General features: G+C 43.2%; 5 protein-coding genes and 2 long non-coding RNA genes across 27 annotated transcripts in view; 3 read left to right on the forward strand and 4 right to left on the reverse strand.

Moving 5' to 3' along the window:
• Window positions 1-5,324: 5,324 nt before the first annotated feature.
• Window positions 5,325-11,090, reverse strand: LOC308177346 (protein FAM162B-like). Its single transcript, XM_080554433.1, has 4 exons — window positions 10,764-11,090; window positions 8,614-8,719; window positions 7,059-7,167; window positions 5,325-6,361 (listed from the first exon to the last, which is right to left on the reverse strand). The coding sequence occupies exons 1-4, from the start codon at window positions 10,924-10,926 to the stop codon at window positions 6,254-6,256; spliced, it is 486 nt and encodes a 161-aa protein (XP_080410559.1). The 5' UTR covers window positions 10,927-11,090; the 3' UTR covers window positions 5,325-6,253.
• Window positions 11,091-26,230: 15,140 nt separating this feature from the next.
• On the reverse strand, window positions 26,231-69,605 carry SLC6A14 (solute carrier family 6 member 14). Of its 4 annotated transcripts, none has more exons than XM_080554421.1 (14): window positions 69,501-69,605; window positions 41,249-41,417; window positions 39,414-39,545; window positions 37,714-37,875; window positions 36,153-36,288; window positions 34,516-34,648; window positions 32,724-32,864; window positions 31,429-31,657; window positions 31,213-31,338; window positions 30,995-31,113; window positions 29,677-29,776; window positions 29,342-29,451; window positions 28,414-28,581; window positions 26,231-27,766 (listed from the first exon to the last, which is right to left on the reverse strand). In XM_080554421.1, exons 1-14 carry the CDS (start codon window positions 69,588-69,590, stop codon window positions 27,617-27,619), a joined length of 1,965 nt encoding a protein of 654 aa, XP_080410547.1. In that variant the 5' UTR covers window positions 69,591-69,605; the 3' UTR covers window positions 26,231-27,616. The 4 variants fall into 4 exon arrangements, with proteins under 4 accessions (XP_080410547.1, XP_080410546.1, XP_080410549.1 ...); XM_080554420.1 differs by lacking the exon at window positions 69,501-69,605 and adding an exon at window positions 57,171-57,305; XM_080554423.1 differs by lacking the exon at window positions 69,501-69,605 and adding an exon at window positions 42,681-42,703.
• LOC308177347 lies at window positions 28,461-36,961 on the forward strand. The gene is made up of 2 exons (XR_013939024.1): window positions 28,461-35,114; window positions 35,962-36,961. It is a non-coding gene; the product is annotated as an uncharacterized lncRNA (long non-coding RNA).
• A 5,963-nt stretch (window positions 69,606-75,568) lies between the features above and the next one.
• Window positions 75,569-82,297, reverse strand: AGTR2 (angiotensin II receptor type 2). 6 transcript variants are annotated; one of them, XM_080554431.1, is made up of 4 exons: window positions 82,147-82,297; window positions 81,699-81,992; window positions 80,691-80,831; window positions 76,832-79,024 (listed from the first exon to the last, which is right to left on the reverse strand). In XM_080554431.1, exon 4 carries the CDS (start codon window positions 78,949-78,951, stop codon window positions 77,833-77,835), a length of 1,119 nt encoding a protein of 372 aa, XP_080410557.1. In that variant the 5' UTR covers window positions 78,952-79,024; window positions 80,691-80,831; window positions 81,699-81,992; window positions 82,147-82,297; the 3' UTR covers window positions 76,832-77,832. The 6 variants fall into 6 exon arrangements, with proteins under 6 accessions (XP_080410558.1, XP_080410557.1, XP_080410556.1 ...); XM_080554430.1 differs by having other exon boundaries at window positions 80,691-80,838; XM_080554429.1 differs by having other exon boundaries at window positions 80,691-80,900.
• A 6,194-nt stretch (window positions 82,298-88,491) lies between these two features.
• Window positions 88,492-91,825, forward strand: LOC308177344 (uncharacterized protein). Of its 3 annotated transcripts, XM_080554425.1 has the most exons (3): window positions 88,492-88,546; window positions 88,659-90,716; window positions 91,404-91,825. In XM_080554425.1, exon 2 carries the CDS (start codon window positions 88,703-88,705, stop codon window positions 89,882-89,884), a length of 1,182 nt encoding a protein of 393 aa, XP_080410551.1. In that variant the 5' UTR covers window positions 88,492-88,546; window positions 88,659-88,702; the 3' UTR covers window positions 89,885-90,716; window positions 91,404-91,825. The 3 variants fall into 3 exon arrangements, with proteins under 3 accessions (XP_080410551.1, XP_080410550.1, XP_080410552.1); XM_080554424.1 differs by lacking the exon at window positions 88,492-88,546 and having other exon boundaries at window positions 88,563-90,716; XM_080554426.1 differs by lacking the exon at window positions 88,492-88,546 and having other exon boundaries at window positions 88,564-89,764.
• Window positions 91,826-92,288: 463 nt separating this feature from the next.
• LOC308177069 lies at window positions 92,289-97,815 on the forward strand. The gene is made up of 3 exons (XR_013938842.1): window positions 92,289-92,393; window positions 93,618-93,676; window positions 96,453-97,815. It is a non-coding gene; the product is annotated as an uncharacterized lncRNA (long non-coding RNA).
• The window catches only part of PLS3 (plastin 3), a 55,885-nt gene continuing 10,256 nt past the window's right edge, over window positions 97,284-142,912 (reverse strand). For 3 of the 11 annotated variants that reach the window (XM_080553726.1, XM_080553722.1, XM_080553727.1), the window contains exons 2-17: window positions 142,025-142,171; window positions 118,796-118,882; window positions 111,613-111,776; window positions 108,895-109,024; window positions 108,322-108,454; window positions 107,042-107,123; window positions 106,203-106,368; window positions 104,750-104,892; window positions 103,187-103,282; window positions 102,557-102,752; window positions 101,876-101,954; window positions 101,124-101,238; window positions 100,848-100,981; window positions 99,880-100,003; window positions 99,183-99,307; window positions 97,284-98,595 (exon numbers count right to left, since the gene is read on the reverse strand). In XM_080553726.1, coding sequence (XP_080409852.1) covers window positions 98,463-98,595; window positions 99,183-99,307; window positions 99,880-100,003; window positions 100,848-100,981; window positions 101,124-101,238; window positions 101,876-101,954; window positions 102,557-102,752; window positions 103,187-103,282; window positions 104,750-104,892; window positions 106,203-106,368; window positions 107,042-107,123; window positions 108,322-108,454; window positions 108,895-109,024; window positions 111,613-111,776; window positions 118,796-118,862 — 1,887 coding nt within the window. In that variant the 5' untranslated portion in view covers window positions 118,863-118,882; window positions 142,025-142,171 and the 3' untranslated portion in view covers window positions 97,284-98,462. Of the gene's footprint in view, window positions 98,596-99,182; window positions 99,308-99,879; window positions 100,004-100,847; window positions 100,982-101,123; window positions 101,239-101,875; window positions 101,955-102,556; window positions 102,753-103,186; window positions 103,283-104,749; window positions 104,893-106,202; window positions 106,369-107,041; window positions 107,124-108,321; window positions 108,455-108,894; window positions 109,025-111,612; window positions 111,777-118,795; window positions 118,884-123,889; window positions 124,023-127,720; window positions 127,745-128,913; window positions 128,979-129,876; window positions 130,025-142,024; window positions 142,172-142,912 lie in introns of those variants that run through there. The other 8 variants (XM_080553730.1, XM_080553724.1, XM_080553725.1 and 5 more) reach the window with 7 other exon arrangements.

Consider the following 142,912-nt stretch of genomic DNA (forward strand, 5'->3'; position numbering starts at 1 on the left):
TTCCACAGGGCTGAAAGTGAAATTCTCATCATTCAGCCGTCAGATGAGACAGCCACACTATTTTGCTGTCTCAAGGGAAACCTGCTTTTGAGATAAAGGTAGGCTGCAGAGATTTTACTTTCTTTTATGTAAATATATGTGTAAAAGAAAAAAAAAAAAAAGAAAACTGAGGGATATTGCAAATCATTTTCCAGTCTGGTGCATTTCTTTGTGCACAGAAAGCAGCTCTGGAAATGGGTGACAGGCTCATATTTAGATACCCTTTTGCCAGGACTTTTTATTATTATTATTATTATTTCTGTCTAATTGAACCAAAATGAAATACTGGGAATTGGGTTGCTCTACTGAACCCTCTGTCCTAGTTCTTCCCCAAAGGAAGTCTGACCTGCCATTAAGTAGCCAATGTACTTTTTGAGCTTCTCAAAAAAAAGGCCAGGCTTCCCACCCCATGAACATTGCAGAGTCCTTTGTGTTGTGGGAAGCCCGGATGAACGGCAGCAGCTGCCCATGCTGGCAGATTGGGCAGAGAAAGGACGTGACAGCAGAAGGGATGCACCACTCTGCTCTCCCCTAGGCTGGGCACCCTGTCCCCAGCCCTGTCACCCTGAGGGCAGGTGGAGGCCCCAGCTATGGGACTGCAGCTCACACCTGTGGGTATAGAGCTGAAGCTGCCCTGGGATGCCCATAGCAGCTGGGCTCTCCTCCTGGCTTTGGGGAGGATGGCACCTCCTGCTGCAGAGCACCCGGGTGCCAGGTCAGAGTTTGGCCTGGGGTAAAGGACACTGGGAGAGAAGCAGTCACCTCTGGGGAGCTGCCTGCACAGTGCTGTCTGAGCAGCAGCTTTCTGCTCCTCATCCTGTTCAGTCTTCTTCCCAGAGCCCATCTTGGCAGGACACCTGCATGCTCCCAGCAGCAGGAGACATTTGCACATCCAGCTGTCACCCATGGAAGTCCACAGGCACCTGGACTTCACCTGAAATAAGCTCAAAATGCCTCCCTGGTGCATTCAGCAAAGTCACTAAGCAGTAAGGAGATAAAAACTTCTCAAACACTAAATATTAGCAGCTACAGGGAGGCTGTGGGAGTTGGCACATCAAATACTGCAGCTGCAGTCGGCTTTTTGCCCATTTCTGCAGAGTTTCACAGTGCAGCACTTGGCAACCCACAGCATTCCCCTGCCAGTGCGTGGGCTCGTGCTACAGCGGCAAGCGCCCAGCAGTCCTCAGCTTGCAGCATCCCCTGCACCGCCCGCACAACAGCTCTGGGAGAAGAAAAAAGGAAATGAGTGGGAGAGCACGACATGCAATAGTTGTACTTTTGCTTTGCATTAAGGTTTGTTTGTCAAGTAAAATTGCCTCTCATGGGGCCTAGTGCACTGAAATGCTGGGGCATTTAACTTCCTACCATTCAAGGCTTACTTCAGCCCCTTAGTACAATCTGAAGCTGTATTTTGGAGACTGTTCTATCTGCACTGGAACAGCATTGTTTTAATGACATCTTTATAGCCCTGGTGGATGCCCTTGGTAAAGATTTTAGCCCTGCTGTTAGAAGTTTGTTGCAGAACAATGCTTAGACAATGATAAAATAGCTAACAGGGAGCTAGGAGTTGTGCGCAATTCACAGTGCACCACGTGAGTGGTGTTTGCCTTAATACAGTCTGTGGAAACAGAAGCATGAACCATTAGGAATGATTGTAATTAGCATATGACTAATTCATTGGGCTGTTTGGGTTTCCATTTCATTTATAAAAAGTCTCTGGACCGTACCTCATCCGCATATTACAAACTGACATGCAGATCCCTTGATTTTCTGGTCTAGCCTCGCTGGCAGTTTCTGATAACAGTTCATGCTGCAGAGCATACATAAGCCATGAGTGAGCTCAGCTATTTCCTGTAAAATCGTGTTCCAGACTGACCTTCTCCCCCTGGCAAGCCCTCACACACCAACAAATAACAGTCCCTGACCAAATAGCTCAAGGTTTGGACCCCTTCACCAAGGAAATGCAACACTACAGAGCAAAAATCAGATTTGAGCTTCAAGCTTCCATGTAGAAGGCTGCCTCCACACGTCGCCAAGGTGTGGAACCAGCCAGACCAATGCAGAGCTGAGGTCTGTGTCTGGATCCTGCACAGAGCAGAGAATTGAAATGCTCTGGTTCTTTTAGAGCGCTGAACCTTTCAGGAGCTACCTACTCACCACATGAAAGTCACAGTGGTTTTGTAATAAATCATACAGCATTAATGATCAAAGAACTTAACCATGGAAAATTGCTCTAATGCTACCTCAGTACATTAATAAATGATCCCTTAATTATTTCAAATTATTGAGCATTGGTCTTGCTTCCCTGCTACGCTAGAACAACTTCATGACAAATACAAACAGGAGAATGGTGTTTGAACTAGCTCTGAAATCATGATAGGCGTGTGGATCCCAGAGAGTGGCAAGGCTCTCCTGTGGGCCAGCAGCAGCCAGAGCTCAATTGACCAGTGAGTGAGTGATACCCACCAAGCAAATGTCAGAAAGAACAGGTGTTTTGAAAATAGTAGGAATCCAACTCCAAAAGAAAGCTGAGAGGTAACTACATACACACAGGAAGGAGTTGAGATGGAATATTTTTTAATCCATATTGAAGACAATGTCCAATGCCTGGAAGCTGAAGCCAGGTACATTCAACCTTAAAAATCAGCAACAGTTTCCCAGCTTGGTGGGAGATTAAACACTGAAAGAATGGGGAATTCTTTAAAATGAGATCTTTCTGAATGGCAAGATTTCATTTGCATCCAGGGAAAATGTCCTTTGCAAGTGCAGGATCGCGTGGGTCCTGCTGCATACCAGGAGACGAGCTGATCAAAGCAGATGGATGGAAGGAAACAAAGTGTCACTAGAAACCCCCTGAGCAGGTCAAAGGGAGAGACAGAACAAGCAAGAAAGCGACTGAGATCTTCTGAGCTCAGACTTTCCCATCTTACACCGTCTCTCCAAGGCACTGGGATGCTCATCATGCAGAGCCTTGCATGGAAGCTTGGTATCACCTCACTGGCAGAAGAAAGTTCAGGTGTCTTTAGCTCTGCCCCACAGCAACCTGGCTCCTTGGGAAAGCTGACCTTTTAGAAATCAGAGGGATTTCCAAAAGCAGTGGATGACAGCTTTAAAACACAGCCAGAAGGAAATACAGCATTGATTTTAATAGAAGCAGAATTAGATTAGCTCCAGCTACCAGGCAAAACACTCCCCAATAATTATTATAACACAAGCCTCTATGGCACCAGCTAACAGCCCATTGTTAACCATTTCCATGTAGGAGTTCGTTAAAATGACAAAAAAAATCCTGCAAGATAGAAAGCTTTCTTTCCTCCCGATGCAGAGTGATAAACGAGATGAGAGTTGAAAGGACTCATCCTCAGTCTGCCTGAGCATCACGACAAACCAGCATGCCCTCAGCTCTATCCCCTGCCTTGAAGAGGACCCAGCCTGTCCTGCTGTCCTCAGGGACAGGCTGGGGAGATACAGGGCATGTTATTAAAAAGGGAAGAATATCTCCTACCTAATAACAACTCCCATCCCTTTTTTAAACGACTGTGGGATCAGGTGTGACTCTGAAGCAATATAGATGGGAGGAGGAAAAAAAAAAAAAAACACTACCCTAAGGTGGTGAGGTTCAGCCAATTATACATTCAGGAAGCTGTATTAATTAGAAGTTTTTCAAGAGAAGAGTTAAAGGACTCTGCAAACGCAGATGGAAAGCGATTTTAACAAGCAGTGATAAGCCCCGGTGTCGGAGAGGCATCAGAGCAGTACAATGTCCTCTGCTGGCATCTCCAGTTACTACAGGGGACGGCTCCAGCCGAGGCTGTGCTACACCAGCAGCGACTTGCCGCTGAGTGCAAGCCAGCCATTAGTCCAATTGATTCTGGGGGGAATATTGCTATATTAAAATGCATAATTTTGTAGCTGGAGCTGGTAAAGGATTATCCCCTACATAATCTTCCCTGCTCTTCATGAGAGCCCAAAAGCACCTGGGTCATCTGATTGCTCAGAAGTGACCCATCATCATTAGCTCAGGGAGGAGGAATTGATTTTTCCTTCTTCTTAACGACAAAGTGTAATGCAGCAGCTTTACACACTAGTCAACAGAGATTGAGGTTATTCAAGAGGGTTTGATGATTATTCATACCTGAAGCCTTTTTTTTTTTTTTTTTAACTTTTTTTCCAGGCACAGGAAAATGCACACCAGAATGGAAAAAGTCATAATCAATTTGCTTGTTCTTTAAATATGGTTATGGGGTTCTCCTTTTTTGTTTAAGTCAAGTAAGTTGAGAACACGGATATGATTTTGTTTATAAGCATCAAAATAGGCTCCTTTAAATGTTACATGTGCCGCCTTAAGAAGGGTACGTGAAGGCCATTTAAGAGTTAAAAATAAATAAATAAATCTAAGCAACTGACCAGAGATGTTTTAGTTCATCCCCAAGTGAACACTAACTTTGAGGAAATTCTTCAGGTTTATTGCACTAACCCAAGAAAACCAGGTCACATAAAACAAATGAGCACATATTACCTGTGCAGGCAAAAGCGCCATCTCAGCAGAGACTTGCTCACTTGGTACTTGTCCCAGACTGTTATTTTCGCTTCTCTGAGATGTGCTTCATGGGGAATACTACAGGGAGCAGACATCACTTTTTGCAAATTGTACTGTACAAGTCCGTGAGTTGGAAACAAGGACTGTGAACGCCAACTTGTGACAGATGTAACATCCCTCTCACACATGCTCCTCATCCCAAATGGGTGTGCAACGTGGAGAAAAGTGCTCCTAAAAAGCCTCAGGAGGGGGGAAAAAAGCCACCAAATGACCACAGACACAGGAGACAGAGGGCCAGAGTTCAGCTGCTGACCACTCACTCCCAAGCCCTGAGGATTATCCCATCCTTGCCAGCAACTTGTTCATGTAGTGACATACCAGCAATAAGTGGACATGATTTTTGGCACAATAAACCACTGAGACCTGAGTGGGAGCTTCCAGACTCCGCTGGAGCCCAAGTATACCCTGTCCAAGTAACAAACCAGCAGCAGCAAAGAAGAGCCTTGGTGTGATGCTCAAGACACAGCACAAAAGCTGAGCTTGGTTGCAGCATCTACCACCTCCTGTGGTGGCCAGGGTGAGACAGATGGGTTTTGTCACTCTGCATCCCTTGGTACCCCACGCAGAGCACCCAGGTCTGTGGGCTTGTTTTACGGGTGTTAGGGATTTGTGAATGACGCACAGGGGTTCAGACCACAAGTGCGAACTGAGGTCTGTCTTAAAGTTTAATCACTTTATGAAAATGGAACTTTCAATAATTTATTAGGATCTCTCCCATTTGTTAAACAACATCCAAGCGAGCTTGGTGACACTTTAGATGAAGCTGTAAAGAGAAGTGTTTGTTTTAGATGTAATTGGACAGCTGTTTTATTATAAGTTAATGAACTATGGTGATTAAAAAGAATTCAGTTTTAGCAAACCATGTTTTAACAATTAATCCTGACTAAAATCACAACTAAGCAAGAGCTAGGGAGCTTTCATGACAACGACTGGAAGCAGAAGATGGAAAAGCAAACCCAGTGAAGTGCAACAGGACGAGTGGTGCCTCCAGACAGGCTCCCTGTGCAGGGTGTGGGTTCCCAGGAGGGCAGCTGCCCCACAGCCACCAAACCACTCCATGAGCCCACACTACCACTCCACACCACCATCAGCTCCTCTGGCACAAAGCCCCTTTGGGCCCAAGTTCTTCACAAGGCTCTGCTCTCACCCCTCCATCTTCCCAGCCCCTCTGTGCTCGTGCCCCGTCTTTCCCCCTGTCACAGGGAGGGAGAGTGAACAGTAATGGCAGTAGGCTCAGAAATAGAGATATTTGACCTCTTTCTGGTTTCAAAAGACTTTTCAGACTTGTTTTGCCCCAGCTCTGTGCCACTTTTGACAGCACCACATGAAGCTGATCCAGAGATGAGGAGTCCTGCACCCGTCCCTCTCACTCTTCCCAGTTTAGAGACATCTGCTTTTTAGCTGAACATGGTGACTAAGACCAGAGACCACAGAAAGCAGTTGCTGGAGTTTCCATAGGAGTTTCACAGTTCATACAGAGCAGTTTTTAAGAAGCAAAGTCTTTGCCCTGCTAGAGCTGCAGGGAAAAAGTTCCGAAGCATAAAATGAAAACAGGTATGTACGCCATGTGTGCAAGTCACTTATCTCCTGCTGTTATTGTAAATCTGTTCCTGATCATTGTGGCTTCACAGCAGCTGCCTCTTGATCTTTTTCCACTTCAGCCCTCCATTTGGCCTTCTTTTGTTCATTCATCCTCAGCAGTGTGTGATCCTTTTTGGCAGCCTTTGAAAAGAAATGGTGAAAATCATTGCATGCACACATTTCCCACCATTAAGTTTCCCTGTATTTGCACTACTTGCTTTGATATCACACTATCTTTTTTGATATTTTGTAGTGAAAGACATTGTCTCTCCTCATTTTACTAAACTGTCATCATTTCCAGCTTCTAATTAGTGGAAAAGTTGCACTGCTTGATGTTTACAGGTGCTCAGGCAGGATGGAAGAAAGGCACAGCACTTGCAGCTGGGACATGCTAGTCTAGCTGCAGACCCCCTCCCTCCCCACCAGTGGGGTGGGAGAAACAAATCGCATATCTTTTAGTGGCCATGGTGGCCCAGCGGCTAGCTGGCAGTGCCATAGGAGCCCCACTCCCCTTGCTGCAGTGTAGGACCAGGCTCTGCTGCTGTTGTGTGAGCTGCTCCACAACCTTTGGACTGGCCTCCTGGTGAAACACCATGATATGGGGACATTGCAGTGCACTGGCTTATGGTAAAGTAGGTCAGAAGGAACACATTAACAAGCAAGTTGTGTTTCCCTGTGTCAATCTCTCCTCAGGAGAATAGGGTGATAGACAACCCATGAAAATATTGCTAATATGGACTTAACCTCAACACCTGTCACCCAGCTGCTTATTTAAAAAGAGCATACACAGACCATACATTAAGTGGATCAGTTCACCTCACTCAGAAGCAATACTCACTTCTTTGCCTGTGATTACCATGGCCAAACAGCCCAGCAAGGTCAGTGCGATCATGATATAGCAAACCTTTATCCTCACGCTGTTCCTTGCCGCGTCGAGGACCTCAGACCTGTGGAGGACAGAGCAGAGTTTCCATCCTGTAGCAGCATGTGGGAAATAAGATCATGGGGAGCTGGGTAATGAATCCTCAAATCTTCCAGCAACTGCCTTTTTATGTACTATGAATTTAACCTTCTCTTTCTCCAAGTGCTTAGAGGACTCAAAAAAAAAAAAAAAGCCTATGCAGGAAAAATTTGGCCAACCCCCTTCATGCACACACACAGTCAGGTATTGCTACTCCCAGCTGTTGACAGCAACAACACAAACAACAAACTCTGCTCTTGTATCTTCTTTCACAACAGAGCGAACAGCTGAAAATTACAAGGACAGAAAAGCAATTTCATCATGATAATAGAATTACAAGAGGTCCACTCTTGGGAGTTGCAGGGCACAGCGTGGGGCGCCGCACAGTACCAGGAGACACTGGGGCCATGCCTTGCCACCCACAGTGGAATAAAAGCACACCTGTGACATTTTGGCTGAGAACAACAGAGAGTTTCCATGCAGCAAAGAGGCACGGCAAGCGGTGATTGCATGTGTAGCCACATCCCCTTCCCAGCTGCATGAAGTGCTCTGCAGCCCCGTCTCGCCACCGTGTAGCCCTCTGCCAGGCAGCTGGCAACAGGCACACCAGTATCTACTGCAGTGAGAGGCTGAGCCTGAGCTGGAGCGGACAACTGCACCGTCCGTCCAGACTTGTCTTCCCAAACAACCGCACTCAGCCATTGCTGAGAAATCTCCTCCACCTTCCGCGAGTGACTCACAGTATTTATCTAACCATTCACGCTTGCAAGAGACTACGATGTGACAACCTGAGTCATTCATGAAATCCTATCCGGCTGTGAATTTCTTTACTTAGCAAGGGGAAGGCCAAGTGGAGGAGCCCCCAGTATGCCACAAGTCTGGAGGCATTAGGTCTCTGAAATGAAATACAATCCTTTAACATAATTCCATGGGACATGAGATATCATGGAGTGTAAAACCACAGACCAGACATGAGGAATTCTCTGCAGATGTCTGTCACCAGAGCTGTGTATAGCCCTAACTTTCTTTTAAAAATGTATGTAGCATTATTAATTGCTAATCAATAAAAGCTAGCCAAGAATGTTAAAAACCCAAAGTAGATGACATTTTACCGTGGTAACTTCTGAGCTACAGAGCTACTTGCCTTGCAAAAGACACTTCAGCTGAGTCTGAAACTTATGCTACCTAAAATAAGTGAATCCAGTGTATTTCACAAGGTATAACAAGGAGTTAATGCTCCCAAAAGTTGGGATTATTTTTGGACACCATTAGCAGCAAGCCCCAAAAGTGTGGCAGTCCACAAACACCCACCCTGTAAACACACTTCTGACTAATGCAGACTGGGGTCTCAATCTGTTTGTTCATATCCAAAAGCATCATTCAAGCAAAATGAATTTAATATCAGAAGGAAAAAGGTTTTACATATACTTACGTTATGTACTTGGGAATGTCCTCCTCCTTTTTAAAGCGTCCTGCCCATACTAAGACCTTTTTATCAAAATTTGTAGGCCTTCTTTCATTCTTGAATGCTTTGTAACCTTTAAGAAATTTTACAAAAGGCAACAGTGAGCTAAACTTAAGGAGAGGAAGAGAAGAAAAAAATATAGTTACAGAGGGAAAGGATTCAAAGTTCAGAATAACACTTTTCTGTTCTGTGAGAGCCAAATGTGCCTTATAATGTCAATGGGATTATGTAGCTGGTATGAGATACTTGGTTATGTTTGGAGCTTATTCAATTTAAATATATGTATTTTCTTTATTTTAAGTGGGTTTTAAACTAAAAATCTCTCCAACATTCCTTATTAAGAGGCGGAAGGGATGTGGGGCTGAAGTCACCCCAAGCCCACAGTATGTTCTCACCCTGCTTGCATCTTGCTTTTAAATAGTGAGTTCAGCACACTGCCAGCAGCACTAATAAGTCCTCAACAGCAACTCCTTTGGAAAGTGCTGATAGAGAGATGAGGTCTGTTAAAATACAGCCTGGTGGGAGGCTGTTGTTCTCATGCAAGCTGGGTACCACATTGCCGTAATCTAATGATGATACATTACACCCCAGGAGACTACCGCAGTGATGCCATTAGCATGCTGTCACTGTGAGAATGATGAGAAAGAGACTCCGGTGCCTCTTGACAGAAACAAGCCCAATGACAGGCCACAATGTGGCCAGCGGCAGGGAAGCCCTGTGAAAATAGGGTAAGCGATGGCTAGCCCAAAACCTGGTTTTTGCCTTGTACGTCCATATAGGCAATCACTGTCAGGCAGCTAGATCTGCTCATGTACCCAGGCAAGGTGCACACAAGATGCTGGGTTATGATGCCCTGTACTTGCAAATGTGAGACTGGTGTTTAGTAGTGCGCTGTGGGTGACAGAGCCCTGTGGGAGAGGCAGGCATGCCTCAGGGCACGCAGAAAGGGATGGACATGAACACGGTCAGTGTCTATATCCCCTACTCCCTGGTTGTTGTTGAATTACTGGTGTTTGGCTAAAAGGAAATGACTGCAGATACAGAAGAGGGCACAGAGCATCTCTTCCTGCCTGTTCTGAGTTGTGAAATTACATTAAGTGTCTTGGCCCCAAGCCTATTCATGTGTGCCAGGTCTTGTGAGTGGCTGAAAAATTCCAGGTGCGAATCTTGGTACTCCAATCCCCAGGTAAATTTAATCTCCTGCTTCTCATATTTTTCTTAACCAGTGTCAGTGAGACCAGGAGAGAGACATCTGAAATATCAGTGAGAGCCTGAATCTGATCTGCAGCCAGCAGTAGGATGGATTGCTAGAAGGACAGGCTCCATCTCAGGGAAAACAAGGGCAAAACCCTTTTCTAGACAGCCACATCCATTCCATGGAAACACCATCAGCCCCACACAGCCCGGTCTTGCTAGGGTGAAGAATCTGCAAAGGCACGGCCAAGGAGGTGATGGTATGGATTATAAAGAGAAACTGTGCCAGTGAGATTGCCCACTGCAGGACGGGCTGCCGGGTACAGAGACCTCACTCATCTGGAGGGGGTACCAAGCAGCTCCCTGATGGGAAGATCAGGCTAGAAGGATGCCCAAGCATGGACCTGACCTTCCTTCTCACTAGAAGGAGCAATAAACCCATCCACTGCCTTTAAGGTACTGCACTGAGCCACTCCTATGTCCCTGTCTGAGCTGGCATACCCCTTACCTCCAATGTGCGCTGGGTGGGGAGGGATAGGACACAGCAGCAGCAGGCATCGCCATCCCTGAATGTGTGGGGATGTGTACCCATCCTCCACCAGAAACCCGGCAGGAGGGTGTGAGGAGGAACTTTTACTTTCTTTTTTAATTAACAGATTCCGGGACATGAGATGTCCGTTTGTTTGCCACCACAAGAGAAGGACTATTTAACACAAAAAATCTTTATTCCTGACTACTATGCTGGCTGGAACTCTTGATTCTCTCTGTGCCTCGGCAATGCTTATAACCCCAACGCAGCACTGAAATAGCACAGCCACGGATGGGAACAAGGGTCATCATCTAGCTGTTTCCTGAAAAAAAAAACCAAACACCTTCCCCTCCATTCTGCAGCACGAAACAGTGACCAAAGCATTTCTACCCACCTGGATTAGCTGTCTGCTGCACCACATCCCGCACACCCTTGGCTTTGTCACCGACGGCTCTGGCAGGGCACAGGAACAGCGGAGCAGTGTGGGGGCCCCAGGTGCTCGGGCGAGCCCCCCACCGCCACAGCCTGGGGCTGCTGCCCAAGAGCCTCCCCAGCATCCTGGGCTGCTGCAAGCAAACGGCCGGGGCACCGGCTGGAGCCCAGAAGGTTGACCCAGAAGTTATTTACATAAAACTACCGCTTCCTGTGAGTGGGGAGTAGCACGCTTTTCCACATTGGCTGCCAAAAGTTTCTCCTTGCGTCACGATGACTAGTTAAATTTATTGCCCGTGTTTGTCAAAGTGACTAACCTTCTGCCTTGCACAGGCAGGGACGGCTGCTGTGGCAGCTCACACCCAGCGTGGGCTCTCCACCAGGCTCACCATCCTAGGGAACTGCTCTGGATATCAATGGGTATTTATTTTTTTCCTCACTCTTTATTATGCTAGGACTAAAATAGGACAGCGTGCTACATTCTCCACAAAGATAGGCTCTGTAACTGTTAATTATCACAGTCGGTTAAGCTGTTAGAGTTCTTAATTGTTCTCAGCTAAAAAAATAATCTTGCAAATCAGTCCTGTTAAACAGCCTTTGTGAAGAGGAAAGGCTTTCTCGCTGTCTCAGAATAAACATGGTTTAGTGAAGGGAAACTAAAGGCAATGTTTGTGGCTGTAAACGCACGTGGTGACCCCATCCTGGGATCATGACAGTCCCACATCTAAACAGCAAACTTTCCTAGAAAATAAATATATTTCAGACATGGTTTAAATCAGTAAACTAAGAAATCATGTAAAAGACCTCCGGTGATGCAGCATTTGTCAGTGAGTACAACTGGTCATTGAGAAGTAGCACTAACCTTTGAAGAATTTGTCCTCTTTCAATTCAGTCTCCACAAAATCTGACTAGCCCTGGGTGCTTTTTATAACATCAGCTGCGCTAATCAGAGAATGAACCAAAAACAATACCATTTTTTTCCACTTTGGTATTTCTCCTGTATTTTGCACAAAATTCTCCCTGATGGGTCAGGAAATGAAAATGCAAAATTCTTTTCTCATTTGTAGCAGTGAGGTATTTACTTTCCTTAAATGTACAAGGCTCCAAAGCTGATTTACAAGAAGAAAAAATTCAATTCAAGAGGGAAGAAGCTATTGCCAAAAGGAAAATGTTCAGAACTATTTAATAATACTATCAAGTGCAATATTGCAGATAACCAAAGTGTGTCTAACTGTGAGGGGAGGAACTGCAAGGGGATAGAGCTCAGGATGTTGGCAAGGATGTTCTTTTATGGCTGAGAGGATGAAAGATGCAAAACAGATGCATCTCCAGCTACCCAGCTCCTGGCCCCAAGGAAAAACTCCAGTGTTTATAGAGACATTTTATATTTTTGAGAACACAAAGTAACTGATATTGAGGAAAGAAGAAACACGCAGCAATGACAAACGCTCCTTTTCCTCTTTCATGAAAGCTCCACAATGCATCCGGACATTACACAATGTGTTTAGCTTAATTTGCGTGTAATTCAGTAAAGCAAATTAGATCCATTTCCAGATTAGGAACCCATACAGAAAATAAATGGTGGTTTGAGCTTCCAGCTGCAAACTAGATCTGCAAACAAGCAGAAATCAGTGGCTATGATTATGCTGGAAGAAGCAGAAGAGAAACCTGGTAAAGTCACAGCGTCCTGATCAGGATTGCAATGGGGGGAGATGGGGTGTGCAGAAGAGAAGGCTGCATTTATAGCATAAATTTTACAGGGCTCAGCATGTCTAAGCATCCCCACAGGCCCTGTTTTCACCTCACAGAAGAGCTGCTGAGTGGAAAATGGGCCTTGTCCGCTCAGACATCCCTCACTGCCCGGGCAGGTAGGCAGGAGGTGACAGGGTGAGCTGCTGTGATTTCCACCTTAACAGATATGTTGAAAGATTTTATTGCAAAAGTGACTGTCTTTACCTCATGTCCCAGTCTGGGTTTAAAATGAAAAAAATATATATATCATTTTTATTTTATCTCTCAGCTTCTCAAATGCAGAGAAAATCACAGGGTTTCCAGGCCTCCAGTGCTTATCCACCTAGGGGTTGCCAATTGTTTCCTCTAAAAAACACACCAGCTAACAGCTGTATTAATCATGTCTGCTGTGAGCAAAAAAGCACTTCAGGATTTATTATGCCAGAATTTAGAAGTGCAAAGACACCCAGGTCCTCTTGAAACCACAAAGGCAGTTTTTTGCTCCTGAATTTTACACATTTCTCTGGCACTGGGAATGATTATCGCTGGGATGAGTTTTGCTCTGCAGTGCAAGACAGCTAATAAAAAGCTATACACACCACTGCGTTAGGAAATCAAACTTTCCCTTGTGCACCATGGATCTTTCTCTGACCTAGAGCATCTTGAGTCCCTTCCTGAACAGAGAAGAGATGCAGAGTGCTCTTGGACCAAGGTTCCTATATGCAGCCTGATGTTCTTAGCCTTCCTGAGAGAGGTGTTTTATGTCCAGCAAGTGAATGTCCCCGCTACCCAGGTTACAAAACATCCCTGTAAGGCTCATTTTTTTTTCACTCCCATCATCCAGACATAGCTGGATACTCATCAGTGTCTCATTATCAGAACACAACCATTATTTCATGATTGTTAAGCTCGCAGACAGGGAGTTTATTATATAGCAGTAACAACTTGTTCAGACATGCAAAATTAGCAAGACCAGGCTTAAGGCACTATCTTGTCCTCTGCCAATGTCCTTCTGCCAGGAGGAGACCAAGGCCCCAGCTCCTCAATAAGCCCTGTACAGTACAGATAAGACACAGCGAGTAGCTGTAGAGACATCCCCCAGGCTTTCTCTGACCCTCTCTGCACGAGGAGAGCACAGGTCTTAAGGTTTTTGAGTTACAAAGGAGCAAGCTAGTTCAGATAAAACAGAAGATGGTTTGCAGCTGTAGTGACAGTCATGACATTTCTCTTTTCTCTGCAAGAGTGATGTATAGTTATAGACTTTGCTGCACACTGGTGCTTGTGCTGAAGATGGAAAACTATACACAAAACCTCACCAGACTCCCTCCCCTCTTCATCACCCTCATATCTTTTCTGCCTTCTCAGGCTCTGCTCTTGCAAGCAGGATCAGCAGTCAATCATCCTCCCCTCCCTAAATGTACACAGAAACCTTTATAGAACTGGAATCGAAAAGCCACAATATAAAATACATTACTCTTTGATTTCTGACTGCCCTTATAGTGGCATTCCCATCACCTTAATCCTGAATATTGCCAAATTATTGCAGCAACGAATAATTTGGACCCAGGTTGTTCTCACTTATACTTCTTTATCTGCTTTCAACAATCACAGGAATGAAAGTTTATTCCTCCAAAAAGCCAAGGCAGGACTACCTCTTTACATCTCCTGGTTAATTTTCATAAGACTACACATCATTTTTAGTCATATTCACAAAAGAATCCACAGGAGTATTCAACTGAAAAAATATTACTGCATTATTTTCACATGTGCTGCCCTCATAACTAAATAGCTTACCATCAGGTTCTGCTTAGCATACCACACAAAGTTTTTACATATCAGGAGGGTGATGAGGAGCAGAAGATAACCTTATCATAAAATTCTTTACTTTCCTCTCATCTAATTAATTGTGCTACAGAGCTCTGCTTTTGTTCATAGCAGAGATAAACAAACAATTCTGGATGAGCTTGTGCCTTGTGAAATTTTAAGTGAGACAAGAAACCTTCCTCCACACAACTCGGTGTTCTCCAGGAATACAATTTAACACAGCAAGAGCAATGAATTGCTTTGAATATCTCACTCACCTGCAGAGCCCAAGCGCCCATCCCTCCTCTTCAGGGATCAGTACTCCGAGCGCCTCTGTTCTCTCCTCCTATCTCCTCCAAACTGAATCCTGAGAAACTTAAAGCTCCATAACTTTGTCTCACCAAGACCAAGTCAAATTAAATGAACAATCATGGCATCTTACAGCAAACCTAGGCTTAGAGGGTTTGTAACACCAAAACCAATCACCAGCATGAGGCTTTAATCACTTCAGGAAGCTTGGGTTCATTTTTTATAATCTCGAGTGCTATCAATAAAACAAGGCATCTAATAAAAGAGAGTAGTGATGGTGAAGGACACCCCCCCCTTCCATTTTAAACTTCAACTTTGTTTTTAAAAATGAAATCAAAATTCATCTACCCAGTTCTATAGTTGCTGAAATTTCTTGTGTTTTCTAGTATTGCTCTTATTACTTCAAATTTGATAGTATCACTTCACATTAGAAAAATAAAATGTCTAGCACCCATAAATAAGACACCAAACACTACTAAAAAAAAAAAAAAACTCCACTTACTTTGGCAAATCTTGCCTAATTCACATTATATGAGCCTTTTTGCCATCAGTCACCTGATAGGGAAAGATAATTGATGTAACCTGATCAGTATTTTCTACGACAGGAGCAGTCATTTTCCCCAGGTGAAAAAGATTTGAGCTGGTCTCTATCTCTGTCATTAACACAAGACAGAGCATGATTTGGCCTCCTCCCTGAGCTGCTATATTTAATAATTTTATGTAATCAGCCCTGAGTGTGTTGGGTCTGAGCAGAAATGTCTGACATTACAATCTACAAATGGTTCATATCTAAGAAGATACAGCTTCTCTGCCATCAAGGTTATTTGTTCTTAGGGGTCTCAAACTACAGTTAGCAGGGCTGATGTTTTGCTGGTTAAGGTGTGTTCACTTCTGGAACCATATGAAAGCGCAGTCCTCCCTCTTCTGCTGGTAATGAAAGCCCCTATGAACAGGCATGTTGCAGAAGCCAAGAAGATCAATAAGCTACTATCTCTTTGTTCCCTTCTATCAGCTCTAGGTTTTTATCTAAGAAGCAATAGGATATATGTCAGTCAGTTGCTATGATGCAATATAATATTTGTTGCTCACAGAAAAACACAGTTATGAATTGTCTTAATAGCAGTCAAATTAGGTAGAGCTTGTGGGCTGGACCTAGAGTCACTAACCCCTGCAAACAAGGATAAAAATGGGACATGGGAGGGGTCTAGAATGCACTTGGTACAAAGTGCAGGGTTTATAACAGATGGGGTCAGAAGGACAAAGCTAGTGAAGGCAAAACAAAGCTATTACTCTGACAAAGCCCGGGTATGACCTTTTCCCGGGGTTTGGGGTGGTCATGTAGAGGCAATGAAATGGCATATGGCCTCCAGCACAAAGGTGAATGGGACACTCAGCAGCCACCTACCAATGGGCTGAAATGTGTGGTGGCTGCCTAGGACTGCCTTCATCATGGAGAGGCTGATGAGGAGCCATATGCAAGTAGCAAAGAACCCAGGACTCATGGAAAATGCTGCAAGGTGTTCAAGATATTGTGATGACATTGCAAGTTTTACAACTAAGGAAATTAATTTATTGTGAGCTTTGCACCAGGTTACTTACTTCCGGAATACTGCACAATTGCACTCTGTAGCATAAACGTGCAAAACCCTACGAGGAAAACAAAACCATCAAAATCCTAACAATTTTCATTTTGGCTCACAGTGTGGAAAACCATTTAATTTAAACCTTTTCCACACCTGTTTCCCCAGCTGAAGCTGAGAAACACACTGACAAGGACAGACTCGTTGCTCACTTGTCACTTAATTATTTTCTTTCCTGAGAAAAATGGCATTGTCTTCAAAAACAGACGCATTTTGAAATTTTTCAGGCCATTAGTTGATAGTTTGGGGAAAAAGAAACCTAATTTAAACAGATTGAACAATTATGTGTGGAAATGTCTTTTCCCCACACTTGTTTTAATATATGGATGACTTTCATTTTTTCAGCTCCTGCACAGAAGTTACGTACTATCAATCAGACCAATAAACCTGCCCATATTGTTATCAGCCCCTGCACTATGGGGTTCAAATTTCACCTTTTAGTGACTGGTTGAGTATGTGTGAAATCAATACAGGAGCAAATGTGCAAATGTATCCTGGGTAACACAGGGTAGGCACTGCCCCGGGGACAGGTTTGTCCCAGCAATGCACACCATGGTAGTTCATAAAAGGGCCAGGTACCACCTCAAATTTATGACCGATGTCTTGACAAGTCCTCTAAAGAGACCACAAAACTCTTCCAAACACTCCTAGGTGAGACATGACCAGCCTGTAGGATAAGATTTACTTTCCCAGCAGCTCTTATATGACAAAAGGGACCACCATAAAAATGCATCTCCTGAAAGATGCACAGTCCCTCAAGTGCAGCTTTGAAAGGGTAGGAGAGTGAAAATATGTCACACATGGTCCAGGGGCTTCAGTGCACCAATGTTGCCTTGGTGCCTTGTTCAAACCAGTGGTAACATCCATCTGCATTCTGTTAGGAAATGGCTCATGCATGCCTCTCCTCTGTAGGGCTTAGACTCGGGCTGGTGATTCTTCCGTCACCAGCTTGCATGGACAATGCCTTGCACAGGGAGTCCCAGGATGTTACTGGAGCTCCTGCGTAGTATGGTAAAGAAATAATGAGGAGGACAGAAAAAAAAGACTCATCTTGAGAAGACATATCATGATTACTGGCAGACCAGGAGCTGGCTACATCCTACATAAACAAGGCTACTTCTCTGAAAATAACACAAAGTTGTCCTTCATTTTCTGGACTGTGTATGTCAAGGAAACACATACAGAGCCATTGCAATGAGCTGTCTTATTGCAAGAAGGGTTTGTACAAGACTTAGCTTATCACAGATACATAGCATGTGCTGCCTATGTTAGGTGGGCAGCTCTCATTTGCTTAGATTTCAGTAAAACATCCTCCACAGCTACAAACACTATGGTTGGAGAATGAGAGATACTTATAAAAATGGTAAGCTGGAGAAGGAAGTGGGTAAAGTGGGGATGGTGTCACCAAGTCTACACAGAGGTAAATGAGAAGCAAGTCATAGGAAAACTGGATGAACTTGAGGACTTATGTTGTAGAAGCGGGGCAAAGAGTACACATCTCTTTGGGGCTAAGGATGAGAATTTCTGGACACAGTATTTTAACTTAGGATGACTCCAGGCTGCTAAGTAGATGCTGCTGAAAAAGCAGATGAAATTTCAAGATGTACAAGCGAAGTCATTCCAGTAGAGAGAAAACACACTTAGAATACTTATATGAGATATCTTGAACAATCTGCACTGCTCTGGCTACTCAAGAAAGGGGGAAAAAGGAAATTAAATAACGGGGGGGAGGGAGGGGAAGAAAAGAGGAATATGTATTTTTCTTAGCTAACAAAATACAAATGGAGAGGGACCGTGGTAGATACCTCTGAGAGAAACTCAACAACAGAGAAGAGGGACAGTTAGGTAGGCTAAATCACAGCAATGGCACCTGATCAAAAAGATAAAAGCTGTTCCTGGTGGTTGCAAAAGGCTACACATTCCTGGTGCTGCTCTGTGTACCTTGCAGCAAAGAGGCAGAGGCTGTCTCCATCCCCACGTTACCGAATGTGGTAACGGACAGCCTGGCCATGTGGCTCACCAGACTCCTGCAGCACTGTTGGGAAGTTTAACTTTGGACCATAACTGCACAGTCATTAGTGTTTACAAAACAAGTTTCCAGGGAAACAAAATTACACACTGAAGAAATAATAAGAGGCAATGTAATCAGATGTGAGAGGGAGATCATTTCATTACCTGAACCAGGCCTCATTATTCACCATTTCCCTGGCAAGAGCTGATAAATGCAGGTTAATGAATCTTAGTGCTCTAGATGAGCAAGGGGAGCACTGGCTCAGTGCTGCCGCATGCTAAGCAGGACCAGAGAATCTAACTTTCAACCAGAGGTGCAAGAGATAAAATACCAACTTATCCCCTTGCAGAACTGCAGTGAGACAGGAGAGGGGTTTTACCCACTGCTGGCTTGGTCTAACAGAGTAACCGTATCTGTGGGAATGCTGCAGTTCATACCTGACCCCAACTCTAAATGTCCCAAGATTAACGTGGGATCTGCCACATTGTCTGTGTACACCAGTGGTAGGTGCCAGGGCCAGAGCTGACTATTTAGGGAAAGACTTCTATGTCCAAGAGCATCATCTGGAGACTTCCCAGACTGTCCCAACAGTCACTAGCCAGTTCTGTGCGGGTTGGGGGTGCAGAAGGAGCACCTATTAAACCTGTGAGACAATGCCAATAGCCAGGCAGGGTCTGCAGAAATAACTCAGACCGACAAAACCACAGATCACAGTGTATATCTGTTAGCATTTACAGAGCTCCAGAGGATTATGGCTCTCAGAGTACATGGGGATGTTATTCTGTCTGGGGCTCTGTCAGTTTTTTAAGATTAGCCCTGTCAAATCTCTGAGAGAGGGGGTAGAAAGACCCATTTTGATGATTCACAGTTTACTAATATTTCTTTTTACCTGCGTCTTTCCCCCTGAACTCCCCTTCCTTTTTATTTTATTTTGTAAATCCTGGATTTAATCAAAGTCTGCATCTCCAAAATTGAATGTGCAATTGTCCAACATCTGAATGTCTAGAGCATCGCTCCAGCACAAGCAGACAGGTCTCATTTGACAGCACCAAGCCGACTCTCTGGAGACTCGGGACAAGGGTCTATGGTCAGCCAGAGGGTTTGGATTCCTGTTGCATGATTTCAGGCCTCCCACAGCAGTGTGGCTGGCTCCCACCCAGCTGCAGCATGGAGCTGGCCATGGGGCTCTATGCAGAATCCAGCCTCGCAGGCAGGTGCTGGGAGCAAGGATGGACTGCCTGCCCCATAAGCTCCACACTGTGACATTCAGGCTATTGTGTCCCTGTCCAAGGGGAGCAGGCTGGCCAAAGATTACCAGAAACATTTTGACTTATGCAGAAACACTTGTGAAAACATTTTTAATGATTTTGTTGGAGAAAACTCAAATGAATTCTGTATCTAATTACTATTGAACTCCTTAGCTGGAAAGCATCAAAACATTTCTCCCATATTGATTTTCATGGAAACATCAATCCAAAATGATCATTTCCAAGATCTTGGAGGGAGTAAAGCACTCAGGACCACCCAGGCATAAACCCTCCAGAAGAACCCAGGATCCCTCCAGCAATCGCCCTCCTCCCCTCTTCTCCCAGGTCACAGGCTCCAGGGTCTAGCCAACGCCTCAGCAATCAAAGCCTCTCATTACAGCCTTTCTGCCTGGCACATTAATTTGATCTGTCATTTCACAGCCCAGTAGCTCTATCTGAACAGGTGGAACATGGCAGATTCCTCTCATTACTTTAGTCTTTGTCAAACAACCAATATTAATTTGCAGCGTTCTACATATTTCTAGATTTTCCCCTAGGCATTCATCTTTCTCTGATCAACAGCTGTATCAAATACACCGCTGCATTACTAGCTCCCACATTGCTGTCTGCCTTCCCAATCTGTCCCGTAAATATGACCAGTGTTTGACCTTTTTGGCTCCTATTTGTGTTTGCTTACTTGTTTCCCTCTTTGCTTTCAAAATACTTGAAAATTATTAAAACATACATTCATGGCTACGAGCTGCCTTGCAGGCTTTCTTTTTGTGGCTGCAAGAGGGGATCTACCTTTTCAGAGCACCAAAGTGGATAGATATTCACTGCACACCATCAACACAATTGCACCCAGCTCCTACCACAACTGTAGCACTCTGCCAGCCGCAGCAGGGCCAGCAGAGCTGCCCAAGCCAGTGCTGCCGGATAACCTCTCAGCTCCCCAAGTGTGCTGCAATTGAGGAGCTGTGCTGCTCCCCCCCCAGTTTGGCTTACTGTGGAACTCTCACTCATGGCTCAAGCTGGACACAGGTGGGCTGCAAAAGACCATTTCTAAACTGCCCCTAAATAAGACTCCCTAAAATAACACACTCCCCTGGGATCTGACAGGAGACACCCAGTCAAGTGTCCAGCTGAGCAAACCACTGCCCCTAATTTCCTGCCTGGCACACTCTGCACCCTGCCTTGTACATCACCACTGCAATCACAAAACCATGCATCCGGGCCCTTCTGCTCAGTGCATGCAAAGCTGCACCCAGGTGAGCACGCTGCCTAAGCACTCCTGCAGGTGAGGAGGCAGTCCATTCTTTCAGTCCACCCTGGGCTCCCACAAACAAAAGTGCAGCTCTGTGCTTGTGCACAAGCTTCCTAGCAGCAGCGCTATTTGTACCCAGCTGCTTTTTTCTGCTGCCATCTAAATTCTGGCAGCAATAAAAATGAGTGATTGCTCCCCCTGCTTGCTCACGCACCCGTTCTCCATCCACCCCAGGCCATCTGGTCACACTTGCAGATGCCATCCTTGGAAGCAAAGGGAAATGGCACAAAGCAGCACTCTCCGTAAGTGAGGGGAAGGACTAGCAGCTCCCTTCTTTCCACCAGGTCTGACCACCTTCCCCACACACAGCCTTCCACACAGGAGGTTGTTCTCACAACGTATGAAGCTGTGGCCTCACAGACACTTCTGTGAGATAGAGGCTGGATGGAAAATCTTCCCTGCTGGTTTGAAAACTCTTCTGAGCAATGCTGTGGGTAGGCAGAGGAAGCCCAAAGCTATCTTCCCATTTCATGGCTGGAAGACAAGCAAAATTTTAGGGTGTCCCCATATTTGAGTAACTGCAGCCAGGTGGCTGGTTATTTCAGCTGCCAAGCCCTGCCTGTCCCACGAGACACAGGTGAACTGGCGGAGAACACAAGGAATAAGGAAATGCCAGCTGTTGTACTCACAGAAAAGCAGCAATTGCCTGTGCAGGAATAACAAGGAAAAACAGACTTAGTGGCTAGCTGGAGTGCTGTGGGAGCACTATGGGATCACAGGTTCAGAGATGCCCCAGCTCTCCCACATCAGCTCAACTGCAATCACTGGCTCATTTATGCAGGGCTTTCTGGATAAACCATTAAAATATTGCTGACTTTCTCCTGTTTGAATTACTTGCTTTCCCTGCCTAGTGTCATTTGCATACCTTTTTTATTTCAGCCCAAGGCAGAGAGGTACGTACAGTAACTAAACCTCTGCCATTATAATCGGTAGTAAGAGCAAGGCAGCAGTGACTGCTGGGTGGACTGGGTCTTCTTTTGCCATTGGTGCTGCCCTGTGTCCTCAGGCAAGTTACTTCAGTTACTTTGGTGCACTGTTGGACAATCTCCCCTCTCTGGCTGTTGTCTCCACCAGCCATCACCTTCCACTGAGACTCCTCAGTACCGGAGCAGGGGAGCTCACCATCTTCCTTTTCTGTCTTTTTTTTTTTTTTTCTGGCTCTAAAATTGTTAGAAACCATAAACTGTCATTACCTAGCCTCCTTCAATACTCTCTTGATTTCCTTGGAAACGATTTTTCTTAGATGATTTTCTCCCATAATTTTCCTTAGATGACTCTTGTCTCTGCTCTCCAGCCCTGATTTTTGCAAAGCAAAATCCTAATTCCATCAGTTGCTTGCTGAGCAGAGCCTATTTCAACACTCCAGCTGTCTTCTTTCCCTTTCTCGAAACCTCTTCAATTCTGCTCTGGCTCTTGAGCTGGACTCTATTCAAGATGCCCACACAGACTTCACCCCACACTGACTCCGTGCTTCACTGAGGTCAGTTATACTTTCATAATTGGCTGAGTTGTCACACACTGATAAAACAGTTCAGGAAAGTTAACTCTAGCTGGTTTTACTGGGGAAGAAAATCTTCCTTTAACAGCTGTGACCATGCTATCTATTGTCCTCACTGCGATGGAGCAGGGTCAACCCAGGTAAGGCTACCATTCCCCACAGCAATTCCTTCAGTGAGAGATCCGGTTTAACAAGCTGCTGTCTCTTTCACAATAGCCTCTCAGTTCCACATCATGTCCTGCTGCCTGGCCAGAGGTTGCTGTCTTTGATTCATCTGATTACAGTAACTCTAGCCTTCAGGGGATATACTAAATAATCCTATGAGTGAAAAATAAAATAAAATAAAATAAAATAAAATAAAATAAAATAAAATAAAATAAAATAAAATAAAATAAAATAAAATAAAATAAAATAAAATAAAATAAAATAAAATAAAATAAAATAAAAGCCAGCACTGTTGCTGTTGGGGTGTGTGTGTGTGTGTTTATTTTTTAAACGAATCATTACACCAATCTAGTTTTGGGTAAGGTCATTACCCATGGCATAGAAATAAGCTTAAAAGTATTGCCAACCAGATGCCAGGACCAGAACTTGACTTTTTTTTTTTGTTGTTTGTTTGTTTTTAAATCTGTAAAAGGTCCTACCAGCATATTCATCATATCTACATCATAGAACAAGTTGGGAAAGATTTTTGTCATCCTTCAGATAGTTTTAAAGCAATGACTACTTCCTCATTCCAAATGAAGAAAGGTCAAAACACCAGCTCCCCCCTCACCTCCCTTCCAAAGCATCTCAAATTGGGCAAATTATTTTAAGTTTCAAGAGTGTAAAACTTCATTATTTGTCTTTTTCAGTATTTAATAGCCTGTATTTACTAATGTTTCAAAACAAAAGGATTTGGACTAAAAGGCAAAATCACCGAAATCACTGAAACCGTGTTTTTCCAACGAGGTAAAAAGACTATTCCCCCAACCATTTCTTTGAGGCCAGCAGCCATTAATTTGTTTCAAGACTACTTTCAGTTTAAACATTTTGGAATTTTCTGCCTGATCAGACATTGTGGAGCATTCCCAACATGCTTGAAAGATGACTCACAGGAACTGTATGATTTTGCTGTCAGCAGATGGGCTGTGCAAGCAGTAGATTTCTCCTTGGTCCTGTGTGGCTACTCGGAAAGCCAGCTCTGCCCATATTGGTACCTCTCGCTTCTCATTCATCCCTCTCCAAACAGCTGCACTACAACTACGTGAGGGATGCGCCATCCCTCAGAGCCCAGCTGCGGTACCATGGTGCCCCCATCAAATACATACATACTCATGGATTTGAAGCCAAACGATGACACAAAGCGCCGCCACAGTCCCACAAAATGAGGGAAAAAATAGATTTGAAGCTGAAACAAGAAAAGGAAGACTTCAATTTAAAACATGCATGTTGGTTTTGGGCCTGTGCTGCTACTTACCCCCCCTCACACACACACAAATAGCCAGGAAGAGGACACCTCAGCAAGGGCACGTCATCTACAGGTACGGAGAATGAGAACAGGGTGACTCTAGGGACTTGAAAGGGGACAACACAAAACATCCTAAAACTGAGTTGTGCAGCCATTTCCTAGGACTACCCGTCTGCTGGGATGACCTGCGGCCAGCTCCTTCCTCCAGAGAGGCCAGACTGGCTTTGGCAGGGCAGATGTATTGCTACCATAAGTCGGTCAAGCAGAGGTTAGATGGAGCACTGAGCATCTTTTTCCGCCCAACCGGAACATTTAAAGAAAAAAAAAAAAAAAAGACAGAAAGAAAAAAAGAAGAAAGAAAAAAAAAAAGAAAACACCTTTTGATATTGCCTGACTGATTCAACGCTCAGAGGCTGCTCGAGGCTGCCCAACAGCCACCAGCAGGGCAGGACCGAGTGCCAAACGACTCCGTTTTCCGGCGCCTGCTTCGCGATGCAGGTCGCGGAGCCCCCGGGCGGGGCAGGCAGGGCCGGGGGCTGCTCTGGGCGCAGGGGGGTCCCCGCCCGCCCCCGCACCCCGCGCCGCGGGTGCCGGCAGCGGAGCCGCAAGCACGGCCCCACGCTGCTCTCTGCTGGGCAGCGCCGCGCCGCGCAGCCCCGGCTGGAAAGCGGCCGGGGGCCGAGAGGTGGTGCGGCGGAAACGCATGGATTATTATTAAGTTTGACTTCTCACCCCCGAGCCGTCTCTGCAATGGAAACGACTGGCGCGTGTGGGTGTGTTATGTTTGCTTTCATAAGCTAGGCCCCTCGCTGACTTACATGTTTATACGAATAATACAAGCACCATTTGTAATACCTCTTTTTAAATGTTTCCACGTTATAGATGTGGCTTTTTAGGCTATTTGGAACTGCTAATGTTCTAAGTTCTCTTTCCTGCCTGAAAACATACTTCTGCTTTGAGCCAATCCAAAATGAACATACTTCTTTTCCAGTTGTACTTTTCTTTTTCCAAGAGTTTTCCTCTCATTCCTGTTTAGTTTGATTCAAAACAGAACCATTTGAGCCTTTTTCCTTAAAGAAAAAAAAAAGAAAGAAAGAAAGAAAAAAAATATATATCTATATATATCCCACCATACAAGAAAAAACACAGGCATTTAGATCACTTGCCCAGCACAGAGCAACCTCCGTTTACCAGGAACACTACATTGGTCAGCACTGCAGATTTTTCAGCACAACTCGCACTAGGATGTTTGGCAGCAGGCTGCACGGGTGAGGAAGATGCCCAGGTGTGCTGCCTCTGTGCTGAGGGACAGCAATTCTTTGATAACTCTCAGGGGCTATTGAACAACCCCAGGTGCCAGGAGAGAGTTGCGATGGGTAAGGAATATGAATGCTGACTCCTAAATATTTATTAAGACTCCTCAGCACATGCCAGCTTTCAGCAACATAAGGAGTAAATCAGCTTACCCAAAGAGAACAGAATAACTGGGTGCTCTGCAAAGATGGAAGACGCTCATGCACACGTACACACACACAGAGGGATCCCAGCTCTGCTAGAGGTGAGGAAGGCAGACCTCTTATTCAGAAACGTGCTGATTTTCTTACTTTCAAATATAGAGAAAGAACCTAGCTGGGCCCCCAGCCCTTGAGAATTTGTCTTCTGTCGCTCTTCTGGGAGGCTTAGATGGTACAAGATCATGAAAATAGCTCTTAGAAGCCTGTAAGGGAAGTCTAGAGCAGAAGCCACCCCAAAGGAGCCCTGTGTGCAGCAGCAGGGATTCTCCACAGAGCAGTAGATAGGCACTAGGTATTAAGTCTTCAGCATTTCTTGCCAAAGCTCTTTTGGACTCTTTTTGGAACTTTTTCGGCCTGCCTGCTTCACCACCACCTTTGGAGCTCTCTCATTAGTTACTTGACTAACTTCTCTCTCCTTCCCAAAGACTGTTCCTTCCCAGGTACAAGCTGTTGCCCACCACAGCTCAGCAGTGGCTCTGATGGTTATTGGGGAATGAACACCACAGCTTTGCAGCACAGCCTCCCTGCCACTCCCAACCTCTCCGTGCATCAGAGCCAGCAACAGCACTGTTTTCTCCTGGTTCATGGCTAGACGCTGACCTCAGAACAGCTGGAATGCAGGAACGCTTCACCACCTCCTGTCACAGACTCTAATCCCATAGTCCTTTTTATAAACCCTCATACAATTGCTACTTCTTCTGAGTCAGCTCCAAAATATTCCTTCCTAACTTCCCTAAGAAAATGATTCCTGAGGTTGAGCCTTTCCATCTGATCTCCCAAAAGCTTAGGATCATGGAACAGTTGGTGGTACTTCCCACCCGACCAACTGCTCTCCACAGCTCCATGTAAAAGGCTGAAATCTCATTTTCCAGGTCAAAAAAAAAAACTCCGAACAAAACACATTAAAAACAGAAAATTGCATTTTATTTGCAATACAGTGTTGATTTGTCACAAAAATATCAATATAAAACATACAGCAAGGTATGCAGCTTGGGCATCGAGCCATTATCCACAATCCTTCAATGTCCAGAAACAGTGACAAAGCCCTGAGAGGAAGGGACAGCTAGAAACCCTGTTGCATTGTTCCCAAGGAACTATTATCACAGTGAGAGAGACATTCCTCAGCACACAAAATGTATGCATTCATTCCACAGATCTTTTCTTCCCTTTATTGGGAGGTCACTTGTATTTGGGAGCGCAGACTTACGCTTCTACCTAGGAACTGGGGAGTTAGGTTAAGAGAGCCTAACTTTTCAATAATCTCATGATTTCAGCAAATTTTGGACTACTGGTATTACAAGGCAGTTCTAACCTTCACTTGGGGTAAAGTTCTGCTTCTCTTGGCTCTACCGGAAGACTAATAACACTGTCCAAACCTTTGAAAAGCACTCTAGTCTCCTTTGCAAGGAAAAAACACAGCCTGAATGAAACATGCAGAGAACAATAAAAAAAAAAGTCTTCATGAGTGTAGAGAGAGCAGACAGCAGAAATCAAAAGTTACTATTTCAGTCTGTAGAACCTAATTACAGATTATTGGAAACAAAGAATTTTTGAATTATGGACAGATGAATGCTGGGAATGAAGCATGACACAAAAAAGATGACTATTTGTAGATCTCAGGGGAAATAATGATGAAGAAGCCTGCTTTTCACCATGTCATAGCCTTATTTGCAGTGATGAAAGTTTTTTGCTACTCAGCATTAAGATGCATAGATGAAATGAACACACACTGTAGAAAATATCAAATCCTGACCAGCCTCACAGCATTGAGCAAGGTTTAGAGAAAAAATTATTCATATTCCCTAAGCTACAGAGCCAAGCAGCAGCACACCCCTGCAGCTCACCTCCAACTGGGGAGCAAATGTGGAGGGCAAAGCACAGCAGAAGGTAGCAACTGCACACTGCCTGTAGCACACAGGTGCATGCAAGCACAGCACCTCGTCTTAAATTTCACATGGCTGGGGAGCACCAGAATGTGTTTTTCTTCTCCTCCACACCAGTATGCACAGTCCAGCTGGATACTGGTTGGATGCAGTTAAGCGTGCCCAGTCCATCAGCCTGGGGAGGCTGCAGAGCATTTTTCTGCCCTCTCAACCAAATTGTCTGGGGAGGCGTGTTCCCCCTTAAACATACATCTCTAAAAATAAATAGTATGGCTTGCTTTCATCTGAGGGTTGAACTTTGAAGGGCAGAGGGTTGATTTTGCTGTTGTTGTTTTGCATTGTCACTTTCTAATGGTTAAAGAAAAAACACATCTATGTTAAAAAATTGTCATCCAAATGGCCATCTCATTCACGAAAGTATGTGAAGCCAGACACAGTAGGAATCTCATGTTCCTTTTCCTTTTTGGGATTTACAACATGGCTGTATCTTTCACCTCGGTGACATTCCAGATAGGGACCCCAGTTTGCAGTGGGCCTGCAGCAGCTCACAATACGCTGGAAAACAAAAAACAAGAGATACTTAATGTCCTACCTTAGTCTGTAGGATTCTTAAAACTCAATAAAGCTGTAATTCTGAATATGCCCTGCAACTCAACCAATAGCAGACAAATTATCTATGTGTTTTTTTTTAAAGCATTCCAAATGTCTTTGTGTTCAGTAGATTCAGCCACAGAAATTATATAAGCAAAGAAAGCTGTGACCAGCGGGACTCCTTGGCAAAGCTTGGCAAGGAGAGCATATCACAATTCCTACATTTGCTCATTTCAGTGAGGAATAGGAAGCAAAACTTCAGGAAAAAAAAAATATATATATATATTTTTTATATATATATATATTATTTTTTTGTGTGTGTGGTTTTTTTTTCTTCAAAGTTTAAAGGTAGATGGAATAACAACAGAAACCACGAAAAACACTGTTGAATGTGTGGGTGCACTCCCAGAGAATTAGATTTTATCTTCATATCAGATCACAGTAGTGTACATTTACCTCCAATTAAACTACCAAAGATGTGCTTTCGTCTAAAAACGCAGTTGATGACACCTTGAGGTACTGAACATGCTCTTGAAAAGAGGGCACAGAAATTCCTTAAAATTCCAAGGAAAGTGAGATTTGATGCTCTGACAGATTTTTTGTGCCCTTACCTGACAAATGTTTCCTTCTGCTTTAAATATTTTTACAACAGCGACAATGGGAATCCAGATGACACAGAAGATAATCATACACCAGCCAACAGCAGTTCCCCAGGCTGGATATAACACTGAGCCATAAGTGGGAGTTGAAAACGTGACCAAAGACCAAACCAAAATTGCCTATTAAAATGAGAGAGAGAGAGAGAGGGAAGCAGAGTTCCACATAATTAACTTGCACTGTATTTCCAAGGTAGTTAAAAAAAGGACTATCTACAAATACTGCACAGTTCTCTCTTGCTTTCTGAACATGAGATTTGTTTATGCATCCCAACACTTCAATTACATTTACATTTAAACAGAATGAGATTTCTGGGTTCTGCTGCAATGTTATGCTGGAGAATATACGTGTCTGCAAATCTCTTGGATTTGTGATATTAATAAATTCTGTAATACAAATATAATCCAACCATCTACAACTACAATTAGAAATGCAGGAGTAATGAAAAACTGAGATGCATGTGACAGCACAGATGAAAATCTTACAGCTGGACATCCAAAGAGTAAATTCATGTCAGGGGTCTGTCCAGAAAATGGGATTTCTCTCAAACAGGAGAGTCTAGGTTTTCAATTCATCATTGCAGACTGAGAGAACAAGAAATTATCTGCTAGGGCAGACTCTGGTTGCTCTGTGTTACTCCTTGAAACGTAGATTCATCTCACTAGCTACTGATCTGAAGGTCTAGCTTCTCCTGGAAAGGACCGAGAAAGGAGTGATATGTATAGGAAAGCACGGGTAGCATATAGATTGGTCTACTGACTCCGTCATACCTTGTCTCTACATACGGTGCCCAGACATTCATCTCATGTCTGCATGAAAACCCATTCTATATCAAATTAATAAATTCTATCACACTAACGTAATCCAGTCATCTGCACTCACCACTAACAGCACAGGAGTAAGGAAAAACCAGCACATTCTCCACCACAGCCAAAAGAAACAGCTTTTCTTTCCAATCATCATCTCAATGTCTTCGATAAATCTGTTTCCTCCTGTTGAAAAACAATTACATGGTGCATTGTAAAGCTGGTATGTATCTTGCAAGTGTGGTTACTTAAAAGTAATAGAAGAAAGGTCTCCAGTTCTGTGATAACAAGATGAAAGACTTTAACCGTTAGGAAGTTATAAATATTTTATTGCGTAATATAAAACATTTAATATAGATTTTGCCTGTGATTGTATAGTCAAATCATGTCTTTTCAATGCAAAAAAATTACCGTAAATGTAGACGATGCCTATTATCTCCAGGACAGCAGCAATAAGTATTCCCCATCCAGCACAGAAATGATCTATTAAGTTAACCCAGTAAATTCCTGCCTGTAGAACAAACAAGAAAGAGGCAAAAATTTACCTGGTCCCCAAAATTTATTTATGTAAATAAAATAAGTTGTGTCATTCAAATCTTTTTAACTAGTTACCAGTCCGAGTTTTTTAAATTCCTGATTCTTTGAGTTAAGTACGCATCTGTGAACATTATTTTATTTAAATATCTCTATGTAAAATTGAAAAGCACATCTGATGAAATACTATAGATCTGCATATTAACAAGATACGTATACATGCAAAGTATATATAAACAGCTGATAGCAAGATTCAGCTTTGGAACTTAACAGTATCAAAGCATCAGCTTCACAGGAATACAAGAAAGAATATAAGATTAAATGTTGGCAAATATTGCTTCACCAGCTTGAATATTGAGCAACAGGAATAGCTATGCCAGTTAATAACTCTGATAGGTTTGTATATTCCTACACACACAAGTGTCCCAGATTGGTTAAACACAGCTTTAAACACCTGAATACAGTAGTAGGATCACAAAGCAGGAAACAAGCTTTATAACACTTCACACTCCTTCATATTAAGTCCTTTGCAAATTTCTCTGTCTCATTTTATAACCTGTTTTTTGCTTGACCATACAACTGCCTATTCACCACAACCATCTTCATTACATTCTCAGACTAATCGCATGCATAAATCTGTGTTTCTAATGTAAACATTGCAATGAACCTTTACATCCTTAAGAGCAACTGCCTCAAGAAAAAGTAGAGTGTACAGAAAATTCCATATATTTTAGAAGTAACCATGAGCTAATTGTTTTTTATGACTTGAACAGGCTATTACTCAAATGCTGTCCTGTCTGTTAGTCGGTTATGAACACAAAGATCCCATCTACATCTAGAAACAGTTCCCACAGTGCTGCAGATATACTGTATACATATGCTTGAGATTACACAGATAATCTCCTAAACTGAAGAGCAAAAAGTCAGGTTGATGCCTCACAGGCTATTTATAGGCCTTCTATTTAAAAGCATATCTCAGTTTAGTAACCACAGAAAGCTTTAGGTTCTTCAAAGTTTCCCCATGAGAATTTCCACTTTGCATGTCCAGCACATTGACAAGATTCATGATTCTCTCAGATCCATAAAAATAAAAAAGGAGCACTCAAGGAAGCCCTTGTCACACTGTGAAGGGATGATTTGAGTTATCACTTGCCACATAACTAAAGCCATTGCCAAAGAAAGTTTAATGCCTCACCTGAGTAACACAGATAAGACCAAGAAAGAAGAGCAATATGCACACACCCAGGGTTATAGGGATTCTCAACTTTTTCATCATTTGGGGATATATATCTTGTATGGTGGTTGTAAGTGTTTCTGCAAGGGAAGGATAAGCGTGGGTTTCGAACAGAAGCAGCACAATTACAAAAGGACTTTTCATTTGAAAAGCAATGGGTTATTTAGAGCCTCACTCACCTATGGTGGCAAATTGAGAGTCAAGGCCCAAGAGCAGAAGCATGAAGAAAAATAAAAAGGACCAAAGAGGAGAAACTGGTAGCTTGGAGAGAGCCTCTGGGTATGCTACAAATGCCAGATCAAAACCTGCAAAGAAGTGGAATGAAAGATGTTACTGTTATGCCTTGGTCGAAGTAGGTCCCTGTATTGACAACAGCCTTGTGCAGATCAACCTACCTGAATCTACAACCTCTGAGACAGGTCTCTCCAGCACAAATGCCATATGTCCCAAGACGGAGAAAATTGCAAACCCAGCAAACACACTGGTGAGGCAGTTTGTTACACAAACAAAAATAGCATCCGAGTAGCAGTTGTTGTGGAACTTATTGTACGAAGACAAAGCAACAAGCCCACCCCATGCCACAGACAGGGAGTAGAATATCTGAGTGGCTGCATCTTTCCAAACCTGTCAGAAACAAGAACATGAGAGTTACTGTACTACTTATAAAACATATCACAAATATTCAAGTCTTCCCTCCATGGCAGCTCCAGGATTTTTCTACACTTAGTCAAAATATCTAATTTTATTTCATATGAATTTCAGAGTAGGTGGGATATAACTTGCTAGTGACTCTGCAGTCTCCAGCAAAAAATAATATCATCTGTGATCTCAGGAAGGTCACATCCCAAGTATGTTGCCAAATATGTAAGCCTTGTTGGATTGACCCTGAAGAAGAGATTCAATTCATTCACATATGTAGGTTGTCAAGATAGGAGTCTTGTCACAGTGCCAATGAATAAGGAAAACCAGGACAGGGTATGAGAAATGAGAGTTTCCATGTGCTCACCCACTTGTGTTCCTCACACCATGACCCAGACAAACCACTTCTGTGAGAAACTGTGCCTCTGCTGCAGCCCCACAGTTAGTGCCAAATGCTTGCAAAAAATACCACAAATTAAGTGCACTGAATATTTGCTTTTCTTCAAACAGATCTAATGCTGTCCTAAACTAGAACAGCAAAAAATCCAGTTTTTTTTTTTTGCATGCAGTGCCTTTCCCTGTCCATCTAATTTTTTGAGCTAATTTGCTGTGCAAGGCACAGCACGAATTTCCAACTCAGGTGGTCCTTCATTTTTCTGATAAAGGCCCTTGAAATCTTTAGCAACGTAGGCCTCGCAAGGAAGCAATGCTCGCTCCCACAGCAAGAACTTTCTCAGGCTTTGCTAGGATGAAACCCATGCCTCCAGAGAACTACTTGGAGGCAATACAATAGAAATTGCTACTGTCTGGTGTTGTAGGGAGGAAGCAGAGGGTATATACTTTTTAGATCAAGCATAGCTAGAACAGGAACTTGGACTTCTTATAGAGCTGGAAAATCAGAACCCAGCTGTGGATAAGGAACCAGGGCAGGAAGTGAAGAAGCATTTGACTGGATTAAAAAATAAAAGAAATAAATAAATTGCTCCATAAATGACAAGCCCATACAACCACAGAAGTTTGTCATGCCTCCAGACCTCACACTATGTCTCACCTCTGCCTCCATCAGCTTGGTGATGTTGGACTGTTTCCCAATGTAGTATTCAATGCCATCCAGAGCACCTTCCAGGGTGGCACCTCGTACCAGTAAGATGAGCAGGATGACATAGGGGAAGAGTGCAGTAAAGTAGACAACCTGCAGAAAGAAGGGTGGGGACGCACATTAGCAGTGAGGGGATGCACAGCCCTCTGTGCATGAGGAATAATGAGTGTTTAGGCTAAGAGCTGCTGGTACAAACAAAGAGCAGATGATTAGGGAAGTGAGGCTGAAGGTGAACACACATGTCAAACACTAATCATCTGGCTTAGCCAGTTCTGGAACTTCATTCCAGCAGAAAGCCCAAGCCACATATCCACTTCTTAGATACCACTTGATCAGTTTCAGAAATGTTTTCTGGTATGATTTACTGCAGTAGCAAGGCCTAAACTCAACTACCCCAGCTGCCTCTTGCTAGGCAGTGTTTCTAGCGAATGAGAGCTTGGAGACAGTCTAAATTAGGTTATCAGGATGGAATTATCTCCTGTTGAGACTGAAAAAGAAAACCATGCTGGAAGCTTTTATTTTTACTGGAAACAAAGATTTTAAGCTCTCCCAGACACAGATCTTTTTTGTTGTTTGTCTATTCAACTTCTAGCATGATGGGATCCAGGCCAGCAGCAGGGCCCAGCAGTGCTATTATGCTGCAGGTTATATTCAACAGTACTATTGTTTCTCTAATCTTGGTTTCAGTGTTACACAGCCAGATAATTGACACAATACTTCTGATTACATCAAGCCATAGCACTACACCATCATATGACCGGTTGTCATATTTAAAGACCTCCTTCACATATATTTGCCCACAATGGCCAATTCTCTCCACTCTTCATCTTTTCCCAATTCCTTCCCAACTAGATTGTTCTGATTCTTAACTTATTCCTCAAAGAGCCTTACCTTAATACAAGAACAGAAGTGACAGTTGGAAGAGCCATTTGCTGGGAACCCAAGAAATGTGAGTATAAGAAGAGCATTATGCCAGAAAAAAACAAGGCTGGGAAAGCACAGGTATTCCACAGGTAATCCAGTACTGAGAGAGACGGTAGAAAGCTTGAAATAGAAAAGGAGACTAGAGGGAGATATTAGAATGAACAAGAGCAAACAGGTAGTAAGGAATCACAGAAGGCAGGAAAAAATGAAATTCAGCCTTCCTGAAGTCTGGAGAGGAACTCACCTACCCCAGGAGAACCCAGGCAGCCAGGGGAGCTCAGCAGAACCAGAGTCTGAAAACCAACATCTGTGGGGACCTGGCCCCTAAAATCTGCTTGAAATCTTGAATATAAACAAGATTTCACAACCAAGTAGGAACCAGTACCTGCATATCTGTTTGCAGGACTTGACCTGTATTGTCCAAACATCTCAGCTAGTCTGTAGGTGCAAATTATTGGGTGTTACCAGGGCGGGCAGGTGTGTGCAGTCACATGCACATGTCCATCACAACAGGCCAAGCAACTGCCAGAATTCAGCCTGGATCACTTGCATGACAGCACGATCTCTGAATACATGGCCCTGGTAGAGCCAGGAAAGCAGTGCATTAAGTAACTGCTGTGCAATCAGCACCTTACTCATATTTTATGTAACAGTTATGAAGCCAAGGAGCAGCAACAACATCTAATTCAGAGACCAACAGAGGGTAGTGGGTTAGGATTGCATCCTGCCTTGTGCTAGCCTCCCTCAAGTCCAACTGACATTGGAAGTGCTGCTAGGCAGGATCAGGCAAGAAGTCTGCTGTCTGCTTTTCCTAAATTACCTTTCCAGAAGATTTTATTCCTTTAAACAATGCAGCTCCAACAATCATCCAAGACAGGAGGAGGCACAGGGCCAGGTACCACACGATGTTACCAGTCTCGTCCAGCCCACTTGAGCGCTGGAGAGCCACTTTACTGAAAGCACAAAACACTGCAATGAGAACAGAGTGACAGCAGAACACACTCCCCTTTGGCCCCTTCCTAAAGGTAAAGGAAAATGTGCTGCTTTCTGCAGATATTACAAAACCCTGCAGACGTTTTCATGAGTGTGCAGTTGTAACTGCATGATTGGAGTTGAAAAAATATTTAACTGCATGTTTTTCACTTTTTAATTTCCGCCAGCCCTCAGTTCTCCATATGTCTTCCATCATGACTACCACAGCCTTTCAAGTTAACCATAAAATTCTAATGGCAGAAAAAGAGCCTGTGAGAAGAATCAGTTCCCAGGCAAATAAAAATAATGTGGCTAAAGAAACAGTTTTCACAGTAGGCCCAGGTTCAGAAGGTGAATATATTTTACACAATAACTCCTTAAAAAATATATATATATTATATATATATATACACACACACACACACACACCATATATAAAGACATGATGTAGTTCACAGATTCACAGATTCACAGATTTCTCTAGGTTGGAAGAGACCTCAAGATCATCGAGTCCAACCTCCGACCTAACACTAAGTACTCCACTAAACCATATCCCTAAGCTCTACATCTAAACGTCTTTTAAAGACCTCCAGGGATGGTGACTCCACCACCTCCCTGGGCAGCCCGTTCCAATGCTTAATAACCCTTTCGGTAAAGAAGTACTTCCTAACATCCAACCTAAAACTCCCCTGTCGCAACTTTAGCCCATTCCCCCTCGTCCTGTCACCAGGCACGTGGGAGAATAGACCAACCCCCACCTCTCTACAGCCTCCTTTCAGGTAACTGTAGAGAGCGATGAGGTCGCCCCTGAGCCTCCTCTTCTCCAGGCTGAACAAGCCCAGCTCCCTCAGCCGCTCCTCGTAAGACTTGTTCTCCAGACCCCTCACAAGCTTGGTCGCCCTTCTCTGGACTCGCTCGAGCACGTCCATGTCCTTCCTGTAGCGAGGGGCCCAAAACTGAACACAGTACTCGAGGTGCGGCCTCACCAGAGCCGAGTACAGGGGCACAATCACTTCCCTCGACCTGCTGGCCACACTGCTTCTTATACAGGCCAGGATGCCGTTGGCCTTCTTGGCCACCTGGGCACACTGCTGGCTCATATTCAGCCGACTATCCACCAATACTCCCAGGTCCTTCTCGGCCAGGCAGCTTTCCAGCCACTCATCTCCCAGCCTGTAGCTCTGCTTGGGGTTGTTGCAGCCCAGGTGCAGGACCCGGCACTTGGCCTTGTTGAACTTCATACAGTTGGCCTCAGCCCATCGCTCCAGCCTATCCAGATCGAAGTTCCAACCAGGTTCCGAAGTTCCAACCAGGACTCAAGAGAAGAGGACTTCTTTAGATGGATTATTTTTCAGTTTGCTACAGATTGACTCTTTTGCTTCCATATATATAATTTTGAGTGCCCAGCCTCACCAATGAAAACTTAAGTTCTGTCTGCACAGATTTACATGCCCACACTCCTTGACTAGTTTGTGTCTTACTTACTTCCAGTACTGCTCACTGGGAAATTGCACTGGTTTATAGTTTATGGTGTCATTGATACACGTGAGATTGTTGCTTGTGATGAATGAGTAGTTTGCATGAATGATTTCTCCATTTAAGGTTGCATTGCAGTCACTTACTGAAAGAAAAAGTGAAACAGAAAAAAGGACCTATTAACAGGCAGTATAATAGGCTTGCATTTTTTTTATCACTAAGTATGCTTTCTCAAGTTATAGCTTCAGTTTTTCTACTAAAGTGGCAACATTTAGAAGTAAATTTGAACTACTACTTGCAGCTGTGAGTTTATTACTCTGAATGTAAATCTAAACACCAGAAATCTGGTGTGCTTAGCTCCCCCTTTCACTTTTTGTAAAGAGTACTTGCAAAAGGCAGAACTGAGGATAGTTAAGATCTGGGCCTTAGTTATTCTATGAAAACCTTTGTCCCAAACCAAGCTTACATGCTGTTTATCCTCTAGCAGCTTGACATTATTATGGTAGAGGACTTCTAAAGAACTTTAAACATTTTCATTACTGTCATTGGTTTTTGTTGTGGTTGTTTGTCAGTCTGTATTTGGGGGAGGGGGTGCTAGAACATCAAACAAACATGATCTGCTCTCAGTATTGAAGAACAGCACTGTATCAGCACTTAGTGTGGAAGTCTGGTTGAAGAATATTTGAGATCATCACCTTCAGTTGTGTTTTGTATTGCTCCAGCACTTTGAAATTCTAGGTTAAAACATGTTTGTTCTACTCATAAGCAGGAGTCTTTTTTTTTTGTTAAATAAAACATCTTAACTTCATTTTATGAAACCTATGAATCTTATGAGATATTACCAAATATACAGTTAATAGAGTTACAATTAGATTAGCTTTTTAAACAATATAATCCATCATGATCCTGTCCCTGTTATTTTAATAATTTCAGAGGTTACATGGCAACACATTTCCAACTGGGCTAATAATTAATAATTATCTCACCAACTTCACCTTTTGCCTTAAACTGGTCTGATACGGAAATTGGTGAGATTAGTGTTTGGCAGTACGTGGACTGCCAAACATCAAGAACAATAGCATGGAGATATGCTCTAAACATAGAATAAAGTGCAAAACCAATGCCTTGTTGGTGCTTGGGATTACCATAGCCACAGGAGAGGCATGAAAGTACCCCCAATAAAAGAATAAGATAGTATAAGAAGAAAAGTAAGAATAAAAAAAGTAAGAATACTTTTGTTTCACATAAGGGAGGTATTTACTTTGCCATGAAGCCCAATGAAATGGGAACACAGTATTTCTTCTAGTATGTACAATCCCCAGAAACATCAGAGCTTAAGAGAGAAAAAAAGGCAACCAACAATGAAAGTCCACCCCACCTCTCTGTAGATTTCCTAAGTACCCAAAACTGGTAAAAGGGAAGCAGACAAGCTTCAGGCTTGTGTGTTTAGAGACAAAATCCAGGAACAACTGTTTCAAGCCATCTTGCACCTATAATTTCTCCCAGAAAACAGCACGAAGTACAATTTTTCAAAAGAGTAATATTAAGCTATATCTGTTAAGTTGAGTACTTAGGCGTGTTTTGCTGCAGAACTCATCTGCCCATGAAAAGCAATCTGACCATGGTAGCACTTTTTGAAATGAGGCGAATAAGTAGTAGAGTGCATAAGCGATGATAACATTGTAGTAGATTGCCACAAACGTTGAGATGATGACCATCGTGACGCCCACTCCTAAGAAAGAGAAAAGACATTTGTCTTAATTACTCTGATCTTGGGCTGAAAAATTGAACAGCCTTCAGCTGAATTTTAAAAAGTTGCTTGGGAAAAAGAATACTTTTAATAATTGCAAACAGCCACCATGAAATGGTGAAACCATAAAATGAGAGGTATAACCAACTCAGATGTGGTTTTCAAACAGAGTTTGAATAAGACCCATAGAAAAACTGGGATAGTTGTTAAGTCCAAGTCTAAAGGAGAAATTCAATATTTTTGTTCTCTCCTAGTTCAGTGGGAAGCTTTGATTGCTTAGTAAGATAAAAGAAACTATACAAAAACTAGGACTGATCAAGACATTCTAAAGATCCTTGTGTAATGATTAATTTTGCCAGTAAATGAGAAACAACACAGCTTAGTCTATCTCTGTGAATAATACTGTTATCCTCCTTTGTTAAAATTAACATTGTTCTGAAAGTTTGGGAAAATCTGCTAAACAGGTCTTAATTGTTTTAGAGTGTATATTTAAATTTTTATCTTCACAGATACATAAAGCATTAGCTATGTCTATAGACTTTTGCTTTGCAGATAAACACACTGCTCTTCTCGAAAATTGTTGTTTGTGCTGCAGAATGGAGACTGGCAAAAGGAATAAGTATTTAGCCAATCAGCTAGATTGTAATCCCTTTTGTTTCTGTAGAGCAGGTGGCAAGTAAAGTTCTTACTGTATCAGAAGAAACTTCCTTGTTCCTACATTAATTTCTCTGATAGATAAAGAGGACAAACAAGACCAATTACATAGTCCTTTACACCCATCAGTAGAAGTCCTGGATGAATATAATTGAGTAATGCATGCAGCCAGTTGCTTCCAAACACGTCTTCATATCAAATTCAAACTCTCACAGAGATATGCAAACTACTACTACAGAATATAATTTCTCTTATCACAAGAGGCACCTCACCTTATAAAGCTGGCATCTAACCTATTTTATCATAACAACAGATGAATCCCAATGCAGTGACGTGGATGAATGCACACACAGTGGTGCACAAAACAATCAACCCTGTTTTCCTGTGCCAGCTCCAGTAGCCAAACACAAAATTAGCAAATCAGCATGGAATTGCTTTGCGAGGTATTTAGGATATATACGTAAAGAAACAGCAGTAAAGTTAAGTTCCGAAAAATGATTTGCAACCTCTTACATACAGAGCCAAGTATTTAACTAGGGTTTTCCTCACACAGCAAGCTCTCTAACTTTCCTCTCTCTGGACAGCTGCAGTTAGCCTGGCAGGCTGCATGACACCAGGGCAAATCACAGATAAAGCCCCTCATAATTAACAACTTCATGGAAAATCATTAACCCACACCTATTTATTAGTTCACTAGTGAGAAAGATATATATTTGAGAGTGTAACACTAACCTTGTAATGGTAGGAATATTCTCCACACAAAAAAATGACTTCTCATAGTTAATAGATGTGGATTAATGATTAGTCCACGGAATTGTTTACTAATAAAATGAGAAATAACTATAAGAAATTTTAACGATACCCACCTTGAAACAATGGTAATATTCTCCAGACAGAAATTGGCCCTAGACTGGCAAACTGCCCCAGGGAACATTCCATGAAAAATAAAGGCAAGCCAGCTAATGCCAACATCAGTGTATATGGGATTAGAAAAGCACCTGAAGGAAGAAGGAAAAAAAAAACAGCACATAAAACAATGAATATTTCAGTAGTCACCACAGTTGTAGTACATTCTATACTCCCGCTTTTCCCTGCCTCAAATAACCCACTGATTGTTTGTTTTGCTTTTTGCAGAATATAGATTTATAAACCTTTTTTTCTGTAAGACTAAATAGTACCTATGATGAAGAGACACAGATTACCAGAAGAGCCAATTATTTACATAGTATTATTTCTCTTATAGAATTAAAAGCATTTTACAAGAACTACTGAAGACTGTTCTCAGAGAAACAGGAGCACTGCTCAGCTGTAGGCTCCATTGGCTTTGTCTGCTTTCTATTTCATCTTCTGGCTTTTAATTTAAAGAGGAACAGAACCATCTCTTCATGTACTTAACTGTGAGTTGCAGCTGCACTGTTAGAGTAGCTACTGGATGTCAAAGCATGAAAATTATTTTATACGGTTGGCTGACTCCTGTGTCAAACAGGATCTCAGCACAGCTTTTGTGTGAGTCCATCTTAAAGTGCACATTAACCTGATATCAATGAGAACCCTGTTCTGTGAAAGGGATTGGCACTGCTTTTGTGTGTGTTCAAAAAATAGGGAAAGTGAGAGTTCAGCTTTCCTAAACATGACCTGATATCCACACGTGTAAGTGAACTGAAATCCATCCTCTTTGCTGTCAAACATAAAAGCAATCAAGGACCCAGTACTACAAGGAACTGCAAATACCTGCTGTAACTTAAGGATGTAAATCCCCCCTCCAAATTAGCTGGGGCAAAGAAAGGATACAAAAAATGGCACAGATATGCTCCAAACGCTAAGCTTTCTGCTGCAGCAGATACAAAGCCACCTAGTAGATAATGTCATGGCTTGTTTTGTTTTCACAATTTTCTTCAACAACCGTAACTAAGACAACTGGGCCAATAACCTCAAACCAATAAAACTTCTGTACCAAGAATCTCATCTTGTGTTTCACATGCAGCTGAAAGCACTGTGTTGCATTCAGAAACCAGAATTTGACTTAAAATGACTGTTAGGCAGAGTAAAGAAGTCTATACGGGTAAGTTCTCTGCAGTTACTTGGCATTTACACTCTCTTTAATTAGGGGCAGTTGTCTGGCAGGTAGACAAAGCCCTGGGATCATAGGCGGGGAATCCAGAGCCTCCATTTGGCTTTGCCACTAGTTTATCCTGTTAGCAGGTAAAGGTTCTCTCTGCCTCACATTTCTCAAGTATCTGGGGATACTTGATATTATGGGGATAATTATCAAGCTTGGATTAATTATTCCGGCTTAGCTTGCTTGCTGGGCAAAACAAAGGTTGAGAGATAATTCAATTGCTCTCTACAAACATATCAGAAGGTTAACACTGAGGAAGGATAATGGCTATTTAGGTTAACAGAGGATATTGGCACATTGATAAAAAGATGCAAGCCTGTCACGAGTAGATCATTAGAGCTCTGGAATACTCGGATGGAAGTTTGCAGTTAAAACTCAATATTTCCCTCCTCAGGTGGTACCCAAAGAACACAGAGATGCTTCTTCCTCCTCTTGCATTTCCTATCAGTGGGCATTATGCCATTTCCCAAGGAGATGCTCACATCCAGCTTTGACAAAACACACCCAGCCTCAGGGCTTGCCTTCACCACTCTCAGAGACAGCAAGGTGTGCCCACCCAAAACGGCCATTCAATACAGTTACCTCCACCGTTCTGGTAGGTGAGATAGGGAAAACGCCAGACGTTGCCCAGGCCCACAGCGTAGCCCACCATGGAGAGCAGGTAGTCAGCTTTGTTCGACCAGTTGCCACGTTCCAAGTTCTCATCGCTGTCACTGGCATGGGCGTCTTTTTCATTTGACAAACTGAAGTCCTTGGAAGAGAAGAAGGATGGCTCGGGATCACTCACCCCCGATGTGAGCAGGGCTGTCATATCCTCACTTATCTGTCCGCAGCTGCACCTGGGCATCACTGAGCAGGGCAGCTACATAGGGAAGGCAGAGCCAGGCGGATTGCCAGTCCAGCTGGTCCCTGGCCAGGCAGCATGGACCTGTTAGAGAATGTCGTCCCAGAGAGCCCAAAGAATCTTCAGGGACAGTCTTGCCCTACTCCTACCTCAGCCCCTGTGGGGGCATCACTTCCAGGGGACACCCCCCCCTACTGTGCCCCTGTACATGCCAAGGTGCACCCCTACCTGTCCAGGTGTTGACCCCAGCTCATCCCCCTTTGCTTACATGTCTGAGTGCCCTTATATTCTTGTACCTGCCTGAAGAAGCTTTAATGCCTGCTAAAGTGCAACCATACCTCACCTGTCCAGCACTTCCATGGCTGCCCAGGTACACATACCCTTCCAGTCCAAGTGCCCCACGCCCACATGGGATACATTCATATCCTACCTGCTTAGGTTCACCCACACCTGTTCTCCCACACCTGCCCAGGTACCCCCATCGCCCACCTGCCCAGGTGTTCTCATACCTGCCCAGGTGTGTCTGTACCTCACCTGCCCTTCATGCTTTCATACCTGCTCGAATTCCCCCACCTGCCCTGTGCCTCCCCCCCCATCCCCACCTTCTTCTTCCCGCAAGAGAGGAAACCCGGCAGGCTGAGCATCCCCATAGCTGCCGTTGCCGTTGCCGTTGCCGCTCCGCTCTGCCCGCGCCGCCCGGCTCCCGGTCCTTTATCGGAGCCGCCTCCCGCCCGCCGCCCGCCCCCCTGCCGGGAACCGCGGCCTCGGGGCTGCCCCGCGGTCCGGGCGGGGCCGCCGGCGATGCGGCACCTCCCGCCCCAGGGGCGCTGCTCAAGGCATCCCCTCGCCACCCGCCCCAGTCCGTGCCCACTTCCCCTCCGCACACCGACCGCGCAACCCACATCCTCGGGAACACCCACCTGCCTAAGCCTGCCCCAGCCTCCTGCCCACTTCCCCTCCTAAGTACCCCCTGCCCTTCCCAGCCTTGCCCCAGACCCGCTTCCCTCATCACACGCCTTCTTCCTTCTCTGCCCGTACCTTGCTTCCACCTACAGAGCTGCCAGCTCCCCCCCGACACACACACGCCTAAGCACCGCACACCTGCTGGAACAGCCAACCCCACGCTCATCCCCTGCCTCTCACTGCAGGGCCGCTGCCCAGCCACCTCACCTATGTTCATGCCGTACCAGCAGACCCCTGCTCACGAGTCACCCCTCTTTCATATCCAGTTCCCACACATCCCTGCCTCCTTTTGCTTCCCTCTCTTCTCCGTGCTGGAGGAGTCTGAGCAAGAGAGACACGTGAAAGCAAAGGGCACAAGGGGGTTAAACAAGATGGAAATTTCAGTTTCTAAACACACCTTCCAAGCACAGGACAGGCACAGAAAGGGCAGGTCATAAAAGCAAAGCCAACCTCCAGAGGAGGAATTTAACGAGCATGACAACTTTAATGACAACTTTTCTGAAGACCTCCCCTGCTTCACCCACCCAAGTGGCATTCCCCAGGCATGCCCTAAGGACACAGAGGAATATGTTGGCCAAAGAATACCAGGTGTTCGTGTGCAAGGGGATGCAGGTTGACTAGCTGCTTAAATGCATCTTCAGCTGCTCTTTTCTAAGACACTCAGATCCACACTCCGACAAACATACACTGTCGGTCCTCAGTTAGTGAGATTTCTTGTTGAAGAAAGCACTACCATGGCTCAGTCTAGCCATGAGTAGGAGCTGTATCAGGAGTGAGAAGTGTGGGAGACAGTGTTTGAATCATAGGAAGGTCAAATCACATTTTTACTTAAAAATAAAAAATAAAAAACACCCTGTGCAGAAGGTTCTGTAGAAGACTTCTATTTTAGCCACTAGATGGATGCTAGAATACTGTATCTTTTGAACAGAAAGTAAGCACAAGTCTAGTGTGCTGGCCTGATACTCTGGAAATTAAAACAAATGAATCAAGTAAATGCTCTTGACAGGTTGCCCATGAATGGTGGATTCAAACAGTCAAGCCACAAAATGCCAAGCTTCAAACCAGTTCTGCACAAAACAACACAGAATTTACATACCCTGAGGACAAACCGAGAAATCAGGCAAGATCTTTCCAAAGCCAATTTGATTTAAACAAACTAAAATAACCTTTCTGACAATCCTGATTTGAGTTAGGAGTATGAAATATATAAAATGAGATAGCATGACTTTGTTTTGGATTCTGGTATCTGTGGATTACTAACTCCCCAGGTAGAAAAGAAAATGTTCCTGCAAACAATGCTGGGCCTGACAAAAGCACTGACTTCTCTTCCCAACTCATGATTCAGAACTAGTTATCAGCTTGTTTAGAAACAAAATGAGATGAAAAACAACCTGTTAACCACAGCCTCTCCCTCCTTATTAGGATTAAGTGCATGTTGTAATGTTGTGGAGTCACCAACTGTGGCATTTTCTCTGTGTAACTCAAGATGACTAAAAGTAAAACTATACTGGAGGTATCGCTCCTGGGATGCATTCAGTTTCTAACCATTCGAATGTTTATTTCTAATACATTTTTGTATTTAAAGAGAGAAATAAAAATCACAGAACAGTCAGCATTCCAGGGGTGATCAGTGGAGAGATGAGTGTAGTTAAAGGGGAGAATTGTGCCTGAAGCAGAGCTTTATTTTGCCTGTGTGTTAGATATGCAGCTGAATAGCACAGTAGTTTGATCTGCATTTACTAGAGGTTGAGACCATCAAGCTTGAACCCTGAAGGCTGCTTCCTTACAGCTAGCACAGCCACCCCCACCCACCAAGCACCCTGTGAGCCACTTATCATTGGAATGCCTCAGCTAGAAATACAGAGATAACAGCCTGGCTTTGGCAAAGATGAGATATCCCATCTCCTGCCCAGCAGCGTAGCAGGTACCTAAGTCACCTTTTACCTTGGAAAATCACTCCTGAATTATTATGAACTCAACTTACTGAGAATTCTGTTAATCTAACTTTTTAAAAATATATCTATTGTTAATAACCTTAATGTGTTGACAATACAGCAAACAATCCTGGCAGTTCCTAGGGAGTAGAGAGATCCCCCATGTTTTCCATTCAGTTGCACCAGTGATTTTATCGCATGTTGGACATGGCCTCTAGCTATCACAATACAGCGCTGACAATGAAGTAGATGTATTTGGTATGCTTACTTAAGAACAAGATGATTAAACTCTGTTTCTTAATATCTTCCACGATAACAATGCTTACTAGCGTTGGCACCTGGCACACACATTCAAAACTGATTCAGTAGACAAAACCAATGCTAGGGAATTCACCATTCCTATTGCCAATGAGCAGAAACTAAAGACCAGAAAACCCACTCTGTGAACAGAAGCAGTGGCTTTAGAATAGCAGTAATCCTTGCACTGAAGCACTAAAGGGAAGTTACTGATATGTGTACTAGGCAGGCAGTCCTCTCTAGGATAAAGTGATCCAGAGAGGAACAAGAGTGAATGCTGCAAGAAAACCTGAAAATTCACCAACAGATGCAGTCTAAACATGGGACTTAGCTGTACACATCTCCTACAGTGTTAACAGTGACACCAAGGAGCACACTGTCCCAGAGGATACAGTTGTTGTTGAGAAGGAATAAATACAGTGACTGGTCATTGGGCCTTGGTCCATGCAATTACAGTATAGAGATGGTAAGACCACAGGCATCTGGTAAGATGGTAAGACCACAGTCCTGGAAAAATGGTCATGAATCTTGAATTAAGTTCCCTCCCATCCAGAAAAGATCAAGCAGCTGCATATGTGTGGAAAACTTAAAAATCTCTGTAGAGTTGCTTCATATCTTTTAACATGCTTGTAGCTAGGCTGTATTACTCATACTTTTGGTATTTGCACGTGCTTTGCAGACAGTGAATTTATCACCAACAATCCAAAGAACCTGTATATCTGTTGCTTTAGTAAACTGCACTGCTCATTAATCTAGCTGTGGTAGTTCACATTGAATACAGCCAAACTCTTTTAGGTATGGCTGTGGTAGTTCATGGAACGCAACTAGATTGAGGGTGTATAACATTTTTTGTGCATCCATAATCGTGATAGTTCAGTACACTGAACACAACCGGACTTATAATAACTATTTGGGTATCACTCCCACTTGCTTTGAGCTTTAACGCAACAATATGTAAGTGTCCACCTATGAGCGGTGGTGGTGAGGCACTGGAACGGGTTGCCCAGAGAAGCTGTAGATGCCCCATGCCTGGAGGTGTTCAGGACCTAAATGGCCTTTAAAGTCACTTACTTCCAACCCAAGCCATTCTAAGACTCTGTGAGATGCAAATCATGTAGTTCAAAATAATGTCTGTCCTAGCTAAGAGTCCAAAATAAGCAAGAGACCAAATGCAGGAATAATTGCCAGTATTCTGCAAAGCTAACAGGCAAACACACCAATGGTACACAAAGGTCCTATGTGAAAAGCTGGCAGACTGGTCCAGCTGCCTACAAGCTAACACATTTTATCTGTGTAGCTCTCTATTATAGAAATTAACTTTTGGTATACCTGTAAATTCAGCTACGAGACATTCACCCCATGGAATACAGTGTGGTGTCATGAACCTGCTTCACACCTAGGAAAAACAAGGTATGTGCCAGCATGCATTGGATGGTCATGACAAGGATGCTGGTACCTTCCCACAAAGCCAAAAATTGGAGTGATGGACTGCATATCTGTATTTGCTGGCTGACAGAAACAGCTTCCTCATGTTTCCTTTATTCCAGCATCATTGCAGCAGCTTCTCCACAGCTGCAGACAAACATTAGGTAACCAGATGGCAGTAACACATGCAACCAGATTTAAAAAAAAAAAAAAAAAAAAAAGTTGGTCTTCAGGACCTGAGGAAGATGTCACATCTAAACCATATAACCATCTCTCACCAGCACATAATTACTGTAATCCAGACCTCCGCAGCCACATTGTACTCTAGATGAGAAGAGACAGAAAGTCAGAAGGGACTACTATAAACTTACAGACAAGGTAAAGCAGATTTAGGCAGTTGGCTCCTGCAGTAACAAGGATTATCTACTCCTACAGAGATGAACAAAATTAAGCCCGACAATTCTTACTTAAATTAATACTTTTTGTTTAAGAAAGTATCAGCCTTGGTTAAAAGACCAGGAGATGGTGATCTTAGTGGTCAGCTGGACTGCAGATGATCTGGAAGAACCTTTACCACTAAATTAAAAAAAAACAAAAAGTCAATCAATGATCAAGTAACCAACAAAACCAAGACAGCATTCTCCATCAGGTGAGAAATGTATTATTTCATTGTATGCCAGCGGTAAGCAAGGTGGGATTACACCTGGAAGGAATGTACAGCAAGAATTACACAGAAGACAAGACAGAGAGATGATGATAGTATTAATGAGGGCACAGGCTATGCAAATTCAAGAGATGCAACCCATTGTTTTTCTGAAGTAGCCATCTGCAGCTGCAGAGAGGTACTTGAAGAAGCAGGCTGTCAGGGATTGTAACAGAACACAAAGAGAGTGGAAAATAATTTTTTAAGAGTCCTCTGGCCAATACTCGCTTGCCTAATCCTAATGGCCTCCATCCAACATTTTGTGTGAGTCAGACAACTGAAACAGAGCAGCATATTCTGCTTCCAGCCCTGCTGATCCCTTCAGGGTGAGGGATGAGATTTTGTTCATGGGAAAGGGAGATGTTCTTTTATACATCCTTCTTCCTGGATCTGTTTTTTGTTTATTTGTTGTTTGTTGGTGGTGTTGTTTTTTCTTTATGGCCTTTGTGCCCTTTTTTTTTTTTTTTTAAACTGCAGCTGGAAGTTTTTGATTGGTTGGTTGGTTTTTGCCTCTGCTGTTCAGCAGGTCATTAGGAAGATAACTTCTGTTCAGTCTGGATCTCACAGCCAAAAGCTCATTTTCATTAAAAATCTCCTGGTATGGAAGTTCTAAGATTTTTTGATTCACAAACTTAGAAAGGGGGTATTGAAAGTTTTCAATAATATCAAAAGAATTTTATTCACTAGTATAATATTAAATATTGGTAAGGAGTCTAGATAAAGAAATTAGAGGAAATAAAATGGAAATTAGAAACAAAGAATGAAAATCCAAATTAAGTAGTCTGTTTTAACTTTGAATCATTTGAGGATTTTTCCATCAAGGTTTTTAGCAAAATTGACATACTTCCATGAAATATTTTTTATTTTGCAGGAGTGGCATTGTCTTAAGAGAAATTTCCACAATATTTTTAAAGAGACTTACACTCTATTCTGCATTATATAATCATATTAAAGATCAGTATTGACCAAATTGCAAAGATTGTTCCTTGATAAGATTTTTCTTCAACCTTAACACTTCTGGATTCATCTCAGAGGTGAGAAGTGCAGCAAGGTCACTTCTGCTGAACTATTTGCCTCTGTCTGTTATCATACCCCAAACAGCAGCTGAAAGTCAACTCTTTTATCTCCTCACAACAGATAGGCTGGAAAAGTGCCATAAATGCAAAATGTATAACCCTTCTAAGTCACACTACTAGGAAAATCCCTTTTTTATTTTTGAAGGTGGAGGCTTGAAACTATATGGAAAGCAAATTTACCTTCAGGTATTTTTAGCAGGGTGCAACCTACAATTAGCAGAATACACACTAGTAAAGGTAGTGATTGTGATATTTTACATATGCATGTGGGAAAAAAATATATAAGGCAGAAAAACTCTCAAATATAGCGGCAAAACTGAAAGACTGTACTATGGATCTTTTACTAAACAGATGCAGGAAAAGGACTTCATCCTCCCAGCTACTCAAAAGGGAATAGCAAGTCTCCATCCCCTGAATTAATCAAAGTGTTTTCAAGACTATTTTCAAGACTGTCAGCTTTTTATCTACAGCAGTTGGTCTACACATTAGAAGTCACAGTTCCTGACAACTTGTTGATTTGTCACATATTACTGAAGTTGTCACATATGAATATGATACTTCTGAAACATGGAGCTCCAACTAGATTAAGTTACAAAACAATCAAAAAAAAAACAAACTAGGGTGTTCAAGGTAGGATTAAATAGAGGTTAGGTGTTTATATCAACTACATAAACCTCTGAAAAATGACAGCTGAAATACTGACTTGCTTCAGAGTCACTTCAGTGCAGTGAACAGCTGCATTTGCAGACCAGGACTGTTAATTTCCCCGGTTCTGCCACTATATATGACCCAGAGTATCTCATCTTTCCATAGACGAATGAGCCTGGTGCCAAAGTAGCATCTAGGTCTGTCTGAGATCCACCAGGCCAGCCCCTACCTGCCCCTTCCCTGAACATCCTGTAGGGATGCTCCAAATACATGTAGCTTGTCTTTGAGCAACTGAAACACTGTGTAATGCAAAACCTTGGGTGAGTATCATTAAAGTCATAGCAACAGATATAACTAATAGAGGGAAGACACAAAGTACAGGAGAACAAAAACCTGGGAGGGTGCCATAATCAGAACTTAATGATTAGGGAGTGCATAGGTGTCAGAATATAATGACTTACCTCTTGGGAAACATTCCAGAGGCGTGACCAGTAGAAACTAAGGAGTCATTTTTAATTGAGTAAAATAAAGCCTATGAATGAGAACAATACTAGTTTTCAAATATGCTGAACCAAATACATCACTCTCATGAACAGTTTTATTTTCAATTTTTTTACTGAAATATCAGTATTAAGTGCTGATATTTCAGCAAAGCCAAACGGTTACACACAAACAGCTTTTCACAGAAGATGACATAAATCCATATTCTTGAGAAACTTCTACCTAACAGTAAGGCTTTGAGGTATAGGCTTTGACTACCATAAAGCAAGAAGAAAAGCTTTCAACTCTGTCCACCGTTCATTCATGTAATTTTGCACACTAAAATACAGTACTGTTATGTGATCTCTCAGGGAATTATCCTTGGAATTGTTATCTTTCACAATAGAAGCCAGTCTGTTAGCCATACATAACAATTTAGGAAGGGAAATGCCTCCATCAATGCTTTCCTTTGCATGCTATCTATTCCTGCAGATTATAGATACTCTCAGAAATGGCTCATCAAATCAGTGGAACGTCTCATGTAGGCAAAAGCAACCTCACATTAAGTAATAACATCATAAAATCACTTGTTAAAAAAACACAATTCTAAATAAAAAAGGAAAAGAAGAGAGGATTTACACATTAACATCCATTGCAATATATGATGTATGATACTTCCCCTAACAAAGTTATAGGGACAATATAACAACAATTACTTAGCTAAATGCTTTCATATTTTTTTTTTTTAATTATGTACAGAAAGGTGAGAAACAGAGTACAGTCCTGATGTGATATCTAAGTGTGGGTGTACATCTGAAAGGAATTTCTCAGGATACAATTTCCTATTAATTATGCAGTGTAAAATCCATCTTTCCTTGCAGCTTGACTCATTTACACTTCATTTCAACATTTCAGTGTCCATAACGTGTGTGGGATCAGAGCTTCAGATGGAACAAACAGAGCTTTATGTCTTCCTCTATGTAAGGGTGGGCAAGTATCACTGCACAATGAGAATGCTTTTTTGTCTTTTTACTTCAGATGTAAGAAAACACTAAAGGATATAATTCTGCTACAACTAGCATAAAAAATGTATGTCTTGGAGTCCTAAATTTAGGGAGAAGTTTACAAGAATGTTGTGGATTTCTGCTCTGCAGATTTTGTAAAAGTAGTAGCGTACGTGATGCCAACAACCTGCTTCCACCAGGTTACAGTTACTCTGCAGTGTAAAGCATGCCCACTTCTACAAATATTTTATCCAGGGGATGAAAATATACACTCTAGTTTCCTTACCTCAGAACTGCAGAGGTTAATTTTTATATGTATATATATAATGTGTTACATTTTTGACTATGATTTGTTTCCCCCTCAAAGAACCTGCATTTTCGTAGCTGGTTTTAACGTTTGAACAAAAATATATATGTGTGTATAAATATATATATATATATAACAAAGATATTTTTCCTTCAAGATGGGGCAATTGCCAACAGAAGATGTTGGCACTCATCCAGACAGTTTTCTTCAGTCACAGGTTTCTTTATGTAACATTGGTCTGGCAACCCTGTAATGTCCCATACTCCTCATTACAAGCTTCTCCTTGGCTGGCAAGAGAGGGGGAAAAGTTTGCACAGGAGTGCAAGAATACAAAGTAAGAAAATGGGCTGACATCCTTTTCACGTAATGAAACAAGACACAATAAGCGTGACTTATGCACCTGGCAGAGAACACCAGGGCACATCCTAGCAACAGTGACTGCTGTAAAAAGGGATTGAGTAGCCCCTGAAAAGCTGAAATATAATCTGTGATTGATAGCAAATACTGATCCAGAGAAAACTAGCTGTGAAAAATGCCCTGATTTACAGTCAAAATCTTGTTGTGATGCCTCTACTCTGTTCAAATTCTTGTTGCCAATGTCTGTCTTTGGACTTTTTTTTACAAACAGTTGTACAAACTGAATGAGGTAACTAGATTTGTTGTCTGTGACAAGGAAGTCTCCAGGACTCTTCCATACAGCTCTGAGCAAATAAAACTGTTTTTAGGACCTCGTAAATAGGCTGTGGAGATTTGTTGCTGAGTTCTGGTAGCCAGTAAGAAGTTAAAAGTAGTAACAAGCACTAGAGTTTACAGAATGTCTACTTTAAAGGCTGTGGGCACAGAGATTACATTTGTTCTCATATATACTCTTTTACACTAGCCTCTTATACCAACATAAGTAGGAATAATTTTATATTATAGCAGCCTGAAGTATATAGTTAAAATACAATGTATTTTCAAGCTATTAAAAGGAGACAACCTGTATTGATTAAATAATCTAGTCTTTAGATGTTTTAATTTTTATTAAAGGTTCTGTCTTAGTGACAATCAGGAAACATGATTGTTTTCCTAACAACAAAATGTAGTGCCAGGAGGCCTGGAAACATCCTGGAAAACTTTACTCCATTACTCCATCTGATTCCAAGTATATCTGAGCTGATATTCCAAGAATTAGTAAAACACTCCAGCAACAACTTTTTAAAGTAGTTTGTGTAATGTGAGCATGCTGTTCACTGTGAGAAAGCAGAACTATGCTGAACACACTTTGTGCCCATTAATAAAGGATATTGAAATAATGTATGGAATTTCCAATGTCCTGAGACATAATGCCTTGAATCCTGTTGTTTTACATTGGAGAATGATTACAGAATGACACCCATTAGAAAAACTAGCTGGGCAGAAACACTTCAAAAATAACTATTGCAGTATGGAAAAATTAGATTCATTTAAAACAATAATGCTTTAGTGTACATTTTCAATTAAAAATTAAAAATTGATTATTAATGTGCAGAATGTAAGATTTTATGTTTAGTTGTTGTAGTTTGAGGAATTAGATTAATCCTAGGCGACTCTTGCTGTACAGATTTTTTAAGATAGTGTTTCATTTAAAGCCACTCTAGTAAAAGACATCAGCCGTTCTAGTAAAAGACATCAACCAAACCGTAATGTTACCAGCACTCTTTCCAGATATGTTTGTTATGCTGTCAGCAAACATTCAGTTTTGCGAAGACATGCCAGTCTTATTTATACAAGATTTTGTGTATAGGAGGCAGTCTCGTAAGGCATAACTTAGTTACATGAAAATTTGCTTTCTGCTCTGGAATGAGTTTTTTTTGTTTGTTTGTTTGTTTGTTTTTTTGCGTGTGTGTGGGGCGGGGGGATTGGTTGGTTGGTTGGTTGGTTTTGGTTTTGCTTGTGTGTTTGTGAAACAGGCTGCCCAGAGAGGTTGTGGAGTCTCCTTCTCTGGAAACATTCAAAACCCACCTGGACGCATTCCTGTGTGACCTGATCTAGGTGTTTCTGCTCTGGCAGGGGGATTGGACCAGATGATCTTTCAAGGTCCCTTCCAATCTCTAACATTCTGTGATTCTGTGATTCTGTGTTTGGTTGTTTGGCTTTTTGCTGTTGCTATTTGTTTGTTCGTTTGTTTTTTGTTCCCCAGAAAATGAGCTTTCATGTTGGAGTGTAATTCCAAAGAGAATTAATTGTTCGGCATGTGATTTGGTCACTTCTAGCCTGATACACATGTATGGAACTAAAGCAAGACGTTACCTGAATCTTCTTAGAGTGTAAATCATGGTTTCCTTCTTCACCAAGACACTGAAGAAGGGCCCCAGGTACACATGCAGCATAATATGACACTAATACTAAACTGGACACTGGTATTAGAAGAGTCAACACATGAATCCTTCTAGCAAGGGGCTGGCTTTGTCTTTCGTGTTTCACTGCTTCTCATTTCTTGGCTCTTTGCTCCTATATAGTGTTGCTTTACAGGCTAAATTACACAGTTTTGTGTCCAAACTTGTTTAACTAGTAGCCTTCCTTGCAAGAAGGGGGGCAGGGGAGAAGAGGAAACACTGCTGGTAGAGTGTTTGAGATGAGATGATGTGGGTTGCATTTACCCACATGTTTAACTGATGGGAAGACAGTCGTGTTTTTCATTTATATTCAAATGACGTGCACTTGGGGCTTAATCTTGTGCGTCAGTAACTGGCTGAGACACTAAACTAGATGTTTCAATTTATTAACTTCAGGAAGTTTACAAGGAGGTTGATGGTGTTGTGAAACATTTTCCTGTCACTGACTAAAAGACTATTGATTATACCAGTTCCATTAAAAAATTCTGATAAATTTATTTTATTGTGTCCTAATAAATTAGGCTTTCCAGTTTTCATTGGCTCACTTAGCAAAGAATACACTTCCTCTATGGGCATGCATTGGTTGTTAAAGCGGATGTGGATGAGAGAAAACTGAATCCTAGAGTAGATTTCAATCTGTCACATTGGCATACAGATTTACCACTATGCGGGTAGGTGTTTATATAAATATTTAGAACCGGTTCTTCCTTGTTTGCCTAAATCAAGGCCAGATAACATATCCAATAGTTTGAATATTTCAAGCAATATATGTAATGGCATGGACATGTGCTTTAGTCCTTTCACTTAGAAAGATAAAGATTGCAAACACAAGAATGCTATCGCCACGTGGCACTCTGAGAAAGGTCAGGTGTTTCAAAGGCACACTAAGGTCACAAACAATAAAATGTACTGCAAATAGATAACTTGGTATCTTTGCTCCAAGATATTATGGATATTTACCAGCTTGGCGCTTGTATCTTCTTTACCAAAAGAAACTATTAAGCATTCTTATTACAGACTCAGAGCAAGAAGAAAAATAATAATAATAAAAAAATTATAGACTTTTTAGAGTGCTTATAATAGATAGTCTGAAAGGGTTTATCCTAATCAGTTTATTTAATAGGAAGGGTTACTGCAGTGTCCGAAGACCCAAAGCGGGAGTCTTGGGAAGGATAGATCTGGGACCCGCTGTGTACAGTAGTGTCATCCCATTTTCTCCTTAAAATGATCAAAACTCAGTTTAGCCCATTGTTTTCCCCCGTTACTCCAAATAGAGCACTGTTCCACAACGTTCAAAGGTGAAGACACCTCTGAAGATCTAACATACGTTTTAGCAACTGCTGTTGTGCTTAATTAGCTTTCTTTTCCTTCTTTGTTATCCTCAGCCCATGTCTTTCCTCCCATCTTTCCTTTCACCCTGTCTGTTGAGACCTATCGTATCTTCTGTCAGTCTTTGATATTCCTAAGATAAATAAACCAAATTCTTAAGAGTCACATCTCAGTTCCTCTGGTAATTCTGACATCCCTTCTCTGCAACTCTTCCAGTCTGAATTAGGCTTCTTTGAAAGTGGGTAAGCACAGGCAGAGACAAAGGGAGGGGAGGACAAGTATGCAACCTTTGAGGACAATCTAAGCATCATGTTTACATGAGAGCCCAAACAGATGAGGCACATTCTTCAGCCATTTGAAAAGCTGTTGATCTCAGCAGGGTGATAAAGCAGAGCCAGCAAGTCTAAAGTTTTGTCACCTTAGTACATTTATTTATTAAGGCAATTCTTTGGTTAATGTTTGAAGGTAGTTTCCCAGAGGAGACAAAACAAGCTAAACTATATTTGCAGAAGATTAAGTCATATTAGTTAGTTTTATAGTAAGAAAAGAGTCTAGGAGGAAGTCGCTGGAGATGGGAAACATTTGTGTTAAACAGCAAATTCATTAGAAGTGAATGTCTAAAGGACAAAAGAATTCTAAAATACAACATAGAGCTTGAGCATTTCCAAAAAAAAAAATAAATGCTAAAACATATAAAACTTTTTGAAATTTTTGATATTTTTCTTTTCAAAACATTTTTAAATCGTTGAACTAAGAAATACATTGTTTAGGATCACAGAATAACTTCAGCTGGAAGGTACCTCTAGTCCAGCCTCCTGCCTCTGAGGAGAATGGACTCCTCTTCCCAGGAAACAGAATAGGATAAAATAATACTGAGATGTTTTTTTCATGAGATGTTATGGAAATCCTTGGCTTTCTGCATTTTTAAAATGCTGTGCTAAGGAGAAATTCAGTCAGATGTCAGTTTTATGAGGCACAGGAGATATCTAGAGCTAGCAAGATGGTTACAGAAAGGGACAAATGTTCTGGGTTTATACAGGTCATCCCATCAACCCTTCCTCTAACCTTTATTAGAATCATAGAATCATAGAATATCCCAAGTTGGGAGGGACCCACAAGGATCATCGAGTGCAATTCCTGACTCCGCACAGGTCTACCTAAAAAATCAGACCATGTGACTGAGAGCATAGTCCAAATGCTTCTTAAACTCCGACAGGCTTGGTGCCATGACTACTTCCCTGGGGAGCCTGTTCCAGTGCGCGACAGCCCTCGCAGTGAAGTACCTCTTCCTCATATCCAGCCTGAACCTCCCCTGTCACTGGTTGACTCCATTCCCCCGGGCCCTGTTACACTAATTTTTGTACTAAGATCTTATAAAACATTGTTCTGTGTTACTGGGACACTCACTCATTTACTGCCGTTTACTTACAGATGATATGACCAAACCTTTGAGAACAGAAATGTTTTTTTTCACACAGGGAAGAAATAAAACAGACAACTGCAAATCCTTTCACAATGCACACCCTGTGTATGTTTCTTCAATGTTCCTTTTTGCCAGAAATCCTGCTGTTTCAAGGTCTCTAAATGTAGGATTGTGTAGTCTGATCCAAAGGGAAAACAAAAGGATGCAAGTAAATGAAGTGAACATCTACAGTTGCAATATCATTATATCACTGGAGAGGATGGAGATCCAGGCTGTAGTGATAACTCAGATATTGCTTATCTACCCCTTCTGCTGAGACTGATTTTTCCTTTGAGAGCTAGCCAAGAGAAATAGGTTATTCTGATCTCAGACTGAAACAAAACAGTTGGATATATCCTGTCTTAATATTGTTACAACAAACATTTCTACAGAAAGTCCTGAGATCAAATTTAATGAATACTAGTAGTAATACAAGTAAGATTCCTGAAAAAGAGAGATTCATGCTCAGTGATTAAAAACCAACACCAAATCAAAAGCCTTTTGGAGATGAGAAAAACAAACAGCAGTGTAATAGAAAATTAAGCTTCTAATACTATAAAATCATTTAAAGTTATGGAAAGTTATAGAAAACAAAAACAAAAAAAAACCCAACAAACAAACGAAAAACACTACAAGGCTTTGACATCCATAGAGAAGCAATTAAACTGAAACAGGCAGATAAAAGGTACAAATGTTTCTGAAGCCTGGAGATGGAGCTTGGATATAATATAGCAGTTCACAAGCTCAGCTGGAGGAAAGCAGCATATAGGTCATCTCTTCATGTCCATGGAATGCAAATTTTTGCCAGATTAACACCAGGAAAATATAAGATATTCTGGAAAAAAAATCCTCCTAATTTTTTTCTACTGAGATTACATTTGAGAGGACATTGGAAGCTGAAGACTTGACAGAGCCATGGAAATAAGAAATCACAGCAACTGTTAGCTCCACATGCACCTTTGCCTGTATCCCATGCCTAGGCAATATGGCAGGTCTTTCACAAAAACAACAGTCTGGTGATGATACTGTGAAACCCCACAATAATGAAACAATAAAGCTCCATGATATCATCCAAACAGTTGCAGTTGCCCCTCTGCAACTGTTTATGAGTCAATCTCCTGTATCCTCACTGGATTTAAATCTATTTCAAAAGCTCTTTTGTGAGATTGCAATATGAAATTTCTCACTTTTATTGAAATCTGCCAGCCTCTAAGATTGTTGACCACACTTATTTTGTGTTATAAATGAAGAAGAATTTACAGATGCAGTAGATAAGGTGTGCTTGTGTGTGTGTGTTAGCTATTTCCCTTTCTCTCTTCAGCCCAATCCTTGTGCATCTATTCCTGTTTCTTCCAGTTTGGACTGACTGATATGTAACCCAGACACCACTTAACCAACATACACAATACCTGAGCCATATACAATCACAACAGAAATTCCAGTTTCACAGCAGGATGGTGAGAAAGAGACAAAGTTCATGCTTAATTGTGGAAGGAAGATAACAAGTGTAACTTGTTTGTTTGACTAACACTACCTTAATTCCCCACCCCTTTAATGAGATGCCAAGCTTAGCTTGTGTACATGCAAAGCTGAAACGAAGACGAGGCTTGGAGCCTATGTCAGTCACACTGGTCACACTCAAGATGACCTCTAAGCCATTCATATAAATACCTACTTCTTCCTCGTCCAGAAGCTTTTCTTCTCGTCTTTTTCTCTCGCGGTAGCCTTGGACTTTTCCCTCTCTCCAAACTTTACAACCAAAACTCCACTTCATACAGCAGCTAAGTGCGGCCATTTCTGTTTGTCACGCCTTGCACTGACAGGAGGCTTCATGCAAATTACCCATTGTCACCCACGTCCACACCTCCTTGTGCCAAGGCTGCAAGAGAATTCTCACTGCTTGGCACAGCACCCTTCACCCTTGTACCTCCCTCTTACCTTTTTATCCTTACATTGTTAAATTTAATGATGGCATTTAAGAATTTGCACTTGTTTTTTTTTTTTTTGTCTGTTTGGTCTCCCAGGTGTTTCAGTTTTTCAGGAAGACAATACATCTCATAGCTCTTTGCTATGAAAATTCCTTCTTTTCTTTGGGGCATGGTGCAAACATGGTTGTCCAAAGATAGCAGACTCCCTCTTCAGCGATGTGTTAGGGCAGAGCTTTTGCCAGACTACATCCGGGGAAATTCAGTGCTTACATAATGATAACTTCTTCTTCTAGAGCAGTGCCTCTCGGCCAGGGCAGGCACAGGTGTTATGCCTACATGTACCTCAGTGGTCACCCCTGGGCAAGGAGAGTGGCTGGGTGCCCGTAGCTGGGCAAGCAGAATGTCCTCGGGGTGTGATGCTGGTTGCTAGGAGCTGCAGCATGACGATTCCATCCCCTGTCACTGCCTTCCCCATGACAACTATTTTCTGCAGAGGGATTACTTGTGTTTACTGTTGCTAAAGAAATCAAGCTGATTTAACAGTACTGAAACACAACAGGTTGGTTTTCCTGATGATGGGACCAGTCTTTCTCCTTGACCAAGTTTTCAAAATTCAGTGATAACTTGGAGAACTCTTTCCTGGACATCTGACTCGAAGTATATTGTATTAAGTGTGGGCTAAGTGTGCCCTCTCCCAGAGAAGGGCAACTGGTCAAGTGCTGGCAATGGTGTCTCTTTGCTCTAGCAAGTGGCTTTTTCACTGGTATTTGAGAATAAGGCAGCTTATTAAATAGCAACATTTCAGTATTAGAAATCCCATGTATATGGTTTGGTTGTGTCTATGAATAAGAGCCAGTGTCTAGATAAAATGCTACTACAGTTTAAAACTCATTAGGATCAACCCACAGCAAAACACTTCTTTGTAAATATTTTATTATTCCTGTCTCTCTTCAGCTCTTTTTATGACAAAACACATGCATAAAAACAGAGGTGAAGTCTCACTCAAAAAATAAAAACTTTTGTTAAAATAACTTTTTTTTTTCTTCTTTCTTTTTAGAGGAAAGATACAGATAGCAATTTTGGCCAAAGTTAGTAGTCAAAGGACATACATAGATTTTGCAGGACAACATGATGATTTAATTCTTGTACTCATTCAAAATGAAAAAAAATATAATACATTTACTTATCTTAGTATTTTATTTTCTGTCATTATAGCTGCTTTGCACATCCTCTTCCTTAGTTTCTCTTTTTAAAAAGCTCAAAAAAAAAAAAATCCATGTCTAGTATGCTTTCTGTGGCTTAAACTAGATCAGAAAGGAAATGTCAGAGTTGTTCTAATTCTTTGTTAAACTACACCATCATCTGTCAGATGCAATGCCTAACAGATGGAGCAGCTCTTCTCTTTTTTATTTGCAGTGACATTCAGATCAAAAGATTTCTGTATGAACAAAGAGAGCAGCAGGCCAGGTGGGGAATCAGAATCCAAAAGGCTACTTAAAATTCGTTTTGCCTCCCAAATGGGACGCAGTATGTTCCTATGGTAGTTGCCAAAACAATCAAATTTTTATATATGCATATTTATTTAATATATATTTATATATTTTTTATATATTTTCACAGAAACTACTACATGGAACCTAAGAAGCCTTGCTAATTGTTTTTAAGGTTGCATTTGCTTCCTGCCATATAAGCCATAACTTTTAGGATGTAAACTGGAAGACTAATGTCTTTTTTTTTTTTTTTCCCAAACAATTATATTCCTGACACTGCCAGCAAGTCTTGAACACATGAAAACTTAAAAGCCTCCACCCCTGTAAGTCCACTCTGAGCTAAATGATTGTGTTTCTCCAAAGCTGTGGTTTTGTTTGGTCACATCAGACCTTAACCCTGCTGAGAGCTTTGTGCTCTCAGGTGGGAGGAGATGGCATCCAACATCCCGGACACACTTCTGGCCCTTGCTCCACCGTGCATGTCCTCTGAAACTCTACAGCCTCCAGCACTCCTGTCCACCCTCCATCAACGGCCATCACCCCCCCAGACACCGTGGAGTTAAAATACTCAGAAATGAAGGAACTGAGGAGGGATGCTTCATTAGAAACAGCAACTTCACTGTGCCACCCAGATCTGTTTATTCTAGCTTGCCAACCCACAGAACAAAAGATAACCCGCACAGGAAGGCATTAAATGCGTGCAGTGCATCTCCTGCTGAGTCCCTGCTTTGTTTTTTACCACTCTGTTTCTCTGTTCACACCGTGCTGTGAGATCGTGGCAGGTGGAAATGTGGGAGGCTCTAAAACCTGACTTGGAGCTGTGTAAAGAGGCAACTCCCAGATACTATCAATTGTTTGGCTATGTTTTTTTTTTTTTTCTGGCCGATTTGTTTGAAAGGTGTGAAGGTTTTTTAAACTTTCCTTAAGGTTACTTCCATTGAGGAAGGTAATTTATTTACATACAAGTGGTTTGAGTTTAGACACAAATATAACCCAAGATAACCTTTCTTTCTCTGTTTTAGCCAAAAGGAGTTTACTCAAAGCCTTTATCAAGCCCTCTCCTCCCATATACTTGAGACCAGAGAGACTACATAAAAGGATTAGTGTGTAGTCCCACCTGTGGCAGTCACAGAGTAAAGGCCAACTGCTCAAAAGTTCAAGAAAGCAGGTAAGTTATCATACCACAAAGGTCTACGTGTCATGCCAACAAAGCCTTGTAAACCACGCACACACAGCATGGGAGCCTTTGAAGCAAAAACCAGGAAACAAGATTGAGTCTGACACTGCAATGAGAGGAAATCCCCAAACTCGGTAAAGGAAAACATTCTGTACTGTTGGCTGCAAGTTTTTGTTGTACAACTCTGTTCCTGAAGGCCATCCTTGCATACCAGTAAAACCACAAATGGGATGCAGAAGAGCTAGCTCTGTCCCAGCTTTGGGCACAAAAGGCAGCTCTGGGCCCTTCAGGTCTCTATTTAAGCCTCTGATGTAGCTGTGGATGACAGGGACTGTGACAGGCTCTACACTGTCCTGTTTGGTACTGGTGGTGATCTTGGACAGGGAGAGTTTCCAAACCTCTTTTTCTAAGGCATAAAGAGTCCTGGAGACACTGGTCCTAACCCTGCTGCTCATGGAGGTGCTGAGGTTTAACATGAAAATTTCTTTTTTCAAATAGGTTTTTATGAACATTCAATGTATGAAAGTATCAAACTCACTAACTTTCTCCTAGCTTAGAAAATCCTGTGTGTTTATGGAAACCACGCACACACAGTTGATAATCTGTTGATTTAAGTAAGGTAGGACTTCACCTATTGTTTGGGTCTTTCTTGTAACTTCCTTCTCTGCGGATAAGAGCAATCTCTTGTGTTGGTTAACACAAGCAATCTATCTCACAACTGCAAATCAATCTCTCCTTGCACTCCCTCCAGCATCTTCCTCTCCCTGCCCAGCACTGCCCATAAAACTGCAATGTTCTTTCATAAGTGCCAGCAGAGGGGTTCAACCATTTTTTGCTTTCAGTTTTGTCTCCTCTTACTGCTCTTCCTAGAAAGGCTGTGTATCAAAAAATAATGTGTTCAAAATCATACTGAATATGAGAGACCCTAGAAGTCACTTGCATTAGAATACAGATGTTACTGAAGCTTCCTTTTCTCATTTGCTGTCTGCCTGGACTTTGCTGTTTGGATGCCTTCGCAGCGGGTGAGCAGAAGCTGGACTGGACAACAGCTGGTCCCAGAGAGTGGCGAGAAGTGGACACCTAGTAGAGGAGGTTTAATATCTGGCATGAAATGCTCCTTATCTTGGCCTTGGAGAAGTAACCTCCTTTCTTTGCAGATCCCTTATTTGCATCAATAGCCACTGGAGAAACGTGCATGGAAAAGTACTCACACCATTGACTTAAAAAGTCCTACCATAGCATGGTGATAACCAAAGCACATGAGCATGTAGTGATACACTGTTCACGTCAGGCAGAGAACACATTTTTTGTGTTTGTGCTGCTTAAGAAATTTGGACAGCAGGAATGGGTTCACCACAGAAACATAAGGAGACCTTAAAACTATCTAGTAGTGCTCGGTGTCAGCTCATGCAGGAGCAGTACCCACTCTTGTACTATATTTCATCACCTTCACTGTGGCATCTGGGTCAGGGTTGGTATCAGTCTCAATCTTGTTTTATTAAATGTAACAACATCAGATACACTTTAATTATTTGCTCTTTTAGTTATGTTTCTGCTTCTGACGTTGCTTTTTGTTTCTGCTGTAGGTATTTGGAGTGAAAACATTAAATGAACTTCAAGTGAACTTAAGTCAATGTAATATAATCAAAGAGTTTATCTGAAGTACTATAAAAATGATATGAGATCACACACTACTGAGAGCAGATTGTGTAAACAAGAAGAAATGTCTTATACAAGCTGCTAAAGAATTCTTAATCGGGAAGTTTTATTGCTGTCTAGTTTAGATGGTCATTAATCTCACTGTTAGTTACAAATTTCCCAAATTTTATTCCATTGGATTCTCAAGATATAGCCTTTCTGACTGGGATGGTGTCTGACAGCAACACTATCAAAAATAAACCTCTGAGGCAGAAGACCTTGACTGTATCATGAGGTATATGGAGGTCAGCCTCATTTGCCAGGTACAACTCAGTATGGGCCTGGGATCTAAAAACGCATTAGCTCTGCCTTCCTGGCACATCTTGACTTCTGTACTCAGTTTCTGTACTGGCTTTCAGAACAGATATCAGGACTATAACTCAAGGTAAATTTTGGATTTGAAAATTGTTCTTGAGACTGTGTATAGAGGAAAGACTATAAGCTCCCTTATTGTTTGAAGGGCTGAAAAGTTACGGGAGAGCCAGTTTATCTGACCAACAACTGGGAAACAAGTTTAAGTCCCAAAGTGGAGCCACTGGACAAATTCAGAATCAGGGTTATGAACCACAACCCAGAGCTTGAATTTGAGATCCAATCTGTTTTAGGCAAAATACTGTGACCTTTCATAGAATATGTTAAATAGATTAGAAATCTGGTAAGGAATCATATTTGATCAAGAATATTGTATGAAACAATGCACACAGTTATGGGCAGAAAACAGTTTAAAACAAAACGAGACAATCATTATGGATTGTTTAAAGTTCAGTATCGACTGAAGAAACTGTTATTGTGTGGAGACTTTTATTTGGCTTTTGGCAAGGAAATACTTCTAAAGGTCACAGAAGATTACAGAATAAAGGCCAAAGCTGGGGAGAGAGCAAGGTGAGGGTGTCCAGGAAATAAATGAGGAAAAGACTAGAAATAATATTCAGGTTAAAGCTATTCATTCCCTTATGAACTGGAATTCCACAGTGTAGTAATAACCCGACTTGAATGAGTGGAAATGACTTAAGAGCCAGGGAACAGCAAACAAAAGTACACACCAGGGCACTGCAAACAGAACTGGCACTGCAGGATCAGGATTTCATCACTCCAGGAAAAGACAGCCCTAGTGTTCCCACGGGGAATACCAAAACAGTTGCTCTTGCCCTTGAGGCACATGACTGAACCCAAGGCAATTGCAGAGGACAAGTGCTATAAAGAATGACCTGTGAAGAACTGATCATCTGCTCTCACTGTAAGGGGCATGGGCAGCTCTCAGTAATGCCATGCCCACAGTAGTTTCAAGGGAGAATTCAGAACTACTCTAAAAACAACTCTGAAAAAGACAGTTGCCAAACTAAATCCTCTGAACTAGATGTTTTAATTGCTTCATAACTTTATCTTTGTTTTTACCACACTGCTATGAAAAGCTGTGGCTCTTTTCATTAAAGAGTGCCTCCAGTTCTATGTTCCTATATAAATTATTTGCTTTACAATATTAGAAATGATGAAACAAACAAGCAAAAACACATCATCATTGTGGTTCTTGCAGTTGCTGTCATAACTGACTGGAATTTTTTGTTTGTTTGTTTGTTTTTATTACATTGTAAAATCAGGTGAAATAAATGGAACTAGTGGCAGTTTCATTTTTCTCATGGCTTATAGTGCATTCTTACATTTTCGTAAACAAAGACCATATGGCTTGCTAGACAGAACATCAAACGTGAAACTAAGAACACCCATTCTGAGTCTGACACAACACACTGCTGGCCAATTTCCATCTTCTTTCTGCACCTACAGCTGTCAGTGAACCTGTAGGAGGCTGGCATATGCCTGGAATGCAGACACACAGCTTGAGAGAGCAATTTCATCTTTCTGTTTCCTCATATGTAAAACAGGGAGGACATGACCAAGCTATGTATCTAACCTAAGGTTATCCTTCCATAGCATTAAGTAGAGCAGAGCAACTCAAAACCTTGCACCTGTTTGATTTATCAGTAGGACTGGTAGAGTATTAAAGTTTATGTGTGGTTATTCCAAAAAGCTGCATATATAGGTTTGTGTGTACTTCAGACCTGATAACTGATGTGCCTAAAGACAAGCAGAGCCCAGAGCCTTTGCTACGTCTGTTTCAGGGTATGAATGCAGTGGGGAAAGAGGCAGTGGCTTTTCCATTGTACAACCAAAAGCTACAACTCCTTAACCTTCCTCTTCCCATCATCCACCAGCAAATCTGCCCTAAAATTTGTATTTTCAACTCCAGAATTTAATCCCCAGACCTGGTCAGCTGTGGGATACTGGCAACGCAGAACATTATCAGAAAGCAAAGCTTAACTATCTGTCAGCTTGCTCTCTGATGCTTGCTCAAGGATCACACTGGGGGCAGAATGAGCAAGACCATGTACAAGGGGAATGTCCATCTCTGCAGCTCTTCAAGACAATGAAGCTGAACTTCTGGCAGCCTCTCAGAAGCTGATAGCAGACCCAGACTAGAGTGGGGAGGGCTACTAGTAACAGGTGATTCTGTTTAATCTCTCATTAAATTATCATGATACTGGCAGGTAACATGCTATTAAGTCTTAGGACAGTGTAGGCTCTGAGGGCTATATTTGGCTGTGGGAGGGTGTTGTTTTTCTCTCTTCCAAAACTCATAAGCACATTCCGTTGCTACAGTGACCTCACTGAAAGGGTGGAGGAAGGAGAGGTGGATTTCACCTCAAGATAAAGGTGTTTCTGCTGAAACTGAAAGTAAAGGTGAGACTGGGTTTTCCTCCTTCTTTCCAGGCCCATAACCTACCATATTTACCCCCTCTCAGGAATTCCCCTTGGTCCTGCACTTCAGGAAAGTTAAAACCCCACAGCCTGCCCGTCTTGGTGACTGTGGTACACATTATCACAGTGTGCACTGAGACTTGCATAGCAATCTACCCATTATAATACAACAGCGAGAAGAACATGGACAACTTCACTCCTGCATAGGAAAGTTTTTCCCTTAAAGGCTTCTACACTCAGACTTCTCAACTGATAAGCACTCTTGGGACCTTCTTTGGCTTGCACATAGCTGTAGTTTGGAAAAAATGTTCCCACTCATCTGGGTCTGGTCCAGGTATCACAGGCAGTCTGATCAGAATGGGCTTTCCTAACGCCTGGACTGGTGAGCACAGCTCTTGTTAGCTGGCTCTGGACACCTCCCAGTTGGGCATGGCACAGCAGCCAGGCATGGACAGCTGAGTGCCACCCCTTCCAGACTGCTTTGAGCAGATCTCACCACTCAACAGCCCAAGGCAGATGCCAGACTTATAGTCCTTTGCTCTGGTGTTACTCTGTGCTCCAGCTGGACCGTTCCAAGATAGCTGTGCTCCAGAAGAGCAACAAAATTGTTGCCCAACAGGCAGAGTCTCAGGACTGTATGAGACAAAGCATCCAAAGAACTGGAATAAAGCCATGAACCTGCTGGATGCCAGATCAAAACCAAATACTGAGCAGTCCCTCTCCCTCCATCCATCCAAAGATAAACACAACAGCAGCCTTTCCCCCAACCCCCTCCCAGCTGCTCCCAACAACCGTTTCTTTCTTGCCATCTAAACAAGTGACAGTAAAATGTCCAATATGCCGCCTGGTGGGAGAAAGAATAAAGCACTGACACTGACTGTGTGGGACGGTGTCCTAAAATACATTGCTGAGAACTAGAGAAATGCTTGTTCAGAGGATTAAGCCCCGCAGCAAAAAGGTTAGAGGATTACACTGGAGCAACACTTGACGACTTCTTCAGGAAGTACATTATAGATTTTTCATGGCATAGTTTTTGGGAGTAGTTTTTTCTCTGCAATCTCTACAGGGACCTAGGGGAACATTTACAGAGTTACACCTACACAAATAATTGCTTTTTATGACTCACACAAGAAGTTCAGACTGTTGTGAAAAAGGAGCATACCCATTAAAAGCTACTAGATCAAAATTCTTGGACAGACACCAACAGTTTTCCTACATCAGGCAACAATAAAAAATAACGTAGGAAGACAATTGCCAGGAGCATCCCAGCACTACCCTGGTCATTTGTATAATGGGATTTGAGGGAAGGAAGACAAGGTTAACAAATTTGGAACAAATACAAGGCAAACAACCAACACTTGGGTCCTGCCATTTGTAACTTGCTGCATTACTAGATCAATATCAGCCAGCAAAACATGTATTCTATCAGAAGAAAAACAGAAATAAAATTTAACCAGTTCTACTGAAACCAAGGAATATCAGGAGGAAGAATGTAGTCATGGCACAGGAGACAAATGACAAGATCAAACACAAAATCTAACCTGTGCTCTGAGGAATGCAGTGCTAAAGCTCTGTAAGAGCTGTAAGCCAGATAGGAAGATGCATGAGTAGAGATGGCCAGAGATTTGCAAAATAGAAAAGGTAAGCTTTAAAAAAAAAAAAAAAAAAAAGAACTGATGAGATCATTGCTAACAATGATGACTAACTCCATCCCTACTCAGGGCAAGGAACAGTCAGGTTCACCTCTGAAATGCTGACTTGAGAGCTTTTAAAATCCAGCTTCAATAGGCTTGTGGAAAAGCAAAGGGTGAAAAAGAAAAAGCAAAGCAAAGATTTGGGTGCTGTTGTCTTTCATCAGGAGTTATTGCAGTGAATGAGACTGATGGGTGGCACCAGATTTCTCAATATTAACTTTTCTTTTTGTTGGAAATCATAAAAAACCACAACTGTTATGAAATCTGCAATTTGTGTGTGTTTGATCCCCGTGTAATTTTTATTTGTATTATTTCTTCAGGTTTGGAAAGATAAGACATTAATACTATTGGAATGTTGAAGCTTATCAGAAAAGCTCTGGAGTATTCCTTCACTTCTTGTCTTCTGAGTGTTTAAGAACATTTCCTCGATTGCACAAGACAGAAAATACCAGAGGACTCTGCAGGCAGAAGCTAGCACTCTGAAAGGAAAGGTTGCTGCTGATAAATCTGCCAGGTGTTACGTATTTACTCAAGGAATCATTTTGCTTCATATAGAAGAGGGTTAAAGATACAGCGTAAAGGCATGGCAAATTTGTTGTTTGTGACTGTACGTATTGAATGGAGGACTTCACTATTTAACTCAGCCTTGCAGCCCAGAAATTCCCCAAAGTGGGTATTGCTCATTGCAATGAACACATTGTCAAACACACTGTTTTTAAGCTCTGATTATAGTGTATTATTCCTGGACAGTGTTCTGGAAGGGGCCATGAAGATACAGTCTGCTGCTGACTTCAAGTAAAGTTAATGAAAAAAAAAACCACTTCCTACCAAATATATCATCACCAGCAAAGAATGTATTATGTACCTGAAAGGATACATAAGGGTCTACAAAGAACAATTACAAAACACCAGTCTCCTATAGCTCATTTGGTCTTGACTTTCATAGGACATTTTTTAGGATTCATATATAGAAAGAGGTAGAAAACTGCTGATTGAGTTCAACCACAGGAACTGGCTGAAGCAAAAATTATTGTGTGAGATTCCTTTGCAGGAGACAAGCATAGGCTAATATAAATATCCTTCCTGTATTCAGATCTTGGAATTTCAGATAGGTATAGAGAAAAAAAAAACAAAAAAAAAAACTCCTAAGCTTACATCACATTACCCTACATGAACTGTACTATTCATAAACATAGGGCATATCTAACAGAACACCTGGAAAAGACTTGATATGAACCAGATACCTAGGAGGCATAAAAGCCAAGCAAAGGAGTTAAATTATGACTAACTTATATTCCAGCAAATAGAAAACAAATGGCTTTGCTCTGAAATTAATTTAGTACTCACATAGGGTGCCAGACTGAATTAGAGCTTATAATGAAATATGTAAGAGGCCTGGAAGTGCCACAGGAAACTGCCACAAGCATTTTCAAAACATTTGAAATATTTCATTTAGGTATAAAGTAACATTCATATTTGTTGAGTTAGTCACACCGAGTTTTCTAAATGTGTTTTTCTCCAAAGTTATGCAACTTTTGTTTTTTTTAAATTATTATTTTTGCTATTCCCATCTGGTCTGGAAAACAACAATTTATACCTGCAGCAAAATTCCTCAAACACAGGTCAAAGCTGATTTCATCAATGCATAGTCTTCGATGGAATCCTACCTTGTCTTCTGTTTTATCCTTCATTTCTATGTAGATTTTTTTTTTTAGATGACAGGTAAACCAGAATTTTGTTACAGAATCTTGTTACAGGTAGGCAAAAAAAAAATGAAACTGACCATACTGGCAGTACATGACCCTGGAAGTGTAATATGGGCAACATCTGATGACTTGTGTAGTCCGAGGCTAGCATTCTCTGTTCTTGGAGACACTGCTGAAACAAAGCCCTGATGTGTGTAGGGAATATTTGTAGGGAGAAGGTATTTTCAGGATACTGCTTGAATACAATAAAATGTGATTGCAGGTATTGAGATTACACTGCACATACTGTACAGTAAATTCTCTTTGAAAGTAAGGGTGTCACTGGAAGCCTGCCTAAACACTTAAAGCATGCAAGATCAATATTTAACAGAGACACTGGATACATGTCTTAGGGAGCTATTCATGTCATCTGTATTAGTCATCCAAATGACATTAAGCACAGACAGCTAGGAGCCCAATTTCCTTGTGCAGACAGTGCAGGAAAACTTAAGTATGTCCAGTTGAAAACAAAGAAACATTAATTCAAAAAAACATAAACTTAGACTCTTCTCCAACCATACCAACAGCTTTAGGCTCCCTTAAAAGCCAATATAGACAGAGGGAAATTTGTCTGTGTAAGACAAACTGCTGTGGATCCCTTTTCACTGCTGAAAAAAAAAGGAAGCCAAAGATTCTGCAGTGCTGGTGGTATCTCTGCACATAGATGAGAACAATCCACAGGGATTTTCTGCAGCGCCCTAGCAGGTGGTCTGGCACCAGCAATTACCTTTTATGAACATTTTTGTTCAATCACACTTCACCTCTCACTCAGCGTTGATATTGTTCTGTGGGGTCATGGAGTTTTCACAAATACGTCAGTAAAGTTACCAGGTAGAGTAGAAATGGTTTTCTTCTGAGTGCCACAGTGAACTTTCAGTAACTTACAAACTGCCAAATCTGACTATTTTTACGATGAGCATGAGATCCACGCCAAAAATAGACATGTTAATTTTTTTAAAGCACAGCTGGTTGTAATCTGATTTTCAATGTCCAACTGTCTTTCTCTTTTTAAAAAATAAATAACATTATTAGTGCACTGAAGTTGTTTTCATACCTTCCAGTTTTCTACTGCAGCAGGCTGTAATTAGTCACTAGGTGGCCTCTTTCTTCTTTTGAAGAAATCTGATATATCATTATATGAACTAAGGACATAACAAGGAAAAAGAAAAGAAAAAAAAAAACCAAATCTACAGAACTTTGTTCAGTAGGGTTTTAAGATCATTGCTTCAAAATAGTCTATTGTTTCCTAACTGGAATGTATTTACTGTAAATCAATAAGGAACTGAATATCTTGGCTAGCAGCCTGGGCCTTGAACAATGTTTCATCCACACAGCAACCTCCAAGAAGGTACACATAGTATGTTATTCCTTAAAAACAGATAAAAATAATACCATTTCATCCAACTAACAGATATCAGAGTGTACAGAAAGGAAGAGCTTATGAAGATAGAATTGTTGCTCTTCTCTACCCTGCTTAGGTTTTCCCAGATAATATCCAAAACCACAATCAGAGCCTCACCTCTCCCTTTGAACCAAGCTCCTGCTTGGTGTGTCCTCTTGCTGCCAAGTGGATTGCAAAAGCAGAGAATTGTGATAAGTCATGGAGCATTTAAGAGACTTTCATGGATGGTAAAATTCTAATGGGACTGAGGTTTCTAAAATAGAGACTAGCACATAATAGTTTAATGGGAGTGTTCAGCTTTCTTGAAGACACTAATGAGGAACTAAGGCATTGCCTAGAGCAAGAGAGCAATCTGGCAAAATGGCTTCAGGACAGGGGTTCTTAATTTGCCTTTCAGTATTTCCCAACCACAGAAAGCACAATCACTTTCTTGCAAAATCACTGTGCTTTTGCAGAATGAACTTTGTGCTAAACAAATGCTTGCAAGCACGTTCAGTCTTTAGAGCAGTATGTGCTGTTATGTGAGATTACATGAGGAAATAAAGCATGTTTTGCCATGGTGTGGCAACTTCCTCCATCCACAGAAATTAGATGAATTTGTTTACAGAGGAGGCAAATATTCCATGGACAGACACCCCTGTGAAGAGGAAAGCAGATAGTGACTTCTCTTAGTCACAGCATGAAGGAGAACACTCAGCTCTCTCTTTGCCCTGTTGCAGTTTCTCTGGCTTAGCTCCACTGTTTCTTTTGAGTATTTTTCTGCTTGAACCAGTGACAGCGAGGGTTGTAGACCTCAAAGAAACTGAAAACAGATTTCCTCTATGTGCTTTCTTTAAATATTTTCTCTGTAAACCACTTGGATACACAAAGGGGGCAAGGGCAAAGAAAATGCTCTGTACAGCAACTGTAGATGTTAACAGTTAGTTTTACACTACTTCTTTATGAGCTATTCAGACATGATGTTAAATGTTACGGAGTTTACTTTGCTGTTATATTTTAAGCTGGTCTAACCTGCATACCTGCAGTAATATTAAGGCAAAGATTATAGAACAAACACAGGTAGCAACATGAACACAGCAAAGATTTACGACAGGGTCCACAGTAGGGGGGAGCTCTGGGAACAACCCCTCATTCTTCATGTGTCTCCAACCACGTCTAGTGTGGTTCACCAGGCCACGTGTTACCAGTGTCCCAATGTACCAGAACAAGTTCTTGGTACTGTCACCTGCTCTGCGACCCATGGAAAACATGTGAACATTCTTCAGTACTGCCTCTGAACATTCATAGGCATTTAAGAAGCCCTCATGTTGAATCCATCCTGTTCATTCCACATGAATGAATCTCAGCAGAAGAGCCTCTGATAAGAAGATAGTTTTGTTGTAGGACGGATCCATGTTGGACTCTCAGCTGAAGGAATAAACATTCCTGACTTCTCTGGGTAATTTCTTTTTTGGGTGTTCCAGTGCATAAAAGAAAGATAACTTTGCAGTCTTTCAGGGGATAAGGATCAAAATAAAATCAGATAAAAGACTGCCAAATCCTGGGCGGACAGCCAGTGATGTCCATGGGGCTTTCTCCAGTTAATATAGTACATTTAGTATCATACTCTAAAGTCTTTTTTCCAGACATGTCCTTGAAAATAACTCCCTTATGTTGTATCATTTCCTTGCTAGACAGCAGTATATTATCTTAGATTTGAAAGAAAAACAAATCTTTTTATTAGTCAATATGTTGATTATAGTAAGATTTCTATACATTCTTAATCAGACTTTTGTCAAACGTATTTACTTTGAATAGCATATTGAATAACACATGGAGGAATCCTCTTCCAAAGAAGCACAAGCACTTTGAAGAACAAATCCTGTACAACATACTTATCTAAAAGGAGGCCATTAATACAGTAAAACAAGGACATTTAACATTTTATGATAAAAAGGGATCCAGGATGCTTTAACAGCCCTGAATTCAAAACAGTAGAGATTTGTATAGAGAACCAAATTGCAGTGAGTGACCTTACTTCAGAATGAATCTCATTGTGATCAGTGAAGGAGTTTGCAGGGTAAGATGCTAGCAGCATCATGAGATCTATTTCATGATGTATTAAGTTTCTTACATCACTTACCATAGCAGGTCAGAGTACAGAGTACAGACGCTTCCTCCTCAACATCTGCAAAGAAAACGTATTGAGCTCCCTTGCAAGTGAAGACCCCGAACAGTTGCATGCCATGTGATCATCATCTCATCAAAGATTTTGGGAAGCAACATATTTTAAGCAGGTTTTGGACTAGAGATGAAATGCTTTGTTTTCTCAAGAGGCAGTGGTAGCAGCTATACTTTTTCTGCTCCATTGTGATACAGCTGCATGCCTTGCACATTTTGTATTTGTAATTTTCACTTTCCTGTCATTGCGAAAGAGCTGCATGTTTGGATGCTGTCCTAATACTTAATGCAGATGTTTTGCTGTAATTTTTTTGAAGGAAGCTGTGTGTTGGGTATAGCACTGCATCCCAGCTGGTGGGGCACACTGGGGCAGGGATGGTTGTGGCCTGTGGCTCCCAGCCTCAGTGCTCACATGGCAGCTGCCTGCATGCCAACTCCTGGTAAAGCACAAAGGGGCAGGTTTAGGGCATAGGCAAGTTATTTCAGGGTTCAACCCCATTCCTCCAGCACTGGTGATAAAACAGCAAACCCATTTGCATGCATTTACTTCCTACATGATGAATAAACTGCCCTATGCATGGGCAGATAGCTTCGGAACAAAAACTTAAAGGCTTCCCTGGGGAATGCAGAAGAATCTGTTGAACTGAAATTCTAACAGCAATAATAATGTGCTGCTTTTGCTTCTTTATGGTTATTGTTCATATGAATGACATGAACAATATAATTATATAAATGATATCTTTCAATTTCATTGCATTGTCTCTGCAAGCTCTCCCACACGTTAGTCAACAAGTAAATTCATCTTACATCCCTAATAAATCTGTTTCTAAATGCATTTAATGACTATGCCGTTTTCCTTCCTGCTAGAAAGGCTTCTTACATTTATCACAAAGTGAGACTGATTTCTAGAGGCAATCCATCACATTTCATTTTAGCTGCATGTCATGTTGACCTGGCATCTGCATTGGATATGTTGCTTTTGCTGCAGTGCATTAAATTGGGCATTGCTGATTTTCTTATCTATTTTTATTTTTTCCAATGTAAAAAAAATAAGATATTTAAACTTATGTTTTTTAAAACAAAACTCACACTGGATCTTGTCTTAAAGGCATGGAGTGGAGCTTTGCAAACCTAAATTTGCTCAAACAGAAGAGCTACTGGCTGTCAGTGGGTGAGGGCTTAAGTTCAGATCCCCTCACAGCAGGGAAATCGATATCATGACTCACATTCACTTCTGTATTACTGTGTTTTGTCCCCCCGTGAAATGTTCCTGGGACTAACAGTGTTCTGCCTGGAGTTTATAGTGTCAAATTCAGATTCTGTCTCAGCTGCAGAGGAAATGGAAAGTAAACATATGAAAGAGGCAGCAAGCGGGGCTGGTCCACTCCTCTCCCAGGGCTCCTCACTCCCAGACCAAGGCCTAGGACCATTTTTGCCAGGCCTGTGGATAGATTGTCCAGGCATGTCTCGCACTGGCTTTGTACCCCAGCTAATTCCCAGCGGCAGACAGGCTGCAAAGCCAAAAAAAAAGCTGTTTTTGGAAGCTGAGGGAGTTATACCACCATCTACAGACACAAGGGCCGACACTCAAAGCGGGCAAGATTAGAGCTTGGGCACAAAGAAAGATGGATGGATATCCCCTGGGCTATGGAGAACATGAGTGCTGTGGGGAGATGCTTCTGGACTTCCAGTGTAGAAGAGGCACAATAGCCCTGCTCGTGTCCTTGCTGTGCCCAGGCGCGGGTGTTCCCCCATCTGCACATGGGCCCAGCACCCCTTGGCCTTGCTTCCTGCGAGGGCAGCGCAACAGCGCGAGTACAGCTGTGGAAATGGCGGTGCGAAAGAAGGTCTGCAAGCACCTCGTCAGGTGAGGGAAATGCACACAGACTTGCAGCTGCTGGCTGGGTATTCCACAGGGTTAGGCATCACTTCACTTTACACCCCCCCACCAAAAAAAACCAAACCAAAACAAAAAACTCAGGAATTTTTTCATAAGCAATTCTCTATTTTGACTCCTGTTTATTTTGTATTTATTGCTTCTTTCCTCCTGATTCTTGTGAAACTTAGAAAACTGGGGGAGCGCTTGTTCTCAGACAGGTACCTCAGTAGATACTCTACCAAACCACAAGGTGATCAGCCAGCCACTGTACCTGGAAGAGAAGGTACGTGACGCTGAAGACGGCAGCCCTGGGCTCCTTCCACAGCGAGGTACCTGGTAAGACAAAGCCACAGGAAACTCCCAGACCCTTCCTGGCAGAGCCAATGGGCCAGCACAACAAGCCCCTCTCTGCTGCACTCAGCCAGACCCCGCAGCGGGCAGACAGGAGGAGAACACATCCCAGGACCTTGCTAAACAGAGCAGCCCGTCCCAACAAGAGCAGTCATTTTCTTCTGAGGGAAGGAGAGTTGAGACGAGAGCAGCAAGTCTGCCAGCTTCGAGGAAAGGCTGCCAGACCTCCGCATCCCCACGTTTCAGCTTTTCCGTGTTCCCTCCAGGACAACTCCCAGATAGTCTCATTTTCACAGGGAAGCACAAGCGATTTGTTTGTCCCTTGGCTGAAGGGCAAGGGGACTCACCACAGCGGGCAGCCAAGCTGCAACAGTCAGCTGCAGGGTAGCAAGATGATATTCCTGCCCATGCTCTGGCCCAAGGAGTTGGACAAGTGTGCTGAGTAGGTGCCAGGGCAGGCTCAGGCTGTGTTGACTTCTCAGCGAGAACATGCTGTACCAAACATTTCTTATTGTATAACTTATATAAACAAGACATTTAGCTTAACACTCAGCACTAGTTCGTGCTAATAAATGCCAGTGACTTTCTCTGCTTCATATATTGAAGTCAGCTATAAAGTCAGCTCAGGGACGCACACAGGATGCTCAGTTTGGATCAAGATTCTCTGCAATTCATTTCAGCTGATAGTAATCAAATACAGCTAGAAAAGGAAGATGCAAATAGGATTTGCTGTACAAATATGACAGAGAACAAATGAACCCGATGGGAAACCATCCCTTCCATCCCTCTCTTGGGAAACACACACTGATAGGCCTAGAAATGTTCCAGAACATCCCCCTTTCCAAAGAAATCATGCTGCCACTCAGCTTCAACTCCAAACCCATTAGCACTTCCGTCTGGAAGAGCATTCACCCCTCTGCAGCAGGTTTGCCTTGGCACTGACACTGGCACAACCCCTCCAAAATCCAGCTGTTGCTCATAAATTCATCTCACCATACCTGCACAGAGAGCAAGACACTGAGAAACCACACATGTGCTTGAGATTCCCTGAGAAAATTGCATGCATCACGCTAGGATACAGTGTCAGGACAGGCACAGGATGCTGCAGGGCAGCAAAGCAAGCATAAGTGGGGCTCCCCAGCTTGCACATCGCTCCTTGGACTGACTGGCTGCATTTTCTGTGAGTCCCTAAGGGAACACAAGGCTTGCAAAGGATCAGGGCATGAGAGGGAATCTGAGGTCTGCTAGAGAGAGGCTGTAACACAGTATAACTATTAGAATGGTTTGCAAATATCAGCAAAATGTTCTATTGAAAGGAAAAAAATAGCTTCTAAATTTGCAAGAAAACAAACAAATAAACAAACAAAAAAAAACAACTTGCATTTTTGTCTACATTCCAGAAATCCAGAAAAAAATAAACACGACATGATAAAAGTGTGGAAAATCACATTTTCCATGAAAATCCCCAGAAAGTCCCATGAGAAACTCTAGTATGAAAAAGTCATAGAGCACAACAGTGTTCAATTTGCTCTAAAAATAAAGCAACACCAACACAGCATCTTCCCAACTTTTATCTCAGGTTCCTCTCCAGACAGTCTTTCTTGGGTGTTTGTTTAACCAAGCTACTAGAATTCATGACTTATGTATAAAATACAAAGCAGATTTGGCAAACAGAAATGTCACTCTGCTGAGCTAGTGAGTCTTGGTTTATCACCTTTGCAGAATGTGACCTGGGTAGACATTTTTTGGAAGAATTGATTATCCTCCCCTCCCTGTCTTGCCTCCCATTTATTACTTTTATTTTTTCCTTTTTTTTTTTTTTTCTGACAAGAAAAAAGTGAGTGCAGCTCTCGGCCCCAAGAAGCAGTCATTGATTTCTGCCCTCTGGCTGCAGCCATGGGAGACCCTGCATTGCTGCTCTATCCTCTGGGAAGTTTTGTCTTCATTTTCCTTGCCTCTCACAGGTGTAAATCCAACTGCAGCTGCATTTCAGATTCTTGTCTTATTTTCCTACCTGCGGAGGTTTGCACAGGCATGGGACTTGATGAAAACTCTTCTTTTTGAGCAGGTCCAAACTGACAAGTTGAAAACATATAAGCTGTACTTATGCCCAGAACAGATAAGGCTGAAGCATAGGTAGCGCTGGGGTCAGCTCATGTAGTTTATATTTTGTTTTGAGGCTACCAAGATGCCAATTAGTGGCACAGTTGTGCTCATTACTGACCTAATCTGTATTGCAGCAAAGGTAAAAAGGCTCTACAACCTCTTATTACATCTCTGAGCCTACCACTTTGAACACCTGGTAATTTTCTTTGTATAATTATTTGTTCTGCAGTAGCATGACTGTGTTGTTGTGTTCATTGCTAAGCAATTAACAGTTTGTCCTTCCAGAAATATCCAACGCCCCAGACACCATTAGCTTGTCGGAACATTTTCAACAAAAACATTCCAGGGGAAACACAGTGGCGTCTCTTCCATTTTCTGGCATAAGCATCTCTCCAGCTGCATACCCTAATTACCAGAACACCAAACCAGGACAGGGAGAAGTGGTTATTCCTGGTGAAGGCCCCATTTTGCTCAGTTCTGCACAAAACTTTCTTCCCACATCACTCTGAAGCTGCAAGATTTCTTGTAAAATCCTATTTTCAAGGGCACCAGTAAAGCAACATACCCCTGCTCTAAGAGCGATATATGGCTCCTGCATCCTGTTCCCAAGGCTCCCAGGCACTGGCCAGCACTGGGATTTTCAGAGAGACCAGACTCCTTGTTACCCTGGCAGCACGTATAATTTCTGACCTATGGACCCACAAGTGCTTAGACAAGCTTCAAGGGTAACTTTTTGGACAGATTTCACTGAAGCCAATTATCTTTTGGTCCCTGTGTCCTCCAGCCTGGGGACAGCCTGCTGGAAACTGAGCATGGTGCTAACAAATCCCTCTTTTATATTGAGTCTAGCAAACAATATCATTTTTGAAGGATCCACATTGGTGGTTAGAATCAATATCTCTTTAGCAAAAGCAAATTTCAAATAATCAAACATAAACTCAAAATAGAATCATTATTTGCCAAAACCTTTTCCCCCTTTCTTTTATTTACAAATGAGAAAGCTTATGCATTGAGATGTGGGTAAGTCTTAGGAATCACACCATGGTTTTGCTTCTGTGCGTCAAGACAGAGTCATTTAGTCTTTTTGTATACAGTACCCAAAAAATACAGTAGTAAGTGACATTTGAAATGCAAAAAGTCCAGACAATCAGCAAGTCCTTTCCCTGAAGGCTGCTGGACCATGTGTGGGACTTATCTCGCCCGTGTAGCACCAGGACTTTGTGCACCAGGATTGTGTTCCTGGGGCATTACTGTCAAAAGTGACCACACTGGATCAAAGGAAGTGATTACCTGGTTTGCAAACCTGTTACATGCTATGAGAAAGGTATAAAAACATGCATGTGGTAGCACTTTTCCCCAGTAATTCTCTTCTGCCTCCAGCAATTTGCAAATCCATGTCTCCACCTGTTCTCAGGATCCTGGGCCCAAGCAAGCAGGAGGTATATCTGATGCATTTAACAAATGTTATCTCTAGCAATATATTTTCAAAACTATATATGTGTGTGTGTGTGTGTACATAATAAAGATCAAATATTTTCTTACAGATAGGTACAGAAGTATCTGCTCTGCTTTATTTACACACTCTCTAATGAGAATCTCTTTTAGAAAATCAGCATAGTCAGGGTGTAATACTCAGCACCTACACAGTTGTAGCTATGGTGAAATGGTCCTCTGGTGTATTTTATCTTTCTGTATTAAACGCTTGCCCGATCTCAGGCACATATAAGCAGATATTTAAATTGCCATCAATACAGTTATTTGCCAGAATCTTCCCTTTGGTGCTCATTGTGAAAAGGAAGGAAGAATAAATCCTCCTGTACGAGAAAAAAACAGATTCTCCTTCAAATAGCTGGTGATTAAAAGGACAAAAAATGAAAGGAACTGGAGAAAAGAGTGTCCCCACTTCATGGGCAGCCTGCTGTACTGACACAGCCCCATGTCACAACCCACTGTCTACAGCAAGGACTCAGGGCCCCTCTCCCTGCCCACAGGGGTCTCAGTGTCTCTGAAGCAGCTCCCTTTCCTCAAAGAAGAACTCTCTTGTTGGCTGTTGAACTGATAAACTCGTCGCTTAAACAAGCGATGGAGCTTCTCCTGAAACTGGTTCCCAATAAAACAGTACAGCAAAGGGTTGATGCAGCTGTTGGCAAATGCCATGCAGATGCCAAACGGCAGTGCTGTGTCGATGATCCCTGTCACATCACAGTTGTTAATAATGTTCATATGAGCCAGGGCATCCAAAAAGGTTAAAATGTGGAATGGGAGCCAGCAAATTAAGAAGGCCACAACGACAGCAGCCACCAGCTTGAGGACTTTGTCCATCTTCTGCTTGTTTTTCCCAAACTCCTGTGCTTTTAGCAAGTGCCTCCTGATCCAGATGTAGCATGTTGTTATCACTGTCAAGGGGATGAAGAAGCCGAGTGCATTTTTGAGGAAGGCTGTTCCCACAGACCAGTTCGCATAATTCTCATGAGGAAATGCCATAATGCAAGCTTTCACCCCCAAACTTTTAATGTAGTGTGTGTCACGGAAATAAAAAGTCGGAAGGGAGGACAAACAGGCAAGGCCCCACACAACCATTGCTATAAAATAGGCCTGTTGTGGAGTTCTTCTTTGAGAGCGAATAGGATGGACAATAGCATGGTACCGGTCCACACTCATGCATGTAACAAAAAATGTGCTTGCAAACATGTTGAGGCACAGGACAGAACTGGAGATTTTGCACATGAGAGATCCAAAGAGCCAGTTGTACCTCTGTGAGTAATAGGTAGCCCAGAAGGGAAGTGTGGCGAGGCACAGCAAGTCTGCCACGGCCAAGTTGAAAATGTAGATATTAGCAACTGTTTTGGGGCTACTGTCACGACAGAGCACCACAACCACCATGCTGTTTCCAACCAAACCCAGAACAAAAAAAACAGAGAAAAATGCTGGAATTAATGAAAACTGGTAATCTGAAGAGGCAAGTGGGCAGGGAGGCAGAGAGCGCAATGCAGCCGATGAGTTTGCCAGCACTGTATAGAGGACTTGGAGAGTTTCTCTGGTGGTGATGACCACAGAGTAGTTGCTCTGCATGCTGGTGCTGGCAGAAAGGGAGCTTCTGCAGGAAATTCATGTGCTAGCAGCACTTTTCTATCACATTGCTCACCTGCAGATCAGAAACCATGTGTTAGACATACACTCTGCAGCCATCTTAGTTCTGGAATCACAGAATCGCAATAAAATAAAATACTTTAAAATGATGTCAGGAAGCTGAGAGCTGTAATACCGGGCAACCCTGTTGGACTCCTTTCCTCTGTCCCACTAACAGGACACAATTAGCACTAGAGAGGTCACGACACTTTTTAATTAGCCTGGCAGAAAAGCGAGCAGCTGGGTTTCATTTGCTATTACAGATAGTGCTTTTTGTGGCCAGCTGAGCAGAAAGATCATTGACTCAAGAGCTGCAGATAGTTCAGGAACTTCTGAGACCAAAGGCAGCACTAAAGCTCCTTGCAGTCCTTTTCTTTGCTTTCTCATTCTATTTCCAGCACTCTGTACAGTTAAAATAATGTAAAAGGCAGTACTTGCCACTGGGGATTAGGTAGTTCACACCTGAGGATCTCCTGGGACTTCACAGGCATGAAAGCAGCCTTTTAGTAAAGCTATTAGGAAAGCAGGCTTTGATTTTTTTTAATTCACGGGGCTAGATACAAAGACACTGAAGGGTCTTTACAAAATGTCACCTACAATCAGAGTCTTTCTCAATTCAAATCTGCATCTCTTGCCCCAATGATGGCTTTTAATCATAAGAATAAAAGAAATACTTTCCATGTAGATATAAGCAATAGACACTCACATACACAGTCCTTGCAAGCACTAGAGTTAACATCAGTATTTACCATTCGTTTAGAAAGATTAAGACAGGTTTTCAGTAGGGAAAAATGTGGCTACAAAACAGCTAAAATAGGAGAGTGCTTTGACAGATCTCTTTGTTCCAGTTCAATGGCTCTCGAGTCTGTACTCTAAGCAGAACATTTTTCAAGCTTCAAGACTTTATAGTCAATAAAGAAATCAGACACAAATATTTTATTGTACATAATAAAAAGACCATTCCTTTTAATTAAGTCCTTATGGAATCAGTTAGGCATTTAAGAATTCTCATGGGGCCCTTAAAACAACAGAAATTTTGACCAAGTAAAGACAACAGAGTTGAGTAATGATCTCTCATTTAAAAGAGGGCAACTGATCATTTCAAAAATATTTTCTATATTAACCATTTAGTATACAATTACTTATCATTTCCTTAATGCAAAATATGCAATATGTTCCTCTGAACACACTGACAAAATTGAATTTTAATTATATTTTCTCAGCGTAAAGAAAATTCAACAGGAAAATATTAATACAGATTTCTGCAGTGAGCTGGTATTTAAGGTACTGAATCATAAGCCCACATTTTGTAGTCAAACAGGTCTTAAAACAGAGGAAGGGTTTGTTTGGGAAGAAGGAAAAATATTCAGGGAAGGGTCTAAATTCTCCTTTCCCCCTTAACTCTTACGTCCTGAACCCCTCTCTTCAACCTATGGAAGCTTAAATCTCAGAACTAGTCACGAAGCATTCTATATCTGATTTAATACTTGATTTTAGCTACATTATTGAGAACAAAGTTTCATTGATAAAAACATTGTCCTCTCTGCACGTGAAAATCTTACATCTTATAATCTGCTTCTAAAATACAGTCATTCCTACAATTACCTAAGACACAATGAGGCATCTTATCACAAAATGTATAAAATCAATGGAAATGTTTGAACAACAGACAGAAAACATACCTCTGAAACCTCTAATTCGTCTGGATGTAGCTCTAGGGTTACGTGCTCCTTTCTTCTGTTTTCTCTTAACAAGTATCACCACCGGCTCTCTGCTCTCTTATATCTTCCATTTTCCCACTGGGAGACTTTAACCTACATAAACTGAGGACTGAAATATGAATGCCTGCCAGCTTCTTTTCCTTTTGGAAGCGAAACGGTTTGAGAAGCCCCCTTTCCAAGGCCACGTGAGCATATGCAGTAAATCAGGAGAGAGGAACAAGACAACCAAAAAACAAAACAAAACAAAACAAAAAAAGAGCAAGAAAGAAAAAAAAATCACACAAATATCAAAAGCAGGTTTCTCCAGCAGTTCTTGCTGGAGTTCTCCAGGAGGATACACCCACATGCAGTCGCCTTCTGCGCCCCCCTCCACGTACATGCAAGAGGTGAGAGCCCCAAGGTTAGTATCTGTGTACCTCTATAGGCAGCGGGATTCCCACTCACTTTACGGAGTCCCAGTACTTGCTAATAAACTTGAGAGAGGAATAGGCTGTTAGTACTGGCAGAACTGACCATAATGTGAACATAAAGAAACAGAAAGCAGGGGAACATCACGGCATTGCTTGTGTAAGAAAGCTGATCCTGTATCCCAGTTAGTAGCATGGGAAAGACACTGCCCAAGTCCATGTGAAGACATGCACACTGCTCAAACCAAGGAGAACAGCAGGAAAAATCCACGTGGCAGAGAGAAGACTTGGCTCTGAGGCTGCACTGGAGTAGCACACGATCAAAGTTAGCAGATCAGCAAGGCTGTGAAATAACACTAACTTCCCATCCACACAAAACTGAGTTTTTCCACCTGCTTCCTCCTCCATCACCTCTCATGCTCCACCTGGCCCCAGCCTCTTTCTAGAAGAAGCTCCTGTATCATCCAAGAAGGCTGCTGGAGAATGAAAACTGGGGCAAAGTAAACATCCAGAAGCCTCAGTACCCCAACTGTGATCTCCTCTGCAGCAGCAGCCCATCTACCGGGGAGATGTGGGCTGTGCTCTGCAGGCAAGGCTGCACTTGTCAGGTGGAGGGCATCCACAGAAGTCCCTGCCAGCAGCGTCAGCTGCTGCCAGCCGCTGCCCCTCACCAGCATGGACCCACACTCATCCACTTCTTTGAATGCTAGTGTAGCCCTGCAGTGGAGGGTGTCTGACCCCAGTGGCTGGAGGGGAAAGCCCAGTGCCTGCCCTTGCTTTGGGACTGTGCAGCACGCAAGAGGCAATGGGCATCACAGGCTCCGTAACCAGCAGGCTCTGCTTACACCAGTGAGACCTAGGAGAGAGATGAAACAGAGAAAACAGCGTTTTACCAGTATCTTAAAACAAAACAAATCAAAAAACACCACAACCCCGCCCCCAAACAAAGAAAAAAAAAAAAAGAAAGAAAAAAACCCATGGTCTGAGTAAGCTGTGGAGAACAAACTCACCTTTCTGCCCATCTGTGTCTTTCACGCAGAAGGAACTGCAAGGAGCACTGGAAATGCTCATCAGCAAACTTGTAAACATCTCCTGGAAGAGAGAGATACTTGTCAAGGCAGGAAGAGGAGTTCAAGCATCCAAATTGGCAGCTTTTGTTTTTGTCTGCCTCATATTACAGTCCGGCTCTTGGTATTCTCTATGCAAAAAGAGACGGTTATTTAAAGAAGGGGAATCCCATGCAGCATTTTATTTATCACAGTGCAGCTGATCTGCAGCTTCATGGACACAACAACAAAGCAGACAGTGGTCAGGACTGTCAGGCTGCAAGCACACATGGTGCCTGTACTTGGAGCAAAATCTGGAAGGGAAAGAAAGTTCAAATATCTCAAGGAAATGGCATGCTGAGAATGAAATGCTTTAACACAGAAGCAGACCTAAGCAGCACAGGTATCTTGAGGGAGGGCAGTACCAAATCACTTCACAGGATGGGAGATCCCCTCATCTGTCCCAAAGGCTCGAGCACTGTGTTTCACAGCCAGGTTTAGCCAACTTACATGTCAGAACATCCCTGGCATCTCAGCACTCATATGAATCTCCCCAATGCACACTCTCACTGGTTCCATAGATTTTTACTTTGTATTTGTGTCATCTCTTTCTCTTCCTTTTCTCACTCATTTCCTCCATCGCTGCATTTGAGGTTGTCATGGAAAGGGCTGAAGAGAAGGGGAGACACCCTGGAACTGCTGAAGTTTGCATTACTCAGAAAAAAAAAAAAAAAAGTGGGGGGGGGAGAAAAATGTGAAGGAAACAATAATATCCATAAGGGCTTGGGGGTTGAAAAAGTCAAGACATAATCAAAAACCTTTATGACGAAGATTTGTGCTCAGTTCACACATACCACAACCAGCACCAGGAGACATAGTTGTTTTGCTCAAGAGGTTTTAAACAGATGATGCGTCTTCTACAGACACACTGCAAGACCTCTGTCCTTTTTACAAACTAAACATCCACAAAATAGATCAGTGGGAGCATACAGGATGTACAAGTGCCGAGGTTACATATCTTACTGCAAAGCAAAAGAAATGCGCCTTTTGCCAGCCAGTCATCCATCTACACACCCCGCCTCAGATCTGGAGGACTGCTGGCGCTCAAAGGAATGACATGAGAGGTCAGCACTCACTCTGATCCAAATTCATTCAATATTTTACTAGCCGTATGTGACAGGACACCCTCAGCTAGGAATTCTTGCTACTAACTTTTTTGCAGGCAAACGGCCTATAGAAGATCTCACTCTGTTTTTCGTCCAACATCCAGTGCACTTTGTAAGCATGGAAAAAAGTCAAATGCTCGAGAATGTTTATTTTGCAAAGATAACAAACCCAGACTGTTTAGATTTAAATATGATGTTTTCCCTTACAGATGCAGTTTTGATCCTCTCAGACACTGGCTGTATCTATTCTGTTCTACTGGTACCTCAAAAAAGGTTCAAAACTTTGTGCTGGCTCCATATCTCTTAGTAGGTCATACCTTGTGCTGTCCTTTGCCAAATCCTGCTCTGCTTCTCCCCCCCAGCATTGCTCAATGTATCTGATTCCTTATCTGACCCCAAGTTCTTGCTCCAAAGCTCCATTTAGTGATGTGCAAAAGCTCTGCCTCATCTATTTCCCCTACTTTCTTTCTTTCTCTCTCTCTCTCTCTTTCTCTCTCTTCCTTCTTTCCTTTCTTTCTTTCTTTCTCTCTCTCTTTCTCTCTCTTCCTTCTTTCCTTTCTTTCTTTCTTTTCTTTCTTTCTTTCTTTCTTTCTTTCTTTCTTTCTTTCTTTCTTTCTTTCTTTCTTTCTTTCTTTCTTTCTTTCTTTCTTTCTTTCTTTCTTTTTCTTTCTTTTTCTTTCTTTCTTTATTTCTTTCTTCCTCTTTCTTTCTTTCTTTCTTTCTTTTTCTTTCTTTCTTTCTTTCTTTCTTTCTTTCTTTCTTTCTTTCTTTCTTTCTTTCTTTCTTTCTTTCTTTCTTTTTTTCTTTCTTTCTTTATTTCTTTCTTCCTCTTTCTTTTTCTTTTCTTTCTTTCTTTCTTTCTTTCTTTCTTTCTTTCTTTTCTTTCTCTCTTTCTCTCTTTCTCTCTTTCTCTCTTTCTCTCTTTCTCTCTTTCTTTCTTTTTTCTTTCTTTCTTTCTTCTTTCTCTTTCTTTTTTCTTTCTTTCTTTCTTTCTTCTTTCTCTCTTTCTCTCTTTCTCTCTTTCTTTCTTTCTTTCTTTCTTCCTTTCTTCCTTTCTTCCTTTCTTCCTTTCTTTCCTTTCTTTCTTTCTCTCTCTCTCTCTCTCTCTTTCTTTCTTTCTTTCTCTCTTTCTCTCTTTCTTTCTCTATGTCTCTATTTCTGAGCATTGCCAGTACAGGAGCATCTGCATGATATAAGGCATGCCCGGTATGGATGCCCAAGCTGTCTGTGCATAAATCAGCCTTGTGCCATGCAATACTGCAGCTGAGCTAATGCCTCCTGAGCTTGCAGGACATATTTGTTCAGCTTTCGCAGCCAGGCTCCTAAATGCACGTTCTGGCCCAGCACACGGACCTGCTGCATCAGAACCCAGCACAGAGCTCAGCACAGGGGCAGAGTCTTTGAGCTTTTTACTGTACATCTGATTGGGAAGTTTCAAAAGGTGGGAGTTTTCACCACAAGAAAACCTATTCAGTTTTAAACGGTAAGGAGCTAGTGCTTCCTGGCGCATGTATTTGAGGAAGGATTTTGTGCATGTCTTTTATATCAAGGAACTGAAAAAGAGCACAGTTCAAGAGAATCCAGAATTTTTGCTTCACGCTTACAGCAAACTCAGGTTTTCCTTTCTGCCCTCAAGCCCATACACCTGAAGTGATCATTAGAAGTGTTTAAAGAAAAACAAAACAAAACAAAAATATACACAATATTCAAAGAACAACTTCTGATCAGCTGTGCGCATTTTTACAACATGGATTAATGCACTCCAATTCTCAGGTCTTAGTTTTCATAGGGAAGCATTTCTGTCAGGGATGGAATATTCCAAAAAGGCAGTGTATCAGACTGCTCCAGCAGACCATCAGAGCCAGCTCCTGAGGTTAAACCTTGCCAGCCTGCCAAATTCTCGAAGAAACATGGGACCTAAATACAGACCATATTCATAGGCTTTGTTTCTTTTGGAGAAAGTGAGACAGAAAAATCTCTCATAAACGTGCTCTCCAGAACACATATCTCAGTGTAGGTCAGCAAGGCTCTGACCCCTTCGGTGCTGATTTACAACAGGATTCCCCAACTCTGAAAAAAAAATAGTCCTAGGGCAGCAGCAGGAGAAGGGGACTCAGCGCACGCACACAGCCTGGGAGCAACATGTTTGCATCGTGCTGGACAGTGCGTTCACATCATGATGGACAACGAGCCTTTTGCACGCACGCACCGAAACCATCCTGCCTGCAGCTGGGCTCCCCCAGCACTCCATAAACTTTTATATGCATTCCTCCTTCCCACTTTTGTTTGTTTAAGGGTTTCTTTAGGGATTAGTTGTTCAGTGTTGTGAGTAAGATTAGAGAACCTACTTCATCCTTCACCAGCCCCAGAACACTCTTGTGGAGAATGCTGCTGTCACATCCCTTTTGGGGCTTTAGGGAGGACAGCAGCTGTGACCAGCCCCCAGTTGAAAACTGATGTCTGAGGCCGTGAGTCCTGCTCACACCCAGCATCCATGGTCCTTGTCTTGGTGTGCTGGGTCTTAACACTGCCTCGGGTACTTCTGAAGCATAATCACTTCTGGCAGGGGTTCTCTCTCTGACAACCCAGTATTTTGGCCAGGATGGAGAACTACTAACAGTTTTAAAGGGAAGATGTTAGTCAGTGTTTCACTTTATTTCCTGGAGCCAAGATTTTACATGGAAGCACTGAGCAGGCCTAGGGAAATCCCTAGTTTTCCACTTTGCAGCAGCACAGCAGTGAGCACAAGGACGAGACTGCTGGGACCCATCAGAATATGATATCAAAGAGCTCTGCTCCCATTCATCTGCTGGAAAACAATTTTTGAAGCAGTTCAGTATCTGGTTGCACCTCCTAGTGCAGTGTGGCACAGGCAGTTCAGAGGGAAGAGGGACGCTCTTTCCACATCTAGCATTCAGAAAGTTTCCAAGGCATTTCTTTTATGAGCTGTTTGTGTCCAGACGACAGCACTGCCAACACTGAGATTATCCACTATGACATTGTTTGTTCAAATAATTGGCCTTAAGCGTTTTACAAGTTACTAAAAGTAGTAAGGAAAATAAGCGCATAAGTGACTTTGGAAACGTGCTGCACCCATTGAACTCCATACTTTTGGTCTCTGAAAATTCCCAATATGAAACCAATCGCAAAACAAGCAGATTTAGACAGAGAGCTGGGCTTAAACAAGGCCTATACAAATGGGATAACAACCAGAAATAAAGCCTGTGTAGAACAAAAAGGACACCAGAACAAGTGATCTATCGTCTTCAGACCGAGTTACAAAGCTTCAGCTAGAAGCGAGACAGACCATTCCTGGCTGGGGACATGGAGCAGCTCACTCATCCTGTACAGAGACCAGCAGAAACCTGGCTCCTTTGCAGTCCCAGCTGAGCCAGGAACACAGAAAACATGAAGATTACATCCACTAAAGCCTTTGGCATGGCCCCAAATGTGAGTATCCGGATAGTGTGAGCAGCACATGTTTGCATCTTCCTCCAGGACAAGCCACTTGCCAAGGCTATGACACTTCTGCTCTCAGGGTGAAAACCAGCATTTGACCCCTAGTAACACCAAGACAAAGCCTGTTTAACTAAGTAAATGATGTTGTTTATAGCTGGAAGATGGTCTCCATTACACAGCGCAGCAGTCCCAGCCAAGCTTCCAGGGGGAAACTGTTCTTTGGGGGTTTGTTGCTTGAAAAAATGTGGAGGAAAACAGAACTAACTGAAGCCAACACAGTGATCTAACAGTACAGCAAACCTAATCTGCTTCTGCATAGAAAGCAATGGGTTTGCAAATTTGTACAGTTAACACCATTGGGCATATCATACATTTGTGGTTTTTTAGCCACTGTTTGGACAGAGCTGTCAGAGCAGATTCTGATTACCATAAGAGGAACGGTGAGAGAAAAGAAATCCAAATCTGTAAACCATGAAAGAAAAAGCTAAGGAAGACCAAGAAATGATGAGCAAGAAAATGCATCTGAATGGAAGGGGCTGAGAGAAGGTGCTTCAAGCACATCAAAAACTTGAGAACTCCAATATATAGAAGTGAGGGGGGAAATAAAAATTAAAATAGTGAGAAAAAAGAAAAGCAGCAATTGTGCCACTATTTACTTTGCTGACACATCATCCAATCTTTGCATTGTAAGTGAAATAATGAGACAGGAGATTGCCAGTCCCTGGCTGTCAGGTGCAGCAGTGATCAGCCCCCTGAGGTTCCTCATACTTTCTCCAGGGCAGAAGCAGCAAAAGATTGATGTGAGCTTGGGAACCTGAGGAGAGCTCAGCTATATCCTCATATGGGTCCAGTCGCTTGCTCCTTTTCCAAATTATCTGCAATGGGAAGATGCAATTTTCTATATGGGAAGAATGAAAACATTGAATCTTGCAAATGAAAACAAAATCTTTTCTTCTGCACTCTGGATATAGGATGAAAACCAGGGAGGAGTCAAAGGACATAAGTTTTATAGACCTGAGTCCACCTTGGGCTGCTCAGCGGCATTTTCAGGCCCACTGGAGGCAGGCGGCACCCTGAGAAGGGCAGCATGCCCCTGGGTGCTCTGTGCTTCACCCGTGGGATTAATCTCTTGCCACCCAAAGATGGCTCAGGGCTTATCCTGAGATGCTGCTCCATCAGGACAAGGCACTGCCCTGCATATTCCCAGTTGGCAGTGAGCGTGAGGTTTGTTCAGTTCATGACTGTCTCGTACATCCCATGCCAGATGGGAGAGCCACTCTAAGCTGCCTGTGCTGAAGTCCAAACCAGAGGAAAATCCAAAAATCCCTACCCTACTCCCAAAATAGTGTTGGGTTTTTATTTTTTGTTTGTTTGCTTGCTTGCTTTTTTGTTTTGTTTTGTTTTGTTTTTGAGCAAACTGCCAAGCCAGTACTGAGAACCATGATCAACCCAGGAGCAGGAGGGTCTCCCAGACAGATCCCAAGTGAAGTCTATTACCTGCTGCTGTTTGCAGGGAGCAGAAGGTAGAGAAAAACACTGCCAGAGCATGATGCTGTGAGAAATCTTCCTGCCTCTCAGTAATGCTCTTTGCAACGCAGCAGCACTTAATCAGCTTTTATCTGCCTAAGACTCGATCCCCATTGGTCTGCAGCAGCCAGAACTAGCTAATTTAATTTCACTGTGAGCTAAAAGCACAGCCCCACTGTTCCTGCAATGCTTGTGGTTCACCTATCCAAAAGGTACATGTTCTTTTTCTTGTCTTCTTCTCTGCTATCTGTCAGGTATTAGATGTGGTGTCTGACTTGTGGCCGGTCATGTTCTTTCTTGTTATATTTATATTTACTTGTGCAGCAAAGACTGGACTGAGTCTGAATCTCTCTGATTCATGCCCAAGCATGTGCAAATGTGCACCTGAAGAGATTATCCACTGTAACAGAGCTGGACTGAGATCCCTCCCTGGAGAAATAGCAGCATCCACTGTCTCTCTAAACCTTTCCAATAACTATTTGCGGATTCTTACCACCAACACATTCAGAAACCTGACTTTCCTCCACAGCCTCTGGCTGGATGGAAACAATCTGACTTTCCTGTCCCCGGGGACCTTCCATGCTCTCAGCAAGCTGCGAGAGCTGCACCTCAGCAGGAACTCGCGCCTCACTTACCTGCATGCAAACACCTTCAGAGGACTATTAAACCTCATCAGCCTGGACTTGTCTCATTGCAATATCTTTGAAATCCATCCACTTCTATTTTCACACCTGCCCTCTTTAGAAAGACTTGACTTAGCCTCCAATAACATGCGCTATGTCCCACAAGCCTTTAGGAATCTCTCCAGCCTTATGAGGCTGTCCCTGGAGGGCAATCACATAGAAGCCATTGGCAGAGATTCCCTGAAGGACCTGGAAACCCTGTATGATCTGAATCTCAGGAAGAACCGGATATGGATTATTCAGAACGGTGCTTTTACAAAGCTTCCCAGATTGGGAGTGTTAAATTTAGGACACAATTTCATTGGTGATTTGCCTAATCAGCTTTTCAGCGGGTTGATCCAGCTCAAGACTATGCACCTTGAAGCCAACAGAATCACTGCTATTGACTGCACCTTCAGACATCTGCTTAACTTGAGAAACCTGTACCTGAACAACAACCAAATATCCTCTATTTCGGACTCTGCTTTCTCTTACTTAAACAAACTGCATTTCCTCCACCTGAGTAAGAACAACCTCAGCTCCCTTCCGATCCACGTGTTCACAGAACTGCCGAAACTGAAGTATGTGTTTTTATCTCACAACCCCTGGAAGTGCGACTGCAAGATGTTTTGGTTTTTGCAGTGGACAGCAACGTACAGGGGAGCACTCGAAGGGCTGCACTGTGCCTTCCCGGGCCATCACAACGTGACAGTCCTCAGGGTCCCTCATCCAGGGGACCAGACGGAGTGCATGGCACCGCCTGAGCTGGTGAGCAAGGACAAGTGTGGGGCAGCTGGTACCAGCACGGCTGCTGGGCCTCCTGCTCCCTCTAACAAGGTCTTCCTGCTGGTAGTCGTCTGCCACATGTGGTATTTTGCAAGGAGATAGGACACCCTGTTGGCCACGCTTTGTCAGTGTTTAAATTAGAAAGTGGAGGCATATTTTCTCACAACTTGCTTATGAACAGTGGGTTTCGTTACAGGAGGGTTTTTTTTTTTTGTATGAAAATAAGCTTTTTTCTTAACATAAAGGAATTAATTCTGAAATGCTAATATCAACATTCAGTGGCACCACTGATGTGCTTAGAAAGAGCTCATGTTAGCAAGCACAGGGCTGGGACTTGTGCTGGAGATGTGGGGTTGGTGAGCACAGCCCTGAGGCAGCCTCTGCTCCCTTGCTGACTGACCACAACCACACATGCTCTTCTGTCTTCCCGTGTCCAGTTCAAGCAGGGGAGATTGTGAGTACTGCTAAAATACAAATAAATTGCAAGTTTTCCAGCACATCTGGAATCCCTGTAAGAGACTCAGTCCATTGGTGTCTCTGTGAACATGTGGTAGCTTCCCACAGGTGGCATATGAGGTGCTTGCTGTTAAGAAACAAAGACAGTCTTTAATACACTATACACAATAAAACAGTGTTGGAGTGGTGGGAACAAATGTCACAAAATAAAACTTTTTATCTCTCAGCTGCTCCTCAGAGTACCAAGTCTCAGCTAACAAAATTATGCATTAGCCCGTGCAAAGAACTTGTGTGTCTCATGGATGGTCTGTATGAATTTTCTCCTGTTTTTGTTAATGATCTCTAACATGGAGCTGGCCAAAGGGCGCTCCACCTTTCCTCGCCAGTCCTCTCCTGCGCTGGGGCTGACTGCCACCCGACGGCCAAAAAACGCTCCGATGTGGTGACAGCTTCTACCGTGCAACCTGAACGAGAGCAGGTTTGTGTCAGGGGAAGATCCGTCTCCAAATGACATGTTCCTCACTTAGCATTGCGGCCTTGCAGGCCCCGGCTTGTATGGTAGCTTTGTTTGCAAAGCTAAGGAAGCGATCAAACTTAGAATGTGCTTGGACTAAATGATTGCAATTAAACTGGGTTGCAGACCGAGATAAGATCCACTCCCGCTACAACTCATACTGACCACCTCAGAGCCCTCATGTGAAAAGAAACAAATACATGCATGAGAGATAATCAGATGAAAAGAACATTGTTGCAAGGTGTTGGTCTGTTATGAATGCATTTCTGTGAGCTCTTTGTACATTAAACTTCCTTTTGGGTCTTTTCCCAAAGGAATGTATGCTGGTGAAATGACAGGTCAGCGTCTCCTGCCCCATCCAACACAGTTTCACCTACCACCCTCTTTTTAGTAAGATGCTGTTTAGTCTTCATAAAGTACAGCAGTCCAACCACACCGTTCTGTTTTGTAGAGGTATTTTGATCTTTTGCCATGTTCCTTTTCCACAGTAGGGGAAAGGGTCTTTAATGCACAAGTTGACCTTTGAATGTCAAATCCACTAGACCAACAGATAAAAAATTGCAATTACTGTTTGGTAGGTATAATAGCTAGCATGCGTAATGAAGGACCTATCAGCTAACACTTAAATTCCTCTTCCTTTTTGCTTTTTAGGAATAATCAGGTGACACTATGCTTGATGTTTGAATAGCATCAAGTAAATCCACTTGTAAGCTTGTGCTCTTTTGGGTTGCAAGAGGGGAACCTGCACCTTGAAGTTCTGGATGGAGGTGGACTTGCCAGCTTCTTTCAGGGTCTGGTTTACCCGGATGATTATAATGTCATCGTTGGCTTTCTGACTGTCACCCAGGTCCTTGAGGATGTTCAGCATTCAGCACAGGCAGAAAGCTCAAGACGAGGCTCAGAGCCTGGGCTAAGACCCAGCAAGCACACTGCCTGGATGCGATGCAAGCCCATGGCAGCATGACAAGCGTTCATGTACTATCAGCTCTGCTTTGGTTGAAACCCCTTTAGCGGGAAGGAAGAACCATCTCTCTTATCTGATTTCTCATAAAGCACTTAGTCTTTCTAGCCCTCCCAGTCCTTTAATAGCAGCTCACAAAATTGCCAGGGCTCAGGACGCTGTTAAACTCTTTGAGCATTGGCAATTTGCCTCAGAGGGGCAATGCTTTAGCTAGGAGGTGCAGATCAATTCCCAGTTCGGCATTCTTGCCTCTACCGCCCCCACACAGAGCTGACACGCAGCTGATCTGCGGGTACGAACTTGCATTGCCCTACAATTCTGCAGCCACCTGTGGGTGCCCCGTGTGCCCCTCTGGGGGGGGGGGGGGGGGGGGCTGCTGCTGCACGGCCCCGTCACCGCCGGGGGACACGGGGGTGTGGGGGGGCTGCGCGCACCCCGCGCACCGCCGACGGGGACGCGGCCTCCCGCGCCTCACCGCGGGGCGCTGCAGGGCTCTTCCCGCGCAGCACGGCGGCGCAGCCCCGAGCCGCGGAGCGCGGGAACGGCGCGCGCCGCTCCGCTCCGCGCCCGCCGGCAAGCGGCGCTCGCGCCGCTCGCGAGCCCGTTGGCGGGCCGCTGACTGAAAGCCCTCCCCGCGCGCCGGTCAGCCGCAGCGTCTGAGGAGAGCGGTCGCGGGCAGGGTACGCTTCGTAGGGTTTAATAATAAACCTTAAAAAGTCGCCCGTGTGAGGAGCTGGGGGCTGTTACAGAAGGCACAAATTAATTAGGGACCTTGGACAGTTAATTAAGAGAACAGCGTAGCATTTCGGGATAATTTTTAAAAAGAAAAGTGGAGATAATTGAGGCGGGGCAGAGTGAGCTTTACAACCGGAAAAGCTTCAGGCAGTTTAAAGACAACAGAGACAACGGGGGGGGGGAGGGGGTCGGACCCGAGGTAACTTGGTACAAAATGAACATTTTTCAGTGAAAATCAGAGGTAATAGGGACAGAATGATCATTTTAGAGGGAAAACCTAAGAAAAAGTAGAGTGAACATAGGTGACATTTTGGGAGGGAAAAGCTGGGGTGATGTAGAGGGTACAGAATAAGCATTTTGAGTAATTTAGTGGGCAAAAACGGGCATTGCTTCCGAGGAAAAAGCTGAAGTAAATTAGAGGGTCAAAAATGGCACTTTTGAGGGAAAACTGAGGTATTTGTGGGCAAAAAATGAACATTTTTTTCAGGGAAAAGCTGAAGTAAGTTAGAAGGGTCGAAGGTGGCTTTTTTTTTTTTTTAAGGGAAATCTGAGGAAACTTGGGCAAAAATGAGCATTTTTTGTAGGGAAAAGCTAAGGTAAATTAGAAGGGGAAATGGTGGCATTTTCTGAAGGGAAATCTCAAGTAACTGGGGCAAAAATCAGTTTTTGTTTTGTTTTGTTTTGTTTTCCCCCAGGGAAAAGGAGAAGTAAGTTAGAAGGGTCAAAAGTGGCATTTTTTGAGGAAAAATTTGAGGTAATGTATGGACAAAAATCAGCTTTTTTTCTGGGGGAAAACTAAGGTAAATAAGAAGGGTCAAAGGTAGCATTTGTTTTTGAAGGGAAATCTCAGGAAACTTAGGCAAAAATCAGCTTTTTTCCAGGGAAAAGCTGAAGTAAGTTAGAAGGGTCAAAGGTGGATTTTTCTGAGGAAAATTTTGAGGTAATTTGTGGGCAAAAATGAGCATTTTTTTCAGAGAAAAGCTAAGGTAAATTAGAAGGGTCCAAGTTGGATTTTTTTGAGGGAAATGTTGAGGTAATTTGTGGGGAAAAATCCTCTTTTTTTCCAGGGAAAATCTGAAGTAAGTTAGAAGGGTCAAAGTTGGATTTTTTTGAGGAAAATGTTGATATGATTTCTGAGTAAATATCCTCTTTTTTTTTTTTTTTTCCAGGAAAAATCTGAAGCAAGTTAAAAGGGTCAAAGATGGAATGTTTTGAGGAAAATGTTGAGGTAATTTGTGGGCAAAAATGAGCATTTTTTCACTGAAAAGCTGAAGCAAGTGACAAGGGTCAGAGGTGGCTTTTTTTTTTTCTTTTTTAAGGGAAATCTCAGGTAACTTCGGCAAAAAATCAGCTTTTTTTCCTGAGAAAAGCTGAAGTAAGTTAGAAGGGTGAAAGCTGGATATTTCTGAGGAAAATTTGAGGTAATATGTGGACAAAAATCAGCTTTTTTTTTTTTTTCTGGGGAAAATCTGAAGTAAGTTAGAAGGGTCAAAGATGGATTTTTTTTTAGGAAAATTTTGAGATAATTTGTGGACAAAAATCAGCTTTTTTTCCGGTGAAAATCTGAAGTAAGTTAGAAGGGTTAAAGGTGGATTTTTTTGAGGAAATTTTTTATGTAATTTGTGGACAAAAATCATCCTTTTTTTTTCAGAGAAAAGCTGAAGTAAATTGAAGGGTCAAAAGTGGAATTTCTTTTGAGGAAAATATTGAGGTAATTTTTGGGCAAAAATGAGCATTTTTTTCACTGAAAAGCCGAAGCAAGTGACAAGGGTCAAAGGTGTTTTTTTTTTTTTTTTTTTTTTTAAGGGAAATCTCAGGTAACTTGGGCAAAAAATCAGCTTTTTTTTTCCTGGGAAAAGCTGAAGTAAGTTAGAAGGGTGAAAGCTGGATATTTCTGAGGAAAATTTTGAGGTAATATGTGGACAAAAATCAGCTTTTTTTTTTTTTTTCTGGGGAAAATCTGAAGTAAGTTAGAAGGGTCAAAGGCGGATTTTTTTTAGGAAAATTTTGAGATAATTTGTGGACAAAAATCAGCTTTTTTTCTGGTGAAAATCTGAAGTTAGACAGGTTAAAGGTAGATTTTTTTGAGGAAATTAATTATGTAATTTGTGGACAAAAATCTTTTTTTTTTCAGTGAAAAGATGAAGTAAATTGAGGGGTCAAAGGTGGAATTTTTTTTGAGGAAAACATTGAGGTAATTTTTGGGCTAAAATGAGCATATTTGTAGGGAAAAGCTGAGGTAAATTAGAAGGGTCAAAGGTGGAATTCTTTTGAAGGGAAATGGTGAGGTAATTTGTGGGCAAAAATGGGCTTTTTTTTTTAGGAAAAAGCTGAAGTAAATTAGAGAGTCAAAGCTGGCATTTTTATAAGGAAAAAAGTGAGGTAACTTAGTGGACAAAAATGAGCATTTTTTTCAGGGAAAACCTGAGGTAAATTAGAAGGGTCAAAGATGGATTTTTTTTGAGGGAAATGTTGAGGTAATTTGTGGGGAAAAATCCTCTTTTTTTTTTTTTTTTTCCTCCAGGGAAAAGCTGAAGTAGATTGAAGGGTCAAAGGTAGGACGTTTTGAGGAAAATGTTGTATGCAAAAATGAGCATTTTTGTCAGTGAAAAACTGAGGTAAATTGAAGGGTCAAAGCTGGCATTTTTTGAGAAAAATGTTGATGTAATTTGTGGGCAAAATTTAGCATTTTTTTCACTGAAAAGCTGAAGTAAGTGACAAGGTCAAAGGTGGCTTTTCTTCTTTTTTTTTTTTTTAAGGGAAATCTCAGGAAACTTGAGTGAAAAATCAGCTTTTTTTCCTGGGAAAAGCTGAAGTAAGTTAGAAGGGTGAAAGCAGATTTTGTTTTGTTTTTGAGGAAAACTTTGAGGTAATATATGGACAAAAATCAGCTTTTTTTCTGGGGATAATCTGAAGTAAGTTAGAAGGGTCAAAGGTGGCTTTTTTTGAGGAAATTTTTGAGGTAATTTGTGGGCAAAAATCAGCTTTTTTCTTTTCAGAGAAAATCTGAAGTAAATTGAAGGGTCAAAGGTGGATTTTTTTTTTTTGAGGAAAATGTTGAGGTAATTTGTGGGCAAAAATGGGCTTTTTTGTAGGATAAAGCTGAAGTAAATTAGAGAGTTAAAGCAGGCTTTTTTTAAAGGAAAAAAATGAGGTAAATTTGTGGGCAAAAATGAGCATTTTTTCCAGGGAGAAGGTGAAGTAGGTAACAAGGCTCAAAGGCGGCATTTTTGGAGGAAAAAGTTGAAATAATTTGTGGGCAAAAAATATTTTTTTTTAGGGAAAAGCTAAGGTAAATTAGAAGGAAGCATGGTGGCATTTATTTTGAAGGGAAATCTCACGTAACTAGGTAAAAATGAGCATTTTCTTTTGGGGAAAGGCTAAGGTAAATTAGAAGGAACAAATGTGGCATTTTTGGAGAAAAATGTTGAGGTAATTTGTGGGCAAAAATGAGCATTTTTTTTAGGGGAAAGCTAAGGTAAATTAGAAGGGATTGGATGGAATCTTTTGAAGGAAGATCTCAGGTAACGAGGGCAAAAATGAGCTTTTTTTTTTTTGGAGAAAAGCTGAAGTAAATTAGAAGTCTCTAATGTAAAATTTGAGAGGTGAGGTAATGTAGGAGGCAAAAATTTATTTTTATTTTTTTAATGAAGATAAGGTAGTGAAAAAAGGGAGATTAAAATGTTAGAAAAAAACTGAGGTAACGTGGAGGGAAAAAATAAGCATACCGTGACAGGAAATTTGAACAAAAACCTGGATATTACATTATATTACATTATTATATAACATTTTACATTATTATGTAACTCTTTTTCCTCTAATTTATAGGGGGGAAAGACCCAACACAGAAAAAAAGTATTTATGTTACAAGTAAAAAATTAAAGTTAACAAGGAGGAGTAAAAGGATAAACAGAAAATGAGAAGTAACAGACTGAGTTTGCCTATGGGGATAGAGAGAGGATTTAGTGCTTCCCTGGTCTAAGCGTCTCGTCCTTCCTTTGCAGCAGCAGCCGGTGGGGAAGAAAGAAGAGGGAGGCATCGTGTGGAACTGCACTGCGAGGCAAGAGTGATGAAGAAGAGTTGTTTTGACAACTGAAACCTTCTCACAAGAGCACAGTAAGTCTGAATTTTGCTATTACTGCAGTACCAGTGAATGGACAAACCAGGGCTGCACAACAAAGCAACACGTGCTGCATCTTCCTGCTTATCAGATTTGTGATTCGATTCGTGCCAAGTATTAAACAGTCAATACATTTCTTCTTTACCTTTTGTTTGCAATGTTTCCGCTTCAGTTCAGGGGTTTCAGCACAATTCTCACTTTCCTCAGCTTCAAGCACTTTGGGAAGTTGCAGGAAAAACCTCCCCTTTGCTTCTTGCTGTCACATTCTTCTCTTCAATCTCTTTGCTGTTCTGATTTGTGTCAGCTGCTGCTATCACACCCTCCCCCCTCCACCAACCTGGGGTCTCTGGTCATGAGCCTGAATGGGTACGACCTTTTCTCCTACTTTTCCTGGGGTTTGCCCTAATGGGGCTTTTCCCCTACACCTTCGGGCATTGTCTTCAGCCACACAGTAAGTCACAAGTTCAAGAGTAATGTTTTAGAGAAGCTATCATAAAGGTAACACCTCACAAAAACACTGCCAATTAAAAAAAATCACACAACTAAAAAAAAAACAAAACCACCCTCCTCACCCCCTCAAGCACACCCTAATTCTAGGGATCTTACAGATCAATAGGACCTGTTGCAAAATACAAAAAGCAACCAAAGCACTGCTAAAAGCAACTGATGACAGGCTACCATGCTGGGACAGTGTAAATAAGGAGAGAACCCTGGATTTAAGTGTCTTTTTTTTTATTTCAACTAATGCTTTGCCACCATATTACATCATTTTGAATAGCTTGGAATAGCAATATGATCTCAAAATCTAGCAAACAGCTTGCCAAAGCAAGATAATATTAACTCCTATGGATACAGAATCTTCCTTCTTTGGCGACAACACTTCATTTTATCTGTAAAAATAATTTTATATTCCAGAGCATTTGCTGTTCAGTTTATTGAACCCTGCTGTTCGTAACATTTGCCTCTTCCCTGCACAAAACCTCCCCACAATGTAGTATGGTTTTATATCCAACAACATTTTAAATAAAAAGTTATATTTTTCATGCAGATTTTTGTAAAAATTATGTTCTAGGTACACACAACTGAACCAAGATGCATACAAAAATGCATTCACTTCCATTCTCAGGTGCAACTGTGCCATCAGCAACGTGGTATCATGTGTTACTGTGCGCAGTCCAAGGATGGTGGTATTCTCATATGTAGTCTAACTTAAAAATACAAACAAACCCCCCTTTTTTTTATAAGCAGCAAGAGAAAAAACTGCTATGCTTTATTTGTAAAGTAATCAAAATAGTTAGATGTATAAAAAAAGCACCATGTACAGAGAATACCATAAGATCCATCTTCCAAAACACATTTCTCATTTAGCATTGCGAGCTGGTCTGTAGGTCCCAACTTGTACGGTAGCTTTGTTTGCAAAGTTAAGGAAGTGGTCAAACCCAGAATGCGCTTGGACCAAATAACAGCAATTAAGCTGGACTGCAGACAGAAATAAGATCCATTCCCATTACAACTCCTACTGACCACCTCAGAGCCCTCAGGGGTGGGGTGGGGTGGGGACAACACCAAGCATCAGAGAAATAACGTGGTGAAAACAGCTCCAGAGCAGCGTTCAAGGTGCTGGTCTGTTATGAATGCATTTCTGTGAGCTCTTGATAAGTCAAACTTTCCTTTGGGAAAAGAGCACATCTGTTGGTTAAAACTCCTCTCCCTGAGAATTTTGATACGAGTTTGTCTCGCAAAGCAAAACAACATCCTTTGAACTTCAACAGTTCCTAGGCCAACAGCATTTCAGCGTGGACACAGCTGGTCTGCTACTCATGCACCCAGGGTGGCAGGTTGGGTTTTTGTTGTGTTTTGTTGTTTGTTTTAATTTTTACATGGATCAACCCTTTTATACTCGCTTCATTCCCCTGCCCATCAAGCAGGCAAACACGGTCATGACCATCTTCGGTTTCACCTCCACAAGATCTTCCGGAAGAGCATAGACTCGGGCACCAATTCTTCTTGCCATGGACACAGCATACCTATTTGCCATGGAAAGAGGAGCATGTTATTAAAAGGTGTAATTAATATTTGATAGGGCTAATAACCAGAATTCATAATCACGGACTCATCAGCTAACATTTACATTCCCTCTTCTGCTTGCTTTTTAAGAATAATCAAGCAAGTATTATCTGCAAGAAAACTTCCTGTCATTCTGCCACTGCAGAATAGTCGCAGAACACACGTTTCAAAGCCATGATTTCACAGGCATACTTCAAACTTGACAACCTATGATGATTCAACAAGATGAGAGACTAGGGTTCAGTCTCAAACCCCTGAGCTACTGGCTGAGCATTTCATAAGCCTGAACAAACAGGAGAGAAAGAGGGATCATTGCTAGATCAGTCTTGGGCTGTTCTGTGTTCTTCTCAACAAGCAAGAGTCCAACCAAGTAGTACTCTGGCATTACTGACAAGTACAGCAATTTGATTTCAAGAAGCACTGCCTATCTAAAAGGTTCAGTGTTTGAAAACTACAGAAAAGCAGTAAAAAGCTCTTGCAACTTTAAGTCACAGCATAGTAGGTGTACTCTCCCAATGCAATGCAGCTTTTCAGATAGTAAACTTACTTAGCATTATTTTGTTTGTCATCTTCCGACAGATGACCAGTCTTTACAAGGTCATAGTTGATGCAACCAGGCTGTATAGCATCAATTAAATCCACCACTGCCAAGCTTGTACTGATAGTCTTGTCCTAGAGAATACAAGCAGAGAAAAGTAAACACAAGTGTCTAATCCTTAAGAATACTTCTCACCTCAATTCAACTGCTCTGCAATGTGAAACAAAACAAACTTTAAACAAGCTATTTCCAGGCAGCACTGAGTGATTATTCCAGCTGGAGCACAAACAAACCAAAGTGCTGCTTCTCCTTTGGTAACAGTACAAGGTTAGTATTCCAATTTACTCTAAGTGGTGTAAAAACACAAAGTGTTTACAGGCAGCAGGTCCACCCCACCGACCTGACCCCAGGGGACAATGCCAACCTACAACAGCAGCTCCAGCCTCAATGCTTGGACCCCACCACTGCCCCAGAGACCAACCACACTCCTCCCCTCCTCCGACACCCCATCAACTCTCTTGCCCCACCACTATTCTCTACTAAGCAGCTCTGAAAGTCTCCTCTCTGATAGCTTGAAGCCACTTTGTTCCCAGCACAGGCTGCATCCTGTCTTGTGTAAAACCCCCTCTTGAACATGTCCTGCTGCAGCTGAAGAAACCCTTTTGGGGCACCCCTCTCCTTTTGGATGCAAGAGGGGAACCTGCACCTTGAAGTTCTGGATGGAGGTGGACTTGCCAGCTTCTTTCAGGGTCCGGTTTACCCAGCTGACTATAATGTCATCGTTGGCTTTCTGACCGTCACCCAGGTCCTCCAGGACGTTCAGCGTGTACCTAAGCACAGGCAGAAAGAACAAGACAAGGCTCAGAGCCTGGGCTAAGACCCAGCAAGCACACTGCCTGGATGCAATGCAAGCCCATGGCAGCATGGAAAGTGTTCACATATTATCAGCTTTTTTATTTTTTTATCTTATTTTTTACCCCTTTAGCAAAAAGAGGAGTCATCTATCCTATCTAAAGTGTGATTGCTGTTAAAAAGTCTAATAAGGTGAAGCGCCTGAGTCTTGTAATAGCAACTCACAAAATTGCCTGGGCTGAAGGTACTGTTTAATCTGTTTGAGCATTCTTGCCTCTACTGCCAAATACAGAGCTGACATGCAACTAATCTGCAGATATATCTTAGGTATTTGCATCATCTTAGAATTCTTCAGAACTAGATAAAATGATAAAGTTAATATCCCATTTTGTTAAGTGACCCCCCCGCCATTCCAGTTCTGACTGGGGTTATGAAGCAACCCCAGAATATCTCTTTCACAATTTCCAGCTAAACATTAGAACAGTCGTGCCAGCTAAGCTTTCCTTCCTATGGTTGCTAGACGTGGGTCACCCTCGAGCAGGCGAGAGAGGTGATCCTGGACAGTAAGATGCTCACAGATCTGACAACAGACTCACTGGAGGTCTTGTCTCTGCTCCAGCCTCCCATATGCAGCAGCAGGACCAGCTCTGCCACAGTTTTGTCCAGCTGAGACTTGAAATCTCACCAAGGACAGAGGTTTTACAGCCTCTGTGGGTAACCTGTTCCACTGCTGCAGGCAAAAATCTCACAAACTTGGCAAAAATCTTCACAAACTCTGTACTGAATTCACAAGGCTGATGTGTTTGATCACATCAAACCTACCTTCTCATCAACTGCCAGACTAAGGCTAGTGTCAACGTTGGGTTTCCGTCGTTCAGATCCTGTCCTCCAATGCCAACCAGGGAGAATTTGGCTGGATGCTTTCCCAGGTCTACAGCATAGTTACAGTTTTCTAGCTACACCGGAAAAGAGGTCAAAGAAAAATCACTCACAAATACGCTCTTGACTGAAAGCCTCAAATAGGAATTTCTAGATAGCGCACATTTGCTTCTGCTCCTAGTATCCATGGCTTCTTTTAAAGTATTTTGAAATGCTCACCTTTTTCATATTTGCTCCCAGCTTAGGGTATGGAGGCTTGTTAACCTTATTCCAGTCAACAGGAACTTTGATCTTTTCATATAATTGCAGTATTACCAGTGCATCTTGGAGATCACTAAAATGGAAAACATTGATCAACCCTGACATTTCCCAATTTAAGTGATTTGGTTACATCACGAATAGTTACTACTCTTTACAGGTTTTTGTAATTTTAACAACCCTAAAAAGAAAAAAATTCAAAACATTTTGTAATTTTCAATGCAGAAGAAATGCTCCATGTTTAACACCAGCTAGCTGCTAAGCTAACACAGGTTTTAGCATGGTAATCATCAACAGATCCAGAAAAGAATTTTGCTATATAAAATCCAGAAGTAACCACCTTTCTCCATCGACTACAGGGGTCCAGAACATCTTGCCTCCTAACTAGGATGCGTTAGTCAAGCCCTAAAATTAGGTGACACGGAATCTATGTCCAGTTGCTGTAATGCAGTTTGCTCAAGCTCTAACTGGGATCTGAGTGTACCAATTTGCCAGGGGGAGGAGAAAAACAAACCACCTTCAGCCCTTAAAACCAGTGCTGGCCCAGAAATCCTAAGCTAAGGGCTGCAGGGAGGATATAATGAGCATTGCCCGTTCCCCAACACCCTTTCTTACGCTCTTTCCTCATCACTGTGGGCAACAGGACACTGGTGTGGGCACATCTCCACTTTGATCTATGTTGGTTGGGTCTCTCCCAAGAACCTAATGCTTACCCGTAGAGGTGATTTACATGGGGGTTCACACCAAGGGAGTTCATCCAGTTACGGAAAGTCCGTTCCTCACGGGTCTCTCCTAAACGAAAGAAAAGGAGTTCAATATGACTTTCTGCAAGCACAAAGCTGTATGGTTTCCCACCTTGCAAGACAGTAAGTTCTGAACAGCATAGCTCAAAGTTTTTCAGTGGAAAGAGATTGTTTCTACTATAACTTTTTCAAATGAAGAAGATTGCCCTGACCTCATGTTTTAGATGTCAGATTGATTTCACCAGACCTCAGAAGAACATGATTTTTGGAGGCCTTTTCCAACCTTAATGATTCTATGATTTTTTCACTTTCTTGCAGAAAGTGCAGCAAGAATGTCTTTCACATGGGAGTTAACTAACTCACTCTCTAATCCCAGTTGTGCCAAGAATTAGTGCTGCTATGAACATCTCACTGCTTTACCAAGGTGCTCTTGTCTGTGTCAGAAAATTGCAAAGCTCAGAACAGCTGAACAGGCCCTCAGGTACCCTCCTCATCTGCCCCAAACGAGTAAACCACCACTGCAGCGCTTAAACCTCAAATCATAGGTGTTACTTCAACAGAAATGCCTCCACTGGGCATAGTCTCTTGTGATCTAAGTGTTTACTTGAGATATTTCTCTCCTACTAATTTTGTGATCGATAAGGCCATCACCTTCTAGTAGAGTCCAGTCAATGTCCTGGTTTTCAGGCTTGGTAAGTGCTGGGTACTTGTTGAACAGGTTTGCAACAAAGGCCAGATTCAGTTTGGGATTGCCACTGACCACATCAGCCGGCGTGACAAACTGCCGGCACCCGAGCCGGTCTGCCTGCTGAAGCATGTACTCTGCTCTTCGCAAGTCGTCCTTCTCCTGCCGGAGACACAGTGGAGAAGATCTGTCAGGGAAGAGACCAACCTACAAAGCAGATGGGAAGCTCCTGACTGCTACGTGGAGCAGTGTCACAACTCCACCTGCCTTCACTGGGCATCAGCTGCTAGTCAAATGAAGGGACAAAGCATCCACACTAGTCCCTGCTTGATGGCTCAAAATTAGAATACAGCGTGCTCCCAAATGCAGCAAAAATCCAAAATATTTCTCAATCATACATGTTAATTGGCAGGTAGTGACCAGGCCTCATTTAAAACCAACAAATCACAACATACCCAAAGTATGCACACGTCCACTGACACTTTACACACTCTTGAAATTAAGATACCAGGTTACCTAGATGTCATGGAACAATTACGGGGTCACAAGTAGCTTGCAACTATACAGCACGAAGACACAACAGCCTGAATACTTACATTGAAACCTGACATGTTAATATCGATCTGAGGCTCTCCTTCTTTCTGCCCTTTAGGTGCAATTTGATTGAGAAGGTGGAAATAAGCTCTAGAATCCTGAAATGGATGAGAAATAGAACTCAGATCTCCTGCACAGCAGTGAATACATCGTAACAATTCATTTCAAGCTCATCTTTACCACGTCGCTGTGCCTAATTGGCGTATGTACCTTTACTGAATTACCAAAATCTGTAAGCTTGACAGACAATAATAAGAGAGCACGATGGCAGAAATCCAGGCAGCAAAAAAGAAAACAAAGGGAAAAGGTTAGAAATATTTAAGGCAAATAATTATGGGTTTTAACTCTTTGCACACTGACTTTCTTGCACACTGGTGTCGGACATTTTTCAGGGGTTGGAGGAGGCAGAAATGCCAGCACTGCTTGCTTGAACAGCCCCCAACAGCCAGACCATGTGGACACCCCCAACACAACCTTAACCCCTGAACAAAGCAGCCACCCCTACTGCTACAGTGATGATGAAGGTGGGTCAGAAAAGACAGTTCTGGCAAAAAGCTGATTACATGGAACCTCAATGTTTTCTCCTGTGCCTACCCATTAGCTAGAACCATTTGAAGGAAAAATACCAGGGATGGTCACAAACTAGGAAGAGCAAATAGCTGCTGTAATTATTCGTCATTTACGAGTCCTTTCACTCCACCGCACTGCAAAGGAGCCTGCAATATCCTGCCAGCCTATGGGCTGCATCAGACAAGCCACAGCTGTCAGCAGTACTCTGTGTAGTTTTGAAGTTGGAAATTAAAGCGTATGCATGGGCACATGCATACACACACACACCTCAAATATGTTTTTCCTCCCCCCTTCTACCCTGACAGTTCTCTCTCCCAGAATCCACTTCAGTCTTCTTTCTCTTCCTCCCAATTACTGGCCATGCAAATATGCTCCAGGAACCTGCTGGGGGTTAGCGTGGAAAAAACTCCACACCGACCAGGAGCCATCACCATCTAGTTTTCACTACTGCAAAGAGTGAGATGAGAACCACACCTCACACCTGAAAAAACAGCTGTTATTTCCCTTCCTCTCTTACACCCATGACAGTTTGGATGAAATGCCACCACCTGCAAGGAGCATGTGGAAATCACACTCCACAAGGATGCGGCTAATTATTTCACCCTGTCCATTTGAGCTGCAGTACAGTGCTTTTTACGTGCCCTCAGAAAACTAGCTCCTTCAAAAAAAAGACTGATCAAGAACATTCAAAAACATATGACAAATACCAGCTTGCTACTTGATTAAAACACACAACAGCTTTGCTGCAGGATCGCACTCACACTGGAGTAAACACTTGGACAGTTCAATGCTGGGCTCATTCTCATGGCCACAGACAGCAGCAGCGTGGTACCCTAAATCTACCCTTTGGAAAACCCCTGTTATACCTATTTGGAGTATTAAAGTTAAGAAAGGTCCTGTCTGTAGATTAAGGGCCTCATATACACATGCAAACACAGCCCTGGCCTGCTCCCAGCTTTTTCCCAGGCATGCGCAGCCAGGAGAGTTCTCAATACCTTGATATCTGAGCTGAAGTTATTGATTTTGTGCCAGCCTGCATTTTCCAAGTGGAAGTTGGCCCATCTTAGGAGCAGCTCTTCTGGGGACAGTTTCATAAGGTCCTCCAGATTTTCACCATCACGAAGTAAGGCAGCCAGTGCTAGAAGAAAAATGCTTGTAAGAGGAAGGAACGAGTTTCAAAAGAGGCAAACCTCCCTCCCAGATTCAGAACTGCAGTACCATTTCAGAGTGGGAGGGGGGACACAACCAGCTACCAGTTAAGTCAATACAATTTGGGTGTTAGTGGAGTTTCCTGAGTGGGTTGTTCCACAGAGAATATGAACAATATAGAAAACATTGTAAAAATGAGAAAAAGTATTTCCCATTTTCTTGAATAACAAAATTCTCTGGATTTTATGTACAGTCCTTTAAGTTGATGACAGTAAGCTAAATGCAAGTGTACTTCTATCTCAATGATAAAAACGTTTCCAAATGATTTCATATTCACTGTTTCATTCATAAAAACAATGTCAGCTTGAAACCATGATAAGCATCTTTTCAGCTAGAGGGTTCTTCACTCACCCAGGATTTTCAAGTCTGAGGTAAACAGCTTTACCACTAAGACATGATCAGGAAGCTTAAATAAAAGACAGTGAAGCCCCTCCATCCATGTGCTCTGAACTATTTGAGAAATTTCAGTTTTGGAGGCTGTTGCAAAGGACCAAGCAAGCACAGTGGGATTACTGCAGCACGATGCTCCCACGGCTGAGAAGGAAGCGAGAGCTCAGCTGTGGCATGGACAGGGGGCAAAGAGGATTTGAGGAGAATCATGTCACTGCAAACATGTTCCTGAAGAACAGAAACCCTCCTCCTTTTTGGAGGATGATCTATCACCCTAAAATGATGCAAGCAGCTTTTGCAACCTCAGCACAGCTTGACATTGCCAGGTAAACTGTGCCCAAGCCTCAAGGCAACAGCACAGGGACAGGACACAAAACAGCTTCATACCAAGTGATCTGCAACACCTAAGAGATCCCTGTGCAGGGACAAGGCAAAGCACAGCCTGTGTGTTATCAGGAAGCAGGAGGAGAAAAGGGCTGATGAAATCAAAGCAAGGCATTCTGTCTAGTAAGGTGTTAAACCAAGAAAGGCAATCCTATGGAAAACAAAGTGAAAGAGCTGTAACATTCACTTTGACCACGTCTAGAAAGCATGCACAACCACCCACCCAAGCCAACTTCACAACTACAAACCAGCTGTCGGGCACTCAGCCTGGCGCACACCCTCGATGAAGCCGATGGCCAGCTCTCCCCTTTCGGCAGAGGGGAGGGAAGATGTAGCAACGGGGCTGGAGGCAACAGCGCAAGCAACACTGGCTGGCTCAGACGCAGCATCACATGCAGCCCCTCGGCAGCTCAGGAGCAAGACGACATTCATGCTCTCCAAGTTATCACTTATGGAATCATTTACCTTCATTTCTGCTGAGCTCAATGTCCGCAAACAAGCCAATCTTAATGATCTGCCAGAGAAGCCCAAGAACCAGGTGGGGTTTCCCTTCCCTCAAGTCCTCTGCACCAATATTGACAACATGGCAACCGATGGCAGATGCAGAATTCAGCGCCAGGTTCAGGTTCTCCTGTGGACAGCACAGTCAAGTGAGACACAGCCCAGGGAGATGTCTTTCATCCAGTGCTAGCAGAGTAGGGATTTCCCCCTTGTCCTTGCTCCAACATCAGCAGCTTGAAGGAACCTCTCCCAGCTGCCCTACAGTAGTAGGAGCTTTAATGGAGCTGTCACAGTAGCAGACTGAATCAGTAAGAACTAGGCACAGGGGTTTAATTTCAGCCTCTGCTATTTAGTTTCAGCCTTCGAGTCAGTCACATCTAGTGGCATCAACAAGAACATGACTTAGAGAAGCAGTAAGGTATCCAAATACATGCAAGCACCTGTGCAAAAACCTGTTTTACTGTGGAACAACTCACAGCTGGTCCACACCAATAATCAGATTGCTTGAAAGATACCAATGTACATAATCAGTGCAGCAATAACAGGTGTGAACTGCATTTCAGCCATTTTACCTATTTTGTCATTAAGTTATCTTAAGACTAGTTATCCTAGTCTCTTGAACTGTACCCATACCACTAAAATCGCCAATTATGCACAGTACAAACTGCCTTTAATAATTCAATGCAACTTATAAAAATCTTTCCTTTCCAGTGTTCCGTAGCAACTCCTTGAGCCACCATGCTAAGTTTTCCTTTATTCTATCTGAATGTGAATTTCTGCAAACGTATAGAACTGTACTGTACCTGAATTATGAATGGTGTGAGTTTCTTCTTGTTAATCGCTCTTTCATCAATTGTGTCCGGAACAGAAAGATTGATCATTTTGCTGGTAGGAGAAAAACCAATAATATTTGAATGACATTTTGTATATAATCTCAACAAGTTGTTTCACTGTTACAATACTCACCACAGTACATTTCCTTTTACTTGTTTACTTTTGCGTTGCTTTTTTTTAAAATCAATATTGTGTAAATCAGACGTTAATATTTATGTTATCAAGAATGTATTTGGAATGTATTTGAAACTAATAGCTAAACCTGAAACCTTATACATGTTACTGGCCACCATTGATCTCAGCTGCTGGAGCAAAAAGAGCACATGAATTATTCACAATGCAGTCACTGAACTAGCAAAGACTCATTGCTACTTTGTCATCTGCTGTAAAGTCTAGTAAGGCAACGTGCTTCTTCCTATTGTACAGGTGTACTACGGCCAACAAGCAAAACTGCACAAAAAAGTGCAAAAAGCTTAGTGGGTAATATAAGCCAAGCAGTTTTTAGTCAACAGAAAAACATGTTATGTTTTTACTTTATATTGTGAATTACTTCCTACTCAGTTGAGTCTTCACCTGAATAATTGAATTATTTGAAACTGTGGAAATAAAACAAGCTAAAGCAAAAAAAAAAAAAAAAACAAAAACAATGCATAGTCCAGTAGAGATCTTTCACATAACAACACAGCACTACTTATATTCTGGGCTGATCTAGTTCTCAATTACATTCACTTATATTTAGAAAAAAAAAAGACGCAGAAGACAACTGGCTGTTCAGCAGCCCTGGATACCTTCTGTTTTCAGCATGCAGCAAAATAAGTTATTTTACTAACCTAGGGCAGCTATTATCACAAGCACTAACATTCCCACAGAGGTTACTGTCTGTCTAAATATCAAAAAAATGGGATACTTAATCTGTCTATCCTTCCCCAAACTACCTAGCATCAGGTTGAGCTTGCATCAGGATAACTTCTGCTCCTGCAAGGTACTTATCCCCTTCAGCAAACTTAGTTTCAAGCCCAAAACAACAGTACTAGACAAAACCACTAGCTTGTAACAAAGCAGAAGCATCATGCATTGACACCAAAAGCCTGGGTGGATTGAGCCCCTCTTTATACATGCAAAATATTGTGCACACATGCTGGCATACAAAAAAAAACAGACTATAACAGGATGAAAATTCCCCTAACTATGGTGTTTTGGGGGAGTATTTTATTTTTCTTTTTTAAATTCAGGAGCCACCATGACTTACCATAGCACAATCCCATCTCCCACAGCTTTGAACAGGTCATCTGTATTTGGGTTCATTGGAATAACGTGCCTACAGTCAGGATCATTTTCCAGGGCTTTGTTTATCCAGTTTACAAAGGCATATTTTTCTTCCTCTAAGATAACCAATTATAAATTTAATACAGGGTTCTTCACAACATAGCAAAGATTTACCCAAAGCAGTGTACAATAGCCCAGGGGAAAAAAAAAAAACCACTATCATTACCACACTATTTTATTAGACACAGTTTAAAGAAATCTGAGTTTGACTTCAAATTATCAGAATATTCCTGTCATTTACTCATTACTTTACATCTTTACTATGTTCAAATGTGACACAAGGACTTCATCAGCAAGCACAATTAACAAAACAAATAAGCACATATTTAGTTTACGCACTGCTAATCTTGCATTACGCTATATTCCGTCCTGCTCTCACCTTGATCTGTGATCACTCAGCTACCGGAGAACAAAAGCAGAGCATGGGGCAGGTAGTAGAGGTCTACAAGTTTTGCCTCCACTTACCAGAGAAAAGAGGTGAAAGTCAGAGGAGTACCTGAGTAAGAGTGCTGTGTCCCCTCACTGGAGAGCTCCGAGGTGCCCCCGATCGCACAGATTCCCTCCTTTCTGTTAATTGCTTTTCTGAAAGTTTTAGCAATATCGCTGCTTTTCACCTCTTGGAAAATCTACAATTTAAAGTGCTCTGTTAGACAAAAAAAGATTGCCTTCATATAATGAGAGGGCTACAGAAGAAGTTATCTTCTGTTTCTCAGCTTTAAAGCAAACTTCACAGTACAACAGCAAATGTGAACGGCCTAGCAAAGTTGTAGTGGTATTAAATTTAACATGGGTAGGAGGCAGAGACTTGTCCAACTCACTTTTAACACACATTGCAAGTGGCAATTGAAACAGAAGCATTAGGCTTGAAGTAACTCACACATTTACCTTTTCAAGTAGATTTCAAGGGACCACAAGAAAAAAGTGAAACCTTTGCAATATGAAGGCAGGTACGCATGCAGCAGTTTCCACAGGACCAAAGTTGAGAAAGCTGTTGTGTAATTTTAACCTTTCTGTGTAAGCCAGATGCTCATGTGACTGTGACTTTAGTTCACACACAAGAGTTTGTCCACAGCCCACAGGAGACAAAAAAGCAGTTCTCTAATTAGAGCATAACAATCTAATCTGCAATAATCCATAACAGATGTTTCAGCTAAGTCTTCTTCTAGCAGGTGTGGACTAATGGACAAAATGCTCATGTGTGAGAGCAGAAGAGATGCTTTAGCACAGAAGGACTATGCTGTGTAGTTTGTGCAGGTTGCATGTTACTATTAGTGGCCTTGAGTTCCTATAGAACTGAGCAACTATTAGGAAAAATACATTCAGTGGTTTGAAAGCCTAGTGTAATTCCCTCAAAACTTAAGTAAATCAGTTTCAACCACACTGAAAATACAATTGTAAATAAATAAATAAATAAATAAAATCCCTTTGTTTTGTTCATGCCTTCCTTGCTCCTGCCAGGTTTCTGCAGTGCTGGGTTCCTCTGTTTGGTTCCTCAAGTCTCATCCATCCCAACCCAACATTCTGCTATCTTTTTTTTTTGATTGCACACAAATCTTGCAGAAAAACATAGGTAGGTTCTCCAAACACTGCCCAGGAAATGGCAATGAAATAGCACTGCAAATAGAACAAGGTGCTTCTGTTAAAACAAGACATGGGGACTTGCCTGCCTGGCTGCAGAGGTGTTACCTGGCAGGGTCAGCATGCCTGGCTGCCATACTTTATCTTCCCCAACCCTTAAACACAGGAAACTTAGCAAGTCAGGATGATGGTGCTGTGCAGAGTGAAACCATCTCCTGATGGCAGGCAGAGCTTTTGCTCACCCCAGTGATCAGGCAGAGCTGAGTGAAGACTCAACAGCACAAAGGTTTGGGATTTTCTGTTTGGTTGGTTTATCTTAAATTTGTTTTAAAATAGTTACGTATTTTTAGTTTTGCCAGATTCATTACTGGTATTGCACACCCTCTCTGGAAAACGTGTTTTAACACTGGGGTACCTTGACTCCAACCTCAAGGTAGTTCATGTCTTACTTTTTGTCCCAGAAACCACAGCAGAAGTGCTCATAGTTAGAAAAGATCAATGGTTCTGCTGGTAAAAGTTCTATAACTAACCATTGCATCTATGGTATGGATTAGTTGCCTCTAAGACAACTAATGATGTTTACTTGATCGTTGGTACCATTGACATCTGACAGAAGACATTAATTTCTTCCTTCCTAGTGCAAAGTTAGAGTTATGAACAAGTTCAAACCAACAGCTGAAACATGCACCCAGCATGCAAGTGTTCACAAACTGCAAACAAACTCCAACTTACTAGTTGGCTCCGAACTCAAAAGTTCAGAGGGTCTGAAAACAATTAAGGAACAGAAAAAGGTAAAGCTAAATTAAGCAATATCGAGAAAAGTAGCTGACATGAGAACAGCTCCCTAAATGCACTGCTCATGTTTTATATTACTCTTCCAATATTCACTCAGAATATAAAAAGGATAAGGAGAGGAAGTGTTGTGCTTTCGAAAAGAAAAAAAAGATAAATTAATAAAAAAAAATCTGAGCTATTTCTAAAGAAAAAGGCTGAAGGAAAAATGCTGAGACCCGTCCTCCAACTTTTCCCATTTCCCTACTCCTGGTTCTTCCCTTTTAAGGCAACACATGGATCTAAATTTTCCTACTTCAGCATCTAAATTAATCTCCAAGTGTGCCTTGAAATGCCCTCACAAATCTTTAGCAAATACTTGCAAGTCCCATTAAATTGAGAGGAAATTATACTGCTTCACAGGGAAAACAAGCATTCATTTGTATGCCTGGAAAAAGTGAGCAGATTCCACTCAATACTCTAAGTCTGGAGAACTGGAAGTCCCTTTTCCAGTTGTCACTCCACATGGAAACAGGCTTTTAGCCTCCAATGGACTTTTCATAAAGCAAAAGCATGTTGAAGAATATTGGTTTTTTGTTTGTTTTGTTTGAAAACCAATATGTTTCTTCTCTGTCCAAATCGAAAGGCTGGCAGCAACAGCACAACAAATCGTAGAAATTCCAGTTTATGACCAAAGAGCTACTTTTTACACGGTAAGTCCTTGAAAGTCATCATTAGAAAACTAGGATTGTGTTAAAGTCAGCCCATTTTAGCCCCCTTTTTTCAGCTTTTTCTAAAAGGAGCCCCCCAGGCCATCTACCAGAGACTGCTGAGAGATTGCTAAAAATTCAGAAATATCACTTACATAGACAAATTCTTCAAAACTAATCTTCCCATCTTTATTCTTGTCGCTGTCAATCATGAGCTTCTGGATGATCTCTCTCACTTTGTACCCAGGGAGAGGCAGGTTGGCTTCCTTGAAGAGCTCGTGCAGCTCGTAGTCGCAGATGAACCCATTGCTGTTGAGGTCTAAGGATTAAAAGGGGCAGGAGAAGGCAACTTAGAAATATGTCAGTCATCCAACAGGATAAACTCCAAACACCAGGGAAGAAAAGAAGTCCCCACCCTCAAACATGCTTTAGGGAAAAAAAATGCACTGAGGACATCTGTAAGACAGAGAGTTTAAGCAGGATTTCCTAGTACGATCATCACAATCCGCACGTTTTAGGGCTACTTTGCACAGACCATTCATCTTTGCTGAAAGCAAGAACCGTGCAGGATGCAGACAGCAGGACACCCACACCAAAAATACCAAGTCCAAGAAGTACACCATACAATGGACACCACTCAGGAACCAAAGGTGCAAGTTAAATACACACAGCTCATCCTTGGAACAGAGTGCAAACCATGAGATCCCTCTGTCTTTGTGCAATGGCAGCTTCAAAGCAGAGCTGAGCAGGACAGCTCTTGACACATAGGACCAAGCCTGCTGTAAGAAGTTTTGCGAGAGAACATCTGTGTTTTCATAAATCATCTCCAGAGTTACTTTTTACATCTGAACTGCACTGCAGCTGGGTTTGTGCGTTAAAAATAGAAGGTAATGAAACACAGCACTTTTTACATTCTAAGCTGAAAACACTAAGTCAGCTCTGCATTTCCTTTTTTTAATCATGTCGATAATGTTATTCATTTATTGCTGACAGAAAATTAAGGCCAGACATTTTAATACAGCCCAAGAAAGCTCTGCAATGACATTCACTTTGACAGTCACTGCCAAAATACAGCAGCACTTCACACTCATTGAGATGTGATCACCTACTAGATCTGGAGAGAAAGAAAACAAAAAGAAGCGCAAGCCTGGAGCTTTACACATTAACAGATCCCATCCTCTTTGCAGATGTTGTCACATTTTCAGATCACGCAGTGCAAATCCAGCAGCCGCAGTCTTTCTTCAGGCAAGCATGGCTTTAATGCCACCATGGAAAGGCACAGGCTTCTTCTTGCTGCCTTCTACAAGAGGACTAAGGTGAGCAAACATCATGATTCCCAGCACAGCTGGTACCCAGGTTTTAGAAAAGTCATGTCCACAAGAGGCCAGAGCATTTGAAGCAGCCCGTGCACCCAGATTAACATCCCAACACATAAGTGTGACCCTCCAGCATGGCCAGAGACAGGGACTGCAGACATATTGTGCTCTTACCACCAGCTCAGAAGTGACGTTAAAATCTGTTTACTGTAGGCAAGTGGCACAGACGGCCCAGGGAACTTGATTCAGTGCCTAAGCCTCCACTTCTAATATTTATAAGCAAACAGTCTCTCCTTAAGGACACAGAGTTAAACTGCATTCAAGCAGAAGCTTCTGCTCCCCAAACACCCTTGCAGACCACAGCCTGCATGACCGAAGAGCTGCACCTGCCCCAGCAAGCTTTGGTTTTGTTCACACGGGAATCTCACACCACAGCCACTTGGGTCAGTACCTATATTTAAAGGGAGATGCTTTCTACAGCAAAAGAAAGCAATTAGGATAGCTCAGAAGTCCAGTTAGTTAGCATATTTTGAAAGTCAATTTACTTTTAATAAGGTGGCAGTAGTGGTTTTTAAGCACTAAAAACCAACAAGCAGCATGTCCTCACCATTGCTCCAATCCCCCTCATTTTCCAGGTCCATATGGGATTTTAAGATTGTTTTCGTAAGTTAGCCAGAAAGTGAAATTCAAACACTTACTGACAAATATCCAAAGTAACAGTTCCTGGATCTCAAACTAAAGAAGAACATTGAGTCCAGACAATAAATACATTAAGCTACTTTATGAAGTGCCAGTGTTTACAATAATGCTGATGAAATAAAGTGCTTGGGGCCAATGATTAATGATAGCAACAGGCTGCTGTCTGGCTTTCAATTTTAGAATTTTATTCAAAAAAAAAAATATAAGCTTACAAAGGCAAGCTTTATCTCAGTCCAGTCTGAGATGTCATCAGCAAACTATTTCCCTGTAGGTAAATCACAGCTTCTTCTGTTACAGTTTTCTTACCACTAAATTTAACTACACAATATGCGTCTTTTTTCCATCTCACATCCAGTGAAAAAAATAATAATCAGACAAGGAAAAGAAGGGACTTGCTAATCTCCAGGGCCTATGGACCTGAAACAGATCTTTCATTTCACCTGCAGCATGCCTGAAGCCAACACCCATTGCTTCAGCCTGTGCTTGGCTGAACTATCCACAGTCCTTCACCATGCTGCCAAATAAAGCAGGTAAATCCAGAAATACCCGTTCATCACTTCTTCTGATCAGTCCACCTCCTAAAAATGAAGTTTTACATCTATCCAAGTGTTAAAGTAGCAAACCATAGAGAAAAATAAGGTAAGACTTCAAAATACGTATAGTATCCTTGATAGAATCATTAAAGTGATTTTGATTGGATTTGTTAACAGTTTTTCTCTTGACATGACTACCTTAAGCATTCAGAGGAGTTTCTGAACTAGGCTTGCCTATGCCTTGTCTGAGGCTATTGAGAAGTCAAAGAGAAAAAACAACATATGGGGTTTCACAAGGCAAAAAGCCACTTGGGTGACAGCGAGGAACTGAGCTCCAGTCCTCATCTCTAATACACTGTGTAGAGATGTGCCTTGTAAAAGGACACTTAAACCTGTTTAGAGCTCAGTTCTGTGTATGAAGCCTTGCATATCTTTTAAGGGTACAATCCAGTTCAACAAACTAATCCCTAGCCTTGCATTTATATTGGTTTTCTTGCAAAACAGGAACTGTAACATAAAAACACTCTGGAATGCAATTGAGGAATTAGCCCAGCCCCTTGTCTGGCCCATCCACACAACTTGCTTTGCTGAGCTCAGCCTCTGCCTGAAAGCATCACATCTGGCTGCAGGTCAGATATCAGGATTTTCCTGCAGCTTGGGTCAGTATTCGCTCACGATGCTGGTGAGGTACATCAGCTCACCCCCACAAAGCAGCATCTTCCCATTCTTCGGGGTTTGCCAGGCTCAGAGTTTTCCCTCTGCTCACTGGGGAAAAAAAATAGAAGCTCTGCAGCACAAAGCGTCGTTCAAAATGCACGTTTGCATGCAAGCGCATACAACACAGGAGTGCAGCACCAGGAAAGATGCTGCCCATTATGAGGGACTGTGCATTGGCTGCTCCCAGCACCTGCTTTGGGCTCAGACAGTCAGCACATAACACAAGTTTGAAGGACCCCTCCTGGTGAGAAACACACCCAAACTCGCTCAAAACCCTCAGGTCTCAGGATCTACATTCTTCCAACTCTTAACGACATCCCAAACACCCACCTATAATAGCCACTCTTCTACAGTATCCTGGAAAAAAAAAAGTCACTGATTTATTTCATAGATTGAAAGGGCATCTATGCCCCAGACACTTTGGAAGTGGGAATTACGGGTAAAACAGGTCTGTTGGCTCAATTTGCTAGACCCCACACCAAGTTAGAGGTTTTTTCAGTAACGATGCTCTCATTTCAAGTTTTAGCTCTTTGGCCACAGAAATGCAGATTTAAGCATTAAAGCCTGGAGGGTATGCTAGCCCATGGTTTTGGCTTGGCAGCAAAGCCTAGTAACTAGTTATTCATTGCGTGGTGGAACATCTGACACCGCAGTCAAATATACAAAGTAACATCATTAGAAAAAACAATGTCCCCTTCCCAACACCAGCAAGATCTGTAATTGTTTCCAGCATTGCTACAGGTCCACCATATGGTGCCTTGCTGGACGTCCTGCAACAGGGCCAGATTTCAGACAGGAGGTGGTCTAAAATCCTTCTCTAACGAAATCTAAAATGGTATTCAACAGCTGAAGAGGCTGTCAAAATAGAAGCTATCCCAAACGAAATCCCTTAGCATATGACCCAGAATTACTAATGGAAGAAAGCAAAATTGTTTTACCAGACAAGCTACAGCCTGGATTCATTATAATCTGCCTGATGGAAAGGAAACTACAGCACATCTGAAGTTTCCTATTTCCACTGAAAGATGCATGCATGCCAGCATACTAAACCTGCAAAAGGTCACTGCCGTGATATATGGCACCACCTTCTGCCCATATGCAGGTGGCGCAGCAAAGCCGCAATAAACAAAACCCTAAAGCTGCTCCAAGCTCTGGCTCAGCTTCCTCCAGACAAGTCCTTAAAATAGCTTAAATAACAGGATGCAAGAGGGGAAAGTAACCCACACATTTCCTTTTAAGGACATATGCTCTCAGCAGGACCACAGATCCCCATTTGCCTTAAGCTAACATTTCAGAGCATTGTTTTACTACCTTGCAGCATCGAACAAAGTGTTCAACTGGGCTATGTTTTTAAGTACTTAGTGTTTCCAGAAAAAGATGCTTATCTCTGCTATTAGGATCAGGGAGGAGGAAGACAAATAAGCAGAGCAAGTTTGCAGATTTTGTTCTGCCACGCCTCTTCTATGAAGTGCCACTGTTTGGCCAAGTGCAGAGACATTGCACACCAGTTCTGTGGAACAAATTCAGAGATTAGCTGAGATTGGGAGCAAACAGCTCTTCCCCCACTAACACAGGTTGTTTAAAGCACAGATAGTTATTATGTCCCCTCTAATAATTACTTTTGTCAGACGTTAAAATGTTCCTCCCACCCCTGCTGTTTATCACTTGGCTCACTTTTGGCAGCAATACCTGGTTATTGGATGCAGGGCGTTGCTTGCCCAAGCTGCAGCTGACTTTAATGCTAACCTCAAACCACAGTTTCTCATCTGTGGACTGGACTGCTTCTAGCAAGCAGCAGGTAGCCTACGGGACTTGCCTTTTGCTGTCAAAACAGCATACCAGGTGCATGGGAGATAGGGGATACCTGCAAGAGGCACAGAGAGCCAGAGGTGACAGTACACATTAGCAGACCTTAGGGACACCCTCTGACACTAGAAGGCTGACTATCTACCCAGTCCAGCTGCACACAGAGCAACTGATCAGACACACATCCTCAAAGCCCTATCAATCCACAGTAGCAACGGCTTTTGTAGTAGGAGCATTCCTGGCCAGAGCTGTGACTTGCCCAGTGCTAGAATTAAAGCAGGTCTCCAGGAAGCCAGCGCAGTCATGCACTGGAGCTTGCACATCACCTGGCGAGCAGAAATCACTCCATTAAGTGTTTCTTCCTCCCTTCCCACATCTCCCTTAAGACATCAAAGAAACCAGCTAGCTGAGTTTTACTATAACCATGCCTCATTGCATTCAAAGTCTTCCAGGTAGCTGGATTCTGAAGCGGAAGAAAAAGCTCACTTTAAACAGCAGCCTCAGTCCAGTGTTTTTTCACATTCACTAGGGACACCATTAGAAGTTCCCAGAGGAAGCCAGTCACATCATTAGCAACCAGTTATATAGCCAAGGGCAAAGATGGCTCCTTTAGGCAAGAATGAAAGGAACAAGAGCATTAAAAATGCTCTTGACAGGCACAGGCCCTCCCACAGCAGCGTCTGTGAACTGTGCCATGCCTAAAGCACACAAAACAGAAGGCAGCTAAAAAGAACTAGAAGATCTCATCACACTTGTGGGTACATACTAATGGCTAATTATCACATTTTTTAAATACGTAAGTTTTGACATTTCTATTTGTAAACTGAACAGGGACAGCAGAGCAAGCTGGTTTCCTAAAACAAATCACTACCTGACTTGAGCTTCCCACTGTTTTCAGTGCAACGGCAGACAGCCAACCTAACCTCAATAATTTCCCTACACACTAGTGACAAAAAGCCACTCCATCCAGCCAAGTTAATCATTTTAAATTTATCCAAGGACAGAGAGGGCTGCCCACACCCATGTCTCAAAGTTTGCAATTAGAGGTGCATTACACAGCTAGAAGCACGATGGTTACTCACCTACCTCTGTGCCAGCTGACTTCCACCTGCTGGAAAAGTCTGGGACAAGAGCAAGATAGGAGAGGGAACTGCCTAAAACACAACTTGCTTCATACCCTGACAGCAAATACTATTCTGTGAGAATTGGTTACCTTTGAAAACTACTTTTTCCCCATCATGTTGTTAATTTAGAGCAAACAAGACTTCTGTTCAGATGCGAGGCAGCTACTGATTCAGAGCAATAACCAGTGCTCAAGCAGCATGGATGTGCAGCCAGGGAGATGAGCAGGGGCGGATCTGACCACTTGTGCAATGTGCTCCCATCCAGTGCCAGCCCCAGGCGTGGTTCCCCAGCTGCAGGCGCTGACCTCAGCTCACTGCCACCGTCCTGCTCCCATCCTGCCCCTCCCTGGCCTTTTTCTGATCCTCCTATAAGCCCTACCAGGAAACTAAACTTTTCTGCTGGTTTTCTCCGTGATGTCAGCTCTCTGCCCATTTAAGCTTCCTGAAGCAGCTCGCCAGGGGCTTGTGCAATGCCAGTATAGGGGAGCAGGGAGGCAGGCGGAGGCAGCAGGCTGCAGCTTGGGCAACCAAGCATCACCAGCTGCGAGGGAAGGGAGACCCAGGGAGAAACAGAGCCACCAGAGGGCACCGCACATGCACAGTGGCCACAAAGCATTTTATTATCACCGCAAGTTGCTCCATAATGTCCAGGTATGCAGCCACTAATTAGGCTTTGCCTATAAGCTCACCAACCGTGGTGCCTCAAATGCACCTGCATAAACCAGAAATGTACAGCCTATATTTGCCCTCTGCACAGCTAAGCCCCAACCGCCAAAGCCAGCACCCTCAGGACCAAGCGCTGTGCAAGCCCTGAAGTGCTGCCTGGGCCAAAGGAACACAACGCCTCTTTGGATATTTCTTCCACCATCGGCAGCCAGAGAAGCCCACCCAGAGCACCAAGGCAATGCTGTCCACCAGTGCTCGCTGGCAGTCACACTGCCCACGTCCTTTCCTATGTGCTCCTTGGCTAGAAGTGACAAGCCAGAAGCAACAAGACTGCTGAGGGATTCCTGGGCATGAAGAAGGCCACGAGATAAGGAGGCTGCCTGTGTCCTGCTGGCACTGTTTTTCATGGGGGTGGGATAAGTCCTCTTCAAACGTACAGCAGACAGGGACAAAGTGACCTTTCTCACTGCAACTTACCAACTTTGGCAAAGGCCTCCTTGAGTTCTTCCAGCTCATCTTTGGAGATTTGCGTGGTGATGGCCATCTCATGAATTTAGTGAGTACCTAAAGAGAGAAAAAGGACGCTGTGTGAAACCAAGCTGCATTCAAACACACGCAGTTTTGAACAGCGGTACCGTAACAATCGGTAACAAGGTCACCGTACCTCTCAAAATCGCATTTATCTTTCCACTAAGAAAAACAGATGTGAAACTTGGAAGATGGGAAATGTGCTCCTTACCAAGTCAGAAATCCCATTAGCTTTGTTAATATTTAGCTCTCTATTTATTTTACAGGCTGTGTTATTCTGCACACATTAAGGTACCCACTACAGCTACATGCTGTAGTTTGGAAAAAGTTCATATCTCCAGGGATTTTCCACAACTTTGAACAGAAGAGATATCTACAATTAAAATATTAATACAATAGATACTGAATGCTCTGCCCACCCATTTGCCACTGAGAGCATGCAACTACCTAAACCAAATAAAGATTCTGAACAGTACCTGAAAAAGGTCTTTTTCCACAAAATAGTATATCTGATATTGCTTGCCAAAAGGAAATCTGCTTTTCTACAACAAAACTCTTTGAATAAACAGCGATTTCCCAGAGTCAGTCTCTCAATGGCATGCAAGGAACAGGCTGTTTGCGCAGCCGCTGACCCCATGCACACTCCCGAGCCAGGCATGCCGGGAACACTGTGAGCAAGTGCCCAACAGCCAACAACAGCCCCACACCAGCCATGAGCACGCAGAAACCCTGCATTGATCAGACCAGCACAGCTTCAAGGGTGTTTAAAGAAGCAAAGGATGAGGCATGTGCCCCAATGTATCCTAATCCTCCTCTCCAAGCACTGGTTAGGTGGCAGCCTGCTAGCCTAGAGAAGAGGCATCACCAGAAAGATGGTGAAAGACCAGGGACCTGCCCATGTCCCCTTCCTATGACTTCCATGACAGCAGCATCAGAAGATGTTGGCACTTTGACTGACACAAACAAGAGGGAGCAGTGATTCATTGGACATGCAAATAGAGCAAACCCTGTGCAGTGACCTCCTGCAGACAAAACTGTGGGCATTGCTAACAGTGCCCACAATCCAGTACACACACTAGCTACAGACTAGCTAAGGGTCCTTAAAAATGAGGATCTGGGCAGGCTCAATGCAACCTCCAGTGAGATTTGCAACCCAAGATTTTCCAACTCTTTGTTAGCTACAAAGCGGGAAAATAAAAGGTTTCCTCCTCTGTCTATGGGAACAGAGGCAGCCTACACCTCTGTGAGAAAAAGGATGAAGGCTGATTTCAGGTTTACAGACCTTCAGAAGACAGGATCCTGAACGGGCTGGCTCACTGCTTAAGTGACAACCCAGGCTTGGATTCATGAATACCTCTGCTCTGACTAGCAAGCCTCTTGTCTAAAGCTCACAGCTGCTCCACAGCACTTGCTGGGTTAAGAGCACAGGTTTGCCTATAGCTGTAAATATTCATTTTCTGTAATACTTTACTCAGTCTGGAAGGAGAAAAGTCATTAGAGATGAGAGCGATGGGCAGGCGTGGCACCCTGGGAAAACAGCACTGACAGGTGCCAGCAGCAGGGAAGGCAACAAGAAGTTGCATCACTGCAGAGCCGTGAAGGAGAGCAGGTCAGACCCCAGCTCCGAGCATCTGCAGAGTTGCCAGCAGGCAGGACGAGATATTTAACAGTCAGCAAGAGCCACCGACAGCCAGACAACTGACTTCAGCCTTGGGTTCATACTACAGGAACAGGGCAGGAGGAGGAATTGCTGCAAAGCTTGTTCAGGTTCACAGAGTTAAACAACACCATGGTAAATTTTTACAGCTGCTCCTCTCGCTGGGTGCCCAATCCACCTGACCGGGACCCTCTCTGTTACAGAGCCAGCTCCTCTGTAGCACCCAAGCAGCCCAGTCCTTGGGGCCTCCAAAACCAAAGTTGTTTTTTTTTTTTTTTTTTTTTTCCCCCAGGGGATAAAGCAGTTGCTTGGCAACAAAGTCAGCTCTGAGCAAGTTTGGTGCACGGTACCAAAGGTGGATTTCACAACTGGCAGAAACACTCTGGTATCGAGATTGGAAGCAGTTTCGGCTACACATGGTATCACCTGCCAGGCAGGAGAGGCTGAACTATAAAGCTAAAGATTCAGCCAAGCCACCCTCACTCATTCTTTTTTCCTAATCCTCACTTGCTCCAATTCATTTTCAAACCATTTGGGCTTCTCTTAAGATGGATTTCCAAGAACATCACTACCTATCCATTTCATTGGAATTTAATTTGCTGCTATCTCTACCATCTTTAACATCAAAACAAGAAGCTAACACCACCGTAAGCTGAGAGATTTTTTTATTTTTTTTTTTATATAAAAGCTGCATTGTTTGACTATCAGAGAATTATCACACTCAGGATACGCCCTACCATTGTTTGTGCGGGTTTTCACTTGAAAAAAAATTCAGTCTCTATGCTTTTCATCTTAGCAAGTCTATGAAAGAGATTTACCTCTGTTTTCATATCGCTTTCTTCTTTCTGTTTCTCAAGTTGAGAGGAGAAAGAGAGAACTTGAACCAAGAGAGAAAAAAAAGCAGACACCTGACCTCATTATAGCTGTCTGAGAAGGGGAAAGTGTTATGATACTGTTTTGTTGTATTTGAAAAGGTTAGTGAGATGGAGAAAATTATAATTTAGACTGGGACAGTTAAGCTCCTAGAAGGATTTTATGGAGGTTTGTGGGTTTTCCATTTTAGTTGGTCCCCCCCTGCTTTCTCCCAGTGAAGAGGATTACACCTACATTTGGCACACCGGGTTGGAGAGCTCTCCAGATTTTTTTTTTCTTTTGTGGTGTGTTGCTTTGTGTTTTTTTTTTAATAGCTGAGTCAAGGGCATTCAGAATTGTGTTTTTCATTCAGACACATTTTTAAACAATTGGCTTTGTCTTCACAGACATAAAACCCCTTTTATAACACTACACTAGTGATCACACATCAGCTGTCTCTCTCAAAGCCCTGGTGGAGACCCAGCACTGCGTCCCTCATGCCTCACCACGTCCCATCGACTTCTACTGGGAGAAGAGCCTCTGTAGGGCATGCGATGATGGCCAGAGACAAACTCTGCTTAAAGACCCATTTTAGAGGGAGGAAGAGAGAAAGAGAAAAAAAGATGACAGAAGCTAGTGATCCCACACTCACTACACACCCTGGTGACAGAAGGCCCATTGGTCAATGTGCACAGAAACAGAGCGTATAAGGAAGTAATTCCTGCTCAACATCCCTTCACTCCTGCCTTCATCCTTCCATCAGGAAAGAAGAGCTCCCTGCTGCCGGGATGCATTAAAGCAGCTTCACAGAAGCACATGGCCAGCAGGTGTGCAGCCCATTTATGCACTTTGAAGACCTCAGTTTTTGCTAGAGATGAGAGCTGCTTTAAGTGTGTCTCAGGTTTTCTAATATCAACTCCCTTCCCAGATAGGAGTTGTATCAAGTTTCTGTGTAAACAAGCTTCATAGCTTCTAAACACACCACAGTCAGCGCATTGGGGTCAGTTTATTTGCTCTCCAGACAGAACTGCAATACTGGCAGGTCAAATAAAGTTGCCCCAGCCCCTGTGTTTTCACAGCTGTAAGCCACCTGGAGATGAGCTGTGAGGATGCTCCATCAGAGGCATGCCTCCACTTTGGCACTCCGCACTCGCAGTGCGGACATCAGACACAAGTTCCAGGAGCTCACCAGGACTTCTGGGTGGATTAACTGCTCAGACAGCAACCCTGTCCATGCAGAAGGTCCCCAGACAGTCCCAGGAGGGAAGCATTGGAAGCTGCAGCCTGTGCAGAGGATTAGTGGGAAGGAAAATAATTAAAAAAAAAAACACAAAACAGTAGTTTGCACATCTTAAAAAGTGAAGGATTAATTCCATTTTTAAAAGGACACAGCAACCAAATATTTCCCGACAGCAAGTCAAGCACTTCCAACAGAAACAGAGCTGGAATTTGCTTCTGATCCAAATGGAAGAATTTGCTTTCTTAGCAGCTCTACACTAGTTTGAAAACTGAGCCACTCCGTCTTTCCCTGCCCCACCCCATTCTAATATCTCCACAACTGACTGATTAACAGTATCAGTTTATTTACTCAAACAAGCAAATGCAGAGACACATTAAAGTGTCAACAAAAAGGTATTAATATGTCCTTTTTCCATCCAATTTAAGGAAGAAAAAAAAGAAAGAAAGGAGATAGGACTTGTCTTGGAACAGTGACTCACCCAATGTATATTCCTCTTTTCAGAGGAACCTGTGGTTTTGCTGTCACTTCATGACAAAGGCTCCAGACACGACAAGGCAAGTCAGTCAGCATTAGCAAATTAAAAATACTTCAAAACTTGCACGTCTTTGACCACTAATCCAACAAATATCAGTATTGCTTTAGGAATAACGTACCAGACAGCCAGGCACTGGGTACACCCTGCAGCCCTATGCAAGTGCCAGACCCCCTGGGCTTGCAGCACATGCAGCAGCCTCACTAATTTGGAGAGAATCCTGGTGACTCAGCTGATGTAGGATCTGGCCCCCAGGCTTCCTGTTGCTCACCATCCTCTTCCTCCCTGCTCTGCAGACAGGGCTGCAGCATCAGAGGATGGCGTGGCCATCCGTATTCCTATGCTTCCCTCACCCCAGTTCCCCCCGGCTCCTTTTGCAAGAAGTTCCAGCCAAAATACCCATACTAGGCTTTATTTCACGATGAACACAGCTCTCTTCGTTCATGCATAGCACCAAGCAACTCACCTCAACAGGCCAAGAAGTAACCCCACGGAGATTCAATTTTATAACTGAATCTATCTAAGCTCGTCCAGTTGTTTTAATTGATTACCTCCCACCCCTCAGTTCTCCAGCTTGCTCAGGACACTGCCTTTACACGCAGCACATCAAGTCCTTTCGACTTGTCTGTCCTGGTTTTGTGCCCCGCCAGCTGCTGTGCAGACACTCCCTGCACTGCAGGAGGACAAAAGACCACAGGCAGCAATTGCCACTGCGTGGGGCACCCTAAGGCTCACTTCTTCCCACCTCTGTACAAAGCTTACCTCCGGGTGTTGTTTAGTACATCTCTACAGCAGCAAGTGTCCCTTTTGCAGGTCTGCTTTTATTCTTTCAAATTCCTCTAACGAGCACGCTGGGAGAGACACGCTTCCCACTAAGTTTATTTTCATCTGGGAGCGGATGCAAAGACTTTGCTCCCGTTGTTACACAACTCCCTGCCGCTGTAGGGAAAATCTGTCAAATCCATCAGGAGCAGAGATGCACACTGGCGTTCAGCACCACCCTTGGCTTGACAGCAGCTCTCTCTGGATTTGGAGACGTGTCTATGGGACACTCACCTCCAGATACACACTTTCCTCCAACAGGTCCAGGTTAAAAAACAAACTTCTCCAAGCTAGATCTGGCAAGAATGATGCCAGAGAATTTTCTGCACAGCGCCTAGGCAGATGCCCAGTGGGGACCCATGTTGCACAGAAGCCAGGTCGCCCCAGCTGTAAGGGAACAACTGGAGCAAGCTGGTTTTCCTTAACCTGGACAGCCTGATCCCTCAGTTTTTGCAAACTGGTCAAAGTCTCTTCTCTCCCTACAGGATAGAAGTAGATTCACTAGTTTTGATCCTCGTAAATCCTTTTAAAAATGACTGCTGAGGCCACTAGCCAATTCACACGCACTCCAGCACAGCAAAGGAGACTTTCTGGAGTGCAGCCAAGCCCAGACAGGGTCAGCACCATCAGCACCCCAATCCAGAATGAGCTGCAGCTGGTACCCATAAGAAACCCCGATTCAGCATGGCAGATATCCACTTACAGCATCAAAATAGGAATTAGCCCCTTGCTAAAAGCCCAGGGAGCAGGAAAGCCACACCTTTCAAGACAGCATCTGAAATACTGAAAGCTGGGGAAACAACACAGAAATTTGCATGGATTTGAGTACACAAATTTCTGTGCATGAGATACAGACCAGCAGAAAGACATCAAGAACCTGGTGATGCTCAACCACATGGCACCCAGCTGCCCAAAGGCTGGATGGGAGGGCAGAAGTCAGTAACCTCCCCACTCCAGCTGCACATGGGAAGAAAAAAAGCTTCCCCAGCCTTTGAGGCCATCCCTCCAGCACAGCCCCATCCAGCCCTGAAAGACTACAAGCCTGAGCTGCCTGATGAACATCAAGGGGGACCTGCAATCCTGGAGCAGGGTCGATGGATGGAGGCTTACTCCCATGAGACAGCATTTGCTGTGAGTTTGGAGGTCCAACCCCACGAGACAGCATTTGCCAGGAGGTTGGACTGTCAGACAATTCAAACTGTGTTTAGGACTGCAATGAAAGGGAGAAGCATAAAGTTTCCCACAGACTTACACTCCGCCCTATAGGCTCCTGACATGAAAGACCACGTGGGTCAGATAGATGATCAATGCAGGGGTTGTGCTCATTTTCAAGGAGGACAGCAGCTGCCTGCCAGACCTCACTGGCTTGCCTTTGCTCACCCCCACCACACCACAGGCTCCCAGCTACAGCACACCGGTTGCCTCAAAGCCTCAAGTCCATTACTGTTATCTACAGAGCACTTGGAATCTGCAGGGCACAGTAGAAACCAGATAAAGAACTGCCCGAGGCACCAGCGAATCAGTCCTTCAAAGCCTGTTTGCCAAATGCTCCCCCAAAACGTTGCACTTCGGTACACCTCTGTTTTCAGCAGAGCAGCTGCTCCAGGATTAGTGTACTGTCAAGACTGTAGCCCACTAGATCAGTTTAACTTACTTTGAATTACAATGATGTGTTCACATCAGTGGAAGTGGAATGATGTTCCCCAATAACTAGTTATTACAGCATGAAACAGGTAATCCTTTCAAGGCCTCTCAGGAAAGGAAGAAAGGAAGAGAAAACTCATTCTGCCTGGAACTTGCAAAAGCAAGAACAATTCATCAGATTGAATTCAAACCTAAATGCAAAGGGGATGGCAGGGGTCACATGTCTGCTAATGGACTGAGACTCAGAAGGCTTAATTTTAAATTCCTGGCTCTGGCACAGAAAAGTCATGCTAGCCTCTCAGGAAATTCTTATGCTCATAGTAATCCTTATTCTTGTGCTGTTCACCAAATAAAGCAGAGTATTAAAACACTTCCTTCTGCCTATTCTCTTTCTTAGCCATAAAAGACTTTGAGGACCCACCTCTTAGCACCCACTCACAACAAAACTTAAGGCAGCCCTCATTTTACGATGGGACCCCCAGAGCAACAGTGGAAAAGCTACCAGATTCCCCACCTGTATGAGCAAGGAGGTATAAGAATCACAAGGATGAATCAGTGCAAACTTCCTTTCAGAAAAGAATGGGACCTGCTTGCTGAGACCTGCAGTTTACCCCTGACATGCTTTAGGCATGTATCCTTCCATTTCCCAATATTCAGCTCTAACGCAGCCCAGTTCCTTACAAAGGTGGCCTCAGACCTCAGGTTGTGCCCTGGCCCACAGCAGCTGGATAAGGCTCTTCACAGATACAAGGGAGTCATGGCCACACAGCCCAGACCTTCCTCCATTCCCCCAGCACCTCCAGCCCCACTGTGCATGAGGGATGTGCCCACTGAGCACCGTGCAGGACGTTGCTCTCTGGCCCAAAGACTTTCCTCCTCTTGAAAAGTCACGGCAGATGCTTGATTCGTATGATTTCTGTAACAGCTCCCTGCTTTTACCAAGGGCCATTGCAGCATCACACGCCCCCAAACTGGGGTCCTCAGCCCCCAAAAGCTGCATGACTCAGGAGCTTCTCCCACGTTCGGTAAGTAACAGCCACTACAGCTTCCATTCCCAGGCAGCACCTTTGCTTGGCAGGTGAAGTTGCTGATAAAAAAACATTCCGTGATTAAAAGAAGTGTTACTCAGTCTGCCTGTTAGGCTTCCTGCCTGTCCAGGCAGAGAAATCAACCCAATCCCTAAATTAAATCACAGCACAGTCACTGCTTATTCCATGCCAGCAAACAAGCTTCCGCAAGCCAAACGCCCAGTGTGACGTTGCTGATCCCCGGTGAACTGGACAATAGGGAGTTTCAGCAATTAATTTTGGGAGGGTGGGTTTCGTGCAGTCTTTCAAAAGGTACAGCCATGGTCAAGCGATTTTGCAGACTGTTTTTTCAGCTTGGAAGTAAACAGCTGTCCTGAGACTGCACAGCCAGGACTGAAATCCCAGCAGCCCAAGACTGCTGCCCATTGGGCGGATAATGATCATTCGGAGAGAAGCATGACAATGAATGCTGAAACTACAAACCATAGCTTGAACATGGGATTATGTTTCTGTTTCAAAAGTCTCAAAAAAAAAAAACACCACAACCCACACTAGGAATTTCACCTAAGTGATCTCTTACTAGAAAGAGCTACTGATAAAATGAGAAAAACCTTTCTCCATCCTTCCCCTGCTACTCATAATCTTGTTTTAAAAGTACTTGGGAGAAAGGGAAAGAAGTCAAAGTAATTTGATTCATAGCAAGAAACAATGCTAGACGGTAATAAATCAGTTTTGCTGTATAGCTGTTCTAGTGGCTTTTGGAAGTGGAAAAAGCTGTAAATTCAATGCTTATTTTCTCTAGAGGAGATGCTGAAGATCCTATCTACCCTTAACAAAAGCAGAAACAATCTCAAAGATTAATGTGAAAAGCCTGGAAGAGCAGAAGAGAGCTGCTCTCTTTGCCTCCCAGGAGGTTGCCATGATAGTGAAATTCAGTTTACTCTGACAGCAGGGTGTTCCCTGCACTTCTCCTCTACAATGTAAATTACTACAGGGAGGAGAGAGAGGGAGCAAAGGTACCAAACTCACCAGCCACACACCCATACTCAGATCAGGCTAGCTCTGCTCTTGGACAAGCACTCATCTCTGCAAAACGCACCCAGATTAGCAGATCTCACAGCCAGGCAGGCTCTCCAAGATGTACCCAGCATTGATTTCTCTCTGGGTCCCCATGCGTGGCTCTGCCGCCTCCTCCCTGGGTCCAGAAGCTCTGGCAGCACCCAGCACACGCAGGACAGAGGTGGAGGGGAAGCAGCTCCGTGCCCTGTGCAGCACCTAGCCTCACCCCACCTTCAGGAGGGTGGGACAGTCCTCCAGCTGACAAAACCACTCCTCACAGCCAAATGTTTTGCAGAAGAAACGCCAGGGAAGAGTAAAATCAAGCTAAATGATACCTCAGAGCAACACATTCAGTATAAACAAAACCAGGCAATGAAGAAGCAGCTCTAGATGTGTTTTACAGGTGAAGATTTCCAAACATGTTAAGTCCACATTTTCCCACCATAAACAATTCAGCATTTCAAAAGGTACTTAATATGCTGGTGTGCTTGGGGTACAAAAGTGTTTTAGTCAGCTTTTGGAGACGGTCAATCCCAGCTTCCAGCATCAAGCACAGTCCGTCTGCCAGAAAACACAGCAGGCGAGATAAACTCGTCAGTTTGGAAACAAACTCCTGCCAACCTGCGATGCCACATGCCACTTCCCGTCTGAACAGCAGCGCAACAGCCCAGAGCCCAGCCTCTCCTGGCAACAGACCCTGGAAGTTAGGTAGCCACCAAAGCCAGCAGCCAACAGCAATTTCCCCAGAGTATTCAAAGCTCCTCACTTTCTGCAAGACAAACGTTTAAATATTTAAGGCTAACATGCAAGTTTAAGCAGTTCTGTTGTTTCAAAGCCTGGTGCAGACTACAGCTGGGAAAGACGTGCCCCAGACTGAGATTTCTGGGAAGACACACCCTCAGCACTCAGAAACAAAATACTCCGAGATACCAAGTCTGTCACAGCACCCGCCGCTGCTCTGTTTGCACGTGCGGTTCAGTCAGGTACGCAGATAAATAATGACTTTAAATCAGATCAAGACTCGCAATTAATCTTCTTGATTCCGACTAGAGCTATTTTATCCGCTACAGCATTAGCGGTCGCTACACATTTTGCAGAGGACAAAACCGCCGAAGAAAAAGCAACACAAGCAGCCGCAGGACAGCAAGCTCCCGGCGCGTGCTCGCGGCTCGGCAGCCAGATGCCCGAGCAGCAGCGCAGCTCTGGCGCCAGCCCGCAGCGAGCCTCCCTTACCTCGCCTCCTCTCCCGGCAGCAGCAACTCATGCGAGCGCGGCAGCGTCTCCCACGCCCACGGCACAGAGCTGGAAAGCCCAGTGCCGCTGCCGCCCGCCCACCCGCCGCCCAATGGGCGCTCGGGCAGGCGCTGCCCGAGAGCCCCAGGGTGGCACGGAGCATCCCATAAACAGGCAACGGGGAAGGGGGCAACCCCCCGCCCCTAAATGGCTTTTATTCCTTTAGTGCCCGGCACCTGGGAGCGGAAGGCACTAAGATATGAAGCTTTTAGGTAAGCAAAATATTGTATTTCATATACATGTATGTACCCCATATATATGTGTATATATTAAATGTATGTGTATAATTTATACAAAGGTATAAAGCTTTTTATAAAGCTTTTAGGTAAGCAAATAATTTTCTTTATATATTTTTCTTATATATCTGTATATGAAGAAAATATAAAATTGTGTGCATTTATGTGTATATTCTTATTATTACTTATATTTTACATAAAAATCTTTATAGCTTAGTATAAATTATACATATACATGCATTACGTACATATGCACAAATACGCACATACTTATATTAATATATATTCATCACTAAAAAATGTATCGTTGTTATTACAGATTAGTCTCGGCTTGTCCAGTCAAATAGCAACACAGAGCTTGTATTTTGTTCGAAGCACTCATTTTGTGGAAAGCTTTAAGACCAGCCTTAAGACCACCAGAAGTTTACAGAGCAATGAGAAGCCAGATCTATTCGTCCTCGGCCCATATTCCGTAGGATGGTGCCTACTATTTCACCCCACTGTTCCTCCAGACAAAACCAAAACAACAAAAAACCCACAACCAAATAAAATACCCAACAATAAAGACAAAACCAAAACAAACAACAAAACAAACAGATGTGGTCTAAATGGGTGGTAAATACCAAATAAATACCAAGCTGGTCCACATAGCAATATATTGCATTACCTCAACAATTAATCCCAGTCTGCTCCAGAGGAAAATACGGACATCTGCTATCAACCAAAAAGACAAGCAACAGAAATGTGCACTTTTTTTTTTTAGCTGATCCAACATACAGAAACAGAATAAATCACCAAAAAAGGGTAAGAGAGATTTCCAAAGAATAACTACATATTTCAGAAGTTTCCTTTCCTGATAAATCCACAATGCCTGAGCCCTCCTATAGTGAAAAGGAGAGGACATCACTTACCAATAAGCAGAATACTTGAATTAGTAAAGAATTTGAAGAACTCGTGACCATTAGAAAAATTAAAAATACTTGACCAATAGGCTCATTGTTTTTCTTTCCTTTTTTTTTTTAATTACATCAGCCAGGAAAGTGAGTCATTGCCTGGTCCCATTTCTTGGGCATCACCTTAAAATTTAGCTTCCAGCTGTAAATTTTCAAAAGAGGTTTAAAAAAAACAACAAAAAAACCCAACCCCAAACCCACAACCTGCCAGCTTCCTCAGGATGGTAAATATAATGAAAACCAAAATAGAGTTTTTTAAGCCCAGAACTGCAGCTGCAACTTAGAAAGAAAGAAGGAAAGAAGTTGGCTTGAAAAGCACTTTTGCACTCCACTGGGATCAGGTTGCCTGCGCATCAGATGGGATTTGGGAAGAGCAGCTTCAACGCTGCTCTCACTTGCATCAGCAGCTGGGTTCAGCATCGCGTTGGTCCCTGGGTGTAAGGAGTTTGTCTGACCCACAACAGCAACAGAGCCTGTGAAGTCCTGGGGCAACCACGCAACAAAAAGTGAATATATTCATTTCAGGAAGTTTAGTCCCTCTCTGTTTTTATGTGCAAACACACCACACAATAAAAACTCACACTGAGTTTTAGGAAGTTTCAGGCTTTGGGGCTTTACTGGTCTTAGAGACAGCATGCAAAAACTCAGCTCCCAAACTAGACTGTGATTTCTTCTGTGACAGCTCTGTCCTTGCTCCTTCAGGGCTTGATAGGAGCAATGCCTGATCTGGGGAGGGAAAAGAAAAACCTCCTCCCCTTGCCTCTGGCAAGAGCGTCGCTGGGAGAGAAAAGCAGCACCTGCAGGTTTGTAGGTGTCAGACCCACGCTGCAGAGGCAGACAACTAAAAGCCACCAGCCCATGGGGCTTTAAACCTCTACTTATTCTCTTTTCCAGGTAGGAGTAATGCACCCTATGGGGCTGCTAACTGCCACTGTTCCCTTTGCCGAGGAGGGAAAGGGCATCGCCACCCACTGTCCTCAGCCAACACAGATGCTCAGTGGCTCCAGGGTGAGGAGAAGTCGAAGTTGCGCTCAGCGGGTGTGCATGAAACACACCCACCCTCCACGGTTGTAGAGGATCAGCGGCAGCCAGTTTTTCTGCAGCTTTAAAAGCACTCAGCTCCCTAAATATCTCCAAACCCAGCCTCGTTGGTGCAACCTGCAATTACACGCAAACCCAAAATAGTTCTTCGGCAGCGCCAGCGCCACTCCTCGCCGTGGCACGCCCCAGCACAGCTCCCCGCCGCTCCCAGCCCGCTTCCTCCAGCGTGGCTGGGCAAACGCGGCTCCCTGTGCTCTTCCAAAATAGGAGTTTTACGGTCAGCCCAGTGCACCAGCGTATTTTCCTCTTCCTCCCTAAGAAAGCCTTTTAGGGAAGCACAGGATATGCCTGAGGTGGCTCAGAGGTTGCTCTGATCAGGTGACGAGGCATCCGCTCTCCTGCACGAGGCGGAAGGCACCCATGCCCCAGCAAGGGGCACACACGGGACGAGGAGCCCTTCCCTCAACACTGCCAGCAACCCAGGAGCATGCATCTCATCGCAGAGGAACCTGACCACAACACACCAAAAAAAAAAAAAAATCAACCATTCTCTCATTAAAATATGTGGCTGGAGCAAGAGGATTCATTAAGGTGAAGACTTTCCTCCCCTTCTGCCCCGGTTGGTTTGCCGGCACTACTTGTGTCCAGAAGGGATGCAGAGAGGCATGAATTGTGCCGGGACCACAGATCGAAACCCACACACAGGAAGGAGGACAGCGGTGCTGTCAGGGTCAACAGCAAAGGACGTCACCAGCAGCAAGAATGCCCTTCAATTGCAGGGAGGTGCTGACACACCGGGGACAGGATCCCTCCAGCGCATCGTTGCGCAAGGACGCGTCTCCTCCCCGGCTCCAGCTGCCAAGTTTCGCTGGGAGGCCACTAACACGTATTCGCCCTCCAGAGGTTACTCAGACAGAGCTGCAGGAGCAGTCGCTGCCTGCCAGGTGATGAGGCAACAGAGAGAGTAGCCCAGGAGTCACCTCTCCCCTCTCCCCTCACCCCCTGCCCTGGTAATGCTCTGGGGAAGGAAGGAATGGTGCCACGTGCTGGCCTTCGGCTACAGCAGGGTAGGTGACCCCACAGCTCTCCCCAGCAAGCACCACCACCTGCTCCTGGACACCAGGCTCTCCAGCCCCCTCCAGAAGAACCCTTTTCTAGCCCTAGCCAGCAATAACAAGAGATGCTATGATAATACTGGAAGCTATACGAGAACTGCCAACCACTTCTGGGGAAGTGTTTTGAACGAGGGCACCTCCACCTCCTGCTTCAAAAAGCAGTTTGCTGGGCTCTGCTCTGCCCTCCAGCCAGGTGGTGTAGGACATGGTGCACCACCCTTCCCAGCATCTCTGTGTTACACCAGTCCAGCAGAGCATTAACACCCACTGACGGCCCCTTCTGCGCTGCCGTGGCCCCCACACGCACCCACCCAGCGATGCTGCACCCGCCGCCCCTGCTCTCGCCACCCTGCGGGCCTCCAGGAGCAGCAAACGCAGCTCAGCCTCCTGCCCCAGCCTGGCCCTCGCCTGCTCTGGTGCTGTAGGGGAGTGGTGTGAGCTGGGGAAACAGGAGGACAAGTAACAAGTGACAGGAAAGGCCAGGATTATTCAAGAGAAACTTTTCAGCCTCAGTCACCTGCCCTGCAGCAGTACACTCACACAACTTGCATTCTTTGTCTTTTTTACCACTGAACAGCTGCTCAGCATACCAAGCATTTTCAAGAGCATCCCCCTCCTTCGAAAGAGAGGGAGGAGAAAGGGCAAAAAGAGTAACTAGTTGGAAGAGGAGCCACGTAACCTATATAGTTTATTCTGTCAAACAGAAAACACCACTCTTTGCAAGTCAGGGGGGTTTAGAGAGCAAAGTTGATGGTCAGCCACCTTCTCATTTGGACTGGGATCAGTGACCATTTACTAAGCACCAGACTCTCCCCTCCCACAGTTCTGTCCACTCTCTTTAAAGACAAAGATTTTAATGAAGCTATGCACAAATGGACAGAAGCACTCTCTCCTGTGCTTTTTAAACACAAACAGGTTTTATGCACTTCTTGCCTTCACCTTCAGACGCTGACCAACTGCAAAGTACATTCCATCAAGTAAACATCTGTAGAAGGATTTGACAACCAAGGAGCAAGTATTTGACCTTAACTCTTCGATTTATTAGTCTCTTTAAAGAAAGAAAATCTGTCTTTGCGAGATTTCCCACTTAAAAGCTTTCTGAGCTACTCTTTCAACAAGCCTGTCACCAGGAAGAAAGCAAGACATTAGTCAGGCTCATGCTTATTTAATAAAAACCTGCATATGCAGTAGGGTCTGAAAGTTTGTCTTTATTTTTAAAATGCTTGCAAACTAGAGTGTGATTTTGCAGCGTAAAGCAAATCTGAGGACTTGCCCAATCTACCCTGTGCTCCAGCAGAGCTCAGCACGCTAACTAACTAACTAGCTCTTCACGGCTTAGAGCAGGGGGGCATGCAATCACCAGAGAAGTCAGCAAGTATGCCCAGAACACTGTGGAAAGGATATCTCATGTCTTACTATTTCATAAGGAAATCAGAGGCTCCACTGATGTCAGCTTCAGGAAATGAGCCACAAGCAGATGATGCCGGAAGCAGGCTTTATTTAGTACTGAGTCACCCACTTTATTAAATTCTAAAGACAGAGGTGGGTGTGGAGAGGGGATACATGGAGGGAGAAAAAAAAAAGAATGAGTTATTCCCTTGAGATCATGGGCAACAGGGAGTACAGGGTTTTGTTTTGTTTGTAAAATGAGAGACTACAGATGAGCTGGGAACACTTTCTGCACTGTCACTGCAAAAAGTTTCTCCAATCTGCTGCGTTTCACAGGCAGAAGCCAACACCCACTAAATTGCAGGGGTGGGTGGTACCGTCGGTCCCACAGGCCTGAGCAGGGGCACCTTCCCATCCTTTCTGCAACACCTTCTTTGAGCCAGAGCAGAGGCAAGAGAAAGGAACCTGGAGCGGAGAACCTTTTTAAGCCAGTGTTGCACCTCCACCTGACCCACCACAAAGCACGCCTTGCACCTGTCACGGGTTGTAATAAATGGGCTCCAATGAGAAGTTTTTTTCTTTGGGTGATTACAATGGCATGAGATGAAGGCTGCTGAGGACTGAAGCATGCAGAGAGGAGGAGACCTGGACGCAGCAGAACTACAGCCAAGCGGGGCAGGCATCAGTGCGTGCTGCCATCCACAGGCCACCATGCCCACCCCCTCCTCAGTCCCAGCTCGCTGTGGGGTCAGCACAAGGAGGGACGGGAGGAGCAGAGAGGGACCAGCCCCGCACTGTGCCCCAGCTCAGCCACACCATGGACCAAGCCGCTGCAGAAAGGAAAAGGACACAGAGGCGAGTGGTCTGCCAGGAGGGTCCTGCAGGCACAAACATCTCTCAGTTGAAATGCCAGGGCTGCCCATCCTTTATGTGGCTCAGGCATTCCTCTGCTCACCTAAAGAGGGTCCTGAAGAATATCCACAGTAAGTCACTATTCAAAAAAACAATGTTTTACACTGGAATCACACTGTTACAGAACACACACAACTGCCCAAACAGAGGGTTTCTAAACAGAAGAGCTGTTCTGATCCCTTTTCTGACAACGCCCAATTTAGTCACATTTACAATTGAGACATAGAAGTGTCCACATGAAGTTTATTCCATGAGGATACAATCCAAGTCACTTCGCAAAATCTGCAGTGTAATAGAAGTGTAGCTCTTTATACTGGGGTCTTCCGACATGCAGAAAAAAAAGGAACTTTTAAAAAATACAAAGGAAAAGTTTTTTTTCTGCAGATGGAACCACAATATAAACTGCAGGAGTACAGATTTGTTCACAAGAAGTTAACGCAAGTCTGACATAAGCCTTGCTACCTCCCATCAGTAATGAACATTGCACAGTCTGAGTGGCAGCAGCGTCTCTGTAAACTTTCCAGCTACTCAGACCAGGCTTTTCCAAAGAGAGTACCCACTTATCTAACACTCATTTTGATTTGAGAAGCCTACAGCAAACGAGCCATCTCTAATGCCAAGCAGAACCAGCAGCTTGTCTACAGAAACAGCTCATTAGGCTACTAAGCAGAAAGTAAATTGGTATAATCTTCAAAATAAGATTACAACAGCAAAAAGGATGTGGCTCTCAAAATAAATCTGTGGACTGTAGCAAGCCTGGCAATTACGCAGAACCAGAGGTCAGGAACTGCGTAACATCTTCCACCTATACGTGAGATGAGGTTACACCACTTTGGTCACAGCCTGCTCGGACCAGTAAGCAGAATTTTGGTCAGCTGTTGACCACTGTCCAGACCAGCCTGCTGCAGAACGATCCTGGCTAGCAGTGGGGCTGTGGGAGACAGCCACCGGGTGGCTCTTCAGTCCCACACAACTCATCTGCGGGTCACCTACCACCATTAAAAAGGTTTCACCACTGGGGAGTCAGGGCAGTGGTGGTGCAGTCACAGATCAGTCTGGGAAGCAGTCACACGCCCAGCCCAGCCCACCAGGACCTTTAAGGAGACACTGGTATCTCACCCAGGCATCCTGCCAGGTGCTGGAGGTAGCCAAGAGCCATGAGACTTGGAGATTTTGGCACATGGCTCATTCTGTTGTGCAAGTGGGCCTATGAATTCAGCTGCGCTGGACAAGTCCAGAACCTCATCTCAAGGGACCTTGAAGCTTTTCCTGGTATTTAGCTTGAGGCTAGATTTGTTGGCTTCCCCTAGAACTGTTCCTTTTATCTCAGACCTCACAGAAAATTTTCTGTAGGATGGATCTGCTGGACAGGCCAACTCCAGCAGCTCCTACAGCCATTGCACTCTGTTCAGACGTGTAGAAAGATGAGTGTGCTAGATTGCCACTCACACATACAGTGCAAGTTGTCACTCATAGCCTTCAGGTCCCTAGACTGCTATCTTCACCATACAGCTCGTTATGCTGTTAATTAGTAAGCTGCCTCATGTTTTCCAGCCCACAAAAAAAAAGCTACTGGTAGCAGGCTGACCTCTGTCCTGTGAAGCTGTTCTTTGCTTTGACCGCAGGTTTCTTACACTCTGAAGTCTACTACTACCGCTGCTGCTGAGTTTAATATTTTATGAATTACAGTGGAAAAAACCCTCATCTTTCCAAGTTAAAAAAATCTACAGATCTCCCACAAAGCCAAGTCTAAGCAAGGCGTGCTATTTGACAGAAGGCACGAAGCAACTGTGCAGCTCAGGCAGGACGTGTGAGCAGTAACACCACAAGGTACAGCAGATTAGACCAAAGAGATCCAAATGCTAATCCAGAATATTATCTGCGAAAGCGACCGACACGTGAAACAGCAACGCACAGCTAAGTGCCAAGTTGTTTTCAACCCAACGCACAAAGCCTTAATCGCTATCATGAATTATTGACCAGTGCCAGTCATAAAGACTCTTACATAACAGGGGGTTTCAAGGCCATTAGTACAGGGTTGAATCTCACTCCATTTCATGGCTTTCCAAGAACTTTTAATATACTTTCAGAAGGCAGGGAGCAAAGAGACTAAAACTATCCTATATAATCCATAAGAAGGTTATATATCCCTTGGGGGAGGGAGGCAAAAAATGCTATGCCACTAGCGACGGCTCTAAACAGGGGCAAAGTAGGCTGGGTGCTGCTGTAACCACCCGCCCCGGAAAGCTACATAACTCCCAAGAGCTTCTTAGCCGGGCACAGGCAATGTAAGTTTTTCAGTTTTTCAGCAAGTAGTCTGACTACGCTGCCTTTGCTAGAGCATTTGGTTTATATTAAACAGTGGCAAGAGACCAGCTGGAAATTAGCTCAACGAGAATGTTACAAAGGGGTAGGCAGCAGCAGGGCAGAGGCAGGATTGCACTGGAACCTCCCGTCCATGTCCCCGAAGAAAGCTTAGTCCCAGTCTTGGCCAAACAGAGCAGAAAGGAACAGGCTAAAGTTTAGGTCAGACAGACATTTGGGACACTTACACAAAATACTTGCAGTTTTCAGAAGGCCCAGTTTCCCCTTTCTCCTCTGTGGAAAGGTGAGTTTTACCTAAACAAAGACTCAAGCTTGGTCATTACTTCTAGTAGCACACGAAGACTGGAATACATTTGTAGCTGTATTTCCATTTGTTCTCTACTGACCTCCTTCAAAGCATTGCTATCACAGAAAAAAAAAATCTTAAAGACAGGGCAAACCTCCTCCCTTCCCTGTCTGCACCATACCAATTGTAACAGGATAACTTTATTTTAGGAAATAGGTAAGGTGTGTGTAAAGTCCTCAATCTGTTTTTGGAGGCAAAACTTTTTATGCAGAATTCAAGAAGAAAGAGCTTAATTGCAATATGGCTTTTGAACTCACTTCCCTCGTTCCTGTGACCAGCTGGAGACAAGCACCTTGTTCTATGTTGGGTCAAGGAAATGTTTAACTACAGGATTTATAGTGGAATATATACTATGTATATTCCACTGCAGCCACCCAGCAGTTACAGCAAAAAGCAAACACTGTTTTAACTCAACGAAAACAGCAACAGACTTGAGTATCAGCCTGCTCATTAGGGTCCTGCTACAGAGGCTCTGAGGCAGGACAGCATCCAAGCCTGTCCCTGGGACGAGACTCAGCATCCTGGAATCTCAAAACCACAGCCCTGCTCCAAACCCAAACAACGCTCCACAGACCCTTCCTGGCTGATTATCAGGAAGGAACATAAGATTGCAATGGCAGCGTAAACAAGGACCCAGGATTTATGATCTTTCAGATGTTGTTTAGCCAATGACCCAGCTGAAACACTGCTTCATGAAGTATGAATGCCAATTTCAGGGATGGGTAGCTGGAATTCAAGTTTCCACTTGGTTAGTGCTGTTTCGGAAATGCTGAAAGCCTCGGTGCTCACCCAGCAGTTTCGCCTGCTGGGAGGGGCTGCCCTGAGCTCTCCCAGCAAAAGCAGGGCAGCAACTGGGACTCATTTCACCACTCTGTCAACACAAACAGCATCGCTTGTGGCCAATATTCCTGCCACTAACGTACCAGTGTTACATGGGACTTCTAGCATGCAGAAGCAGGATCACACCTCATCTTATCAACTCCTGCAACACCAAGCTACAAAGGTGTTATAAGGGCATACAGAAAAGCAGGATTGTAGCTGCAATTTGCAGATTCCATCATAATAGGCACAGAAGAACACGCAAGGGACACACAGGTAACAGTGCAACCTTGTTCTACAAACACTACGCTTCACCTTTCATCTAATCCAGAAGTGGAGCAAATTTGTTATACCAGGTCTTCAACTTGCATTTTAAACATCTTGGGCATTCAACTCTGGAGAGCCCTAAATTAATCCCTAACACATTGGCAAAAATCTGTCCCACATATATAAATTTGAGTGCAGAATCACGTGCCTTCCTATTCTCCTTCTACCATCAAAATACTTTTCATATGTCGATCTTAAAAAAAGGGAGAACAAAGGAGATTTTCCTTAAGCTTTGTTTCCCGCCGCTTCAATGAGATGCTATAATTCCAGTAGGAATCCAGAGGACTTCCCTAGAGCTCTGCAATTAATTACCTTCTTCTAGCAGGACAGCCTCCCCATCATCTGGAGCCAAGGCGAAAGAAGCAGTTCTGTCAAATAAAACGGGCAGGAGCCCCACAAACAGGCCCCAGGGCAAGCGAAGGATTACCTACTGCATGCCAGAGCCAAGCATACCCCAGCTGCTGCACTGGTGTCCACTGACACCTCCTGCGAAAGCACAGCATCTCCCCAAATTGCAGCCTCATCCAGCACCTGGTGTTGGAAGAACTGGTAGAAAGCAGCAGCACTTCTGACGTCACTCTGCCTGTCTCAAAGACATCACAGATCAGACTTTCTTCTTTATGCTTTTTCTCCTGGTATTTTGCAGGTTTTCCTTGTCTTGACCTGCCTCTGCAGTGAGCAACTGCTCATGTTGCCTCATTTAAGTTCCTGTACTTATATAATTTTAAAAGCAGCTTAGCTAACATTCTTTTCAAGGAAAAAAAAAAAACAACTCAGTTCCCTTCAGCACAAAAATGTCTAGTAAAGAAATAACTGCAGGAGTCAGTTTTTCCACTTTAAGTATTTGAGATGTGAACTAATAGCTCCTTGACTCTCAGCTAAAGTAAAAACATGCGACTAAGTTAGACAAAAGCTGAAGGCTCTGTCCCTAGACTCTGGGAGGAAAAAAAGAAAAAATCCTCCTACCGCCCTTCTTCAGTCAGTTTCATGACTGTTTACAAAGGTTTTTGTAAACGAGACAATATTTCCCATCTTGAAGTTTTGTTGTTTTTTTTTTTTTAAATACAGTCTAGCCTAGATTAGAAGAACCAGAAACAGAACAGGCCAAGGCGGAGTCCACAGAAAATTGAAGAGAAAAAGGCATTTCAGAGAGACGTTTGATCATCAAGGTCACGTAAACCATTCCAGGCCCATGAAGCATGCTAGTCAGAAATAGCCGTGAAACAGGCACCACACAGGGGCTCCCTGCCCTCCTCCCATCTCTGTTCTTCCCTCATGCTCCCTGCTCACTTATTTATCCAAAACACCTGTCAGGGCTCAGGACCGAGCTGGAGGCTTTCATGGACAGGGGCTTCCAGCCCCACATCCCGCAGGCACTGCATGCCACTGTCTCCAGCAGGGGACAGCGAGTGGCTGGCACTATTACCGCTCTGTGAAACAACTTGCTGCCTCCCAAGCCTGGCCCACAACGGAAAACAGCATGAAACAAGGCAAGAAGTCAACGGTTGAGATTTACTAGGCAGAGAACTGATGCCCAAAGCAAGGAGACACTCGGTCCTTCCCTCTGCTGTCCCAGGGCCAACCACTCCCACCTGCCCAAGAAGCCTTGGCTTTGGGGCTTGGCTTTTCTAATACATGGCAGAGGGCATGAGATGGGCACATCAGGCACTGGTCAACCTCCTGCTCTTAATGGCTGTTTCCCCACTTTTTTTTTTCCCTTTTCTAAGAGGAGGGAAGAGGGAGCAGACAGTCAGGACAGCATGGGAGGCTACAGGGCAGAAGCAGTCTGTGAGCCCTTGTAATTCTCTTGAGCTGGGGCACACCTAAACTAGCAGCCTAATGCCAGAGAAGCCCCAAAACACTGCTGCTGTTCTTGCTGGGCATCAAAATGCTGGTCAACATGAACAAAGGAAGGTAAGAGGTTGTGCTTTGGGACCGGGATTGCTATCTCCCACTGAATGCATGGCCCCCAGCCAAGTGAGCGGCATAAATGCCCTTTCTCACCTAACTCCCTGCCAAGTTCATACGAGCAGGCAGCACTGCACTTTGCTCTGTGAAAGCACCTCCCCATCCAGGAGACTCTTCCAGCCGCGCTCTCCTTCCAGAGAGGAGAGCCTCAGGGTCCTCCTGCCACCCATGAAACACCTTGCTACCAGACTAAGACGTTTCCATCTCAGGTAATGAAGCACAATAACTTCTGCCAGAGTTTTTTTCACAACTGCCTAAGCTGAGGTAGGCATTTAAGGAAGAAAAAAAGCCCTTGACTGCTTCCTGCATCTGTGGCTCAGCAGTGCAGCATCTATTCCACCCATCTAGCCAACCATCTTCACTAACAAGAGTGGACCAGGAGCTCTTTCCAGGCCACCAGACCGCAGAGTCCGTGGTCACCAGCCTACAGCTTTCAACTCTTTCAGTTTGTGCAAGAAGCATGGCTAGAACTTGACTCAATCTCTGCAATAGCCACATGGGCAGAAGACACCTGGCTGTGCACCTTCCTGACACAGGTCACCATAACACTTTCTGGTGTGCTAGCAACAGATTTTCTGAGCCATTTTGCAGCTGAAAGGCTCCCCATGCCAGCATCCCAGAAGCCAAGACATGAACGTGTTGTACACAGTTTTCAGCTTGCTGAAAAGAAAGGCTATTTTTAATCCAAGCCCATGTCGGGTGGGGCTCAGTCTCCAACCAGGCCAAAAAGCCACTATAACCCACAAGACCAACCTCTGGCAGCCTTTTCTTGCAGGCTGATGCCTGTTCTATTTTGGGGAGGAATTTAGAATAAAAAGATATATAAATTAAAAAAACAAAGGTGGCTATGAAAAGTGAATAGAGGGAAGGGCCAGACTTATCCTGTGTATTTTAAGTCTAAAGAACAAGGCTGTAAAAGAACATAAATCAGAATTACTTTATTTTCTATTTCTGAAAGCAGTTTACAAATTACCATTTAAAACATGGGCAGGGAACAAAAGAGTGCAGCCCTGCATTATTTTCTACAGGAGGAAGAGTCAACCTGTGGCTCCTTGCACGGCAGTGAGAGCCTTGGGAGAATGCGACAGGGAAGCAGTCTCCAGCCACCTACATGCAACCAGGATCCCAAACAAGACTTTCTATTTCTGACAACAGTGCAACAGCTGTTGGGACACCAACTTTTTTTCTGACGTTAGGATTGCAAAAAAAATGGCAATACAGAGTCATCAAAGTGGCCCGGGGTTTGGAAAATAATAGAAGTTTTGTTTACTTAGAGTTTACGGCCAACAGGCAACCCATCAAGAGCAGAGATGTTTCATATGCTCTCAGTACCTAAATGAGAGCAAAATCACATGGACCTCCTACATAAACAGACCACTAGGTTTTACTTGTTACAGGCACCGTCCCAACAACTCCTTTAGGTAAAGGCATTCAACCCAGTTTGACACAGACATGTATTTTACCATGTCATTCCCACCTTCCTTGCAGTACAACAGATGACAGCACCAACTACCTGGTCTCTCACTTCCCATCACAAAGTGTCCTACGTGATCAGGGAAACAGTGAATGACACACCAAACTGTTTTCAGCTTTAAAAGAAACAAACAAAATAAAGCTTACTTCAAAACATCAGAAATTAGGCCTCCCGCAGAGAGACTACACCTTATCTTCTCCTGAAGATCACAGTAGTATCCTCTCTTCACAGCTATGCAGGGACTCCCAGGAGCATCTGTGAGCTGTCAGTCTTTTTACAGGAACAAAAACCTACTGAAGAGGCAGGAGAAACAGCTGTAAGCATTTCAAAGGAGGAAATGAGACAAGGAGGCTGGTTAGAAGCATATGGCCCATATGGATTGACGTGAGCAACCGGCCGCAGTCCTAACCAGAGCTTCACATCTCAGAGAGTCATCCTGCTTCCCACATCCTCAGCTGCATGTCAAACCAGTAATTATTTTATTTCTTCCACACCATTTCCCCAGTGTCAGTAATGCACGTGCCCTGTGGCAACAGTCATGGTGGTGCAGGAGCACATTCCACCTGGACACGGCAAACCAGAGGGCAGGGCTGCTGAAATTTAGAGGTAAACTAACAGGAGGCAACAAGCAAAAGGGAAAGAAAGGCTTTATATAGCTCCATCTCTGCCAGTAGCAACTCCTCTGAGGACACGGGCCCCCTCTCCATCTTTACACCACACGCAAACCCAGTGACAAAACCAGCTCTGAGCAGGCCAAGCGTTAACCCACAAAATACAGACCTGAACCACTAGCTGTTAGAGGAAGACACATGATATAGTCCTTGCAAGTGGGCCAGACAGGACTTGCTTGTCATTCTTTGCATTTTTAATCTACTGCCAAAAAAGCCAACAAATTACAGGCTCCCAGGAGACCGGTGGATGCCCCAGCACCATGGCCCCAGTGCTGCACACCTCTCCTGTTGGCAGCACCGCCGTCAACTGTGCCCTCCATGTGAAGATCTTAAATACCTCCACCGCCAGTAATTCTTTGGGAC

Source organism: Anser brachyrhynchus (genome assembly GCF_964034855.1).
Source record: "Anser brachyrhynchus genome assembly, chromosome: 13".
NCBI lineage: Eukaryota > Metazoa > Chordata > Aves > Anseriformes > Anatidae > Anser > Anser brachyrhynchus.

Bases quoted from the DNA above. Each gene is read 5' to 3' on its own strand.
- LOC308177344 (XM_080554424.1), top strand. From the start codon at position 88,622: ATGTTCTTTCTTGTTATATTTATATTTACTTGTGCAGCAAAGACTGGA.
- SLC6A14 (XM_080554420.1), bottom strand. From the start codon at position 57,290: ATGGCCGCACTTAGCTGCTGTATGAAGTGGAGTTTTGGTTGTAAAGTT. The intron at 31,339-31,428 runs GTAGGTTGATCT...ACTTCTTTGCAG, and splicing joins CTCAGAGGTTGTAGATTCAG to GTTTTGATCTGGCATTTGTA. The intron at 29,452-29,676 runs GTAATTTTTTTG...GTTTTTCAACAG, and splicing joins AGGCATCGTCTACATTTACG to GAGGAAACAGATTTATCGAA.
- LOC308177346 (XM_080554433.1), bottom strand. From the start codon at position 10,926: ATGCTGGGGAGGCTCTTGGGCAGCAGCCCCAGGCTGTGGCGGTGGGGG. The intron at 8,720-10,763 runs GTGGGTAGAAAT...AATTTCTTAAAG, and splicing joins GCAGCAGACAGCTAATCCAG to GTTACAAAGCATTCAAGAAT. The intron at 7,168-8,613 runs GTAAGTATATGT...TGTCCTCCACAG, and splicing joins GACATTCCCAAGTACATAAC to GTCTGAGGTCCTCGACGCGG.
- AGTR2 (XM_080554432.1), bottom strand. From the start codon at position 78,951: ATGCAGAGCAACTACTCTGTGGTCATCACCACCAGAGAAACTCTCCAA.